Consider the following 121,699-nt stretch of genomic DNA (forward strand, 5'->3'; position numbering starts at 1 on the left):
AAATACTTTGATACTTTGATACTCTCCCCCTCCTCCCCTTCCCCATCCCCTCCGGCCTTACCTCCTTCCCCTCCCCACAGCACCTGTATATATGCTTGTACGTATTTATTACTCTATTTTATTTGTACATATTTATTCTATTGATTTTATTTTGTTAATATGTTTTGTTTTGTTGTCTGTCTCCCCCTTCTAGACTGTGAGCCTGCTGTTGGGTAGGGACTGTCTCTATATGTTGCCAACTTGTACTTCCCAAGAGCTCAGTACAGTGCTCTGCACACAGTAAGCACTCAATAAATACGATTGAATGAATCAATGAATGAATCCGTATTCCTAGAACAATGCTCAGTGGTTAGATATTTATTTTATTCTATCTATTTATTCTATTCTATTTATTTTGTTTATTTTATTTTGTTAATACGTTTTGTTTTGTTGTCTGTCTCCCCCTTCTAGACTGTGAGCCCGCTGTTGGGTAGGGACCGTCTCTACATGTTGCCAACTTGGACTTCCCAAGCGCTTAGTACAGTGCTCTGCACACAGTAAGCGCTCAATAAATATGATTGATTGAATGAATGAATGAATAAATCCGTATTCCTAGAACAAAGCTCAGTGGTTAGATATTTATTTTATTCTATCTATTTATTCTATTCTATTCTATTTATTTTGTTTTGTTAATAAGTTTTGTTTTGTTGTCTGTCTCCCCCTTCTAGACTGTGAGCCCACTGCTGGGTAGGGACCATTTCTATATGTTGCCAACTTGTACTTCCCAAGCGCTTAGTACAGTGCTCTGCACACAGTAAGCGCTCAATAAATACGATTGAATGAATGAATGAATCAGTGTTCAACACATAGTAGCACTTACCAAATGCCATAATAATAGTCAGAGGTCATGGGTTCAAATCCCCGCTCTGCCGATTATCGGCTGGGTGACTTCAGGCAAGTCACTTAGCTTCTCTGTGCCTCAGTTACCTCATCTGTAAAATAGGGATTAAGACTGTGAGCCCCCCGTGGGACAACCTGATCACCTTGTCACCTCCCCAGCGCTTAGAACAGTGCTTTGCACATAGTAAGCGCTTAATAAATGCCATTATTATTATTATTATTATTATTATTATTGTAACCTCCCCAGCGCTTAGAACAGTGCTTTGCACATAGTAAGCACTTAATAAATGCTATCATTATTATAATAATAGCAATAACAATAATTCTTACACTGTTTCTTCCTCTGCCTGTAATGTATTTCAATGTCTGTCTCCCCCGGCATTCAGCACTTGTATATATTCGTACATATTTATTGCTCTATTTTATTTGTACATATTTATTACTCTGTTTTATTTGTACATATTTATTACTCTATTTATTTTATTAATGATATGTATATAGCCATAATTCTATTTATTCTGATGGTATTGATACATCTACTTGTTTTGTTGTCCATATCCCCCTTCTAGACTGCGAGCCCGTTGTTGGGGGGGGGACCGCCTCTATATGTTGCCGATTTTTACTTCCAAGCACTTAGTACAGAGCTCTGCACACAGTAAATGCTCAATAAATACTATTGAATAAATTGAATGAATGAATAAGCTCCTTGAGAGTATAGAATGTGTCTACCAACTGTATTATACTGAACTCTCCCAAGTGTTTGTTACAGCCCTCTGCATACTGTAAATGCTCAATTTATTGAGCACCGATTGATTGACTAATTGATTAGGTGGCCATTTGATTTTATACTGGGCAGTCTCATTTTCAGCTGTTTCTTCTGTCCATTACTGTGTGCGTGTGAGAGAGAAAGAGAGAGAAATGTGACTAGCGCTACTGAGCACCATCAGAGTCCAATCTAGAACTTTTTAGACATGCTCCCCAAAAGGGGAAAAAACTAAGGAAAAATTTTAATACACAGCCCCACTGACCCTAACAATCCCTAAATTCTGGTTTGTGTCCTAAATGATTTTAGTCTTTCACTTGGGAAAATGAGGACAGTGATGGTCTGTCCTTCTGGGGTTCTGAACCAAATTGCTGCAGCCCTGAATTAATCATTTTAGGAGAAGTTCACGACCTGAGAAGTAATGAAAGTTCTCCCAGGGAACCTGCTGGCTGCAACCCTGAATTAATCATTTTAGGAGAAGTTCATGGCCTGAGAAGTAATGAAAATTCTCCCGGGGAACCCACTGATCTGGCCCTTGGGGTTCTTAAGAGCCTCTCTCTCATGGACTGTCCAATAAATAGATTTCCACATTTGAGTTTCCCCCTCAGCAGAGTTTGCTCAGCTGTTTGCAATTATAACCTCCAACCAGCCCCACACGGGCAAAAATTAACCCTCCAAAAAAGCCATGATGCTTTCTACAAACTTGAAGAATTGTGGAATAAATGACTCCCAACAGCCGGAAGGAAGATCTGAACCCAAGCAGATGGCCTGATAAGACTGCCTAAGACTGGAGCATGAAAAAGCGGGTCCGTTTCCCATTTTCTTCTCGTACCCCTCTCTCCAAACCTTTCTTCCAATCCATTGTTTGCTGACAGGGTTATTATGTTGTTGCACAGCCACAGAAATTGTTGCTTTTAAGGAAGTTATACCACGGGGCACCTCAACCCCATTCCAGGAAAGCGGAAGCATTTGAGACAGTTTAAAATTGAACAAAGGCCTCTTAAAATTGGCTTTGCGAAAACTGCATGAAACTCTATTTGTCTTCTGTACCAGTGCCATTTTCCCCCTTGCTGACAGGATGGGTTTGAGCAGAGAGCCCTGCCGTGTTTTCATTATCTATCCACGAGTCAGTTGAACTGACCTTGACTTTGACCTTGATCCACAACTGTCTCTGTTCGGGTGATGGTTCCTTCAAGCCCTCTTCACCTGGTACATTGTGAGTAAAGAAATGCTAGAAGTAATGTGTGTCTGCAAAAAAAAAAAAAATCCATTAAGGACGTTCAGAAAGACTAACGGTTTTACAATTTTACTTTAAAAACAAACAAAGAAAAAAAAACAGGCTTGGGAGTCAGAGGTTGTGGGTTCTATCCTGGCTCCGCCACTTGTCAGGTGTGTGACCTTGAGCGGCGTGGCTCAGTGGACAAATCACGGGCTTGGGAGCCAGAGGTCATGGGTTCTGATCCCGGCTCTGCCACGTGTCTGCTGTGTGGCCTTGGGTGGGTCACTTCACTTCTCTGAGTCTCAGTTCCCTCATCTGTAAAATGGGGATTGAGACTGTGAGCCCCACGTGGGACAAACTGATCACCTTGTGTCCCCCCCAGCGCTTAGAGCAGTGCTTGGCACATAGTAAGCATTTAACAAATGCCATCATCATCATCATTATTATTCCCTCCCTCTCTCTTGCCCTCCTCTTTCCCTCCCTCTTCTCTTCCCTCTTCTCTTCCCTCCCTCTTTTTATTATTATTATTATGGCATTTGTTAAGCACTTACTATGTGCAGAGCACTGTTCTAAGCGCTGAACTCTTTTCTTCCCTCCCTCTTCCCTCCCCCCAGCCTTCTCCCCCTCTCTTTCCCCCTCTGGGTGGGGAACATGTCCAACAACTCAATTACACTGCTCCCTTCCAAGCATTTAACTACAGTGCTCATAATACAGTAAGCACTCAATAAATAAGATTGTTTGATTTCCCCGGGGCCTAGGGAAGCAGTGTGACATAGTGGCTAGAGCATGGTCCTGGGAGTCTAGAAGGTCATGGGTTCTAATCCCAGCTCTGCCAACTGTCTGCTGTGTGGCCTTGGGCAAGTCACTTCTCTGAGCCTCAGTTTCTTCATCTGTAAAATGGGGATTAAGACTGGGAGCCCTCTGCGGGGCAGGGACTATGTACAACCTGACAGTGCTTAGTATAGTGCCTGGCACATAGTAAACACTTAACAAATACTTTATTGTTATTATTAGTAGAGGTTAGACTGGGTTATTGGCTCTCCGTGTGGCATGTTGCCTTAGGACTGGAATGGCGATAGCTTTTTGGCTTATTTCAGTGGGCCCGGTAAGTCACTTAGCTTCTCTGTGCCTCAGTTACCTCGCCTGTAAAATGGGGGTTAAGACTGTGAGCCCCACGTGGGACAACCTGATCACCTTGTATCCTCCCAATGCTTAGAACAGTGCTTTGCACATAGTAAGCACTTAACAAATGCCATCGTTATTATTATTATTATTATTATTATTATTATTATTCTCTGTGCCTCAGCTACCTCATCTGTAAAATGGGGATTAAAACTGCGAGCCCCACGTGGGACAACCTGATCACCTTGTATCCCCCCAGCGCTTAGAACAGTGCTTTGCACATTGTAAGTGCTTAACAAGTACCATCGTTATTATTATTATTATCATTAGCTGTGCCTCAGCTACCTCATCTGTAAAATGGGGGTTAAGACTGTGAGCCCCACGTGGGACAACCTGATCACCTTGTATCCTCCCCAGTGCTTAGAACAGTGCTTTGCACATAGTAAGCGCTTATCAAATGCTATCGTTATTATTATTATTATTATTATTCTCTGTGCCTCAGCTACCTCATCTGTAAAATGGGGATGAAGACTGTGAGCCCCACGTAGGACAACCTGATTATCTTATATCTAAGCGCTTAACAAATACCAACATTATTAGTATTATTCAACATTCCTGTGTCAGGGAGAGATTTACCATTTCTCTTTAAGAACAACAGATTAATTGTCTTCAGCCTACACCTCTTCAGAAGGCAGTTTACTTCCCTAGCCCACTTCTGTGTCAAGTCTAACAGTCAACTGGGCACAGCCAATTTCAATGCCTTTATTTAAGTCAGTTTGCCAGGTTTTAGAGAGGGTGGGGTATGGGTGAGTTATTGGGTTCTCGTAGCAGGTGGGAAGAATCCCAAGAGTCTTTAGGCCTCCCCATATCCCATTCCTCTGCCCTCCATCCCCCCGCTCCTCCTCACCTTTCAAAGATGAAATGAATTCCCCTGAAACGTCAAAGAGTGATACAGAAATGGTGTCCAACTAAAAGCGAAAGAGAGATGGAGTCAAAGGACTAGGCACCTCCATTTCTCCGCCCGTTCCCTTTTCCTCAGCTTTTTTGCTCCAGCTGCATTTCTAGCCTTTTTCCCTCCTCCCAGTTCCCCAGAGAGAACCAGGAGCAGCCCCTGCCTGGCCGGATCTGCCTGTGCTTTGCTTTCACTCTCTGTCCTGAAGAAAGGTCAGTTTTTAGAAATCAAGGTAAGGCTGACTTTCCTAAGGATCCAAACTTGAAAAGGCAACAACTGAGTGTGAAAAAATTAATCAGAGCTGGGCTCTGTGCCTGGGAAACCGACTGATAATAGCCTGGTGCATTGAGAACCTGCCTTCCTTCAGCTTTCCTCGCCACCCTCCAGCTGTACGCACTGGCCGCTCAGACACTGTGCTGGCCACTCTGACACTAGGCTTGGCTCCCAGACACTGGCTGTGGCCATTTAGACACTGGACTAGGCTCTCCTACAGAGACTGTGGGCTTGTTGGGGGCAGCGAATGAGGCTACCAACTTGTAGAATTGCACACTTGTAAATGCCTAGTAATAATAATAATAATAATAATAATAATGGCATTTATTGAGCGCTTAGTACATGCAAAGCACTGTTCTAAGCGCTGGGGAGGTTACAAAGTGATCAGGTTGTCCCACAGTCACAGTCTTAATCCCCCTTTTACATATGAGGTAACTGAGGCCCAGAGAAGTGAAGTGACTCGCCCAAAGTCACACAGCTGACAAGTGGGGAGCCAGGATTTGAACCCATGACCTCCGACTCCAAAGCCCGGGCTCTTTCCACTGAGCCACGCTGCTTCTCTGTACAGTGCTCTGCATACAGTAAATGCTAAATAAATGCCATTGATTGATTGAATGATTGGTTAGCCTTTCAGACAGACACTGGTCTGGCCACTCGGACACTGGACTAAATGTTCAGACAGTGGGCTGGCCTAAATGCCATCTTCAACTGTTCACTCTCCAATGGCTTCTTCCCCACTGCTTTCAAACATGCCCATGTCTCCCCATCCTAGAAAAACCCTGCTCCCTTCAGGTATGGCCCCATCTCCCTCCTACCATTCCTCTCCAAACTCCTTGAGTGAGCCGTCCACATCCGCTGTCTCAAGTTCCTCTCCTCCAATTCTCTCCATGACCCCTTACGATCTGGCTTCCGTCCCCTTCTCGCCACAGAAACCACCCTCTCAGAGGTCACCAATGATCTCGATCTTGTCAAATCTGATGGCCTCTATTCCATCCTAATCCTCCTCCACCTTTCAGGTGACTTCGACACTGTTGACCATTCCCTTCTCCTGGAAACATTATCCAACTTCAGCGACCCTGTCCTCTCCCGGTTCCCCCTCTAACTCTCTGGTCACTCATTCTCAGTTTTTTTGTGGGCTCCTCCTCTACCTTTCACCCCCTAACTTTGGGGGTCCCTCAAGATTCAGTTCTGGGTCCCCTTCTATTCTCCATCTCCACTCCCTTGGAGAACTCCTTCGCTTCCAAGGCTTCAGCTACCCCCTCAGTGCGGATGATACCCAAATCTACATCTCCAGCCCTGCTCTCTCTCCCTCTCTGCAGACATTTCCTCCTGCCTTCAAGACATTTCTACTTGGATGTCCTCCCGCAAGCACTTAGCACAGTGCTTTGCACACGGTAAGCACTCAATAAATATGACTGAATGAAGGACAACCTTGGCCACTCACACCGGTCCTCAAACTTAACGGGTTCAAAACTGAACTCTTTATCTTCCCACACAAACCATTGTCCTTCTGCGAACTTTCCCATCAGTGTGGCGGCACCACCATCCTTCCTGTCTCCCAAGCCCACAGTTTTGGCATTCCCCTTGACTCCTCTCTCTCATTCAACCCACATATTCAGTCCATCACTAAATCCTGTCCATTCCACCTCCACAGCATCACTACAATCTGCCCTTTCCTCTCCATCCAAACTGCTACCACATGAATCCAATCACTTCTCCTACCCCTCCTTGATTACTGTATCAGCTTCCTTGCTGACTTCCCTGCCTCCTGTCTCTCCCCACTCCAGTCCATACTTCACTCTGCTGCCCAGACCGTTTCTCTACAAAACCATTCAGGTGGTAAGTCCCAACTCCTCAAGAAACTCCCGTGGTCGCCCATCCACCTCCACATCAAACAAATCCTCTTCACCATTGACTTTCAAGCAATCGCCTTGCCCCCTTCTACCCCGCCTACTCTCCTACGCTTCGTTCCTCTTAGGCTAACCTTCTCACTGTACCTCGATCCCCTCCGCCTCACCGCCAACCTCTCACCCACGTCCTACCTCTAGCCTGAAACGCCCTCCCTCCTCAAATCTGACAATTTCTCGCCCTTCAAAGCCTCATTGAAGGCCCCCCTCCTCCAAGAGGACTTCCCTGACTAAGCCCTCCTTTCCTCTTCTCCCTCCCGCTTCTGCATCACCCTGACTCGCTCCCTTCATTCATCGCCCCCTCCCAGCCCCACAGCATATATGTACATATCTGTAATTTATTTATTTATGTTAATGTCTGTGGGCAGGGAATGTGTCTGTTTATTGTTATATTGTTCTTTCCCAAGTGCTTAGTACAGTGGAAAGAGCATGCGCTTGGGAGTTGGAGGTCATGGGTTCAAATCCCAGCTCCGCTGCTTGTCAGCTGGGTGACTTTGGGCAATTCACTTAAATAAAATAAATAAATAAATAAATAAATTATGGCATTTATTAATCGCTTACTATGTGCCAAGCACTGGTCTAAGCACTGGGGTGGTTACAAGGTGATCAGGTTGTCCCGCAGGGGGCTCACATTAATCCCCATTTCACAGATGAGGTAACTGAGGCCCGGAGAAGTGAAGTGACTTGTCCAAAGTCACACAGCTGACAATTGGCAGAGCTGGGATTTGAACCCATGACCTGTGACTCCAAAGCCCGGGCTCTGTCCACTGAGCCACGCTGCTTCTTAACTTCTCTGTGCCTCAGTTACCTCATCTGTAAAATGGGGATTAAGATTGTGAGCCCCACATGGGACAACCTGATCACTTTGGAATGAGGTCACCAAGGGAGTGCGTGTAGATCGAGAACAGAAGGGGACCAAGCACTGAACCTTGGGGAACCCCCACAGTAAGGGGATGGGAGGGGGAGGAGGAGGTGCCTGCAAAAGAGACTGAGAATGAACGACCGGAGAGGTAAGAGGAGAACCAGGAGAGGACGGAGTCTGTGAAGCCAAGGTCAGATATAGCGTGTTGAGGAGAAGGGGGTGGTCCACAGTGTCGAAGGCAGCTGAGAGGTCGAGGACGATTAGGACAGAGTAGGAGCCGTTGGATTTGGCAAGCAGGAGGTCATTGGTGGCCTTTGAGAGGGCAGTTTCCGTGGAATGTGGGGACGGAAGCCAGACTGGAGGGGGTCGAGGAGAGAGTTGGTGCTGAGGAATTCGAGGCAGCGCGTGTGGGCAGCTCCGTTCCCGAGAGGCCCGCCCGCCCACCCGCCATCACACCGCGTGGCCCCCGCTGCTCCCGGAAGGCTCCTCTCCTCAGAGCGCTGCCACAGACGCCCAGGACTCCGTTCCCGAGAGGCCCGGCCGCCATCACACCGCGCGGCCTTGCTGCTCCCGGAAGGCTCCTCTCCTCGGAGCGCGCCGCCATAGACGCCCGGGACTCCGTTCCCGAGAGGCCCGCCCGCCCGCCCGCCCGCCATCACACCGCGTGGCCCCCGCTGCTCCCGGAAGGCTTCTCTCCTCAGGGGGCCCAGAGAGGCCCGCCATTGACGCCCGGGACTCCGTTCCCGAGAGGCCCACCCACCCGCCCGCCCGCCATCACACCGCGTGGGCCCCGCTGCTCCCGGAAGGCTCCTCTCCTCCGGGCGCCGCCATAGACGCCCTCTGTTTCCACCCCCACCCACTTAAGCGACCTTCTTTATAGTGCCCCCCAGCCCCCCTTCCCGGTCCCGTCCTGACTGACTCTCCCTCCCGCCCCCCACCCCGGGAAAAAAGGCCCTAGTTATCACCAAGTTACATTAACGACAACCTCATTCGCACCTCCTCAGCCTTCCTGTCCCGCCATCGACCCCCGAGGCCTGGAATGCCCTCCCTCTGCCCATCCGCCAAGTTAGCTCTCCTCCTCCCTTCAAGGCCCTACTGAGAGCTCACCTCCTCCAGGAGGCCTTCCCAGACTGAGCCCCTTCCTTCCTCTCCCCCTCGTCCCCCTCTCCATCCCCCCATCTTACCTCCTTCCCTTCCCCACAGCACCTGTATATATGTTTGTACATATTTATTACTCTATTTATTTATTTATTTTACTTGTACATATCTATTCTATTTATTTTATTTTGTTAGTATGTTTGGTTTTGTTCTCTGTCTCCCCCTTTTAGACTGTGAGCCCACTGTTGGGTAGGGACTGTCTCTATATGTTGCCAGCTTGTACTTCCCGAGCGCTTAGTACAGTGCTCTGCACACAGTAAGCGCTCAATAAATACGATTGATTGATTGATTGATTGATTTGTATCCTACCCAGTGCTTAGAACAGTGCTTTGCACATAGTAAGCGCTTAACAAATACCAAAATTATTATTATTATTATTATTATTACAGTGCTCTGCACACAGTAAGGGCTCAAAAACTACGATTGAATAAAAAAATGCATTATTTATATTATTATTATTTATATACATAAATAATATATATATTATTATTATTTATAATGGACTAGCTGTTCAGACACTGGGCTGGTCACTCAGACTGACACTGGACTAGCTACTCAGACACTGGGCTGACCGCTCAGACACTGCTCTTACCGCTCAGACACAGGTCTGTCATTCAGACAGACACCAAGCTGGGCAAACAAATACAAGCTACTTGAACACACAAATGAGCCCCACAAACACAAAATGATGCAAGTGCCAGTGAGCATCCACACCAAATATGTCATCCATGAGTATTTCCCATGAAAAGGGAAGCCGGTGTCACATTCAAGCACGCATTTGACTCCTTCAGGCCCACCTCTGGGAAAAGCGGGCACACCTGCGTGCGGAACGACAAATGTTTACATGGGAGAAAACTGAAAATAAGCTACAAGGAAGGGATATATGTCCTCTCTCTTCCTCTTTCTCTCTCTCTCTCACCCCCTCCGCTCATACATACACACACACACACAACAATGGGATTTTTGTTTGCTTCAGGAACATGTGACAGAGCAGTCCCTGCTTTGCGTAGCTCTGTAGGGCAGGTGTCTCAGGTAACAGGTGGCTGTTCCGGAGCCAGCTCCTCTAGGGATAAAAAAGAATGACTTCATAGGGGTGGAGTCCCTGAGCCGGCTGGAGAGGCCGCGGTCTCGGTCAGGAACACCTAAAGTCAAGCGATCCGGTTAAAAGAGGAGCGCCTGTCCACCTAAGGGAAGCTCAGCCCTGTGGTCACGAGCTCCTCGCCCCCAGAGCGGTCAACGGTGGCCTTCGCTCCAAATGGAGCCCAAAGAAACCCCCGGAAAGGAAAGCTTGGGACCCAAGAAGAAGAATCTGACCTTCTTGAGACACAAGCTGTACATGCTGGAGAGGAGGAAGACGGACACGGTTTTGGAGAATGGTGCTTCCGCGGACCTCAGTAACTCTGGCACCTTGAGGAGGAGCCAGTCGGACAGAACCGAATACAACCAGAAATTACAAGGTAACTGGAAACGGATCAGTGACCGAAAGGAACTCACTTTAACGCCAAGTCTTGCCACTTGCCTCCTACTTCTATCTAAGGCATCTGGGCCTTTTCGGTTTCCTTGTGGTTTTTTTAAAAGCTACTTATTAAGTACTTACTGTGTGTCAGGCACTGTTCTGAGCACTGGGGTCAATGCAAGTTAATCGGGTCAGACATAGACCCTATTCCTCGTGGGATTCACTCCCTAAGTATTGAGTCCCCATTCTACAGATTGAGGAGACTGAGGCAGAGAGAAGTTTAATGACTTACCCGCGGTCACACAGCAGGCAAGTGGCAGAGCCGGAGTTAGTACTCTGGTCCTCCTAGGTCCTAGCCCTTTTAATAGTAATAATAATAATGATGATGGCATTTATTAAGCACTTACTATGTGCAAAGCACTGTTCTGAGCGCTGGGGAGGTTACAAGGTGATCAGGTTGTCCCACGGGGGGCTCACAGTCAATCCCCATTTTACAGATGAGGTAACTGAGGCCCAGAGAAGTGAAGTGACTTGCCCAAAGTCACACAGCTGACAATTGATGGAGTCAGAATTTGAACCCATGACCTCTGACTCCCAAGCCCAGGCTCTTTCCACTGACCCACGCTCGCTGCTTCCCTAGTTTGGAGCTGGTTGGAGCATAAAGGAGAAATCTGGGTTCATGCCCACTACTCAAAAACTAAACCTTGATCCAATTCACCAAAAATACGTGAGGTCGGTACTTTTTATTCGTTAAGTCAGTTCTGTAGTCTTGGTCAAATCTGTTGGTTTCTTCTTTTTCTTACGGAGTAGGTGATAGACGAAGGCATCAACTTGCCAAAGATGGCAGCCATGAATAGATGTGTCCTATTTACCAGTATAAGATCTAAAAGTGGCTGGGGTTGTATTAACAATGCAACACCCCATTCATTCATTCATTCAATCGTATTTATTGAGCGTTTACTGTGTGCAGAGCACTGTACTAAGCTCTTGGGAAGTACAAGTTGGCAACATATAGAGACGGTCCCTACCCAACATATTCCATGCAACAAAATGACATAATTAGAGAAGCAGCGTGGCTCAGTGGAAAGAGCCCAGGCTTTGGAGTCAGAGGTCATGGGTTCAAATCCCAACTCTGCCAATTGTCAGCTGTGTGACTTTGGGCAAGTCACTTCACTTCTCTGGGCCTCAGTGACCTCCTCTGTAATATGGAGATGAAGACTGTGAGCCCCCCGTGGGACAACCCGATCACCTTGTAAACTTCCCAGTGCTTTGCACATAGTAAGCGCTTAACAAATGTCATTAGTATTATTATTATTATCTAGCTCACAAGATTTGCTGGAATTTAGTTATAAAGGTTTATCAAAGATCCCATTCCTTTATAGGAACTGAAATGTCCTTTCAGTCTGGTTAGAGCTGTGAGGGCACTTCAAGTTCCCTGATTTATTATTTTTTTCAATTGTTCCGGTTTGTTTGCTTTGGGAACGCTGAGTTATTTTAAAGAGAAATCACTCCCCGAGGATGAAGAGAACTGGTGCCATATTATTACTCAAACCTAGCTCTGTTTTTTCCTTGGTGGCCCTTCAGGCTATCTATTCTTGATCCTGAGGTGACTTGGTCAGAGCCCGGATAGAGTTTTAGCATTGGGCAGAATGCCTGTTACCTGATCTTCCCAAACCTGCCTCTCCTGCTTGTCTCACGGTGAATGCTTGTACTCGAGTAACATCCAGCCTGTGGGCGCAAAAACTTCCGTGAGAAGGAAGCGTAGCCCATTTGCTCATTTTCTCCATGCATTGCCAGCAGCTTCTTCTGCTCTAATGAATTTCCCAAGTGTTAAAACCCAGGACTTTTCCCTCTCTGAATCCCTAGACGAGCAGGCCAAAGCCTCTTTGTCGGGGTGAGGAGGAAAAAGCGAAAAGGAAGACCTAGTTCACACTCACAGGGACAGCAGGAGAGTGAATGATAAGGTCAGTGAACCCAACTTCATTCATTCATTCAGTCGTATTTATTGAGCGCTTACTGTCATTCATTCAATCGTATTTATTGAGTGCTTACTGTGTGCAGAGCACTGTACTAAGCGCTTGGGAAGTACAAACTGGCCAAATATAGAGACGGTCCCTACCCAACAGCGGGCTAGTCCTCCCAGAGAAATGGTTCAAAATCATCATCATCATCAATCGTATTTATTGAGCGCTTACTGTGTGCAGAGCACTGTACTAAGCGCTTGGGAAGCACAAGTTGGCAACATATAGAGACAGTCCCTACCCAACAGTGGGCTCACAGTCTAAAAGGGGGAGACAGAGAACAAAACCAAACATACCAACAAAATAAAATAAATAAATAGAATCACACCTGAATGACATCACACGCCGCTTACGTGCTGCATAAAGAAATGTCATATTGAATGGTGGTGGGGACTGAATGTCTGAAGCCAGGCCTGCTGTCACTTGGGAGAGTACAATCCAACAGAGTTGGCAGACACATTCCCTAGAGGGGGAGACAGACGTTAATATAAATAATTTATAATATATAATTTAAAGATATTCATTCAATCGTATTTTTTGAGTGCTTACTGTGTGCAGAGCACTGTACTAAGTGCTTAAAGATATATGCATAAGTGCTGTTGAGGATGGGCAGGATTTATGCTTCACGACTCCTCGGTTTGCTCCAGCCCTGGGGAGGAAGCGACCATTTGCTGAAAACCAGAAGGGAAAACTGAGGCAGGTGGGAAGAGCAACAAACTGCAGCTCAGAATTCAGGCTCTACCACGGGGAAATGGAAACTCACCAGCATTTTTCGCTGCAGCTTTCCAACAGCAAAACAGATCATGAAAATAACACTAGCCCCCACCTACTAGTGGTATTTTAATAGTAATTGTGGTATTTGTTGAGCGCTTTCATTCATTCAATCGTATTTATTGAATGCTTACCGTGCGCAGAGTACCGGGATGGATACAAGCAAGTTGAATTGGACGCAGCCCACATGGGACTCACAGTCTTCATCCCCATTGCACAGATGAGGTAACTGAAGCACAGAGAAGTGAAGTGACTTGCCCAAGGTCACACAGTAGATGTTGTATTTATTATTATTATTATTATTATGTAGCAGAGCCCTGTTTAGAACCCCTGTTCTTCTGATTTCCAGGTCTGTCTCTATCCACTAATAATAATAATAATGGCATTTATTAAGCGTTTACTATGTGCAAAGCACTGTTCTAAGCGCTGGGGAGGTTACAAGGTGGTCAGGTTGTTCCGCGGGGGGGCTCACAGTCTTAATCCCCATTTTACAGATGAGGGAACTGAGGCACAGAGAAGTGAAGTGACTTGCCCAAAGTCACGCAGCTGACAATTGGTGGAGCCGGGATTTGAACCCATGACCTCTGACTCCAAAGCCTGGGCTCTTTCCACTAAGCCACTAGGCCACGTTGCTTCTCCCTAGCAGGCCATATATTCATTCATTCAATCGTATTTATTGAGCGCTTACTGTGTGCAGAGCACTGTGCTAAGCGCTTGGGAAGTACAAGTTGGCGACATATAGGGACGGTCCCTACCCAACAGTGGGCTCACAGTCTAGAAATCTCCTGTTCATGGTCAGGAATCCCTCAGTTTAAAATAATGCTTGGGCCAGAAAATACGGTCATCGCTCCGCGAGAGTTGAAACAACTTGAAAAACCCAACCTGCCTCCCAATCCGCCTCTACTTCAGCCTCTGCGCTGCCCTTTCTCGCTCCTATTACTCTAGGCTGGAGATGGAAGCAAAGTCCCAGAGGCCAAATTTCCCTCGGTCTTTCCCTGGGCTACTGGAGGATTTCCTGAGGGAGTAGAAGGTAATGCTAAATACCAGCTGATCAACAACAGTCCTTCGAACCTTTCCAACCTGGAAACGCAGACCAGCGGGCCGGCAAGGCGCAATCGCTAGCTGCTTTTCCGACCATGTTTTGTTGTCTGTCTGCCCCTTCTAGACCGTGAGCCCACTGTTGGGTAGGGACCGTCTCTATATGTTGCCAACTTGTACTTCCCAAGCGCTTAACACACAGCTCTGCGCACGGTAAGCGTTCAATAAGTACGACTGAATGAATGAATCCACAAGAATACTTCCCAGCCAAGGGGAAATTCCATGGCGGGCAGACAATCTTGTTGGCTTCCTCACCTCCTTGCTCAGTGGCAGCATGGATGCATTTTACACCTGTAAACCTTAATTACACTGATACGCTCCCCCACTGGATTTCTGAAAGCACACAGAAAACCATCCCCCCTGTTGCTTGCAAAACCTCAGCCAGACATTTTCTTAATAAGCTTTTCCCCAGTACGCCGTTAAGCTCACCATGGGTGCCTGCTGAAAGGCTACTGGTAATGAAGATGGCCCTACTACAAAGGGAAACTGAATGCCCCATTATTTTTAGAAAGCTTTCCATAAAATGGAAGCCTCCTGCTTTGACATTCCCAGCGCACTGCAGCTTCAACCCGTTCAGGCCACATTCCGCTTCACCTCCTGAGAGGAGTGTTTTCTTGTATCTTCAGAGTTCTGGCCATTCATTCAATCATATTTATTTAGTGCAAAGCACTGTACTAAGCACTTACAGGAGTACAATATAACAATAAACACGTTCCCTGCCCACGATGAGCTTTTGGTCTCAAAGGGGAGACAAGTGGTTCAGTATTTTAGGTGAAGCGGAAATAGGTTTTAGTGAAATTGTGAAGGTAGAACAGATGGGATTTAATGACCGATTGAATGTGTACTTTGAATGAGAGAGGCGAGTCAAGGATAAAGCCAAAGCTATGGGTTTGTGAGACTAGCAGGAGAGTGGTGTTGTCTACTGTGTTGGGAATGACAGAGGGAAGGCAGAGTTAGGGTGGGAGGATAAGGAGTCCTGTTTGGTTCGAACATGTTTAGTTTGAGGTGTCAGGGAGACATCCAAGTAGAGATTCCCTGAATATGAGAATGCAGAGGAGGAGAGAGGTTGGGCTGTTGGGATAGATTTGGGAATCATCCGTGCAGAGTGTTGAAGGTGTGAGAGTGAATGAGTTGAAGGCAACTTAGAGTTTGAGGAGGACTAGGATGAAGTAGAGGCCGTTAGATTTGCAAGAAGGAGAACATCGGTGACCCTAGAGAAGACCGCTCCTGTGGAGCGAAGGGGCAGAAGCCAGATTGGAGGGGGTCAGGGAGAGAATTGGAGGAGTAAAATTTGAGCCAGTGGGTGTAGATAACTTGCTTAAGAGGTTTTGAGAGGAAAGATGGGAGGGAGATGGGGTGATAACTGGAGGGAGCCATGGGGTCAAGGGAAGGTTTTTTGGTTTTTTTTTAAGATAGGCGATACCTAAGTATATTTAGAAGTGGTGGGGAAGAAGCCAGTGGAAAGTGCATGGTTGAATTGGCTGATGGAGGGAAGAAAAGAGGCAAGTGTTTTGATACAGTGCAAAGAGAATGGGGTTGGAGACATTGGTGAAGGGAGTTGGATTTTTCTCCCTCTGCACTTCTTGTGTTCAACCTCAGAGTTTCACCAGAGGAGAAGGAGAATTCCATCCCCAGCACAATTTTTTGTTTAACTAAGCAAGGATCGTGTCTACCTCTATTATAGTAAGCGCTTAACAAATGCCATTATTATTATTATTGTACTCTCCCAAGCGCTTAATACAGCCCCGTGTTCACCGGAGGCGCTCAATAAAAAATTGCACTCTTTAAGCGAGGTCCAAGAACAGTACAGCCAAGAAGGCTGGGCTTTGCTTCTTAATCAGTTACCTTGAGACCTTCAAGACACTAGGAAGCGCTTAGTACAGTGCTCTGCACACAGTAAGCACTCAATAAATACGATTGAATGAATGAATGAATGAAGAGGGAGGAGGGAAACCATCCTTTATTTCCACTCCCAAAATGTGGTCAGAGAATATCAGATTCTCACTAATTAGACTGTTTTGAACTCTGTTGGAACAGAACCATTCTCTGCAAGGACAAGAATACACCTTCTAAATGTCTGGGGGTTAGAACAGTGCTTGGCACATAGTAAACGCTTAACAAATACCATCATTATTATTGCTGGGCACAGGGTGTGAAGGCGGAATGAGGAAACTGGCAAAGGGAAGAAAAGGTTTTCCTCAACATGAGTTACAATCATGGTTTACACTAACGGTATTTAGTGAGAGCTTTATGGTGAACAGTAAATTCAGTGTGGAGGAACCAGACTCCTGAGGTGATGCCACAATTCAGTGGAAAAGTGTGAGAAGAATATTTATCCCTTTAATATTTTTACTCATCTATCCCTAACCCAGCTATATCACCAGGGGAAAGAATTCAACCCTTAAAGCCTCCTCCAAAATACTTCCCCCTCAGGACACTGAAGCCAAATTCACACATGAAGGTTAATTTCCAGGAGAGGTTGAATGGGAAGCTATAGTATTTGTTTGTTAGTAGACTCAGCACTGGGATAGATACACGCTAATCAGGTTGGTCACATGCGGCTAAACCCTATGGGCTTTGGAGTCCGAGATCCTGGGTTCAAATCCTGCTCCGCCACTTGTCAGCTGTGTGACTTTGGGCAAGTCACTTCACTTCTCTGGGCCTCAGTTACCTCATCTGGAAAATGGGGATAAAGACTGTGAGCCCCCTGTGGGACAACCTGATCACCTTGTAACCTCCCCAGCGCTTAGAACAGTGCTTTGCACCTAGTAAGCGCTTAATAAATGTCATCATTATTATTATTATTATTTTGATAGATGAAGAGCAGCCCAAGATCACCCAGAAAACACGTAGTGGAGCTGGGAGTAGAACCCAAGTCTTCTGAATCCTTGTTTTTGTTTCTTTATTATTTGCAGAAGATTAGCAACACTGTAACCGGCTCTCAGACCACATACGTGACAGGTGATCATATCTCACCTTGGAATGTGAGCACGTGATGGGAGAAGATTAGGCTATATTCCCCAAATACGTTGGATTCTGCCTGAAATGTTGAACAAAGTAGCATCCGGTTGATACGCTTAAATGGGAACGTGGCGTGCCAGAAAGATTTAGTAATACTAAAAAGCCAAATCACCTCAGTAGTAACCTCGTTGTAATGCGATGACATTCTTCTGTTCTGCTGTGATAAGCTTACTCTTCCAGGGATTTCACATTGGAATCTATCTTCTTGCGTCCTGTCAGCACCTGAGTTATTGCTGTGCTCTCTGTGTGGGTATTGCTGTAAAATGGAGGTCTTTTCTATTTCCTGAGGAAAAAAAAGTACAAGTCGACTATAGGTTAGGGTCAGAGATTCTGTAATCTTTCCTTTTTTCTCCCGACTGAATACAGTGCTACCATTATGTCCTACTTGCTGCCATGGATTTCTGTCAGAATCAAACGGAAGCAAATCCACACTGACAGAAATCCCCATTCCTTGGCAATTGAAGAGATTTATTTGCAGATGAAAAGAACGGTATTCACAGGCTGAAGGCAAATAGTCCTTTATCAGGGAAATGCTGAAACTAGAATCCAAGCGAAATGGGTTGTTGATTGGTTGCCATGCTTAAATGTGGCCTGGAAACAAAATGATAAACCCAGAGCCTACTCCGTGAACGTTTTTTTGTGCGTTTAACCTTTATTTTTTTTCTGTTCAAAGAATACGCAGTTGGTGAGAATACAAAGATAGCACTAATATGCTGGAACAGACAATAATAACACTGAATTCGTAGGCATTTTATTTTCAGTGATTTCAACAGCAGTTTGATTAATGGTGTATGTCAGGAATCCTGTCATCTTCCCTATGAATAAGCTGGGGATGAATATTATTAGCAATGAAGTGAAGGGTCTTGATCAAAGTCGTTCAATTACAGTCAGCAAATGTTGGATTTAGGAAAATAAAATAGTAGAATCCATCTACTTCTTAATGGTGCAAATATTGAAGCCTCATTTTCAAAAGAACGAAAGGGGATTTGTTACTACTGCTTTTTTCCCAATTTAACAGGGAATGGCGGAAATACAATTGGATGGTTTTTGTTTTTTTTTCTCATATTTTTTCAGTCTTGAGCGAGACCTGCTTCATTCAGTTAACAGTTTGATTGACAGCCCAGAGTGATGATTCTTTTCCATGTATTTGAGAGAGATCTCGGTCTAGATTTACAATTTTAGATTTTAGATATTGTAGCGTGCCTGGTAATAATAATAATAATGATGATGGTATTTGTTAAGCGCTTACTATGTGCAAAGCACTGTTCTAAGCGCTGGGAAGGTTACAAGGTGGTCATGTTGTCCCACAGGGGGCTCACAGTCTTAATCCCCATTTTACGGATGAGGTAACTGAGGCACAGAGAAGTGAAGTGACTTGCCCAAAGCCACACAGCCGACAAGTGGCGGAGCCGGGATTTGAACCCATGACCTCGGACTCCAAAGCCCGGGCTCTTTCCACTGAGCCACACTGCTTCCCCTAGTAGATAGACAGAGCACCAGCCTGGGAGTCTGTATTTATTGAGCTCTTACTGTGTGCAGGGCACTATACTAAGCGCTTGGGAGAGTGCGATGGAAAGATGTCAGAAACACATTCCCTGTCCACAACGAGCTAAAAGTCTAGAGGGGGAGACAGACATTAATATAAATAAATTACAGATATATAAATTACAGACTATCTAGAGGTAACCTCAAAAAATACATAGCTGCTGCAGCCTGTGGCTCCTCTCTAATGTGAGCAACCTCCTAGCTGCAATGCAAGTGGCTATTGGCTTGCCCCCTCCTACTTCACCTCCCTTCTTTCCTTCTCCATCCCAGCCCACCCACTCCGCGCCTCTGGTGCTAACCTCCTCACTGGGCCTCGTTCTCGCCTGTCCCGCCGTCGACCCCCGGCCCACATCCTACCCCTGGCCTGGGATGCCCTCCTTCCTCACATCCGCCAAACAATCACACTTCCCCTCCTCACATCCTCACACTCACCTCCTCCAGGAGGCCTTCCCAGACTGAGCCCTTCCTTTCTCTCCCCCTCACCACCCTCTCCATCCCCCCATCTTACCTCCTTCCCTTCCCCACAGTACCTGCATATATGTCTGTACATATTTATTACTCTATTTATTTATTTATTTATTTTACTTGTACATATCTATTCTATTTTAGTTTGTTAGTATGTTTGGTTTTGTTCTCTGTCTCCCCCTTTTAGACTGTGAGCCCACTGTTGGGTAGGGACTGTCTCTATATGTTGCCATCTTGTACTTCCCAAGCGCTTAGTACAGTGCTCTGCACACAGTAAGCGCTCAATAAATACGATTGATTGATTGATTGATTCCCCCTTCAAAGCCCTACTGAAGGCTCACCTCCTCCAAGAGGCCTTCCCAGACTAAGCTCCCCTTTTCCTCAGCTCCCCGTCCCCTCCCCATCACCCCGACTTGCTCCCTTTCTTCTACGCCCCTCCCCACAACTTGTGTTTATATGTACATATCTATAATTCTATTAATATTAATGCCTGTCTACTTCTATTTATATATAGTGATGCTATTGATGCCTGTTTACTTGTCTGCCTTCCCGCCTTCTAGACTGTAAGCCCATTGTGGGCAGGGATCGGCTCTCATTATCGCTGAATTGTACTTTCCAAACATTTAGTACAGTGCTCTGCACACAGTAAGTGCTCAATAAATGCGATTGAATGAATGAATAATAATGATGGCATTTGTTAAGCGCTTACTATGTACAAGACACTGTTCTAAGCGCTGGGGAGGATACAAGGTGATCATGAATTCTTCTAGACTGTGAGCCCACTGTTGGGTAGGGACTGTCTCTATGTGTTGCCGACTTGTACTTCCCAAGCGCTTAGTACAGTGCTCTGCACACAGTAAGCACTCAATAAATACGATTGATTGATGAATGCTCTCGGTCTGTATCCTGCCCAGGGTGACACTGGGCTACTGGTAGGGCTGGTGGGAGTGAAAGGGACTGGGGAAAATTTGGGAAAGCCTGACATGTAGAGTTCTTTGTTTTCAAATTTGGATATTTGGAATTTGCTTCACTTTCGGTCCCAAAGCTCTTATGTACATATCTGCAAATTATATCTTGCAAACGTATTTATTTATATTAATGTCTGTCTCTCCCTTTAGATTGGAAACTCGCTCTGGGCAGGGAACATGTCTACCAATTCTGTGGCATAATACTCTCCCAAATGCTTAGTGCGGCACTTTGCCCATAGTAAGAGCTCAAAAAATACCATTGACTGTTTGAAGATGCCATTGAGGGTAAAAATTCACCCAGAAGCGCATGTGGGATCGTGAAAAGGCCAATGTGGGATCCACAGTCCCATTTTCATTGTGCACACAAAAGTTCTGTCAGTCAGTCAGTGGTACTTACTGAGTACTTGTGTGCAGAGCGCTCTACTAACTACTAGGGAAGGCGCAATACAACGGAGTTGGTAGGTGGCCTTTACCCTCTACAAGGAGAGATAGACATTAAAATAGATTAGGAAGAAGGTAAATAGAGTATTTATTGAGTGCTTACTGTGTGTAGAACTGAGCTCTTGGGAAGGTACAGTACAACAAAGTTGGTAGACATGACATGTTCCCAGCCCACAATGAGCTTACAAACGTATTTATTTATATTAATGTCTGTCTCTCCCTTTAGATTGGAAACTCACTACGGGCAGGGAACATGTCTACCAATTCTGTGGCATAATAATAATAATCATAATAATAATAATAGCATTTGTTAAGCACTTACTATGTGCAAAGCACTGTTCTAAGCGCTGGGGAGGTTACAAGGTGATCAGGTTGTCCCTCACGGGGCTCACAGTCTTCATCCCCATTTTACAGATGAGGTAACTGAGGCACAGAGAAGTTAAGTGACTTGCCCAAAGTCACACAGCTGACAAGTGGCAGAGCCGGGATTTGAACCCATGACCTCTGACTCCAAAGCCCAGGCTTTTTCCACTGAGCCACGATGCTTCTCCAATAATACTCTCCCAAGGGGTAAATAAGGGGTAAATAGAAGGGGTAAATAAGAAAATTTACAAAAGTATTTCGGAGCTGGGGCTGGGGTGAATATCAAGGTGCTTACGGGTTAGTCGATGCAGAGGAGAGGGCATGAAGGGGAAATAAATAGCTTAATCAGGGAAGGCCTCTTGCAAGTGATGTGATTTTAGGAGGGCATTGTAATTTTAGGAGGCTGTCCTTTGTCGTGTTGTCATGCTTAATATTTGTGGTGTCTGGCATTGTTTTCTATTTTGATTCCTTTTCTCTTGTTCCTTACAAAGCTTTTGCTTAAAACAGCTATTCCTTTCTTTATGGAAACGCACTAAGCAGATCTGTCTCAGCAACTGACTCTCAGTTTTCACCTGGGACACAGCAATTTCTGAGGATTATTTTTACTGTTTCTTTGGACTATTTCCTCTGCCTTCCCTCTTTTCCGTTTCCCAATTTCTTCAGTCCAAACACGGCTGTTTGAGTATCCTGCTGTCGCTCACCGATGTCACGTGTCCCGACCGGTATAGCTGTGTGACAGTGATCAGCGTGGCTCAGTGGAAAGAGCCCGGGCTTGGGAGTCAGAGGCCATGGGTTCGAATCCTGGCTCCGCCACGCAGCGTGGCTCAGTGGAAAGAGCCCGGGCTTTGGAGTCAGAGGTCATGAGTTCAAATTCCGACTCCACCACATGTCTGCTATGTGATCTTGGGCAAGTCACTTAACTTCTCTGGGCCTCAGTTACCTCATCTTTAAAATGGGGATTAAGACTGTGAGCCCTACATGGGGCAACCTGATCACCCTGTATCCAGCCCAGCGCTTAGAACAGTGCTTTGCACATAGTAAGTGCTTAACGAATGCCAATTATTATTAATATCATTATTATTCTCTGTGCCTCAGTTACCTCATCTGTAAAATGGGGATTAAGACTGTGATCCCCAAGTGGGACAACCTGATCACCTTGTATCCCCCCAGTGCTTAGAACAGCGCTTTGCAGATAGTAAGTGCTTAACAAATACCACCATCATTATTATTATTATTATTACTTAACTTCTCTGGGCCTCAATTCCCTCATCTGTAAAATGGGGATTAAGACTGTGAGCCCCACGTGGGACAACCTGATTACCGTGTATCACCGAAGCGCTTAGAACAGTGCTTTGCACGTTGTAAGCGCTTAACAAATACCATCATTACTATTATTATCATTATAGCTTCGATGCTAGGAGGCCGGCTACGTTCCAGAGCTTCGTGATTTGTGATCGTGACTTGCCGTTGGATATTGAACAGTGGCCTTTAATTAAAGCAGATGATGCTTTAAAACAACAGGCTGTAGCCCTGGTGTGTGGTAACGAGGTCTCACTGCCATTGAGAAGGTTGGATAACCTTAAAAAACAGAACATGGTCTAGTGGCTAGAGCAGCTAGAAGCAGCGTGGCTCAGTGGAAAGAGCCCGGGCTTTGGAATCAGAGGTCATGGGTTCAAATCCCGGCTCTGCCAATTGTCAGCTGTGTGAGCGGGCCTCAGTTTCCCTTCCCCGTGGAGGGAGGGGGTGTCTGGGATAAGCCTGCAGATGTAAGAGAAGGTTTAAGTAATAATAATTGTGATTATTTATTACTAATAATAATCATCATGGCATTTGTTAGGCGCTTCCTATGGGCCTGGTGCTGTAATATGTATAACACCTGTATATATGTTTGTACGTATTTATTACTCTATGTATTTATTTTACTTGTACATATTTATTCCATTTATTTTATTTTGTTAATATGTTTTGTTTTGTTGTCTGTCTCCCCCTTCTAGACTGTGAGCCCGCTGTTGGGTAGGGACCGTCTCTATATGTTGCCGACTTATACTTACCAAGCGCTTAGTACAGTGCTCTGCACACAGTAAGCACTCAATAAATACGATTGAATGAATGAATGAATGACTTTGGGCAAGTCACTTCACTTCTCTGGGCCTCAGTTACCTCATCTGTAAAATGGGGATTAAAACTGTGAGCCCCCCATGGGACAACCTGATCACCTTGTAACTTCCCCAGCGCTTAGAACTGTGCTTTGCACATAGTAAGCGCTTGATAAATGTCATTATTATTATTAGAGCACAGGCCTGGGAGTTGGAAGGACCTGGGTTCTAATCCCAGCTCCGCCACATCTGCTGTGTGACCTTGGGCTGGTTGCTTCACTTCTCTGGGCCTCAGTTACCTCATTGATGAAATGGGGATTGAGACTGTGAGCCCCACGTGGGACAGGGGCCGTGTCCATCCTGATTAGCTTGTGTCTGCTCCAGCCTGGCCCAGAGTAAGTGCTTAACAAATACTTTTAAAAACTGCAGCTGTGTATACCTTTAGTTCCAGACTGATACCACATCATCATCATCATCATCATCAATCGTATTTATTGAGCGCTTACTATGTGCAGAGCACTGTACTAAGCGCTTGGGAAGTACAAATTGGCAACACATAGAGACAGTCCCTACCCAACAGTGGGCTCACAGTCTAAAAGGGGGAGACAGAGAACAAAACCAAACATACCAACAAAATAAAATAAATAGGATATGTACAAGTAAAATAAATAAATAAATAGAGTAATAAATATGTACAACCATATATACATATATACAGGTATACCAGGTGTATATATATACCACACTGCCACCACGCTCTGTTTGACGTTCTCCCTAAGGATGTGTCGGCTTTCTGGATTTGTTTTTCTATTTCCTCTTCGACCTCTGCGGTGTTGGTTGGTGAGCTGCCCTGGTAACGGTTTCTATGACGGCATTTCGCTGAGTGTTCCCAATATGGATTTGTCATTGGGTGTGTTTCTTCGTATGGTATTTGTTAAGCATTTACTATCTAACAGGCAATTTACTAAGCACAGGGGAAGATACGAGATTATCAGGTTGCTCCCCATTTTACAGATGAGGGTCAGATAAATCAAGTGAATTGGCCAAGGTCACACAGCAGATCAGTGGAAGAGCTGGGATTAGAACCCAGTTCCTTCTGACTCCCAGCACTGTGCTCTTTCCACGGTGCTTCTCTGAATTTTTGGTTGTGTGAGTGGCCTCCCTGAGGTAATTGAGGCATCATTTGGGTTTTCTTTAGACCGTAATGCCCGGACGATTCAGTGCAGCAGTTTGGATCATTCTCATATTGTCCCTAATGTGGGCTGTGAGGGCTCAGTCATCTCCTGCATATATGTTTGTACAGATTTATTACTCTATTTATTTTACATGTACATATTTACTATTCTATTTATTTTGTTAATGATGTGCATTTAGCATTGATTCTATTTATTCTGATGACACCTGTCCACATGTTTTGTGTTGTTGTCTTTCTCCCCCTTCTAGATTGCGAGCCCATTGTTGGGTAGGAACCATCTCTCTATGTTGCCAACTTGTACTTCCCAAGCGCTTAGTACAGTGCTCTGCACACAGTAAGCGCTCAATAAATGCGATTGAATGAATCTCCGTAAAGTAATTCTTGAATGACTGTTTCCAAGACCTCGGATGATGCTTGAAATCTGTTGAGTTGAAAGAGTTGCCCTGAAGGATGGAAACAAATTTGAAACCCGCCTCCAAGTCCCTCGTCGCATCCTCCAGCGTGACTCAGTGGACTGAGTAAAATAGGGCCAGGCCCGATAAACTATCCCTATTTCATTCATTTAGTGGCGGGAAACGCGGCAGGGCAGCCCAGTCCCCAGCCATGCCATCGTGGAGCAGTCTCAGAATCTCCATCGACTTGTCAGGGCAGCCAAATCGGCTTAATAATCATAATAATAATCGCGGTACTTGTTAAGCATTCATTCAATCGTATTTATTGAGAGCTTACCATGTGCAGAGCACTGTACTAAACGCTGGGGCAGATGCAAGGTTGGACGCAATCCCCGTCCCACGGAGGGTTTACAATCTTAATTTCCATTTTACAGGTGAGGTAACCAAAGCACAGAGAAGTTGTGACTTGACGAGGTCACACAGCAGACTATGGCAGAGCGGGACTAGAACCCGGTTCCTTCTGATTCCCAGGTCCGTGCTCTAACCACTAGACTACACTCCTTCCTCTGTGTTTCCAGAGTAATTTCCAAAGCCCAGATCTATAGACATTCAATCGATCGATCGTATTTTTTGAGCGCTTACTGTGCACAGAGCACTGTACTAAGCGCTGGGCAGAGTACAATTCAACAGAGTTGGTCGGTGTGATTCCTCCCCACAAGGAGCCCTCAATCTGCTGGGGGAGACAGATATCAAAATAAAATAGGGGATGGGGAAATCCTAGATTATAACAGTAAGTGCTGGGTTCTAATCCCGGCTCCACCACTCGTCTGCTGTATGACCTTGGGCAAGCCACTTCACTTCTCTGGCCCTCAAGTTACCTATCTGTAAAATGGGGATTAAGACTGTGAGCCCCAAGTGGGACAGGGACTGTGTCCAACCCAATTTGTTTGTTATTCAGCCCAGCGCTTAGTACAGTGTCTTGCACTTAGTAAGCACTTAACAAATACCATAATCATTGTTAGTGTTACTACTGTGGGATTGGTATAAGTATATATATATATATTGGTATAAATATAAAAAAACAGAAGCAGCGTGGCTCAGTGGAAAGAGCCCAGGCTTTGAAGTCAGAGGTCATGGGTTCAAAGCCTGGCTCCACCAATTGTCAGCTGTGTGACTTTGGGCAAGTCACTTCACTTCTCTGGGCCTCAGTTACCTCATCGGGAAAATGGGGATTAAGACTGGGAGCCCCGTGTGGGACAGAGACTGTGTCCAACCCACTTTGCTTGTATCTACCTCTGCGCTTTGTACAGAGCCTGGCACTCAGTTAACACCTCCCAAGCAGCGTGGCTTAGTGGAAAGAGCAGAGCTTGGGAGTTAGAGGTTGTGGGTTCTAATCCCGCCTCTGCCACTTGTCAGCTGTGTGACTTTGGGCAAATCGCTTAACTTCTCTGTGCCTCAGTTACCTCCTCTGTAAAATGGGGATTAAGACTGGGAGCCCCATGCGGGACAACCTGATCACCTTGCATCTATCCTAGCGTTTAGAACAGTGCTTGGCACATAGTAAGCGTTTAACAAATACCATCATTATTCCAGCGCTTGGAACAGTGCTTTGCACACAGTAAGTGCTTAAATGCCATCATTAACTAATTAACAAATACCACTATTATTATTATTATTATAAAAACTGGGAGTCCCATATGAGATAAGGATTGTGCCTGACCTGCTTACCTTGTAGTTACCCCAGTGCTTAGTTCAGTGCTTGGCACATAGTAAATGCTTAACAAATTTTATCACTATTACTGTTACTGGTATAGACTAAATGTTTCAATAATAAATGTACATCATCCAGTCTTGACGAAGGGTTTTGAGCCCGAGTTAGTTTAAGAAGCTTGAAAGATCAGGTGGAATGTTTCGACTTTACGTGATTGTCGGTTGGATTTTCAACAAATAAGCAACAGCCTTCAAGAAAGAGCTATTTAGCATGGTGCTGTTGAACTGTATTCCAAACAGTTTTATTCCATACACGTCAGGTTTGTTTACATTATTCTAATGATTTCGCACGCTCTCAGATAAATCCTGTACATTTTATACCTTTGTGAAAATGTGCAAGAGGTTAAATGATAACTGTAGGGATCCTACCTCTCTGCTGGATTGGGAGCAGCTCCTATCACACCGTTTTGGAAGATTCAAATCGAAAGAGTTTAGGCCAATTAAACTAGAGGAAAAGGGCTATTTGGCCCCACTCTAACAGCCCCTGATGTAAAATAAAGTCTGGCCACACAAAAGAGAAAGGTACAGATTTACTAAAATTAGCCAAATTATATTCCCACAATTTTACTTCAAATTTAGCTTTGTATCCCTAACTGAAAGTAAGATGACCAACGGAATTAAAATTTAAACACGTATATATGCATCTCTATACGTACATGCTCACGCACACATTTCTTCTCCAACTACCAATTTCCCAACCTCCAAAAACCAGATGATGACAGCGTGATTAACTACAATGAGATTCCTTCCCCATGACAGCAGAAGACCCTATTCAAAACCCTGCTTAGTTTTTCTATACGAAAAGGCCTATTTCCCCCTCGACTTCCCCCAAGAACTTTAAATAGGGCTTTCCAGAAAGAATCAATTTATTCAACGCCTTTTCTTAGCCTTACCTTGGCTAGGCTGGCTACTGTAGTTTCTCTGAATTGGTCCTAATTCATCCTGGGCATTTTCCGAGCCAGGTGAGCTTTGTTAAACCTCCTCAGGAAATCCAGTGCTCTGTGTGGCAATTAAGTCTCTGGAAGCAAATTACATATCCCTCAAATGAAAGACAGCTTTTTCCTACCCTAAGGGGGAAGGCTAGTGGTCTTTGCTGCCACATTTAACCTCTGTGCTTCACCGAAAACAGTGTGAATCGCAATTATGTTCCAGTTTTCACAGAGGGCCTAGGCCAATCCCCGTTTTTGCAGCTTAAATTTCCGTGGAAATTCAGACGATTTCCCAGTTTGAGACTTACGGGATAAGGTCCAAAGTAATGTTTTGGCTCAGGGTGTTAAATGAGAATTAAGATCTGTGGAGGATCTGGGGGGAGAGGGCTTCCACAGACTCATCTGGGAGTTGGCTAACCCACTGGCTTTGTGGACTTAGAGGCTTTGATCACAATCAGGTTTTTTTTTTATAATGGCATATATTCAGGACTCATTAGACGCCAAGCTCTGTGGTAAGCACTAGGTGTTGGTCCCAGATAATCCTAACAGACAAGGTTCCTGTCCCACAGTCTAAGATATAATGAGAGCAGGTATTTTAGCCCCATTTTACAAATGAGGAAACTGAGGTTCAGAGAAGTTAAATGATGTGCCCCAAATCGCTCAGCAGGCCAGCTACAGAGCGTGGACTACAATGCATGTTAGCTGACTTCCTATCCTGTGGTCTTTCCAAGAAACCATGCTGCTTCCCTGAAAGAAAGGATAAAATGACAAAGGGAAACACTTTTGTCGACCAGTATTCCGGGGAGAGACTGAGCAGTATTCCGGGGAGAGACTGTTACCACGGTAATGAAGCAGGTCCTTTTGAATGCTCGTGCTCTATCCATTGGACCACACTGCTTCTCCCAGACACCTGAACCTTTCTTGACCAAGTTGAGGGTTACCAGGGATTCGGGCTTTCATACAGCACATTTGCCCTGCTGCAGGTTTTTCCTGCTCTCTATGACTTTTCCTATGAGATCTCCTCGCTTTCACCGAATTTCATGTTAACTCTTATTTCGAGCAGGGACTCTGTCTCCCTGCTCTCATTACCCTCTCAACTTTGCAGCTCGAAAAGTACAACAGCCACTTGAGTGATTCCACCGGACACTTCTCGAGGTCCTTATCATGTGCCCAGTGGTTAAGACCCTCCCTGATGTGGGACGGGTCTTCCCAACGAGCGGATCTGTTGGACCCAACAGTGGACTGGCTCTCCGGCTTCCCATCGTTCCCCTATTCCATAGCTGTTCCGGGGCACTTAGGGACATCTGATGCGAGCAGATCTTCACGGGGCTCCGCATCGCTCCTTTCTCCATCGGAGGATTTCTCGAGGAAGGAAGGAATAGGACACTCAGGGAAGTGCCTGACTAAAGAGAGAACAATAATTATTCATTCATTCATTCAATCATATTTATTGAGCGCTTACTGTGCGCAGAGCACTGTACTAAGCACTTGGGAAGTACAAGTTGGAAAAATATAGAGACGGCCCCTACCCAACAGAGGGCTCACAGTAAAAGTCACAATCGTAATTCCCTTGCGTATTTTCATCAGTGTGACTATGATAACAGGACGGTTTAACCTTAATCGATCAATTGTATTGACTGAGCACTTGCTGTAGACAGAGCATTCATTCATTCAATTGTATTTACTGAGCGCTTACTGTGTGCAGAGCACTGTACTAAGCGCTTGGGAAGTACAAGTTGGCGACATATAAAGACGGTCGCTACCCAACAGAGGGCTCACAGTAAAAGTCACAATCCTCATTGTAATTCCCTTGCGTCTTTTCATCAGTGTGACTATGATAATAGGATGTTTTAACCTTAATCGATCAATTGTATTGACTGAGCACTTGGTGTGGACAGAGCATTCATTCATTCAATCGTATTTATTGAGTGCTTACTGTGTGCAGAGCACTATACTAAGCGCTTGGAAAGTCAATTCAACAACAAAGAGAGGCAATCCCTGCCCACAGCGGGCTCACAGTCTAGAAGTTGGAGGGGGGAGACAGGCATCAAAACAAATAAGCAGGCATCAATAGCATCAATATAAATAAATATAAAGATATGTACATCATCATCATCAATTGTATTTATTGAGCGCTTACTGTGTGCAGAGCACTGTACTAAGCGCTTGGGAAGTACAAGTTGATACACAAATGTGGGGCACTGTACTAAGCACTTTGGAGAGTACAATATAATCAATCAAAGATATTGAGTGCTCACCTACTATGTGCAGAGCGCTGTACTATTCATTCATCCGATCATATTTATTGAGCGCTTTCTGTGTGCAAAGCACTGTACTAAGCGCTTGGGAGAGTACAATACAACGACAGACACATTCCCTGCCCAAAATGAGCTCACAGCCTAGAGGGAGAGAACAATCCAACAGAATAAGCAGTCCGCTCCCTGCCCATAACGAGTTTACAGTCCAGATGGGAAGACAGACATAAATATAAATAAACTATGGATGTGTATGTAAGTGTTGTGGGGTTGAGGGAGGGGTGAATAAAGGGTACAAATCAATCAATCAATCAATCGTATTTATTGAGCGCTTACTATGTGCAGAGCACTGTACTAAGCGCTTGGGAAGTACAAATTGGCATCACATTGAGACAGTCCCTACCCAACAGTGGGCTCACAGTCTAAAAGGGCAAGTCTAAAAGTCTAAAATCCAAGGGCAAGAGTGACATAGTGCTTTTAATAAAGCTGGGGAGAGTGATCGTTTGTCAGATCATCATCATCATCATCAATCGTATTTATTGAGCGCTTACTATGTGCAGAGCACTGTACTGAGCGCTTGGGAAGTACAAATTGGCAACATATAGAGACAGTCCCTACCCAACAGTGGGCTCACAGTCTAAAAGGGGGAGACAGAGAACAAAACCAAACATACTAACAAAATAAAATAAATAGAATAGGTGATAATAATAATAATAAGAAGAAGAAGAAGAAGAAGAAGAAGAAGAAGAAGAAGAAGAAGAAGAGGGAGGGAGTTCCAAGACAGAGGCGGAACACATGCGAGAGCTCAGTGGGGAGATGGACAAGATGAAATCTTAACAATTTTCCAAATGCCCATTTGGAGTAGGAATTCGCTACTGTGCCAAAGTTACGGAAAGGCAGAGGGTTTTCCTGTTTCTTCAGTTTTGCGCCAGCTTCCTCTGAGAAGCCAATTGAGCGCTTTATATTTCATAAGACTTACAAAGTGTGTCTGGAAATTACTTTTCCTAACACACGTCCTTATTTTAGTTGACAGGCCTGCATTAATCAGTGAAGATAGTATTCCGTCGGTACCATGAGAGAAGCAATATTGTCGCAGCATCACAAAGAATATTTTTATTATATCCATTACCTTGAATCACATTTTTGTCAGAAATGTTGAGGCACTGTACGTGTGAAAAGGAAGGAAGCAGCCAGAATATGTTATTTTTGCATTTTGTACATGATGTATTGTCGTATCTTCTATAGGTGCAGTACAAGGATACAATTAAATGTGAAAGTGATTCTATCACATATATAGAAATTCTAATGCAAATATGCAGTCTTTATTCTCTTCCTTTTCTCCCCACTCTCATTCCCTTTTAGAGAGCAAACTCTGCTTTGTATAGAAGAAATGTAATGAGACCCTTCTCTCCTTTGGGAAATTCCATTCTACAAAATCTCCCTGGCATTTGTGAACTTGAAGAAAGCAAAAATCGAATGTTTTACGTTCTCTTTCTGCCCCCATCTCGTGCCCACAGTTCTCTTGTTTGGAGTTTTCTCTGAAGTCCAGGGGGATCCTGAGAGATGAGAGTTCACATGGAAATGTGGTTAAAGTGAGGAGATGGAGGAAATGAAGTGACTGTGTTACACTTATATATGTATATATCCTGTATACATATATATCCTGTGTATATGCTTATATGTTTGTACATATTTATTACTCTATTTATTTTACTAGTACATATTTATTCTATTTATTTTATTTTGTTAATATGTTTTGTTGCCTGTCTCCCCCTTCTATAATAATAATAATGATGATAATAATAATAATGGCATTTATTAAGCGCTTACTATGTGCAAAGCACTGTTCTAAGCGCTGGGGAGATTACAAGGTAAAGCACCTGTATATATGTTTGTACAGATTTATTACTCTATTTATTTTACTTGTACATATTTACTATTCTATTTATTTTGTTAATGTTGTACATCTAGCTTTATTTCTATTTATTCTGATGACTTGACACCTGTCCACGTGTCTTCTAGCCTGTGAGCCCGCTGTTGGGTAGGGACCGTCTCTATATGTTGCCAACTTATACTTCCCAAGCGCTTAGTACAGTGCTCTGCACACAGTAAGCGCTCAATAAATACGACTGAATGAACGAATGAATGAACTCAAACCTGAGCTAGCTTTTCTGGCTGCAAAAACCATCGCTCCACTGAGAAACAAGACTGAAATCCACCAGCCTAACCACGCTGATAGTTTTTCCCGGGCTACCAGAGCGTGGCTCAGTGGAAAGAGCCGGGGCTTTGGAGTCAGAGGTCATGGGTTCAAATCCCGGCTCCGCCAATTGTCAGCTCTATGGCTCTGGGCAAGTCACTTCACTTCTCTGGGCCTCAGTTACCTCATCTGGAAAATGGGGATGAAGACTGTGAGCCCCCCGTGGGACAACCTCCCCAGTGCTTAGAACAGTGCTTTGCACATAGTAAGCACGTAATAAATGCCATTATTATTATTGTTATTATTACCTCTGCCTCTTCTACAGGCTTTGGCCTTCCTCTCCCCACAAAGCAGCCAGAAACGGGTTGATCATGGTCCGTGTGGAATGCTTCATCGTAATATTTGATCTGGCATAGACACCTGCGGCCCTGTTGCTAATCTGGCCTCCTCTAGATTGCAAAAACCCTTCAGGAGAGGAATAGTGTTTGTCTTAGATACAGTGTGTGCATAACTAAGGGAATCTGTTCAATTGATTTTCAAAGTTGCACAATCTAAGCTGCTTCAGAGTCTACCAGCTCTTGTTATTTTGTACTCTCCCAAGCTCTTACTACAGTGCTCTGCACGGAGTAAGTGCTCAATAAATACATGTGATTGGTAACTGAAGACAACCACTCTTTGGTACGGTTGAAGAGTAAGATCTCAACAATTCAGTCCAGACCACTGTGGGATGCTGTAAGCGCCCTCTATTCATTCATTCATTCATTCAGTTGTATTTATTGAGCACTTTCAGTGTGCAAAGCATTGCTCTAATCGCTACGGAGAGTACACTATAAAAACAGACCGTAAGCTCCTTACGGGCAGGGATTGCATCCATTAACTCTACTGCCCTGTCCTCTCCAAGGGCTCCTTACAGGGCTCCACACAGAGTAAGTGCTCAATAAATACAACTGGCTGATTGATTGGGTGCCAGGTGACTGGATCTCTTGGGTCCCCAGCTGAAGCAGCAGCGTGGCTCAGTGGAAAGAGCCCGGGCTTGGGAGTCAGAGGTCATGGGTTCCAATCCCTGCTCCGCCACTTGTCAGCTGTGTGACCTTGGGCAAGTCACTTAACTTCTCTGTGCCCCAGTTACCTCATCTGGAAAACGGGGATTAAGACTGTGAGCCCCACGTGGGACAATCTGATCACCTTGTATCCCCCCAGCGCTTAGAACAGTGCTTCGCACATAGTAAGCACTTAACAAAGCACTGTCTTCCCCCTCTATACTGTGAGCCCGTTGTTGGGAGGGACCATCTCCATATGTTGCCAACTTGTACTTCCCAAGTGCTTAGTACAATGCTCTGCACGCAGTAAGCGCTCAATATATACGATTGAATGAATTAATGAATGAACAAATACCATTATTATTATTATTATTATGGGCAGCAGTAGTAGCACCCAAAAGGAGAAAGGAGAAATGGACCAACTGACGTCACCGAGTCAGATTAGCCGAGTAGGGCCAGTCATGGAACAGGATGCGGTCTGGTGGGCTCCTGAAAACATCATCATCATCATCATCAATCGTATTTATTGAGCACTTACTGTGTGCAGAGCACTGTACTAAGCGCTTGGGAAGTACAAGTTGGCAACATATAGAGACAGTTCCTACCCAACAGTGGGCTCACAGTATAAAACTCAATCTCTGGAGACAGTTTGGCCTAACTCCCAAACTCTCCCGGAGTGAAACACCAAGGGTTCTTTGTGCTCCGATGCCAATCTGGACTTTCCTGTGCTCTTTTAGCCCGAGACACTCCTGAGTTTCCACACAGGAATGCCTCACCGTTGACTTCAAAGCACTCAAATCACCTTGCCCCCTCCTACCTCACCTCGCTACTGTCTTACTACAACCCAACTCACAAACTTCACTGTACCTCAGTCTCGTCCATCTCACTGCCAACTTCTCACCCACATCCTGCCTGTGGCCTGGAATGCCCTCCCTCCTCATATCAGAAAATTACTTTCCCTGCTTTGAAAGCCATAGTCAAAGTACATCTTCTCCAAGAGGCCTTCCCTGACTAAACCTTCTTATCCTTTTTTCAACTCACTTTTGACCTCCTCCCTTTATCCATCCCCTCACCCAGCCCCCAGCACTTACGCACGTATCTGTAATTTATTTATATTAATGTCTGTCTCTCCCTCTAGACTGTAAGCTTGCTTTGGGCAGGGCATGTGTCTGTTGTTATATCATACTCTCCCAAGTGCTTTGCACATAGTAAGCGCTTAACAAATACCATCATCATTATTATTATTATTATTACAGTACTCTGCACACACTAATAATAATAATGAATAATTATGGTACTTGTTAAGTGCTTACTATGTGCCAAGCACCATTCTAAGCACTGGAGTAGATGCAAAATAATCAGGTTGGACACAGTCCCTGTCCCACATGGGGCTCCCAGTCTTAATCCCCATATTACAGATGAGGGAACTGAGGCACAGAGACGTGAAGTGACTTCACGAAGGTCACACAGCAGACAAGTGGTGGAGTCAGAATTAGAACCCACATCTCTGATTCCCAAGCCAGTGCTCTTATCACAAAGCCAAGCTGCTTCCCCAGTGCTTAATAAATACAACTCGGTTGACTGACAGGCAATTGCCTCTCAGCTGTACCCAGGCTGGAGAACTCAAGAGTCCCGAGGGTCTTTTGTGAGCAGAAATCACCAGTCGTCATTTTGGCTAGGCCGTAAATTGGGCCAGCGGGCTGCCTGTGGCCACCGACAAAGGAGTGGATTAATTAGTCTGACAATTACCCGGACTCCTCGCTGCTTCCTGTCACCATTCCACTTTGGGCCTTTCCACCGCTCATGAGCACAGATGCTTGAAGAACGGCACATGATGGGGGATATCGGGACACTCGGATCAGTCAGTTCCGTGTCGTTAAAGTTCTTGCTAGCTGCCATTTGAAAAATTCCGTAGGGGAGAATTTGACAAGATCCCCTAAAAGGAGGCATGCCACTTGCTTGCTTTGTGACCTTGGACCAGTCATGTGAACTTCTCCGTGTCTTAGTTTTCTCAACAGTAAAATGAGGATTAAATCCTATTGAGACTGAGAGCTCCCTTTGGCATAGGGATTGTGACCCACTTGTACTTCCCAAGCACTTAGTACAGTGCTCTGCACACAGTAAGCGCTCAATAAATACGATTGAATGAATTAACTTGAATCTGCCCCAGCGCTTAGTACATAGAGCTTAATAAGTACGGTAATTATTGTTATTATTGTTCCTCAACTCCAAACGGCACAGAGGTGTATTGAGGCTTAAAAATCCATCATTACTGTTAAATCTCCAAGAATGACAGTTTGTTTTTTTTTTCTTTTTCTTTTTTCCTGTAACCTAAGCTATTGCCCTTTGAGGCTATTTTTTTTTTTTTTTTTGGAGTAGGACTGTGGATATGAAAAAAAAACTGTGTTTCCTATTTCCCAATGTGAACACCTGCATTTAAAAAAATAATTTTCCTTGTGTACCCAGAAATGCAGAATTTAGAAACCTCACGTAATTGTTTCAAGTGTACACAAATTGATTGGAAATAAATAGATGAAGATAATGACTCACTCCGTGTTTATATCAGGTAGTGCTGGTATCAAAGCACATACCAATTAGAATCATTGAACCTGTCAAAGCAAAAAAAGTTCCCCTTGTACGCAGTGACTAAAAAGAAAATTAAGTTTGCAGTGATCCCAAACTTGAAGGGCATCCAATTTTACCCATTCCTATTTAGAATCTTCACTGGTAACATGTTCCTCCTCCGTTTTCATTACGTTTTCTCCGATATTTGGCTCCCAAAGCTGGATTTCTTCCTTGAAAACCTCACCTCTCTATCAGAGGCCAACCACCAACCCTGGATTGCCTGTAGAATGACCCATTTATCTCATTGCTTCTCAAAATTGTAACTGCATTCCTTAAGACTTTTCCATATAGCCCTCTTTCATGAAATCCAAAGATTTTTAACTGGTTTTGGATATACAATTCAATGAAGGCTACTTGGCCTAAAACAACTTAAACCTCCACTTTTTTCATTCTCTAGACTGTGACCGCACTGAGGGCAGGGAGCAGCTCTTGTTGTATTGTTTGCTCCCAAGAGAACAATAATAATCACTGTACAGTAATAATAAGTATAGCAATAATAATTACTGTTATAATATAATGTAAAAATAAATAATATTGTAATAATTAGTACAGTAAGAGCTCGATAAATATCATCGATGATGATGATTCTTCAATCGTTATGAAACAAGCTTGCTTTTTTTATCCTTTCTGTGTTTTTAAAGTTTGAGGGTTTATATAAAGATGTCGAGAGTACAGATAGAGATGAGAAAAGAATACTGGGGCTAATCTAAGGGGTCTACTATAGGGGCAAACACCAGTGGGTGTTTGACAAAGGTTAATTGAATTGATCTGCATACTATATCTTTGTGGTGTTGGCCAAGCAATTTTCGCAAATGCTAATGAGTGAAGCTCTTTAGCACTAAATATAAACACAATCTGGTTAGGTGATTCCTACTTGCAAATGAAAGCATCCCCTTGATTTTTAGCGGAGGGAATCAGTGGTGAGACCAGTCTGCATAGACTCAGCCTGAAAGGTTTCCTTAACTGTATCTTTAACCCAAAGTTAATATAGACCCAAACTCCATTCCACCTTCAAGATTACTACTTTCATTCCCCCTCCGACCCCGCTTTCCTTAAACACGCATTCCACGTCCAAACTGAAGAGCGGTGTCTTCCTTCCTCTGAACAGCCCTCTAGCCTGTTTCATTTCCATGAATCATCCAAGATCTGAGCAGTTAACCAACGAATGACCAAGATAAGAGGCACTGGAACCCTCTACAGACTCTTTATTGCTGCATATTTTATTTTCCAGAGAAGATGACACCTCAAAATGGGCCCTCTGCCCCTGAAACTCTGACCCAAGAAGAGCAGGAGCAGCAGATAAGGAAGATGATGGCGAAGAGGTCAAAAATCATCGAGGAGCTGATCCAGACAGAAAAGGACTACCTCAATGACTTGGAGCTCTGCATCCGGGAAGTGGTTCAGCCCCTGAGAAGTAAACAGGTAGAGCATCTCATTTAATCACTGTGAGATTTTGTTTTCCCGGTTTCACAATGGAAGCACCAGTTAAATGGGAAGAAAGTCACCAAAACACATCACCAATCCTCAATGGTTGGGCAGGACACCGGGATTGGAGATAATCTGTGGATCAGTGAAAGTCCCTCTGCTACCTTTTAGAACTAGAATAACTCAATCAATCCATCAGTAGTTGTTGAGCGCTTACTGTGTGCAGAGCATTGTACAAAGCACTTGGGAGAGTACAGTTTAAAAGAGTCGGTAAACACGTTTCCCGCCCACAGTGAGCTTGCAGTCTAAAGGGAAGACAGATATTAATATAAATAAATGAATTACGAGTATGTACATCAGTGCTTTGGGGGCGAGGGGGAGGTGAATAAAGGGTGCAAGGATGACACAGAAGGGAGTGGGAGAAGAAGAAATGAGGGCTTAGTCGGAAAAGTCTCTTGGAGCAGTTGTGCATTTAATAAAGTTTGGAAAGTGGAGAGAGTGATCATCTGTCGGACCTAAAGGAAGAGAGTGTACCGGGCCAGAAGTAGGACGTGGGTGAGGGGTTGGCGATGAGATAGACGACATCGAGGTACAGCTTGGCATTAGAGGGGTGAATTGTATGGGCTGGGTTGTAGTGGAAAATCAAGGAGGTAAGGTAGGAGGGGACAACCTGACAGTGCATTAAAGTTGATGATAAGGAGTTTCTTTTGGATGCGGAGGTGGATGGGCAACCACTAGAGGTTCTTGGGAAGTGGGGAAACATGGACAGAAAGATTTCGCAGAAAAATGATTGGGTCAGCAGAGTGAGGTGTGGATCAGAGTGAGAAGCATCAGGAAGCGGGGAGATTAGAAAGGAGACTGATGCAGTAATCAAGATGGGTGAGGATAAATGCTTGGATTAACATGTTGTCAATTTGGATGGAGAAGAAAAGGCAGATTTTAACAGTGTGAAGGTTGAACGGGATTTGGTGATATATTGGATGTTGAGTGAGACAGATGAGTTCATTTATTCATTGTCGTATTTATTGAGCGCTTTCTGTGTGCAGAGCACTTGGGAAGTACAAGTCGGCAACATATAGAGACGGTCCCTACCCAACAACGGGCTCACAGTCTAGAAGGGGGAGAGAGACAACAAAACAAAACATGTAGAAAGGTGTCAAAACCATCAAAATGAATAGAATTATAGCTTTAGGCATATCATTAATAAAATAGAGTAGTAAATGTGTACAAGTAAAATAAATAGGGTTATACATCTGGCCAAATATATACAAGTGCTGTGGGGAGGGGAAGGAGGTAGGGCGGGGGGGGATGGGGAGGAGGAGAGGAAAAAGGGGGCTCAGTCTGGGAAGGCCTCCTGGAGGAGGTGAGCTTTCAATAGGGCTTTGAAGGGAGGAAGAGAGCTAGTTTGGCAGATGTGTGGAGGGAGGGCATTCCGGGCCAGGGGAAGGATGTGAGCCGGGGGTCAACAGCAGGACAGGCGAGAACGAGGCCCAGTGAGGAGGTTAGCGGCAGAGGAGCGGAGGGTGCGGGCTGGGCTGGAGAAGGAGAGAAGGAAGGTGAGGTAGGAGGGGGCGAGGGGATGGAGAGAGAGTTGAGCATAATATCAAGGCTTGTGAGAGAGAAAGGATGTCTACAGGGTTTGGACAGGGAAGATAAAGAGTTCTATTTTGGATATCTTGAATTTGAGGTGACGGCTGGACAGCCGCGTAGAGATGTCCTGAACGGGAGGAAATGCAAGACTGCAGAGAAGGAGAGAGAGCAGGGCTGGAGATGTAGATTTGGGAAAAATCCGCTTAGAAATAGTAGTTGAAATCATGGGAGTGAATGAATTCTTCAAGGGAGTAGATGGAGAATAGATGGGGACCCACCACTGAGCTCTGAGGGACCCCCACAGTTAAAGGGTGGGAGGGAGAGGGAGAGTCCGTGAAAGAGACTGAAAATGAGTGACCAGAGAGATAGGAGTAGAATCGGGAGAGAACAGGATCAGTGAAGCTAAATGTTTTCCAGGAGAAAGGGTGGGCAACAGTGTCAGAGGCAGCTGAGAGGTTGAGGAGGAAGAGGATGGAGTAGAGGCTGTTGGATATGGCGAGAAGGAGTTTATTGGTGACCTTATTAGGTGACTGTTTTGGTGGCATGAATGAGGAGGAAGCCAGATTGGAGAAAATTGGAGGAGAATAATAATAATAATAATGATAGCATTTATTAAGCACTTACCATGTGCAAAGCACTGTTCTAAGTGCCGGGGAGGTTATACGGTGATCAGGTTGTCCCACGGGGGGCTCACAATCTTCATCCCCATTTTCCAGATGAGGTCACTGAGGCCCAGAGAAGTGAAGTGACTTGCCCAAAGTCACACAGCTGACAATTGGCGGAGCCGGGGTTTGAACCCATGACCTCTGACTCCACAGCGAGAAGAACCTGAGAAGAGTTCAGAGAGGAATGGTAGGAGGGAGATGGGGAGATAGCGTGACGTAGTGGATGGAGCATGGACCTGAAAGCTGGAGGTGATGGGTTCTAATTCCGGCTCCATCACTTGTCTGCTGTGTGACCTCAGGCAAGTGACTTCACTTCTCTGGGCCTCAGTTACCTCATCTGGAAAATGAGGATCGAGACTGTGAGTTCCACCTAGGACAGGGACTGTCTCCAACCCGATTTGCTTGTACGCACCCCGGGACTTAGTACGGTCCCGACACTTAGTCAGTGCTTAACAAAAACTATAATTATCATTATTATTATTGTTATAACTGGAGGGAGTCAGGGGTTCCAAGGGAGGGTTCTTCTAGGATAGTAGATACAGCATGGGAAGCAGCGTGGCTCAGTGGAAAGAGCCCGGGCTTGGGAGTCAGAGGTCATGGGTTCTAATTCCAGCACCGCCGCTTGTCAGCTGTGTGACTTTGGGCAAGTCATTTAACTTCTCTGTGCCTCATCTGTAAAATGGGGATGAAGACTGTGAGCCCCCCGTGGGACAACCTGATCACCTTGTATCCTCCCCAGCACTTAGAACAGTGCCTTGCACGTAGTAAGCGCTTAACAAATGCCATCATTATTACTATTAGCATGTTTGAAAGCAGTGGGGGGAAGCCACTGGAGAGTGAACAGTTGAAAATGGCAATCAAGGAGGGGAAAAGAAGGAGGCTGAGTGTTTTAAAAAGGTGTGAAAGGGCAGGATCAGAGGTGCAGGTTGTAGGGGGATGGATTTTGAGAGGAGGCTGGAGATCTCGTCTTGAGATTCTGCTGGGAAAGGTGGGAGAATCAAAGAAGAGGCAGGGGGAGGGAGGAGCTGGAGATAAGCAGTGGAGATTTCAGGGAGATCACATCTGATGGTTTCAGTTGGCTTAATAAAGTACACGGCGAGCTCAGTAGGGGCAGAATATGGGAGAACAATACTCACTGGGAAAACCTGAAGTTCAAGTTTTCAAAGTTCTTTGCTCCTCTGAAGTGCTAAAGTGGGCAGAAAAGGCAGTTTAAAATTTTTATGTAACAGATCAGAAATGCCAGCTTCGGTACTTCTAATTTTCTTTCTTGACTCTCCTAAGAAAAGTTTTGGTAACGCCATCTATGCAGTATTTTACTTTGTGTAAATCCTTAATATATTCAATACATTTAATTCTTTTTTTCCCCAAATCTATATTATTTGACTTGAGACAGTTAAAATTCGGAACATCAAGCCTGTGGTGATCAGGCGGCGGAATGAAAATCCATCCGAATGTAGGATGAGGGTTTGCTTTTCCCAGTACTTGATTCCACCTAAAATCCTCTGCTTTTGACTTAAGGACAAAATCAACATTGCACACGACTCTCTTTGGGGAACCATTCATTTATTCATTCACTCAATCATATTTATTGAGCGCTTAAACCAGTTTTGGAGTAGTGGCAAAGAGCAGCTCATAAAGAAGCAAGTTTGATGGCCAGCCTAAAAGGAATAACCTTCCGGCTTGAACCGGTCATTGTAGTAGAAATAATTGCAGGAGGAGGAGGAGGAGCATTTATTGAGCACCCCCTTGATGCAGTGCTTTGTACTAAGCACTTGGGAAGTCTTGTCTTATGCCGTCGAGTCATCTACGACTGATAGCGACACCACTGACACATCCACCTCCATCTGCAATCGTTCCGGTAATGTAGCCACGGAGTTTTCTCGGTAAAAATACGCAAGTGGTTTACCACTGCCTCTTTCCATGCAGTAAAGTTGAGTTCTCCGCCCTCGACTCTCTCCCATGTCGCTGCTGCCCAGCGTGGGTGAGTTTTGATTTGCAGCACATGGCCTTCCACTCGCTAGCCACTGGCCAAGCTAGAGATGGAATGGGTAGGCCGCTGCTTGACTCTCCCTCCCGTAGTCGAGACTGGTAGAGGACTGGAAACTCTCCAGGTGTGGCATGGCAAGGTCAGAACTAAGATAAGCGTGATAGCAGTTTGGAGAGGAAGGAGCGGATGCTGCGTAGGAAAAATTGGCAGAGTTTGGAATGCCCAAGTTGGAGGAAAACCAAGAGTCCCGGGTTGCAGGGCTCCGAGGCGGGAAAGATGGTTCGAGTGGTTGACTGAAATAGAAAAATCCAAACTGGGCTTGGGTCTAGGGTAAAGATAAGGAGTTTGGTTCTTGATGCGTTGAGTATGAGGAGCCAGCAGGATATAATAACAATGGCATTTATTAAGCACTTACAATGTGCAAAACACTGTTCTAAGCGCTGGATATCCAAGTGGAGAGGTCCTGGAAGTGTGAGGAAATGTGGGATTTTAAATCAGATGAGAAGTCAGGGCTAGGAAGGTAGATTTGGCCTAGTGGAAATAATAATAATGATGGTATTTGTTAAGCGCCTTACTATGTGCCAAGCACTGTTCTAAACACTGGGGTAGATACGAGGTTGTCAGGTTGTCCCATGCAGGGCTCACAGTCTTAATCCCCACTTTACAGATGAGGTAACCGAGGCACAGAGAAGTGAAGTGGCTTGCCCAAAGTCACACAGCTGACAAGTGGTGGATCTGGTATTAGAACCCATGACCTCTGACTCCCAAGTCCCTGCTCTTTCCGCTAAGCCAAGCTGCTTCTCTAGAAAGAGAGCCCGGGCTTGGGAGTCAGAGGTCAGGGGTTCTAATCTCGGCCCTCCCACATGTCTGCTGTGTGTCCTTGGACAAGTCACTTAACTTCTCCGTGCCTCAGTTACCTCATCTGTAAAATAAACGTCAAGATTGTGAGCACCCTGAGGGATATGAATCGTGTCCAACCTGGTTACCTTGCATCTAGCCCAGCTCTTAGAACAATGCTTGGTACATAGTAAGTGCTTAACAAATGCCACAATTATTATTATTTATTATTATTTGGGAGTCACAAGCGTAGAAATGGTAGGGTGTTGGCCTGTACATCCTTAGCCACCCTGCCACGGTGACTGAGGAACACTCTGCCTGCTCCTGCCTGGGGATAAAAGGCACTGCTCTGCTTCTCGGCCCTCTCCACCTCTTTATTTTGAAGCCAAACTAAGCCCCCAACACTTGAGGCTTGCCTCCCTCCACACTCTACGTTCTCATTCATTCATTCAATCGTATTTATTGAGCGCTTACTGTGTGCAGAGCACTGTACTAAGTTCTCCTCACCCATGGCCAAGTGACCTGTTTGTTTCCCTCCCCGTCACCCAGTGCTGGCTTTGGCTCTTCTCCACACTAACAATTATAATAATGGTATTTGTAAAGTGCCAAGCACTGTTCTAAGCGCTGGGGAGGTCACAGGTTGTCCCACGTGGGGCTCACAGTCTTCATCCCCATTTTCCAGATGAGGGAACTGAGGCACAGAGAAGTGAAGTGACTGGCCCAAAGTCACACAGCTGACAAGCGGCGGAGCCTGGATTAGAACCCAAGACCTCTAACTCCCAAACCACGCTGCTTCTATCGGGGAGACCCCGTCCCGTCCTACTTCTCACCGCCCTAGCAGGAATAAGAACAGCCTTGGCAGCAGGGGCCTCATAAAACCTCAGAAAAGTTAGTGTCTACAAAGTCATAATAATAATAATAATAATGGCATTTATTAAGCGCTTACTATGGGCAAAGCACTGTTCTAAGCGCTTGGGAGGTTACAAGGTGATCAGGTTGTCCCCTGGAGGGCTCACAGTCTTAATCCCCATTTTACAGATGAGGTCACTGAGGCCCAGAGAATAATAATAATAATGATAGCATTTATTAAGCACTTGCTATGTGCAAAGCACTGTTCTAAGTGCTGGGGAGGTTACAAGGTGATCAGGTTGCCCCCCGGGGGGCTCACAGTCTTAATCCCCATTTTACAGATGAGGTCAACTGAGGCCCAGAGAAGGGAAGTGACTTGCCCAAAGTCACACAGCTGACAATTGGTGGAGCCGGGATTTGAACCCATGACCTCTAACTCCACAGCCTGGGCTCTTTCCACTGAGCCATGCTGCTTCTCATAGCTAGGGACTCTGAATCGTGAGGAGAAATTTTGCTCCTCAAGCCATAGTGCCCTATCCACTTTTTTTAATGGTATTTGTTAAGCGCTTTGGCATTTAGTACAGTGCCTGGCACATAGCAAGTGCTTAACAAGTAGCATAATTTCTATTAAGATTATTATCCCGACTCCGCCACATGTCTGCTGTGTGACCTTGGGCAAGTCACTTAACTTCTCCGAGCCTCAGTTACCTCATCTGTAAAATGGGGATTAAGACTGGGAGCCCCGCGTGGGACAACTTGATTCCCCCTCCAGTGCTTAGAACAGTGCTCTGCACATAGTAAGCACTTAACAAATGCCATCATTATTATTATTATTATTGTTATTATTATTATTATTATTATTGTTATTATTACCTGCCAGGCACTGTAGTAAGCACTGGGGTAGATACAACTTAAGTCGGTCACAGTCCCTGTCCCACATGGGGCTCACGGTTTTAATCCCCATTTTAAAGATGTTAACTGGGGCACAGAGAAGTTAAGTGACTTGCCCAAGATCACACAGCAGAGTGGCAGAGCCAGGATTAGAACCTAGGGCCTTTGGACTCCCAGGAACCGCTTACATCTCTTTTGTGTATTGTGCATTTGTGTTTGTCTTTTATGTCATTTTAATGCTTTAATGTTCAGAAGCAGCATGGTTGAAAACGCACAGGGCTGGGAGCCGGCGGACCTGGGTTCTAATCCCAGCTCCACCACGGGTCTGCTGTGTGACCTCAGGCAGGTCACCTCACTTCTCTGGGCCTCAGTCCTCTCATCTGCAAAATGGGGGTTAAGATTGTGAGCCCCACGGGGGACGGGGCCCGTGTCCCATCTGATTATCTTGTTTCTACCCCAGCGCTTAGGACAGTGCCTGGCACATAGTAAGCGCTTCGCTTGACAAATACCACAGTTTTTATGAATGTTTCATTGCTCCTAATGTGTCAGTTTCCAGGCCTCTTCTCCACCTTCCCCTCATCACCTGTAATTGTGAGTCCCTCCAAGGACAGGGTCCGTGTCTAATTCCCACCTGCATACTCTTTCCCGGTGCTTAGTAATAATAATAATAATAATAATGGTATTTGTTAAGCACTTACTATGTGCAAAGCACTGTTCTAAGCACTGGAGGATACAAGGTGATGAGATTGTCCCATGTGGGGCTCACAGTTTTAATCCCCGTTTTATCGATGAGGTAACTGAGGCACAGAGAAGTCAAGAGGCATACCCAAGGTCACACAGCTGACAAGTGGCGGAGTTCTGCACACAGTTAAGGGCTTAAATAAATATTATTATTGCTACTACATAAAGCCAAGGGAGCAGACGAGCTTCCAGAGGGAAGGAGTGTAGCACGAGAAGAGTAGAGTACCCGGAACCGCGCTTTAGGGGATGCCTGCAGGAAGAGGAGGAGAGGCAGAGGAGGAGTTAGTGAATGAAGCTGAGAAGGAGGAGGAAAGGGGAACGGGATAAGAACGTATTCCTAGGGAGTGATCCAAGGTGTCAAAAGCAGCAGAGAGATAGATCCGGGAGGATCGGGATGAAGCCTGGCATTTTGGGCTCAGCTGTCTGCCGATTGAAAATGCCGCTTGCCTTCTCCGTCTATTTCGTCTACAGACCTTCAGTATATTGAACAGTAAATTGAGCAAGGATGGTGGTTTGTAGGAAGCGTATCTTCCGCAAAACTATATAAAAATTTGATGAGACAAGAATAATCAATAAGTCTCCGAAACAGCGGACTTGATTCGACCATTCATCACATGGGGCACTGTCAAATTGACCACAAGCCAGAGGGAGGTAGCCAGACCAGAAGGTATCAAATCATTCCATTGCAATCAATCAATCAATTGTATTTATTGAGCGCTTACTATGTGCAGAGCACTGTACTAAGCGCTTGGGAAGTACAAGTTGGGAACATATAGAGACAGTCCCTACCTAACAGTGGGCTCACAGTCTAGAAGGGGGAGACAGAGAACGAAACCAAACATATTAACAAAATAAAATAAATAGAATAGATATGTACAAGTAAAATAAATAGAGTAATAAATAAATAGAGTACTAGAGGGGTTTTGCCCCTGGAATAAAGGAAAAGAGTTGAGCAAAAAGGTTTCAAAGAATATCTTCTTCAAACTCCAAAAATATTGTAAGGAAAAAGAGGTTCCAAGAGATGGAGGAGAAGTCAGTTGTGAAATCTAAGTAAGAGAAACAACAGTGAACTGACCTCTTTCACAAGGCCTGACAGTAAGTCATTGTTCTTAACTTATTTTTCAATTCTCCCCAGGAGAGATGCTGCTGCTTTGACATCCTGTAAGATGCAGGGTTTGCTGTTGTACTAAATTCAAATTTAGTTGAGTATAAAAGTGATATATCAATATTCTGGTGTGTGAAAGCTCTTTTTATGGGAAGGAAATCTCTTCTCTTAGCTCACTCAGTAAGCCCAAGATCAAGAAAGATGAGGGAGTTTTATCTTTGTATTATTCTTTCATGATGGAAACTTTTTCCCTTGTTGATACATTTACAAGTATATGGGGCTAGAGTATATTCTGTAGTATATTCTGTGGGCTTCTTTAATGTGCATAATCTATAGCCCAGGTCAAAACTGGCAGGGTCCAGTGAGGAGGAAAATGAAAGTGATTCACAGTTCAGCACTGTATTCCCCACAGCACCTGTATATATGCATATATGTTTGTATGTATTTATTACTCTATTTATTTATTAATTTTTCTTGTACATATTTATTCTACTTATTTTATTTTGTTAATATGTTTTGTTTTGTTCTCTGTCTCCCCCTTCTAGACTGTGAGCCTACTGTTGGGTAGGGACCGTCTCTATATGTTGCCAACTTGTACATCCCAAGCGCTTAGTACAGTGCTCTGCACACAGTAAGCGCTCAATAAGTACGATTGAATGAATGAATGAATGACACCTGGAACTTTGAAAGACAAAATTCAGATCTATCGGACTATGTACAATACACCCATTCAATCGATGTAAATCAATCTTAAATTAGTCTCACTTCTCGAGATGTGCTGGATTACAGTCTAAACCTTCTCTGCTTTTATGAAGACGATCCGCTAACCACTGGTTTGGCTGAATTGATCCACCAGTTCTCTTGTTCTCAGCCAATGTTTGGTAGATAGTGTCCCAGAAGAGTCAAGTGGATTCTAAATATAGTCATGTGAATCAATCAATAGTACTTTTCAAGCGGTTACTGCATACAGAGCACCGTACAATAGGTAGTCCCAATCCCTGCCTTAGTGGAATATGAGCTAAATGATCACTAAGGATCATTCTCAAGCGTACTCCATCATTTGACTCCAACATACTGTGCATCTCAAGGAGTCCTGTGGCTAATAAATGCCCCAGTGGCATTTAGTGGAAATATCAGGACAAAAAGAAACAGGCTCTGGGGAAGAATAAATTCCTAAGAATTGAAATTGTCATTCTCCGCATTCTAACTGTGCTTCACCAAGGGACTAATAATCATGATGGTATTTGCCAAGCGATTACTATCTGACCAGCATTGTTCTAAGCCCTGGGAGAGATACAAGGTTATCTATCAGGTTGTCCCAGGTGGGGCTCACAGTCTTAATCCCCATTTTACAGATGAGGTAACTGAGGTACAGAGAAGTGAAGTGACTCGCCCAAAGTCACACAGCTGACAAGTGGCGGAGCCACGATTAGGACCCATGACCTCTGACTCCCAACTCTTTCCACTAAGCCACGCTGCTTCTCTATTCTTTGCTGTCAGATTTAACATTTTTAAATGGTATTTTAAGTGTAACTGTGTGCCAGGCACTGTACTAAGCTCTGATACAAGTCAATCAGGTTGGACATAGTCCTTATCCAACATGGGGCTCACAGTCTTAATACCCATTTTATAGATGAAGCAACTGAGGCACAGAGAAGCGAGTTGTCCACACAGCGGACAAGTGGCAGAGCAAAATTAGAACTCAGGTCCTTCTGATTTCCAGGCCTGTGCTCTATCCATTAAGTGCCCGTGTTCTACCCATTAAGCCACACTGCTTTTCAACATTACTCTGGGAAGTAGGAAGTTGGTGGACTTTCTCAACTAATGTAAAAGAATGAGCTAAATGATCACTAAGGATCATTCTCAAGCGTACTCCATCATTTGACTCCAACATATTGTGCATCTCAAGGAGTCCTGTGGTTAATAAATGCCCCAGTGGCAACTATTTACCCGGAGGTGAGATGAGTCAGTTTACAGTTTCTATCCCAAGGCCTCAGGATGAACAGGAGTGGATTAATTGTCTACACACTGTGATTGGTGATATCCAGTTTTATACTCAACTAAATTTGAAGCTTAATCCAAATGCTTAGTACAGTGCTCTGCACACAGTAAGTGCTCAATAAAACGCAGCATGGCTCAGTGGAAAGAGCTCGGGCTTGGGAGTCAGAGGTCATGGGTTCTAATCCGGCTCCCCCACGTGTCTGTTGTGTGACCTTGGGTGAGTCACTTAACTTCTCTGAGCCTCAGTTACCTCATTTGTAAAATGGAGATTAAGACCGTGAGCCCTACATTGGACAATGCGATCACCTTGTATCCTCCCCAGCACTTAGAACAGTGCTTCATACATAGTAAGCAACTATTTAACAACTATAACAACTATTTAACAAATGCCATCATTATTATTATTATTAATAAATACGATAGAATGAATGATATCTTGGGCAACGCATCTTGTGGAGGAGCCTTTTCCCAAGCTCAATTAATAATAATAATAATACAGTGCTCTGCACATAGTAAGCGCTCAATAAATGCAATTGATGATGATAATAACAATAATTGTGGTATCTGTTAAGCGCTTACTAGGTGCCAGGCACTGTTCTAAGCGCTGGGGTGGATACAAGCAAATCGGGTTGGTCCCTGTCCCACAGGGGACTCCCAGTCTCAATCCCCATTTTACAGATGAGGTAACTGAGGCACAGAGAAGTTAAATGACCTGTCCAGGGTCACACAGATAAACCACAAGCAACAGCGGTAGTTTAAGTCTAGCCCAAGGTTTTTAGATGATCTGTCTCCTCATTTTACCTAACATTCAATGCCCCAGAGAGCTCCTGCCAACCCGAGATCCTCTGCTACTAAGAGGGCTTTTCGGCCATCTCAGAACATGCCGCAACTCAGTTTGATCCTAGGACTGAGACTGAACCCATTAAGAGAGCAAAGTGGATCGCAATCCCCTGTCCACGCTAGTGGTTTCTGACCTGGAAGATGGAAGGAGGAATTAATCCACGAGGACAATTAGCTGGTAATTTGGTCATTTAGAGGGAAGATTGGCTTGAAAGGGCTGAGGTACTTCTGGGACACCCATTCAACTTACCATCCGACTTAATTAGGCAGTTTAGAGCAAGTTTCCCAGCAGGAATTTTGCACATACAAATGAACGGAATCCTTATGAAATAACCATTAGTTTAGTCTGAACTGCCTGAAGGTAATTTGGAAGTCAGTCTTCCGGGAAAGCCATATTAATTGGCTAACCGCTGAGGTCTTGATGGCTGCCAAACTTTTTCTGCCAAGATCCTCACTGAAGCTTCGATTCCCCCTCAGATGCTGCTTCTTTAATTTCACATCAAGTCCCGATTTTTATTATTTTCCTCCCTGTAAACTCAGCTCAAAGTCCATTTGGCCATTCTTCCCCAGCCCCGAGTATCAGAACCAATATTAACTCTTAGTCCTGAGGACCCCCACCGCCCCCAGGACCCCTTAAAGAGATCCTATTTGGGGAAGCATTAGTGAAAGCAAGCACAGTAAAGGCACAGGACTCTTTAGAGCTAAGCAGTCCTATATTCTTTCGTTTTCATTAGGACGACAACCCAAAGTAGCATTTCCACCAGCAGTGATGATAAAAATGTTTTTGATGATGATGATTGCCAAAACAAGAAGTTTTTTTGACCAATGGAGACGTTTTGATCTCCCTCCCTCTAATAATAATAACGGTAATATTTGTTAAGTGCTTATTGTGTGCCAAGCACTGTTCTAAGTGCTGGGGGAGACACAAGGTAATCAGGTTGTCCCACGTGGGGCTCACAGTCTTAATCCCCATTTTACAGATGAGGTGACTGAGGCATCAGCGCTTAGAACAGTGCTTTGCACATAGTAAGCGCTTAATAAATGATATTAAAAAAAAACAGAGAAGTGAAGTGACTTGCTCAGAGTCACACAGCTGACAAGTGGAGGAGCTGGGATTTGAACCCCTGACCTCTGACTCCCAAGACCATGATCTTTCCACTGAGCCACGCTGCTTCTCTAACGCTCTGCCCGGCCACTGAAAATTGATAGGATATCTTCAAATCACCTGCTTGGTGTGTGCGTTACCAGTCACTGAACTCTACTCCCATTTCTTGAAAAGCAACAATATCGTCCGTGACTGTTAAATCCCACTCACCGGTTACGTCACTCTTTCTTCCCTCTTAAATCCCCTCTCGGATAAGGGATTGCCATTCCAGGGAGAAGCTGCTTCCTCAGAAGCATAGTTGAGAGGCTGGAGCTTTGTAATCTTTTGACTTGGATCAATTTGAATTTGAAGTAAGAGTCCACAGCGTAGCCCTGTGCTTAGATGCCCGCGGAGATTTCAACTCTAGTACCTTTATTCATTTCGGGGAGGAAGGCGAGCCGTGTTTTAGAATTTGGGGTCAATAGAGATGATGGCAGAACAGAGAAGCAGCACGGCCTAGAAGAAGGAGTGTGGGCCCAGGAGTCAGAGGATCTGTGTACTAATCCTGGCTCCACCACCTGTCCTGTGGGTGACCTTGGGCTTCTGTGTGCCTCAGTTACCTCCTCTGTAAAATGGAGATTCAGTCCCGCTCCCTCCTACTCAGACTACGATCCCCATTCGGAACAGGGGCCGTGTCCAGCCTGATTAACTTGAATCTACCCCAAGGCTTAGAACAATGCTTGGAACATAATAAGCACTTAAGTACCATAATTATTATTACTTTTATTACTTTACTAAAAATGGCTGAATCAAATCTATTACATTTCTTTCCACAAGTTTATCTCTTTCTGCATGAGAAAAGTTAGCAAGCATTGGCCTAGAATGTGTTGACTGGAACACGGTCTTCATCAAGTCTAGAAGAGCGCAAATGAATTTGATCCCTCCTTTCCCACTGGTTTCCCAGAAAATGCAATCTCACTGCACTTGGCATCATTGGTCCCATTTGCAAAACATTTCCCCTTTTATATTAATCCATCATATTTTTTCAGGGCCTACTAAGCCAAGAAACAACTTTCTACCCCTGCTAAATGAATGCCTCAGATACCAACTCATCATCCCCGGTACAATATTCTGTTGACCACAGAAGTGGTTCTCTTAGTTGCAGTTAATCCAACCATAGTACTTATTGGTCTTTGAATGCCGACTACGTGCAAAGCACTTGTTCAGAATTGTCAGAAGACACAATCCGTGCCTTAAAGAAGTTTACAATCTGACACGGAAGATGGATGTAAAAGAAATTACAGGTAGGAGAAAGAAAAGAGAGCAAAGATGGCTAGGTGGATGAGTAAGGCCTTTTTATAGTAGAGTATGTAAATCTGTAAGCATAGTATGTTATAGTGATTGCTTCTAAATACACGTACTTTTTCTGTTTCTTCTGCTGCCCAAAACACTGGGCACCAGTTTTAGTATCTATCTCATGTTTATGTGGAACAGGCGACTAACACTAAGGTTATGCGAAACAAAATATTCTCCAAGAGAGTGTTTCTTTTTTCAGATCTTCTTCCGTATGTACTGCCTTGTTAAAACCCGAGGGAAAAAAGCCAGCACACTAATTTGTGATGACAGCAGGCCTGAGTCAACTCAGCCGGAGCAACTCTGGTTCAAGGACTGCTTCGCAGAATAGGTTCTCATCCAGAGCAAGCCAGCGATTTGGGCGAGGTGTGAACAGTAAAAAGCATGGTTTTCATTTAGATTACTAGCTATTTCTCTCCTAGGTGAACAGGAAGTTAGTAAAGTAATGCTCTGGTCTGGCCTATTTTTTATTCTCATTTGCTGGTTTTGTTTTGTGGAGGAGGGAAGAAGGATTCTGAGAGGTAGACTAGAAGGATGCAGATGGAAGTTTCTGTAGCTAGCTTGTTGCATTTATCTCCCAAGAGCTCAGTACAGTGCTCTGCACAGTAAAACGGTCAATAAATACAATTGACTGATCTCTTACAGACACAGATATCCCTTCAGCCACCAAAAAATGTATAGAATTCCCAATTCCTTGACATCCTGGATTCTGCAGGTCTGAAATGGCTCAAGTTTTGGCTTGCTCTAGGCATATTTGTTCTTTCAGTCGTATTTATCGAGCACTTACGGTGTGCAGAGCACTGTTCTAAGCGCTTGGGAGAGAAGCAGCGTGGCTCAGTGGAAAGAGCACGGACTTGGGAGCCAGAGGTCATGGGTTCAAATCCCGGCTCTGCCACTTGTCAGCTGTGTGACTTTGGGAAAGTCACTTCACTTCTCTGGGTCTCAGTTACCTCATCTCGAAAATGGGGATGAAGACTGTGAGCCCCACGTGGGTCAACCTGATCACCTCGTATCCCCCCAGCATTTATATGTTTCACGCATAGTAAGCGCTTGACAAATGCCATCATCATTATTATTATTATTACAATGAATCCCAAATTAAGTCAAAGACAGGTAGCAAAGACACCGGCCCTATTGCGTTAATTGAGAAACCATACGCGTCCCCTCGAAATCGCCAATGACAGTGTTTCTGGAGGTGACTGCCAAACGGCACGAGGAAGGCGTGTAAAATGCTCCTGGCTTGAGCGTGTGAAAACACGTGCCAGTGCGGCTCCTCCCATCAGCTGGTGCTGAGTGTTTGTGTTTTGTCAGATTGATAGGTTTGACGTGGATGGCTTGTTTAGCAACATTGAATCGGTGCGTCAGGTATCGGCCGAGCTGCTGTCAATGTTGGAAAACGCTACGACAGACACGGAACCAGCCATGCAAGTAATAGGTATGTTCGTTCTCTTCTGGAGAGCTACAGAGCGGCAGGAAATAATATTTTAATAACCTCCCTTCGCTTTGGCTTTAAATTCCTTACTAACTCCCCAGCAATTACCCAGGAGATGTAGAAACGCGGAACCTGTCTCCAGTCTCCCTGTAATTACACGGAATCTAGATTCATTTCAAAGCGCTCCTGCTTCCATTTTCTATGACTTTTCAGCCTCACTAACTCTTTCATTTTCTTTTCTAATTTGCCGTTTTCTGGCCCAGTCCTTTCCAGGGCTCTCCCCTTTTTTGACCTACTGTTTTTTCAATATTTAAATTGACATTTAGATTGTGAGCCCTGTGTGGGACAGGGACTTTGTCCAACCTGTCCACCTCAGTACTTAGAACAGCGTCTGGCGCATAGTAAGCACTTAACAAATACCACAGTTATCATCTGCAGAGGCCTTTCATTTGGTGGGTTTTTATGGATTTCAGTTCGGACCTCGGCTGATCTTGAGTCATTACAAAAATGTCACTGTCTTCTCTCCCTCAGGTGACCGTTTGTTCCGATTTGGTTGGAAGGGGGACCCAATTTGGAGGGATTTCCCAGTTGCCCCATTCAGTTGTGGAAATTTATCACGATCTGGGGACGAAGCAGGGATCAGAGTGGAGGAGAGAGTCGGGAGAGCCTGTTTTAAGCGCCCTTTCACTTTGAATCCTGTTCCGTTAGTAAAGATGAGGGATATCCGCGTCTCCTTTCTCGCCTCATTTGGGGGTCCAAGCCCTGTTATTTTCCTCATCTTACTACCTGAGATCGTATTAACCTATTGGCTTAGCTCAGTTAGGGGGTATGTATCAGCACCTAAGCACTGCACACGTTGAACTTTCTGCCTCAGTCAGTCCATCAGTGGTATTATTTATCAAGCACTGTACTAAGCTCTTGGGAAAGTGCAATGCAGAAGAGATGTTCCCTGCCCATAATGAGCCTACAGTCTCCAGCATCTAATCGCCGTACGAGCAGAGACGGTTCGGGGGGTCCGATTAAGAAACCTACTCTGGCAGACAGATTCAGAAGGTTTTCAGATCCATAAACCTTCCGACCAATCTGTTCCAGGGCAATCTGCTGCAGGCAGCCTGCTGGAGGTGCTCAGAGATGGGAGGAGCAAGGATGCTCAACTCCCAAAACCCTTGTCCTTGCTCATAACCCCGAAGTAGTCTAAGCCATAGTAGTAGCATTTATTAAGTCGTTATGGTGTACGGAGAACTGCACTAAGTGCTGTGTAAGAAAGTACAAGTGGGAATTAGACAGAGAATGTCACTCAAGGAGCTCACAATCTGGGGGAGAGAACTGGAGACAGACACCCGAGGAACAGTGAAACTATAAAACATTAAAAGACAAGCGCTTAGAACAGTGCTCTGCACACAGTAAGCGCTCAATAAATACTACTGAACGTCTGAATCATATGGTTCCAGAACAATTACACCTTTCACAAAATAAAAAGCAAAAGCCAGTAAGGAGCTGTGGCCCGAGGAGCAGAATTTCGGGCTTCTCGTGATTCAGAGTTGAGGGTCCACCCAAAATTACGGTCATGATTACCATAGCCACTTGCCTTCCCGAAGTTTTATTAGGCAGCATTTGGGCTTAGACTCATTCCTGGGTGTTCCCAAATCTGAAGGCGAGACTAATCTGCATGATCCAGCCAATCCTCTGCCTTTGAGAATGCTGGGATGTGTCCGTTCCCATCGCTATTATGAGTTTGGGTATCATTTTAAGCAGCTTTGCAGTTGTAAGAACAAGGAGTAAATTAACTGCACGTAGAGAATGCTGGGGCCCCCCAAGTTGATTTTATTTTTCCCTGGCTTGTCTGTTACCTTGGTAGATGTTCCTGAGCCCTAGCTATAACACAGATCGTGGCTTAGTGGATAGAGCATGGGTTTTAGAGTCAGAGGTCATGGGTTTGAATCCCGCCTCTGCCACTTGTCAGCTGTGTGACCTTGGGCAAGTCACTTCACTTCTCTGGGCCTCAGTTACCTCATCTGTAAAATGGGGACTAAGACTGTGAGCCCCATGTGGGACAACCTCATAACCTTGTATCTACCCCAGCGCTTAGAACAGTGCTTTGCACATAGTAAGTGCTTAACAAACACCATTATTATTATTATCAATCTGGGGTCCATTACCAAATTTTCTCTTAACTCAGCATATTCCTATCAGACAAAAATAACAATCTAGGCTGACTAGCTCTTTTCCAGAATCCTCCCACTTCTACAGAGAAGCAGCGTGGCTCAGTGGAAAGAGCCTGGGCTTTGGAGTCACAGGTCGTGGATTCAAATCCTGGCTCTGCCAATTGTCAGCTGTGTGACTTTGGGCAAGTCACTTAACTTCTCTGGGCCTCAGTTCCCTCATCTGGAAAATGGGGATTAACACTGTGAGCCCCACGAGGGACAACCTGATCACTTTGTAACCTCCTGGTGCTTAGAACAGTGCTTTGTACATAGTAAGCGCTTAACAAACACCATCATTATTATTCTCCTTATCAATCTGGGGTCCATTACCAACTTTTTTCTTAACTCAGCATATTCCTAACAGACAAAAATAACAATTTAGGCTGACTAAGCTCTTTTCCAGAATCCTCCCACTTCTACAGCAGGTTTCACATGTCCTGCCGTTCATTCATTCATTCATCCATATTTATTGAGCACTTACTGTGTGCAAAGCACTGTACTAAGCGCTTGGAAAGTACAAGTTGGCAACATATAGAGACGGTCCCTACCCAACAGCGGGCCGTTCCTTCTTGTCAACCAGACAAATCACCTATCAAAGGTATTTATTGAATGTAGTAGATGACATTTATTGACTGTAGTAGAATGTAGATGACACCACCATCCTTCCTGCCTCCAAAGCCCATATCCTTGGCATTATCCTTGATTCCTTTCTCTCATTCAACTCACATATTCAGTCCATCACTAAATCCTGCCGGTTCCTCCTTCACAACCTTGCTAAAATCCACCCTTTCCTTTCCATCCAAACTGCTACCACATTAATCCAGTCACTTATCCTATCGCGCTTTTATTACTGTTTCCACCTCCTGGCTGGCATCCCAGACTTCGGGCTCTCCTCACTCCAGTCCATACTGCACTCTGCTGCCCGGATCATTTTTCTGCCAAAACATTCAGGGCACGTTTCCCCGCTCCTCAAGAAACTCCAATGGTTGCCCATCCGCCTCCGCATCAGACGAAAATTCCTCATCATTGGCCCTAAAGCCCTCAATCACCTCGCCCCCCTCCTATCTCACCTCGCTTCTCTTCTACTACAACTCAGCCGGCACGCTTTGTTCCTCTATTGCCAACCTTCTCACTGTGCCTCCGCCTCATCTATCTCACCGCCGACCCCTCGCCCATTTCGTGCCTCTGGCCTGGAATGCCCTCCCTCCCCAAATCCGACAGACAATTACTCTCCCCCGATTCGAAGCCTTCAGAGGTTCCTCCAAAGGGCCTTCCCTGATCAACTCTTCTTTCCTCTTCCCCCACTCCCTTCTGTGTCACCCTGTCTTGCTCCCTGTATTCATCCTCCCTTCCAGCCCCACACCACTAATAATAATAATAATGATGGTATTTGTTAAGCACTTACTATGTGTCAAGTATTGTTCTAAGCACTGGGGCTTATACAAGCTCATCAAGTTGAACACAGTCCCTGCCCCACATGGGGCTCACAGCCTTAATCCCCATTTTACAGTTGAGGTAACCAAGGCACAGAGAAGTAAAATGGCTTGCCCATGGCCACACAGCAGACAAGATTTGGGGTTAAGGAATATTTAGTGTGAGATACGATGAGCCCCACGTGGGACAGTCCATTCACTTCAGTCCCCACGCTTCAGTCCATACTTCACTCTGCTGCCCGGATTATCTTTCTACAGAAACACTCAGGGCATGTCATGCCCCCCCTTCTCAAAAATCTCCAGTGGTTGCCTCCTTATCAAACAAAAACTCCTCACTGTTGGCTTCAAAGCACTCCATTACATAGCCCCTTCTAACCTCACCTCTCTTCTCTCCTCTACAGCCCAGCCCACACACTCTGCTCTTCATTATGTTCAAAATGTTCAAAAAAGAAAACAGGGAGCTGATCAGTCTCTGCCCATTTGTTTGGAAGTTCTTCAAGGATTGGGTCACTTGTAGGTTGCCAAAGTCCAGCCCAGGGCTCTGCACCTGACAGGAATTCGATCAATGCTGTTTTCTGCTGAGATATTTAATAATATTGAGGGTATTTGGTGGGCAGGGGGCTTTATTAAGACTGTAAGCTCCTTAATGGCAGGGAATGTGTCTGCTAACTCTGTGGTAGTATACTCTCCCAAGCGCCTAGTACAGTGCTCTGCACATAGTAAGTGCTCAATAAATACGGTTGACTGATAAGCGATACTCTCCATGTTCTTAGAACATGGTGCTTAGAATAGTGCTTTGCACATAGTAAGCGCTTAACAAATGCCATCATTATTATTATTATGTTCTGTGTTTGCAGGGAGTCTTTGCTCGGAAAATACGGTATAAAGCACGGGGTGCTAAATGGAAGTGCCTGGGGTATATTTTAAGGCTTACGAAACACATTACCGCAAATGTGGCCCAGGTGTAATATCTTAATCATATTCAGTGCTAAATGTGTGCAAAACACCGTATTAAGCACTTGGGAAAGTACAGTATACAGTTGGTAGATATGTTCTTTGCCCATAAAAACCTTACATTCTAGAGGGGGAGATAGACATTGGTATAAATAAATAAATTATGGATATGTACATAAGTGCATAAGTGCTGTGGGCCTGAGGGGGTGAATAAAGGGTGCAAATCCAAGTGCAGCGGTGATGGAGAGGGAGTAGGGGGCTTTGTAGGGGAATGCCTTTTGGAAGAGCTGTCCTTTTGATAAGGCTCCTCTATCCTCCCTTCATTAAGAGGAGATCAAATCACAGCTGCACTGGGCTGCGAATCCTCCTAAGTTTTCATCTGGCCACCTCAACCCACACTGAAAGCCCTGGGGCATTGCCAGGACTACTCTTTCTGGAAAATGGCCTTTAATTCTTCCTCTGCCCAGGCAACTGGAGAAAGACAGATGAACCATCAGATGGGTTCCAAGCTTCCGTTGAGTCCAAAATCTTCAGAAATTGGAGGAAAATAAGATCGGTCCCTTCACAGTATCCACTGGTGTACATTAGAGAGGAGCAGGGAGGGGAAGAGAAATGGAAGAGGAGATGGAGATGGAAGATAGGCAGACTAAAGAGAGAAAAGGAATAGTGAGAAAAAAAGGAGAGTGAGGAATGAAGGGGAATGAAAGGGAAAGAAAAGGAGTGGGGATAGAGAGAGCGATAATCAGCATTTAGAAGAAATCAGCGTTAGTCACATTGCACTGACACAGCATGATTTGTAAAGTGTGAGACATTTGAGTGAATTGCGTATCTATGCAGGTCTGGATTGTGTTTTTCAAGGTTAAAAAAACAGGATTGGATTATTTTGATATATTTAGTGATACACGGTTATTTGTGTAACATCATGATTCACATGCCTAATAGAAAATCTTGCATTTTTCAAGTATTCTTCCCAGCAAGGGAAGTCATCGGCGTGGCCCCTGTCATTCTCATTCAGGAGAAAAAGCCAGCAATGTTTCCCATTTATTAGTGTGGGCATTTCGTCATTTTTCCCAGTAATTATGGAGGCACAGGATTGAGTCACAGATATGTGAGGATCTGTTTCGATTGTCTGGCTCATCCACATTGTGCAAAAAACTATAACTGAAAAGGTATCACTGAAAAAGGACTGTAATTCCTGTTCTGCTTGGAGGCTGCTTTGTGAGACAGGGAGACAGGCAGAGAGAGCGGAGGTGGAAAGAGTGCCGCTGAATGCCAATAAAGACAGCTTTCTGCTTTCGTGGGGAGTTTCCTTCTTGAATGGATGTTCATTGTGTATATCCCAAGAAGGCGTCTCTACCCGTGGCAGTGCTTAGGGGAGAAAAAATGAGTCATTTCTGGGGTTGAAGATTCATTCATTCATTCATTCAATCATATTTATTGAGCGCTTACTGTGTGCAGAGCATGAACGTAGGCTGAGAGTACACAGAATATTTCACTTATTGCTAGGTGGGTAGGGCTTGCCAATGTGTTTTATGGACATGTGAAAAGGTCACATGGTGGTGGTGGTGGTAATGATGGTGGGGGGTAAGGAGTGCCCAGGCACCAGCAGCTTTTCCGAATTCCCAGCTGGCAGGCCGTCAAAACCACAAGGACATAGCTAAGAGCAGAGGGACCAGGGAAATCTGAACAGAAACGGACCACCACGATCATCTGCAGGGCAAATGATAACATGTACGGCCTCGGTACTTGAAGCCGGTCATCGCGTACATTTCTCCTCGTGAGATAATAATTGCATTTGCTAAAAGCTGCATTAAGTGCTGGACTAGATACGAGAGAAGCAGCGTGGCTCAATGGAAACAGCCCGGGCTTTGGAGTCAGGCGTCGTGGGTTTAAACCCCGGCTCTGCCAGTTGTCAGCTGTGGGACTTTGGGCAAGTCACTTCAATCAATCAATCAATCAATCAATCAATCGTATTTATTGAACGCTTACTATGTGCAGAGCACTGTACTAAGCGCTTGGGAAGTACAGATTGGCAACACATAGAGACAGTCCCTACCCAACAGTGGGCTCACAGTCTAAAAGGGGGAGACAGAGAACAGAACCAAACATACCAACAAAATAAACTTCACTTCTCTGGGCCTCAGTTTCCTCATCTGTAAAATGGGGATTAAGACTGTGAGCCCCCCGTGGGACAACCTGATCACCTTGTAACCTCCCCAGCGCTTAGAACACTGCTTTGCACATAGTAAGCGCTTAACAAATGCCATTATCATTATTATTATTATTATTATTGGGTACAGCCCCTGCCCACGTGGAGCTCACAGTCTAAGAGGGAGGGAGAACAAATATCATCATCATCATCAATCGTATTTATTGAGCGCTTACTATGTGCAGAGCACTGTACTAAGCGCTTGGGAAGTACAAATTGGCAACATATAGAGACAGTCCCTACCCAACAGTGGGCTCACAGTCTAAAAGGGGGAGACAGAGAACAAAACCAAACATACTAACAAAATAAAATAAATAGAATAGATATGTACAAATAAAATAAATAAATAAATAGAGTAATAAATATGTACAAACATATATACATATATACAGGTGCTGTGGGGAAGGGAAGAAGGTTATCCTCATTCTTACAGATAATATTAACCATTGTGGAACATGCTGACTGCTTACTATGTGCCAAGCACTGTAGTAAGTATCAATAAATACGACTGATGCGATTAAGTATCAATAAATACGATTGAATGAATGAAGTGCTGGGAGTCAGAGGTCATGGGTTCAAATCCCGGCTCCGCCAGCTGTCAGCTGTGTGACTTTGGGCAAGTCACTTCACTTCTCTGGGCCTCAGTTACCTCATCTGTAAAATGGGGATTAAAACTGTGAGCCCCCTGTGGGACAACCTGATCACCTTATAACCTCCCCAGCGCTCAGAACAGTGCTTTGCACATAGTAAGCACTTAACAAATACCATCATTATTATTATTGTTATTATTATAGATAAAAGATGATCAGTTCAGATGCAAAGCCTGTCCCACATAACAGTCTAAGTAGGAGGGAGAACATGTACTGGATCTCCATTTTACATATGAGGAAACTGGGGCACAGAGACGTTAAGTAACTTGCCCAGGGTCACCCAGCAAGCAAGCATCAGAGCAGGATTAGAATCCAGATCTTCTGATCCCCGGTCCTGTGATCTTTCCACCAGACCACGCTACTCCAAAGCAGAAATAACAGTTGGAAGGTGTGACCTGAGGTTTTCCCTCTTACCCACCTGCTCTCTTCTCCAACTCCACCCTGGGTTCATTCATTCATTCAGTCGTATTTATTGAGCGCTTACTGTGTGCAGAGCACTGTACTAAGCGCTTGGGAAGTACAAGCTGGCAACATATAGAGACGGTCCCTACCCAACAGTGGGCTCACAGTCTAGAAAATTTGGGTTGCAAATGTTCTAACTCCACATCCTCCGGGTCCCTCCCCCACCTCTGATCCCAGGCTCAGGCCTTTCCCTCTGCATGGAATTCCGTCAAGTGACAGAGGGTATTCCTCCTTGACTTTACAGTCTTCCTAAAAAAACCTCTCCTCCAAAGAGCGGTCCCTAGCCCATCTCCTACATTCTTCTTCCTATCACCCCCATCAATCACCTTAGCGCTCAGGTAGGTGGGTCTTTCTATTTATTCTTTTATCTATTTAATTGGGTGGGAGGTTAATGGTAATAATAATAATGATGATGGCATTTATTAAGCGCTTACTATGTACAAGGCACTGTTCTAAGCGCTGGGGAGGTTACAAGGTGATCTGGTTGTCCCACGGGGGGGGTCTCACAGTTTTCATCCCCATTTTACAGATGAGGAAACTGAGGCCCAGAGAAGTGAAGTGCCCAAAGTCACACAGCTGACAAGTGGTGGAGCCAGGATTTGAACCCATGACCTCTGACTCCAGAGCCCGGGCTCTTTTCCACTGAGCCACGCTGCTTCTCTGTGCTAAGAACTGTTCCAAGTGCTGAGGTAGATACATTCATTCATTCAATCGTATTTATTGAGTGCTTACTCGGCGCAGAGCGCAGTAGATTGAATATAATAATAACGATGGCATTTATTAAGCGCTTACTATGTGCAAAGCGCTGTTCTAAGCGCTGGATAGACATGCTCTCTCAGGATTTTGTAAGAAGAGGCAGAGATTAAAATAAATTACACCTAGGGGGAAGCGGTGGAGTTCAAAGATACGAACGTAAATGCCGCAGAGGCGGAAGGGAGGCATTCCAAAGGGCTCAGGTCACACAGAAGTGACAAAATGGCAGTTGGGGTAGGGGGGAGATGAGAGATCATTCACGGAAGGCCTTCTGGAGGAGGTGTGAGTACAGAAGGGCCTTGAAGATGGGGAGAGGAGTATATTGTAGAGTAGCTGCGTGGCTCAGTGGAAAGAGCACGGGCTTTGGAGTCAGCGGTTATGGGTTCGAATCCCGGCTCTGCCAAGTGTCAGCTGTTTGAGCAAATCACTTAACTTCTCTGAGCCTCAGTTCCCTCATCTTAAAAGGAGGATTAAGACTGCAAGCCCACCATGAGACAACCTGATCTCCTTGTAACCTCCCCAGCACTTAAAACAGTGCTTTGCACATAGCAAGCGCTTAATAAATGCCATGATTATTATTATCATTATTGTCAGATGTGAAGGGGGAGGAACATACAGGCAGGAGGAAGTGGGTGAGCAAGAGGTCGATGGCAAAAGGGATGAGACAGAGGCCCAGTTAGCTGTCTGGCCCTAAAGGAATGAAGAGTGAAGCACGGCCTAGTGGATGAAGCATGGGCCTGGGAGAGAGAAGGTGTGTGACTTGGGCAAGTCACTTCACTTCTCTGGGCCTCAGTTACCTCATCTGTAAAATGGGGGTGAAGATTGTGAGCCCCACCTGGGACAACCTGATAAACTTGTATCTCCGCCCCACGCTTAGAACAGTGCTTGGCACATAGTAAGCGCTTAACAAATACCATCATCATCATCGTCATCTGTGAAATGGAGATTGAGACTGTGAGCCCCACATGGGACAGGGACTGTGTCCAACTCGATTTGCTTGTATCCACATCAGTGCTTAGTACAGTGCCTGGCACATAATAAGCACTTAATAAATACCTTTATTATTAAGAGAAGCAGCATGACTCAGTGGAAAGACCCCGGGCTTGGGAGTCAGAGGTCTTGGGTTCGAATCCAGGCTCCATCACTTGTCAGCTGTGTGACCTTGAGCAAGTCACTTAACTTCTCTGTGCCTCAGTTCCCTCATCTGTAAAATGGGGATTAAGACTGTGAGCCCCACGAGGGACAACCTTGATCACCTTGTATCCCCTCCAGTGCTTAGAACAGTGCTTGGCACAGAGTAAGTGCTTAACAAACACCACCATTAATGAATGAATGAATTAATTAAGAGTAACGGCTCATCTCGTCAGTCAGTTACAAATTTATCAAGCGCTTACTGTGTGCAGAGCACTGTACTAAGCACTCGGGAGAGTACAATACACAACCCAATTGTCAGCTGTGTGACTTTGGACAAGTCACTTCACTTCTCTGTGCCTCAGTTACCTCATCTGTAAAATGGGGATTAAGACGGTAAGCCCCACGTGGGACAACCTGATCACCTCCCCAGCACTTAAAACAGTGCTTTGCACATAGTAAGTGCTTAATAAAATGCCATTATCATTATTATTAATAATACAACTATATAAACAGACACATACCTTGCCCACAGGGGCTCATGAGGCTCACAGTCTTGATCCCCATTTTACAGATGAGGTAGCTGAGACCCAGAGAAGTGAAGTGACTCATCCAAGGTCACAGAGCAGACAGGTGGCAGAGCCGGGATCAGAACCCACGTCCTTTAGACGCCCAGGCCTGTGTTCTATCCTTTAGGCCACACTGCTTCTCTGGTCTAAGTTACACAGCCCAAATCATATCCTTAAAACATTGCTCTGTTCACATATCTCCCTTCCTCCAAAGCCTCCTCTGGATTACCACAGCATCTCCTTCTCCATCACACAAAAACTCCAGAGCTTTAGCTTCAACGCTCCCCACTTGGTAATGAATCAATTGTATTTATTGAGTGCTTACTGTGTGCAGAGAACAGGACTAAGTGTTCGGGAGAGTATAATGCGGCAGAGAGTTGGTAGATGTGTTCCTTGCCCACAATAAATTTACAGTCTAGAGGGGCAGGTGGACATTAATATAAATGGAGAATTTATAATGCATATCTTATTCTCTCCTTCTTAAAAATCTCCAATCGTCACTTGCTGCTGCCCATCCACTGCTCTTTGGTCCTCCCAACCCAAATTCAGTGGAATTTATTCAGTGGAATTTATTGTGTGCAGACCATTGTACTAAGTGCTTTAAGGAATACGATCCAGTTGGCAGACACAATCCCTCCCCACCAGGAGTTTAAAATCTAGTGGAGAAGACAGACATTAAACCTTTTCACTGTCCCTTTGCACTGTCACCTGACTGCATCTGATTTCTTTTTCATGCCCTCCTTCCCAGCCTGGATTCCTTCCCCTTCCAGATCCGACATTTCCTGATTCACATACTTCTCCCGGGTCACACCCTGAGTTTAGTTCTTTTATTCATTCATCCCATCATATTCCAACAATGGGCGGAGAGCCGGGGACATAGAGTTGGGGGGCAGGGACGAGTGGGGCCGGGTCCCAGGGGAGCAGGGAGCCAAGGAGCAAGGAAAAGAGAGCAGAGGGCAGAATGACAGAGAGCAGAGAGTAGAGAGGCTGAAGAGAAGAGGGTGAAGAGCGGAGGGGAAGGGGACAGAGAGCGGAGGAGAAGACGGCAGAGAACTGCAGGACAGAAGGATGAGGGCAGAGAAATAAGGGCAGAGAGTTTAGAGGAAAAGAGCAGAGCTGAGGAGCAGAGAGCTGGGAACTGGGGGGCAAAGAGCTTAGACTCGGCGGGTCAGAGAGCAGAGAGGTGGAGGGGAAAGCCGAATGCTGGGGGGTCAGAGATTAGAGAGTTGGCGGGCCGCAGAGATTAGAGAGATGGGAGGCAGAGTGGCTGAGAAGTTAACAGAAAGATCAGGGGCTTGGGAGTCGGTGGCCATGGGTTCTAATTCCGGCTCCGCCACTTGTCGGCTGTGTGACTTTGGGCCAGTCACTTCACTTCTCTGGGCCTCGGTTACCGCATCTGCAAAATGGGGATTAAGACTGTGAGCCCCGTGTTCATTCATTCATTCATTCAATCGCATTTATTGAGCACTTATTGGGTGCAGAGCACTGTACTAAGCGCTTGGGAAGTCCAAGTTGGCAACATCTAGAGACGGTCCCTACCCAACAGAGGGCTCACAGTCTAGACAGACAACAAAACAAAACATATTAACAAAATAAAATAAATAGAATAAATACGTACAAATAAAATAAATAAATAGAGTAATAAATACGTACAAACATATATACATATATACAGGTGCTGTGGGGAGGGGAAGGAGGCAAGGCAGGGGGATGGGGAAGGGGAGGATGGAGAGGAGGGGAAGGAGGGGGAGAACCCATGTGGGACAACCTGATCACATAGTATCTACCCTAGCGCTTAGGACAGTGCTTGGCACATAGTAAGCGCTTAACAAACACCAACCTTATTATTATTACAGAGCAGAGGCTAGGGGAAAGAGAGCAGAGGAGCAGAGAGCAGCAGTGAGAGGAAAGCTGAGGAGCAGAGGGCAAAGAACTGAGGGCCAGAGAGCTGAGATCACATGTCCAGGAGTCAGAGGATCTGGATTTTAATCCCAGCTCCACCCCTCGCCTGCTGTGTGACCTTGGGCAAGTCACTTAACTTCTCCGTGATGATAATTGTGATCTTTGTTAAGCACTTAGTATGTACCAAGCACTGTACTAAGTCCTGGGGAAGATACAAAATAATCGAGTCCCACATGGTGCTCAAATACCAAGTAGCGGGGAGAACACATATTGAATCCCTATTTTGTAGATGAGGGAACTGAGTCACAGAGACCTTAAATAACTTGCCCAGGTCTCACCCAGCAGGGAAGTGGGGGAGCAGGATTAGAACTCTCATCCTCTGATCTCGAGGCCCACGTTCATTTCTAACAAAATGGTATTTTCGAGCCCTCAGACATCTCTTATTGCTGAAATGACGGTGCTTTTTCAAAGTCACGCCTCGGGACGTGGAAAGTTCTGATTTCTCTGTTACGCCAATAAATTGACAATGGAAAACTTGAGTCAGAATGTTATTGGATGGAGGCAGCACCAACACAAAGTCCTGATGAATAGACTTATTTAATAGGATTCAAGGGCGGCCTCTCCCTGAAATTCATTGTATCCATCTCAGTTTAGTCAATTTTCTGTCCCTAATTACATCTTGAACCAACCCGCATTCACTAGAGCCGTCGTCCTTCACGACTAAGGAAAAGAAGCCCAGTTACGTTACCGTGGAAACGGAATCACGTCTTCCTGGCAGAGACCTCCGTTTACCTGAACTATTATTAAAGCAGAATACGTGGGTAGGACTGAAGGGGGAAATGAAACATTGTCTCCTGACACAGTACTTGGTCTTGGGACAGTGAAAGGGGGGCTTGGGCATCTAGAACAGTGCTTGGCACGTAGTAAGTGCTTAACAAATACCATTATTATTATTATTATTATTATTTTAACTCCAGTTTTAGCTGCAGTGGAATTTTAATTTCAACGACCGGATGTAATTTGAGAGTGTGTCATCCTCGGAGCAGAGTATGAATTTACTCTATAAACAGCCTGGCCTAGTGGAAAGAGCATGGGCCAGGGATTCAGAGTATCACGTTCTAATCTCAGCGCCCCCGTTTGCAGTTGAGCAAGTCACTTAACTTCTCTGCGCCTCAGTTTCTTCATCTGTAAAATTCATTCAGTCGTATTTAGTGAGCGCTTACTGTGTGCAGAGCACTGTACTAAGCACTTGGGAAGTACAAATCGGCAACATGTAGGGACGGTCCCTACCCAACAACGGGCTCACAGTCTAGAAATGGGGATTCAATCCCCACTCTTCCTCCTACTTAGACTGTAAAACTCACATTGGGCAGGGCCCGTGTCTTAGTACAGTGCTTAGAGCAGTGCTTGACACATAGCAAGTGCTTAACAAATACCACAATTATTATTAGTAGCAGTACTAATAGTGAGGCCACTGTTTTCTTCAACTGAGCATGCTGTGATTTCCCATTGCTCTCACTGCTTAACCCCAGAACCTCTTGATAATTGCTCTGCCTCCCAGCCCCTGGGGTGAGATGAGGAGTTATTTATGTTCCTAAATCCCTGAAGTTTCAGGCTAACAGTACCATAAATCTAGCCACAACCAATCTCCTGGGTTGGAGGGAAAATGGGACTGTCCTAGATTGGATATAAATGTGAAGTAGAGGAAAAACCTCCAGAAGTGCTTAGTACAGTGGTCTGCACACAGAAAGCGCTCAATAAATACGATTGAATGAAGCCAAGACTGAAGGATGTCAGTGTAGCGGAACTCATGTTGGCTGGGGTGAGACAAGGACAGAACGCAGCAGAGATTGTGTGGGATTTTAGGCAGGAGGGGAAGGAGGAAAACTAAAAAGGAACAGGAGTGAGAGATTAATTCATTCTTTCTCTCTCTTTTTCTTCCTTTCTTTATCTCTTTCTTTCTCTTTCCCTCTCTCTCTCATCTTTCTCCCACTTCTCCCATCTTTCCAAGCCCCTCCCAACTCAGGAGAGAAAGCCGGGACTTTCTTGCTAATTGGAGTGTGGACAATCCGGTCAGTCTTCCTGAGGTTCCCTAGGCAGGGAATGTGTACTTAGTACAGGGCTCTGCACAGAGTAAGCGCTCAATAAATATGAGTAATTCCTTGAAGCTTTGCTCCAATTAGAGAAGGCATCTCCTGGAATCTCGAGAAGCAGCACGGCCCAGTGGATAGAACAGGGGGCTGGGAGTCAGGAGGACCTGGGTTCGAATTCCTGCTCCACCACTTGTCTGCTGTGTGACCTTGGGCAAGTTTGGTTTTGTTGTCTGTCTCCCCCTTCTAGACTGTGAGCCCGTTGTTGGGTAGGGATTGTCTCTGTCTGTTGCTGAATTGTACTTTCCAAGCACTTAGTATGGTGCTCTGCACATAGTAAGTGCTCAATAAATATGAATGAATGAATAATGGACTTTCCCAAGTACTTAGGACGGTTCTCTGAACCTAGTAAGCGCTCAATAAATAAAACTGAACAAATGAATGAATCTCCTCCAGGAACCCTTGCCTAACTAATCTCTCATCCCCTCGACTCTATTTTCCTTTCCTACCTCACTTATCCATTTAGTCCCACCCCTTAAGCGCTTCTCTACTCACTCTTTCCCCACCTTCACAGCACTTATTATTATTCAACCAAGCAATCAATCATATTTATTGAGTGCTTACTCTGTGCAGAGCACTGTACTAAGCACTTGGGAGAGTACAATATAACAGAGTTGGTAGACACGTTCCCTGCCCATGACTCACAGTCTAGAGGGAGAGACAAACGTTAATATCAATAAATAAATTACAGATATGTACATAAGTGTTGTGGGGCTGAGGGAGGGATGAATTAAAGCTAGCAATTCCAAGTGCTCTACTGTTTATTATTATTATTATTATATTAAGAGCTTACAGTGTCAAGCACTGTTCTAAGTGTTAGGGTAGTTACAAATTAATCCGGTTGGACCACCTGTCCTATATGGGACTCCCACTCGAAGCCTTATGCTTGGCTGTTTCCCCTGTCGGTAATTAATTTCAATATCTCCCCCCGACTAGACTGCTCCTCGAGGGAAAGGATGTCAACTAACTATATTGTGTTAGTTGACATCCAGACCGCTCTGCACCCATTTAAGCAGTCAATAAATATCATTGTTGATTGTCTGATTAAACAATAGGTCACGGCGGAAATAGCGATTCCAGTTCTGGTTCTCAGTTCTGTAAGAAAGCTCCCAAACCCCTGGGCCTCAAATGTATTGCACAAATATCCTCGGACATACTCGGAAAAAGCATCATCGTGAGGACGAACGGCGAGATGGAATTGCCCAAAACCCCAATCTTCTCCTGCCGTGCATCTCGTCAGCTCTCTGACAGACTGATGAATCTACCTGATGAAAACAGCATTTCTAATCTGCGGGTGGAGGATGGGAGGGTCAATCATACCGGGTAGATTTTTTCCCTCCCTGACGGAAAGCAAAGACGAAGCCCACCTTTTAACACTTGTCTGGCACTGTCGGATAGTAAAACTGACCGTGAGGCACCGGTCTGTGGGGTTTGAGGAGGTTTTTGTTTCTGTTTTGTGTTTACCAGGGGAAGTCTTCTTGCAGATTAGAGGACAGCTGGAAGACATCTACAAAATCTACTGTTATCAACACGATGAAGCGCACACAATGCTAGAGTCCTATGAAAAGGAGGAAGAACTGAAGCAACATTTGAGACACTGTGTACAATCCTTAAAGTAAGGCCTTTTCAAATGATGATTTCCATCCGCTATAGCCCGGCCTGGCAGGGAACGTTTTAAATGGATGTAGATAAAAGACCCCCTATAAATCCTGTTTTTTATGAGACTTGCCGGGAGCTCCTTTTGTGAAAAATCGTCAAGCCAGGAACTGTGATTACATTTGTGTGTGTGTGTGTGTGTGTGTGTGTGTGTGTGGTTTAAGGGCCGCTAAAAATAGCACCACAAAAGGTCTCCAATTTGCCTCTCAGAGCTCCTTGGAGGCTGGGAAATGGGATTTATAAAAGGGAAGACCCCCCCCCACCAATCCCTTCCTCTTCACCCCTGGCTATCCCTCAAGTGCTTAGTACGGCGTTCTGCACATGGTAATCGCTCAGTAGATACGATAGAATGAACAAGTGAATGAATAAAAAGGGGTCGGGTCAGAGTGGAGTTGCATCTCTGTGTGGGTTTAGGAGAGCCTGGCGGGACTTCTGCTGGTCAGACCCCCAGTTGGAAGAGGAAAGGGGATGGGGTCCCTGAAAAGAGAGGGGTGGGGTCCCCAGGGCTGAGGAGGAGGTAGAAGAGTCGACGGTGGCAGTGACTTAATCTCAGCCCGTCCTCCACTAGTCCAAATCCCCTGTTTTTCCTTCCATGGCTGCCCCCCTTTCCTTCCATGGCTGCCCCCCTCCTGCTGGGGTTGGGATTGTAAACTCAGCGTGGGCAGGGAATGTGTCTGTTTCTTGTTATATAGTACTCTCCCAAGAGTTTAGTACGGTGCTTTGCACACAGTAAGCGCTCAATAAATACGAGTGAATGAATGAAGCCAGGGCCGGGGGAGAGGGGCAGGCAGGGAGAGAAGTGGAGGGAAGAAACAGGTCTGTGACTTGGATTTTAGGTGGGGATCAGGGGTAAGGAAGAGCAGGTGAATGAGGAAAGGGAGGATTGGATGAAGGAAAGGAGAAAGAAGCAGGGAATGGTGCTTACTATGTTCCAGTCACTGTTTTAAGCACTGGGGCAGATACAAGATAATCAGCGGGGACAAGATCCCTTTCCCACATCATTTTCCAGATGAGGGAACTGAAGCACAGAGAGGTGAAGTGACTTGCCCAGGGTCACACAGTAGACAGGTGGAGGAGCCAGGACTAGAATCCAGCGCTTAGAACAGTGCTTTGCACATATTAAGTGCTTAATAAATGCCATTATTAACCCATGACCTTCTGAGTCACCGATTTGTGCTCTATCCACTATGCCAAGCTACTTCTCCTCTTACTGTGTGCCCAGTATTGGGGAGCGTACACTAGGACTGTAGAACGGATGCATTTCTTCTAGACTGTGAGCCCATTGTAGGGTAGGGACCGTCTCTATATGTTGCCGACTTGTACTTCCCAAGCACTTAGTACAGTGCTCTCCACACAGTAAGCGCTCAATAAATACGATTGAATGAATGATTGAATGAATGGTGGGAAAGGAAGGGAGAGCAATTCTATCCCTTCCAACCAGGATGGAATCATTCAGGTTGAGCTAAAGAGGGACCAACCTCTTTAGGAAATCCAAAGCAGCTGATTCCAGGGGTGGGAAATACGTCTGAGGCACGGCTGGACAGTATTTATCGAGTATTTGACGTGAGTCTCTCTTGCCTCCGACCCCTCGCCCATATCCTGCCTCTGGCCAGGAACTACCTCCCCGTCCATAAACTTCACGCCACCACCCTCTACACCTTCAATGCCTTATTAATAATAATAATAATAATGTCATTTATTAAGCACTTACTATGCGCAAAACACTGTTCTAAGCACTGGGGAGGTTACCAGGTGATCAGGTTGTCCCACGGGGGGCTCACAGTCTTAATCTGCATTTTACAGATGAGGTAACTGAGGCACAGAGAAGTGAAGTGACTTGCCCAAAGTCACCCAGCTGACAATTGGCGGAGCTGGGATTTGAACCCACAACCTCCGACTCCAAAGCCCGGGCTCTTTCCACTGAGCCACGCTGCCTCTCCTATTAAGGTCACGTCTCCTCCAGGAGGCCTTCCCTGATAAAGCCCTCTTTTCTCCGACTCCCTTTTCCCCTTTTCTTCCACACACTAGGATCTCTACCCTTGGGTCACTTGGTATTCACCCCACTCTCAGCCCCACAACACTTATACCTTAACTGCATTCACCCTGCCGGAAAGGCTCCTGCCTAGCTATACAACAAACACCTGGATGTTGTTTGCTGTTTTTCCATGTTTTGTTGTTGCTTTCCCTCCAGTTTTCACAAGGAAGCAGAAACAACCCTCCGCCGCCCCGATCCTTACTAAACCACTCTGAGCATCATTATCCAATCATGGCTCGTGAGGGCTAGGGTGAGGGCTTATGACAGAGCCCATTGTCTAATTTTTTTGCTTGGGGAAGAGAGAGCGAAGACTTTAAATTAAAATAACCCCCAATAAGCTCACTCTGCCGTCCTTTACCCCAGTTTAAACAGGGAGTTAACGACCTCACCTCATGGAAAACGTCTTCTAGCGGAATCCCAGGCCAGGACAGTCTCCAGAACAGGGAATGTTACTGCCGAATGAACAGGCTATATGTAAAAAAAAAAACCCTCTGTACCGGTCTGATTGTCAGCTGTCAAGAGAATCAATCAATCAATCGTATTTATTGAGCACTTACTGTGTGCAGAGCATTGTACTAAGCGCTTGGGAGAACTTCATGAAAGGAGAGAGCGAGAAAAACTAAAGCATGCAAAGGAGTTAGTTTGTCTGCATCACCTGGAGACATTCTGGGGGGAGAGAAGGGTGGTCTCCCCTGCCAGTAATGGAAGAGCCCCGTCCCCCTCTGGGCAAAGTGATGACTCTGGGGAAGCCTCAGTTTGTTATATTGCTTTGACTCCTGCTGATGGTGGGTTCCCTGTTCATTCATTCAATCGTATTTATTGAGCGCTTATTGTGTGCAGAGCACTGTACTAAGCGCTTGGGAAGTCCAAGTCGGCAACATATAGAGACCGTCCCTACCCAACAGCGGCCTCACAATCTGGAAGGGGGAGACAGACAACAAAACAAAACATATGGACAGGTGTCAAGTCATCAGAATAAATAGAAATAAAGCTAGATGCACATCATTAACAAAATAAATAGAATAGTAAATATGTACAAGTAAAATAAATAGAGTAATAAATCTGTACAAACATATATACAGGTGCTGTGGGGAGGGGAAGGAGGTAAGGCGGGGGGGATGGGGAGGAGGAGAGGGAAAAGGGGGCTCAGTCTGGGAGACTGTCCTGGCCTGGGATTCTGCTAGAAGACGTTTTCCATGATGGGAAGTCATTTATTCCCTCTTTAAACTGGGGTAAAGGATGGCAGGGTGAGCTTATTGCGGGTTATTTTAATTTAAAGTCTTTGCTCTCTCTTCCCCAAGCAAAAACTTTAGACAATGGACTCTGGCATAACCTCTCAGAAAGCTGTGCGCAGCGTCTCACTGCCAGCAACAATAGCTTAATAAAAATAAGAATTGTGCTCTTTGTGAAGTGCCTTCCATATACACCAAGCACTGTGCAAAGCTCTGGGGTATATACAAGATAAACAGATCAGACACAGTTCTTGTTCCCCATGGGGTTCACAGTCTACGGGATTATGACCAAAATATAATTCTACTATAGTATGTAAATTCATTCATTCAATCGTATTTATTGAGTGCTTATTGTGTGCAGAGCACTGTACTAAGCGGTTGGGAAGTACAAGTCGGCAACATATAGAGACGGCCCCTACCCAACAACGGGCTCACAGTCTAGAAGGGGGAGACAGACTGCAAAACAAAACATGTAGACAGGTGTCAAAACCATCAGAATAAATAGAATTTGGGGCTTCGATTATCCAGATCTTGAATCTTCAGATTTCTACTTCATTGTTTAAACCATGGGCTAAGTTGTGAAATGGTTAAGTCTAAATAGAAGTTTTTCAGAAATCTGGAAGAAGCTAAAAGATGACCTTTTGGGGGAGAAACTCTACTTCTTAATCAACTGTACCATTCCTCCCCTGGAAACATTTTCCTTCTTGCTTTTAATCAGTCAATCAATCAGCAATGGTGTTTATTGAATGCTTTCCTGAGTGCAGAGCACAATACAAAATGCTTGCGAGTACGGTTCAATAGTTGGTAGATACGATCCCTGTCCGCAAGGATCTTACAATCAATGGATCTTCATTTAGTTTCTCCATGGTAGCACTTCATTTTGGCATTTGCGTTTACCCTGTCCTAAACTTCTTAAATAAGAATAGAAACGCTCTTAGAGAGTCGGAGGAATGACCTTGACTTTCAAGTCTCAAAATGTGTTAATGGTTTTCTTTCAAAATAGACCCCTTGTTCACCTTCTTGTTTCCACATACAACTTCATAATATTTATCTTCCCCAGCTATTGGCTGATCTGTGACCTCCAAAACGACCTCGGGCAAATAGATCACTCCATTGGAGGGAGGCCAGACAAATATCCAAGAAGGAAATCTGTATTTATAAAAGACAAAAGTCCACCGTGGCTTTCCTTTTTTTTACGCTGCATCCGCCTGTTCTGACCAGCATTAATCACAGAAAATGATACTCACTGTCCGCATAAGGAAGCCAGACACGTTTGCTTTATTTTAATGATTTCTAATTCAACTCACAGATGCAAAAGAGCAAAAAGCTAACTTTCTTTTGCCCTAAATCCCTTCCACTGCGTGTCACTGTTTGGAAGTTGAATATTAAAAACGCACATGAGGTGAGCTGCCAGATCTGTTTGTCAACAGTAAGCATTCAATAAATTCCACTGATTGTTTGATGAATTAATTTTGCTATACTCTGTTAGTGCTTTTAATGGATGCTGTGAAACTATAGAGTGAGAAACAAAGTCGAATGTCCCACGGGAAATCATGGAAAGCGCATGAATGTGTTCTCAAGATCCAAAAAACAGTCTCCTCGGCTGCACTGTAAATTCCCTGAAGTTAGGGACATGCCTACTAACTCTACTGTAGTCCACTCTCCCAAGTGCTTAGTTCAGTGCTCTGCACGCGGTAAGTACTCATTAATTACGTGGCTTAGTGGAAAGAGCCTGGGCTTTGGAGTCAGAGGATGTGGGTTCTAATCCCAGATCTGCCACTTTTCATTCAATCGCATTTATTGAGCGCTTACTGTGTGCAGAGCACTGTCCTAAGCGCTTGGGAAGTACAAGTTGGCAACATATAGAGACGGTCCCTACCCAACAGTGGGTGTCAGCTGTGTGACCTTAGGCAAAGCCGCTTAACTTCTCTGTGCCTCAGTGACCTCATCTGTAAAATGGGGATTAAGACGGTGAGCCCCACGTGGGACAACCTGAATACCTTGTATCAATCCATGCGCTACGGTGTTTGGCCCATAGTGAGTGCTTAACAAATACCATTATTATTATTCATTATTGTTATTCATAACAATAATAGATGTCATTGATTCATTCATTCAATCATATTTATTGAGCGCTTACTGTGTGCAGAGCACTGTACTAAGCGCTTGGGCAGTACAGGTCGGCAACATATAGAGACGGCCCCTACCCAACAATGGGCTCGCAGTCTAGAAGGGGGAGACAGACAACAAAGCATGTAGACAGGTGTCAAAATAGAACAAACAGAATTGAAGCTATATGCACAATTGATTGATTGACTAAAACATTATTAATGATATATTTTATATTAATATTTTATTTTAATATATTTTAAAGTGATAGAAAGCACTCTAAAGCACTCTAAATATAGTTACGTGATCAAATAGTCCCATAAATATGCTCAAAAAACAAAATAACAGAACAATTTTTGCACGTTCTTAAACGTCAGCGTGTCACCTTTCACATCCTATTCAGCAAAAAGCCGTCTTAACAGGAATGCGATATGGAACCCAACACCTTTGCTCTCAGCTTCAAGTCAAGCAGCATGGTTCAGTGGAAAGAGCCCGGGCTTTGGAGTCAGAGGTCATGGGTTCAAATCCCGGCACCTCCACTTAGCTGTGTTACTTTGGGCACTTCACTTCACTGGGCCTCAGTTCCCTCATCTGTAAAATGGGGGTGAAGACTGTGAGCCTCCCGTGGGACAACTTGATCACCTTGTAACCTCCCCAGAGCTTAGAACAGTGCTTTGCACATAGTAAGCGCTTAATAAATGCCATTATTATTATTATTATTATTATTATTATTATTTAATCCGCTCTCTCCTTCCTATCTTATCATCATCATCATCATCATCAATCGTATTTATTGAGCGCTTACTATGTGCAGAGCACTGTACTAAGCGCTTGGGAAGTACAAATTGGCAACATATAGTGACAGTCCCTACCCAACAGTGGGCTCACAGTCTAAAAGGGGGAGACAGAGAACAAAACCAAACATACTAACAAAATAAAATAAATAGAATAGATATGTACAAGTAAAATAAATAAATAAATAGAGTAATAAATATGTACAAACATATATACATATATACAGGTGCTGTGGGGAAGGGAAGGAGGTAAGATGGGGGGATGGAGAGGGGGGCGAGGGGGAGAGGAAGGAAGGGGCTCAGTCTGGAAAGGCCTCCTGGAGGAGGCCTTATCTTATCTCTTATCTTATCTTATCTTATCTTATCTCACAGACTTCCTACTACAGCCCAGGGTTCACACCTCACTCCTCAATCACCTCATCAAGATGCACCTCATCTTGTCTCTCTCGCCACCAACCTCTTGCCCAAATCCTCACCCTGTCCTACCATTCTCCCCATCTTCAAAGCCCTACTAAAGCCATATAATAATAATAATAATAATAATGGCATTTATTAAGCGCTTCCCCAAGAAGCCTTCCCTAAATTCTCCCATCCCCTACTTCCCTTCCTTCATAACGCGTCACCTATGTACTCGGGTCTGTGCAAAACACTTCAAACACTAAACACTTCACCCCAGCCCCACAGCACTTATGTATACTCCACCATTTCCCCTATCTGGAATTGATTTGAATGTCTTTTTGACCCTCTAGACTGTAAACTCATTGTGGGCAGGGAATGTGTCTACCAACTCTGTCACTATACTCTTCCAAGAGCTTAGGACAGCGCTCTACACACAGTAAGCACTCAATAAATGGCCTTATGACGTCGAGTCGCCTCCGACCCATAGCGACGCCACGGATACATCTCTCCCAGAACGCCCCGCTCTCCATCCGCAATCGTTCCGGTAATGCATCCATAGCGTTTTCTTGGAAAAAATACGGAATTGGTTTACCATTGCCTCCTTCCACGCAGGCAACTTGAGTCTCCACCCTCGAATCCCTCCCCTGCTGCTGCGGCCCAGCACAGGGGAGTTTGGACTTGTAGCCGATGGCCTTCCACTCGCTAACCACTGGCCAAGCTAGGAATGGGATGGGTCGGCCTCTGCTTGACTCTTCCTCCCGTAGCCGAGACTGGTAGAGTCCTGGGAATTCTCCAGTTGTGACCCTGAGAGGGAACTCAATAAATGCCATCGATCAATCGTTTGATTAGCTGTGCTAAATAGATGTCATTATCTAACGCTAAATTTAAATAGGCCCTAATCATAATATCAAACCAGTTAAAATACTTCACAGGGAGGGAAAAGAAAGGGCGTAAGCCAAGGTAAATATTGCACCTCTATCTGGAAGTGAGCGAGTAGGGCAACTAATACCGGTATTAAAATTCAACAGTGTTAACCTGAAAGAAGAGTATTATAATGGGTTGACTTTTTTAACTGTGTCTTCTAAGAATAGTCTCATTAGCAATTCATTCATTCATTCAATCGTGTTTATTGAGCGCTCACTGGGTGCCAAGCACTGTACTAAGCGCTTGCTTAGTACATATGGATGCCTGGCATCCATATGCTGTTTTCCTTTGAACACTAATGGCTGCCTCTTTTTTTCTTTTTTCAGGAAAATATACATGGAAGAGTAAGTACGTTCTCTGTTACTTTCTAAGATGAGATGTATTTTCATGATAAATGATGATTCTAAGTTAAAGATTTTAATTTCTTTGGATTTATTGAAACCAGAGTCAAGGTGACTGTGCTGGGACAGAAATAGTTGCGGCTTTCAGGGGTTGTGGATGGTAGTATTAATTTTCAGTGTTGTTTTCTCCTCTCCCTCCTTCCCACTCCGTTCGGTATTCCCCAGTGTCCATTTCCATGGGGATGGTAGATCAGAATTCCCCAAGCGAGGCCATCCTCCGGCCTGGCGCCATCTCATTCATTCATTCAATCGTATTTATTGAGTGCTTACTCTGTGCAGAGCACTGTACTAAATGCTTGGGAAAGTACAACACGACAATAAACAGCGACATTCCCTGCCCATGATGAGCTTACCGTCTTGTGGGGTGGGAGGGGGGGGGATCAATACTTGTAAGAGGCACTGGTTGTCACCTTGGATACACTTTAGAGATAGAGAGCCAGGACAAAATTTAAAAATCAGAGTCTTGTGGGGTTTTGCTACTGTCACCGACCATTTTTAAATCAGTGACCTCATCTGTAAAATGGAGATTCAAAACCTGTCTCTTTCCTCCTTAGACCGTGAGCCCTTTGCGGGACAGGGACTGTGTCGACCCGATTATCTTGTAACTACCCCACGGATACTATTATTATTATTATTTTTATTTTTATGTTGTCTTCCTGATTTAGTGCCCATGAAAAGGCACACAGGTACTTACCTCTAAAAGTCTCCATGACCAATAAAGTCCAGCTTTGTTTAATTTCTCATCCAAATGGCAGTGGCATTCTAGGACTATTGGAATGAAGCAACCTGACTGAATGAGAAGCAGAGTGGCCTAATGGATAGAGCACGGCCTGTGAAGGACCTAGATTCCAATCCCGGCTCTGCCACTTGTCTGCTGTGTGACCTTGGGCAAGTCACTTAGTTTCTCTGTGCCTCAGTTACCTCGTCTGCAAAATGGGGATAAAGACGGTGGGACGTGGACCGTTTCCAATCTGATTAATTTGTATCTACCCCAGTGCTTAGTACAATGCCTGGCACATAATAATGATAATAATAATGATGGCATTTATTAAGCGCTTACTATGTGCAAAGCACTGTTCTAAGCGCTGAGGAGGTTACAAGGTGATCAGGTTGTCCTACGGGGGGCTCACAGTCTTAATCCCCATTTTACAGATAGGGAACTGAGGCACAGAGAAGTGTAGTGACTTGCCCAAAGTCACACAGCTGACAACTGGCAGAGCCGGAATTTGAGCCCATGACCTCTGACTCCAAAGCCCGGGCTCTTTCCACTGAGCTACGCTGTTTCTCATAAGTAAGCACTGTACAAATACATTTTTTTTAAAAAAAAGAGTGTTTAGGGAAGTCATTCTCAACTGCCATACTTGGGGATTGTCTTTACCATCTTAAGCCTCAATTTGAGCTGATTAGTCAGTGTTACGTATGCATTGTACTCTCAGTGCTTAGAACGGTGCTTTGCACATAGTAAGCGCTTAATAAATGCCATTATTAGTAGTAGTAGTACAGTGCTCTGCACAAAGTAAGCACTCATAAATACCATCAATTGATTTATGCATATTTTACAAAATGAAACCTACCCTGGGGGTGACAGCAGGATGAGAAAACCAGACCAAGGTGGGATTTTTACAAAAATCCCCGAATCGTTTCTCTTAATCAGAAGGATAAGCAAACTTCAGAACACCAGGGGGGCTTCTGCCCCTGGAGCTCGAAAATGCTTCTGAGAGTTTAGTACAATGTTCTGCATGGGGTAAGCGCTCAATAAATACCATCAACTCTTTTGGTTGGCTGAAAACATCACCCTTGCCTGCAGTCAACCAGTCCATCCTATTTGAGTGCTTGTTGTGTGCAGAGCACTGTACTAAACACTTGGGAGAGCACAGTGTAACAGAGTTTGTAGACAAGTAGATCCTCTCCCCACAAGTGTGGGATTGATGCTCCCCCTTCCCCACTCCCCCACTCCCACCAGGGTTAGAGTTGACTGTGGAGATTTGGTTGGCCAGAAAACATAATAATAATAATAATAATAATAATGTTGGTATTTGTTAAGCGCTTACTATGTGTCAAGCACTGTTCGAAGCGCTGGGGAGGAAACAAGGTGATCAGGTTGTCCCATGTGGGGCTCACAGTCTTCATCCCCATTTTGCAGATGAGGTAACTGAGGCACAGAGAAGTGAAGTGACCAGTCCAAGGTCACACAGCTGACAAACGACAGAGCCGGGATTAGAACCCATGACCTTTAACTCCCAAGCCCGGGCTCTTAATAATAATAATAATGGCATTTATTAAGTGCTTACTATGTGCAAAGCACTGTTCTAAACGTTGGGGAGGTTACAAGGTGATCAGGTTGTCCCACGGGGGGCTCAAAGTCTTCATCCCCATTTACAGATGAGGTAACTGAGGCACAGAGAAGTGAAGTGACCTGTCCAAGGTCACACAGCTGACAAGCGACAGAGCCGGGATTAGAACCCATGATCTCAGACTCCCAAACCCGGACTGTCAGTAATAATAATAATGATGGCATTTATTAAGTGCTTACTATGTGCAAAGCACTGTTCTAAACGTTGGGGAGGTTACAAGGTGATCAGGTTATCCCACGGCGGGCTCACAGTCTTAATCCCCATTTAACAGATGAGGTAATTGAGGCCCAGAGAAGTGAAGTGACTTGCCCAAAGTCACACAGCTGACAATTGGCAGAGCTGGGATTTGAACCCATGACCTCTGACTCCAAAGCTCGGGCTCTTTCCATTGAGCCACGCTGCTTCTCATGGCAGATGAGAAAGCATCTCTCAAACTAGCACGCTAATGAATTAGCTGTAAACTGAGCATTTACAGTTTGCAGAGCACTGTACTAAGCGCTTGGGGGAGTACAATATAACAATAAACAGACACATTCCCTGCCCACTACACACTTAAAACTGTATCTAATGATAATAACAATAATAATAATGGCATTTGTTAAGTGCTTACTATGTGCCAAGCACTGTTCTAAGCACTGGGGGGATACAAGGTGATCAGGTTGTCCCACTTGGGGCTTACCCTCTTAATCCCCATTTTACAGATGAGGGAACTGAGGCTCAGAGAAGTGAAGTGGCTTGCCCAATGTCACACAGCAGACATGTGGCAGAGCTGGGATTCGAACCCATGACCTCTGACTCCAAAGCCCGGGCTCTTTCCACTGAGCCACGTATTTAAATGCTTACTAGGTGCAAGTCCCTATTCCACAGGAGGCTCACGGTCTTAATCCCTATTTTACAGATGAGGCAACTGAGGGACAGAGAAGTGAAGTAACTTTCCTAAGGTCACCCAGCAGACAAGCGGTGGAGCCGGAATTAGAACCCAGATTTTTCTTCCAGGCCCGGGCTCTATCCACTAGGCCATGCTGCTTCTCAGATATTCCTGCAGAGTTTCTTGGGTTCCCGGCAGTACAATAAGCACTAGGATAGAACGAAAGAATAGGATCTGAAGACTGTAAGCTCACTGTGGGCAGGGAATGTGTCTGTTATATTGTACTCTCCCAAGAGCTTAGTATAGTTCTCTCCACACAGTAAGCGCTCAATAGAGCACGGGCCTGGGACTCGGAAGGTCACGGGTTCTAATCCTGGCTCCACCACCTGTCTGCTGCGTGACCTTGGGCAAGTCACTTCACTTCTCTGTGCCTCAATTACATCATCTGGAAAATGGAGATTGAGACTGTGAGCCTCAAGTGGGACAGGGATTGGGTTCAACCCAATTTGCTTGTATCCACCCTGGCGCTCAGTACAGTTCCTGGCCCATAGTAAGTGCTTAACAAATACCATAATTATTATTAATAAATATTTAGACTGTGAGCCCACTGTTGGGTAGGGACTGTCTCTATATGTTGCCAATTTGTACTTCCCAAGTGCTTAGTACAGTGCTCTGCACATAGTAAGCGCTCAATAAATACGATTGATGATGATAAATATGATTGACTGACTGACCAGACATGGAGTCTGCACCGCATAAAACTCAGTCTAAATGGGGCATTTCATCCCCATTTTACAGATGAGGAAACTGAGGCACAGAGAAATCAAGTTAATTGTCCAAGATCACACAGCAGACCGGCGACAGAACCGGAAAAAGAACTCGGGTCTCCCGACTCACAATCCTGCGCCCTTTCCACTAGACCACACTTCCTCCTTGTTCCTTCCCCTTTTTCCTCACTTTCAACAATTTTCTCTCTCCTGATGCCGGGGGGAGAATTAAGCCTAAAATGATATTATCATCTATATTATACTTGTTTGCAATCACCTTCTTCCTACAGAGTGATATTGGAAATGCCGTCACCTGGGATCCCTACAGGGCCATTAACATCAGAGAAAATTGAGAATCCCTGTCCCTGCTACTTAGTATCATTTCGTTGCTACGATTTATTATCTCAACATGGGACTGTAGGTTATAAATGATAAGATATATCTGGTTGGTGCCCCAAGATAGCGTCTTCTTTCATGCTATTACCTACAGGATGTGGACTTTGATCTAAAGTGATCTATGGGGGGCAACTAATCACCCCAAATCAAACATCTAAATGCCAAAGGCCTACATTTACCCCAACTCCGAATCGACTCTGTCGACGACCACAATCATCAGCAAATCGGGCTCCGGTGGGCTAGTGCGGCGGTGGTGGTGGCGGCGGTGATGATGTGATAAGAGCACAGGATCCAGGGATCAGGAGATGCTCATTCTCGAACCAATTCTACCACTTGCCTGCGATGTGCTCTCAAACATCTTGGAACCTCAGTTTCCTCCTCTGTAAAATATCTGTTCTCCTTAATGATGGCATTTTATTAGGGGCTTACTATGTGCAAAGCACTGTTCTGAGCACTGGGGAGGTTACAAGGTGATCAGGTTGTCCCACGGGGGGCTCACAGCCTTCATCCCCATTTTCCAGAGGAGGTAACTGAGGCCCAGAGAAGTGAATTGACTTGGCCAAAGTCACCCAGCTGACAGGTGGCAGAGGCGGGATTTGAACCCATGACCTCTGACTCCAATTCCCGTGCTCTTTCCACTGAGCCACGCTGCATCGAGAGCCGCGATGCGCTCTCAAACGTCTTGGAACCTCAGTTTCAATCAATCAATCAATCAATCAATCGTATTTATTGAGCGCTTACTATGTGCAGAGCACTGTACTAAGCACTTGGGAAGTACAAATTGGCAACACATAGAGACAGTCCCTACCCAACAGTGGGCTCACAGTCTAAAAGGGGGAGACTGAGAACAGAACCAAACATACCAACAAAATAAAATAAATAGGATAGAAATGCACAAGAAAAATAAATAAATAAATAAATAAATAGAGTAATAAATATGTACAACCATATATACATATATACAGGTGCTGTGGGGAAGGGAAGGAGGTAAGATGGGGGGATGGAGAGGGGGACGAGAGGGAGAGGAGGGAAGGGGCTCAGTCTGGGAGGGCCTCCTGGAGGAGGTGAGCTCTCAGCAGGGCCTTGAAGGGAGGAAGAGAGCTAGCTTGGCGGAGGGGCAGAGGGAGGGCATTCCAGGCCCGGGGGATGACGTGGGCCGGGGGTCGACGGTGGGACAGGCGAGAACGAGGTACGGTGAGGAGATGAGCGGTGGAGGAGCGGAGGTTGCGGGCTGGGCAGTAGAAGGAGAGAAGGGAGGTGAGGTAGGAGGGGGCGAGGGGATGGATGGACAGCCTTGAAGCCCAGGGTGAGGAGTTTCTGCCTGATGCGCAGATTGATTGGTAGCCACTGGAGATTTTTGAGGAGGGGAGTGATATGCCCAGAGCGTTTCTGGACAAAGATAATCCGGGCAGCAGCATGAAGTATGGATTGAAGTGGAGAGAGACACGAGGATGGGAGATCAGAGAGAAGGCTAGTGCAGTAGTCCAGACGGGATAGGATGAGAGCTTGAATGAGCAGGGTAGCGGTTTGGATGGAGAGGAAAGGGCGGATCTTGGCAATGTTGCGGAGCTGAGACCGGCAGGTTTTGGTGACGGCTTGGATGTGAGGGGTGAATGAGAGAGCGGAGTCAAGGATGACACCAAGGTTGCGGGCTTGTGAGAAGGGAAGGATGGTAGTGCCGTCAACAGAGATGGGAAAGTCAGGGAGAGGACAAGGTTTGGGAGGGAAGACAAGGAGCTCAGTCTTTGACATGTTGAGCTTTAGGTGGCAGGCGGACATCCAGATGGAGATGTCCTGAAGGCAGGAGGAGATGCGAGCCTGGAGGGAGGGGGAGAGAGCAGGGGCAGAGATGGAGATCTGGGTGTCATCAGCGTAGAGATGATAGTTGAAGCCGTGGAAGCGAATGAGGTCACCAAGGGAGTGAGTCCTCTGTAAAATATCTATTCTCCTTAATGATGGCATTTTATTAAGCACTTACTACGTGCAAATCACTGGGGAGGTTACAAGGTGATCAGGTTGTCCCACGGGGGGCTCACAGTCTTCATCCCCATTTTACAGATGAGGTAACTGAGGCACAGAGAAGTTAAGTGACTTGCCCAAAGTCACACAGCTGACAACTGGTGGAGCTGGGATTATGTGCCAAGCACTGTTTTAAGCACTGGCAAGGTAATCAAGTTGTCCCCCACAGGGCTCACAGTCTTCATCCCCATTTGACAGGTGAGGTAACTGAGGCACAGAGAAGTTAAGTGACTTACCCAAAGTCACCCAGCTGATGAGTGGTGGAGCCGGGATTAGAACCCATGACCTAAGAACCCCCATGGTGGAGGACACTGCCCCACAGCCACTGACCCTGTGGTGGACTCGGGGAGGCAATCATTCATTCAATTGTATTTATTGAGCGCTTTCTCTGTGCAGAGCACTGTGCTAAGCGCTCGGGAAGTACAAGTTGGCAACAGAGCGACCCATCGCATTTTATTGGGAAACCATAAATATGGTCCAGTTTTTTAACCATTTCCAGCGGTCATTAATTCACTGACGTCCCCATCTGATTTTCCATTTCCCTCAAGGTGCATTGAGTTGAACATACATTAGATCATCGGACATACAGATGGTCATTGAAGCCGAGAGAGAGAATGAGCCCGCTGTTGGGCAGGGATCGTCTCTATATGTTGCCAACTTGTACTTCCCAAGCGCTTAGTACAGTGCTCTGCACGCAGTAAGCGCTCAATAAATACGACTGAATGAATGAATGAATGAGTGGGTGTTGATGGAGAATAGGAGACCTAGACGTGAGCCTTGAGGGACTTTCATAGTAATAATAATAATAATAATAATAATAATAATAATAATGTTGGTATTTGTTAAGCGCTTACTATGTGCAAAGCACTGTTCTAAGCGCTGGGGTAGATACAAGGTAATCAGGTTGTCCCACTTGGGGCTCACAGTCTTCATTCCCATTTTACAGATGAGGGAACTGAGGCCCAGAGAAGTTAAGTGACTTACCCAAAGTCACCCAGCTGACAAGTGGCGGAGCCAGGATTTGAACCCATGACCTCTTGACTCCAAAGCCCGTGTTCTTTCCACTGAGCCACACTGCTTCTCTAATAATAATGATGGTATTTGTTAAATGCTTACTGGGTGCCAAGCACTGTTCTAAGCGCTGGGATAGATGCAAGGTAATCAGGTTGTCCCATGTGGGGCTCGCAGTCTTAATCCCCATTTTACAGATGAGGGAACTGAGGCAGAGAGAAGTTCAGTGGCTTGCCCAAGGTCACGGTGGAGGGGATTAGAACCCACGTCCTCTGACTCCCAAGCCGCTGTCTGAGCTGTGAGAGGTAAAGGAACAGGTGTGAAATCCACGGGGAAATCATGCTTGGGCAAGGGACAGTTTGTTTCTCTGAGGTAAAAAAAATTATAATAATAATAATTGTAAAACCAACCATCTTTAAAGTGTTCTGAAGTAACGTGGACCTAAAGGTTGAGTGACTTGTCAGACAGCAGACATGTGGCAGAGCCAGAATTAGAACCCAGGCCTTTCTGACTCCCATGCCTGGGTTCTAATTCTGGCTCTGCCACGTGTCTGCTGTATGACAAGTTCACTTATCTGTGCCTCAGTTCCCTCGTCTGTAAAATGGGGATTCAGGTTGTGAGCCCCTCGAGGGACACAGACTGGATCCAACCTGATTATCCTGCATCTACCCCAGTGCTTAGATAGGCGCTTGAAACATAGTAAGCGCTTAACAAATGACGTTTTTAAAAAATGGCAATCATTTTTTTCACCTAACTCTTCATTTTGAATTTTGTTCTTGGAGTTGCCCCAAATCAGAAATTGAAAGTGAATGTTTTCACATGTGAGCAAATTCATTCATTCATTCAATCGTATTTACTGAGTGCCTTTACTAAGTGCTTGGGAAGTGCAGTACAAGAAAGAGAGACAATCCCTGCCCACAACAGGCTCACAGTCTAGAGGGGGGGAGTCAGACATCAATCAGACATCAATTAGAGAAGCAGCGTGGCTCAGTAGAAAAGAGCCCGGGCTTTGGAGTCAGAGGTCATGGGTTCAAATCCTGACTCTGCCAATTAGCTGTGTGACTTTGGCCAAATCACTTAACTTCTCTGCGCCTCAGTTCCCTCATCTGGAAAATGGGGGTTAAGACTGTGAGCCCCCCCGTGGGACAACCTGATCACCCTGTAACCTCCCCAGCGCTTATAACAGTGCTTTGCACACAGTAAGCGCTTAATAAATGCCATCATTATTATTATTATTATTAATACAAGTAAACAGGCATCAATTTAAATAAATAGAATTATAGCTATGTACACATATACATAAGCACTACAGTCAGGGTAATGCGGAAGGGAGTGGGAGCTGAGGAAAAATGCGGCTTAGTCTGGGAAAAGTGGGACAATCTGGTTTTAGTCACAAATTCTATCTGAATCTCTAGCAAAATATTCTCAACCGTCGTTAAAAAAAATATTTTGACGGAGGGTTAGAAGGACTTCAGAAGCAGCTTTGGCAGGAGGAGAACTCGTCAAGCTCTCTCTTTCTCCCTCTGCCCCTGGCCACTTCTTTTTAAGTAAATGGAAGAAGCTAGGTGGATTTCTCTGTGGATCCTTGGAAAATTGCTAAAATGTCCTTCCAAAGGACAGGGTGCATTGTTGCTAGGAGACTAACAACTACCCAGAGCAGTCATTTCTGCTTAGAATCTCCGACAGGCTCGGCCTGCATTTAGGATTCCTTTTAGCAAACAATAACCCTCTGGAATTGGAGACAAAGGTGTTGGGGAGCAACACACTGCTCACATCGTGTGTTGAATTTCCACATCACCCGTTTCGTATTCTGGAAGGAGACTTCACAGAAGAAGCATGCCCACTGAGAAATATTAAAATGGTGGGATTTCTTAGAAGGCAGAAAATCCAAGTCAAATGTGATGTCAACTCTCGGCTTAACTTTTGAGATACTTCTTGGTTGCTTTTTCGAGAATTTCAGGAGCTGAAAGGTCGACTCTCCTGCGTCCTTGCCTCCTCCTAATGCCTGTAGAGCCTGCCACGGTTTTCACATTGTTGAAATGTCATTTTTGCTTTCGGAATGCCAATGGATTTTATTCAGTGTGAAGCGGTTTATGATGTTTCTGCAGGACTGCTGAAAGGAAGTTTACTTGACTCTGGGAAGCCTCAAAAATGATCTTGTAATTAGCGTAGCCTCTGAGGGCACTAAAATTCTTGCTAAATCCACGATAAGGTGGAAGAACTGAAGCAGAATTACAAATTAATTACCAACTTGGTTTCCCCAGTACAATCTACATCACAAACTGTTATGCATCTGCTCGAGTTTTGGTGTAAGGTGCGCCTTCTGATTAGCTCTCATCCCTTCCCAGAGGGTTTCTTCTTTGGGGAACAGGACTGATCTAAAAAGTGAGTTATCCTGACTTCATCTGAAGGGGTGGATTGAGATGGGTTGAACTTGAAAGCCCTCGGGTGTCATTTATCTTATAACCCATCCCTCTCTCTTTCAAAGCATACTTCCAGAGGGTGTCCTGCAGATATTTGAACAGAGGGCTGTTTATCATTTGGGCAGCCGTCCAAAGTGCAGATATATGGAGAGAAATCACTTGTAGAATTTCCATTTATGAGGGAGCTGCTTTTACAGATTTGCATTCGTGAAGCTTTTAAGGGAAACAATAACAATATAAAATGTCCTTTATTGCCGTCAGAAGCGGAAAGAGGGGAAAATAACTACCTTTAAGAGAAGAGGGATTGGAAAGGAGCAATCATAAGGTTCGGAGGCATCAGAAGGCTTTGAAAGCACTTAAAGTTTACTCTCTTTTCAGCCAGGGCTTAATAGATAATTCATAGGTAGAGGCCTCTTCGAAAGTGTAAAAGTCACCTTCCCAGTGCATCATCTCGGATTTAATGGATGGGAGTAAAGCTTTGGAATCCAGGACATTCCCCAGAGGAATAGGGAGCTCTTCCTATTTCAGGGCGGGGCAAATGAAGCTTCATTTGTATTTCTCAAAATGGAAGACTCATAGCTGCTCCTCACTTCCAAGACTTCTAACTCCGGCACATTTCTCTCGAGAGCGGAGACGCTTCTCTTCCCTGCCTCTTTCCGCCTCGCTTCCCCGGTTGGTCTCAAAGACTTCAGAGAGTGAAAAAGGAAACCGCGGTCTGGGAGCGGATCATAAAAATGAGACTGGATAAGCAGGGAAACACGGTCTCTTGTGAAATCGTCCCTTTCATAATCACTCTGTTTTGTATCGTAGAGGCAAACCAAACCTATTGGACATGGGATCTCTGATGATTAAACCAATTCAAAGGGTGATGAAATACCCCTTACTTCTGTGTGAGCTCCGAAATTCTACTCCTCCCTCTCACCCAGACTACAGAGCCCTGGAAGATGCCTTTGTTGCTGTGAAAGACATCAACGTGAACATTAATGAACTCAAAAGAAGGAAGGACTTGGGTAGGAAAGGGACATGCTTAGTGGGGGTTGACCTGGAAAACCCCCTTCCTTCCTCTCCCCCTCATCCCCCTCTCCATCCCCCCATCATACCTCCTTCCCTTCCCCACAGCACCTGTATATATGTATATATGTTTGTACATATTTTTTACTCTATTTATTTATTTATTTTATTTGTACATATCTATTCTATTTATTTTATTTTGTTAGTATGTTTGGTTTTGTTCTCTGTTTCCCCCTTTTAAACTGTGAGCCCACTGTCGGGTAGGGACTGTCTCTGTTGACAATTTGTACTTCCCAAGTGCTTAGTACAGCGCTCTGCACATAGTAAGCGCTCAATAAATACGATTGATGATGATGATGATGGAAAGGGTTTAGTTTTTTAATTTTTTTTTAAGAGAAGCAGTGTGGCCTGGTAGAAAGAGGACAGAAGTCAGAGGACCTGGTTTTCTAATCCTTACTTTGCCACTTGTCTACCATGTGACCCTAGGAAAGTCACTTTTTCTCTGTGGCTCACTTCCCTCATCTGTAAAATGGGGATTCCAAGCCTGTTCTCCTTCCTCCTTAGACTTTGGGCCCCATGTGGGACAGGGACTATGTCCAACCTGATTACTTCTTAGCCACCCCAGTGCTTAGAACAGTGCTTGACACAGAGTAAGCGCTTACCAAATACTCCAAATATCCTGCAAAGAAGGCTGTTTTCTGTCCATATAGTAATTTCTGGGAAAATTTAGAGAAGCGGCGTGGCTTTAGTGGTAAGAGCCCGGGCTTGGGAATCAGAAGTCGTGGGTTCTAATCCCAGCTCCGCCACTTGTCAGCTGTGTGACTCTGGGCAAGTCACTTCACTTCTCTGGGCCTCGGCCACCTCATCTGTAAAATGGGGATTAAGACTGGGAGCCCCACGTGGGACAGACAACCTGATTAACTTGTATCTGCCCCAGCGCTTAGAACAGTGCTTGGCAAATACATTATTATTATTATTAATAATAAAACAAATTATTTACACTTAATAACAGAGTCGATATAAGGCTCCATTGATCGGCCATCTACATTTCTAAACTAGGGTACTGTATTAGAGTCTTTTGGTATTAAGGGTTTCCATAGTTCAATGCAGGTTTCCCTTAAGCCTTGCTTGCTAGTCTCTATAAATACTAGAGACTCTTCTCTTTCAGTTCTGAAATACAAGAAGAACGACGAAGATGAATCCCTCAAAGAGAAGTTTTCCAAACTGAACATTCACTCAATTAGCAAGAAATCCAAACGGGTGACTAATCATCTGAAGATTTTAACCAGAGGAGAGTCTCAGGTATTCTGAGGTCTTCACGGAGTGTTTTAGAATTCGAACTTTGCAATTAGTTTTATGGTATTGAATAGAATTTGATAGCGGGCATAATAGAGTGCCTGATATTGGCTACTCTGCGTAGCTGAACCTCCACTTTTTCCTTATCCGTGAGTTTCTGCGGACTACCCACTGAATACCCGTAAATCTCAGTCAGTCAGTCAGTTGTATTTATTGAGCGCTTACTGTGCGCAGAGCACTGTATTAAGCACTTGCGAGAATAAAATATAACAAAAAGCAGCATGGTCTAGTGGAAAGAGCACAGGACTGGGATTCAGAAGGTCATGGGTTCTGATCCTGGCTCCACTATGTAATAATAATAATGATGAAATTTGTTAAGCGCTTACTAAGTGCCAAACACTGTTCTAAGCACTGGGGTACATACAAGGTAATCAGGTTGTCCCCCGTGGGGGTTACAGTCTTAATCCCCATCTTACAGATGAGGTAACTGAGGCACAGAGAGGTTAAGCGACTTGCCCAAAGTCACACTGCTGACAAGTGGCGGAGCGGGGATTTGAACCCACGATCTCTGACTCCCAACCCGGTGCTCTCTCCACGAAGTCACGCTGCTTCTCTATTGTGTGTCCTTGAGCAAGTCACTTAACTTCTCTGGGTTCAGTTACCTCATCTGTAAAATGAGGATTGAGATTGTGAGCCCCACGTGGGACAGGGACTGAGACTAACCCGATTTGCTTGTATCCACCCCAGCGCTTAGAACAGTGCCTGGCACATAGTAAGCACTTAACAAATACCACAGTTATTATTATAAACAGACACATGATGGGGGACTTTATAACAGATGGTCCTGTTACCCTTCTGGTTTGCCCATTTTGATAATGATGGCATTTATTAAGTGCTTACTCTGTGCAAAGCACTGTTCTAAGTGCTGGGGAGGTTACAGGGTGATCAGGTTGTCCCACGGGGGGCTCACAGTCCCCATTTTACAGATGAGGCAACTGAGGCACAGAGAAGTTAAGTGACGTGCCCAAAGTCACACAGCTGATAATTGGCGGAACCGGGGTTTGAACCCATGACCTCTGACTCCAAAGCCCGGGCTCTTTCCACTGAGCCACGCTGCTTCTCTAGCTCCAGAAACTCAAATAGCGTGTTCTGTCATATCTACTGGCTCTAGCGTACTCTCCTGTCATTTAGTACAGTGCTCTGCAGAGCATCAGTGCTTAATAGGTACCACTGATGGACTGATTCAACCCTCATTTCACTGGCCAGACGTGGCTCACTGAGCACGTGGCTCACTGAGAAGCAGCGTGGCTCAGTGGAAAGAGCCCGGGCTCGGGAGTCAGAGGTCATGGGTTCAAATCCCGGCTCCGCCGATTGTCAGCTGTGTGACTTTGGGGAAGTCACTTCACTTCTCTGTGCCTCCGTTCCCTCATCTGTAAAATGGGGATGAAGACTGGGAGCCCCACGTGACAACCTGATCACCTCGTACCCCCCACCAGAGCTTAGAACAGTGCTTTGCACATAGTAAGTGCTTAACAAATATCATTATTATTATTATTATTATTATTATTACGGCCCCCCGGCAGTCATTTGCCAAGTCCTGAATCTGTCACTCTAGAACTTTCCGGGCCTTGAAATCGAGGGTTGATGCAGCATGGACGGAAGGTATATCCCACTCTCCTCAGGCTGACCGGAGGAAAGGGTCAGGGGTGAGTTATAGAGTCTCAAATAAAGCACCTTACTGCAGCTGCAGTGCTCGTGCGGATTAGTTTTGACACCTAAGCGCCCAACTTCTACAAGCACAGTACGTTCAGTACTGTAGTCAGCGGTCTGCTGTCACTTATTAAATGTATTTATTGTTTCGAGGAATTAATACTAGTTATGCTTATCGTGTGTTTTAGGTGAAAGACTGCACCTTCAACAGGGAGGAAAAGTTATTTAGGCATTTAGAAAAGACAGTGCGGGGTTGTGTGAAGAATATTTCCTTCTGTCTTCAACACATGAAGGTAAGAGAAGCAATGGAAACAGCGCGTCTACCTCAGTGCTCTCTCGGGTCGTGGGTCCGAATATCTTTGCTGGGAGGCTTGAGTCAGGTTTAGAGGGAGGGAGGGTAGATCGGGGAGAAGTGGGATAATGGGATAGAAATCCCAGTTACTCTCCAGATAAATTCCAGCAAATCACCTATTTTCCCAGTTCCTCTCTTTCCTCAACTGCGCAAATAAGGTCAGTGACCTTGAGGGGATGTTTTTCGGACAAGGGATGATGAAATTGGGGAGTCTTTTAATTCCAGGGTTTATTGTGATCCTACCGGGAGTACTCACCAGCCAAACCAAGGGGTCCCCTCCATCTCACAGTGAGCAAGGAGGGTGGCATGCCTCCCGCGTGGCTGACCGGACTCAATCAATCAATCGATGGTATTTATTGAGCACTTACTGTGTGCCAAGCACTGTACTAAGCGCTTAGGTGAATACAACAGAGTTGGTAGATATGTTCCCTGTCCTTAAAGAACTTACAGTCTAGTGGGGGAGACGGATGTTATTATTTCATTATTTCTTTTGTTATTATTATTTATAATGTAAATAATCTACAGATAAGTACATAAATGCTGTGGAGCTGAGCGTGGGGTGAATATCAAATGCTTAAAGGGTTCTAATCCAAGTGCGTTAGGCGACACGGAAGAGAGAGGGAGTATGGAAAACGGGGACTTGAGTTGGGGAACGTCTCTTGTGGGAGATGTAATTTTAATAAGGCTTCGAATGGGGGGAGAGTGGTGGTCTGCCATTTATGAAGCGGAAGGGAGTGCCATTCATTCATTCATTCCATCGTATTTATTGAGCGCTTACTGTGTGCAGAGCACTGTACTGAGTTCCAGGCCAGAGGGAGGACATGGTGCGTCTTTTAGACTTTTAGACTGTGAGCCCACTGTTGGGTAGGGACTGTCTCTATATGTTGCCAACTTGTACTTCCCAAGCGCTTAGTACAGTGCTCTGCACACAGTAAGCGCTCAATAAATACGATTGATTGATTGATTGGTGGCGTCGTCAGCGGCTAGATAGATCACTCTGAGATACAGTGAGTAGTTAAAACCTGTAGGATGCGTTGTAATAGGAAATCAGTGAGGTGAAATAAGACAGGAGCGGGCAGGGGGATTAAATGTTTTAAAGCCAATGGTAAGGAGTTTCTGTTTGATGCAGAGGTGGATGGACCACCACCGGAGGTTCTTGAGAGGTGGGGAGACATGGACTGATTTTTTTTTTAGAGAAATGATCCAAGAAGCAGAGCGAAGCCAGGACCCAAGTAGGGAAGAGGCAGGGAGATCAACTAGGTAGCTTATCACTTATCAAAGTGTTTGGATCCGTGCGGTAGCAGTTTGGATAATAATAATTATTATGGTACTTGTTAAACGCTTACTAGGTGACAAGCACTGTTCAAAACAAACAAGTTAATCAGGTTGGACCCAGTCCCTGAGAAAAGGGTGGAATTTGGCAATGTCATTCAAACAAATAATAATAATGATGATGGCATTTGTTAAGTGCTTACTATGTGCCAAGCACTGTTCTAAGCACTGGGGTAGATACAAGGTAATCAAGTTGTCCCACGTGGGGGTCACAGTCTTAATCCCCATGTTGACTCCTTTGTCAATAAATGCTGTGCTGAGGATAATCCCATCCTCAGAATTTAACTATAAATGTGCGTTCATTTGTGTATTAAATTATCCATTTTGCTGACATACACGTACTAACGCCCGTTAGATCCTCCTCCGCTCTTTGTAAATCATTTTTGTCCGTCCACCCCAATTAACTACAAGCCCTTGAGGGCAGGGAACAGTCTCCCAGGTGCCCAATATTCGTCCTTGCATTCATTTGGTAGTCAGTAAATCGCGATGAATTCCAGGAGCTCCGATTAGGGAAAACTGCGAACAAAGAGGCCAGAGTTATCCACAGGTGGTTGGGGGCCCTCCTGTGGGCAAAGGACCCCAGCACTGCCTGAAAACTTAGGGAGGTGGCCACAGAAGAGAAAGAAAGAGCATTATGAAAACCTGAGTTACCTCAGGAAATCCAGGCCCCTCCACTTTTCCGCAAAGCCTGCAAAGCGCAGGGGCCTAGGAATAGACTGGGGATTCGCTGAAACTCCGGAAAAGCTGAGAAGCCACCCAGAGGGAAAGAAATTTCCAGGGGCTGCTCTAGGGATGTCCAGAGGGAGGAAAGACGCCTATTTTCCTACCAGAACGGACCTGGGGCCTACAGTGGTGAGCAAATATTCTGGAGGGATATGGAGGAAGCCCACTTGAGGGAAAGAAACTTCCAGGGGCTGTTCTAGTGAAGTCCAGTGGGAGGAAAGACACCTATTTTCTTACCAGAACGGACCTGGGGTCTACAGTGGTGAGCAAATATTCTGGGGGGGGCAAGGAGGAAGCAAACTTGAGGGAAAGAAACTTCCAGGGGCTGCTCCAGGGAAGTCCAGATGGAGGAAAGAAACCTATTTTCCTACCAGAATGGACCTGGGACCTACATTGGTGAGCAAATATTCTGGGGGGACATTGAGGAAGCCCACTTGAGGGAAAGAAATTTCCAGGGGCTGCTCCAGGGAAGTCCAGAGGGAAGAAAGACATCTATTTTCCTACCAGAACAGACCTGGGGTCTACAGTGGTGAGCAAATATTCTGGGGGGACACGGAGGAAGCCCACTTGAGGGAAAGAAATTTCCAGGGGCTGCTCTAGGGAAGTCCAGAGGAAGGAAAGGCACCTATTTTCCTACCAGAATGGACCTGGGGCCTACAGTGGTGAGCAAATATTCTGGGGGGACACGGAGGAAGCCCATTTGAGGGAAAGAAATTTCCAGGGGCTGCTCCAGGGAAGTCCAGAGGGAAGAAAGACACCTATTTTCCTACCAGAACAGACCTGGGGCCTACAATGGTGAGCAAATATTCTGGGCGGGCATGGAGGAAGCCCACTTGAGGGAAAGAAATTTCCAGGGGCTGCTCCAGGGAAGTCCAGAGGGAAGAAAGACACCTATTTTCCTACCAGAACAGAACTGGGGTCTACAGTGGTGAGCAAATATTCTGGGGAACACGGAGGAAGCCCACTTGAGGGAAAGAAATTTCCAGGGGCTGCTCCAGGGAAGTCCAGAGGGAAGAAAGACACCTATTTTCCTACCAGAACAGAACTGGGGTCTACAGTGGTGAGCAAATATTCTGGGGGAACACGGAGGAAGCCCACTTGAGGGAAAGAAATTTCCAGGGGCTGCTCCAGGGAAGTCCAGAGGGAGGAAAGACACCTATTTCCCTACCAGAACGGACCTGGGGTCTACAGTGGTGAGCAAATATTCTCAGGGGGCATGGAGGAAGCCCGCTTCCGGAGGACGTGCCCCGATTGCCCCCACAGATGCAGGGCAGGGAGGTGAGAGGATCCCGGCTCGCTCTGCAGCCGGTGGGCACCGTGGAATCTCCACAATGGGTCCTTCCTCCCCTCAGGGGGCAAGGAGTGGCGCTTCCATCTCAGCTCTACCTGGCCTACGCAAGGGGCACAGACTGCAGCGTGCCGGGCATTTGGGCTCACTGACATGGCTCTGGGTAGAGTGTGAGGAATTCTGGAGGAAAGCTGGCCTGTTGCTCTCTGATCTGTCCTGGAAAAAAATAAAGCTACCTATTTGAAAAAATTTGTAGCGGAACAACTGTCTCGGCACTTCGTGATTTACCAGAACTGTGTTCCAGGTGGTTTCAGCTCACTGCCTCCTCTAAGCAGGTCCAAGATGATGATAATAATAATAATATTGTGTTTTCTATATTTTTTCAAAGCACTTTCACAGCAGTGATCTCATTTTATTTTCACAATACCTCTGGTAGACCCTAAGCTCCCCTAGACTGTAAGCTCTTTCATTCATTCACGCAATCGTATGTATTGAGTGCTTACTGTGTGCAAAGCACTGTACTAAGCGCTTGGGAGAGTACAATACAACGACAAACATACCCATTCCCTCCTTGAGGGCAAGGAACGTTTCTACCAACTCTATTGTATTGTACCCCCCCCAAGCGCTTAGTACAGTGCTCAGCATACAGTAAACACTTAATCAATATCATTGATGGATTGATCAATTGAACGACTGATAGCGAAAGGCAGGTATTATTGCCCCCCATTTTCCAGATGAGGAAACTGGGGCCAGAGAGACTAAGTGACTCATCCAAGGCCACACAGCAGGCCAGGAGCAGAACCAGGACTAGAACCAGGACAAGAAGCAGCTTGGGAGTTGGAGGTCGTGGGTTCTAATCCCGGCTCCGCCACTTATCAGCTGTGTAACTTTGGGCAAGACAACTTTTCTGTGCCTCAGTTACTTCATCTGTAAAATGGGGACTGAGAGTGTGAGCCCCACGTGGTAAAGGGATTGTGTCCAACCTGATTTGCTTGTTTCCACCCCACAGCTTAGTCCAGTGCTCTGCACACAGTAAGCGCTCAATAAATACGATTGAATGAATGGTACCTAGTTAGTGCTTAACAAATACCATAATAATTATTATTATTATCATCTCCTGATTCCCAGCCCCCCTCCATTAGACGCTGCTATCTACACCCAGATCCCTCCCTCAAACAGGGCTGGGAAATACGGGGCCGAGGTACCAGTGAGTATTGTTGTATTGTCCTCTCCCAAGCGCTTAGTACAGTGCTCCATACACATAAATACGACTGAATGAATGAATGAAAGTATCATCCAGCTCTGATGATAGAGCTCTTGATGATAGAGCACGTTGACCAGTTTCTACTCCCCCAAGAATGAAAAAGAAAGTTAAATTCCCCTTGGAGACCTGAGCTTATCTCTCCCAAGCAGTAAACTTTCTCCAGAGGACAGCAGGAGAGGAATCTTGAGCTAATTTAGCAGGTCTCTGAATAATAATAATAATAATGATAATTATATTTGTTAAACGCTTACTATGTGCCAGGCACTGTTCTAAGAGCCAGAGTAGATACAAGTTAACTGGGTTGGATACAGTCCCTGCCCTACATATAGCTTACGGTCTTAATCCTCACTTTACAGATGAGAAAACTGAGGCACAGAGAAGTGACTAGTCCAAGGTCACACAGCAGACGAGTGGCAGAGCTGGGATTAGAACCCAGATCCTTCTAACTCCCAGGCCCATCCTTTCTCTACTAAGGTCACACTGCTTCTCTAAAAAGATCCAAGAATCCAGGTGATAGGAACTCTTTACTACCTGAATCTCTTTCTGGAAATAGGGGAGTCACATCCAGTAGGGACTCTTTAGGGCATTTCTGCCAAATTGGGTGTTTTCCAGAGGTGTGGAGGGTGCAGAGGAAGGGAGGAAATGAGGACCATGAAGAGTCAGAAAGAATGCTGGGTGAAGGAATTTATCAGGGAGTAAAGCCGGGGAAGGATTGGAATCAGAATCCAAAAGAGAACGAGGCAGAGAAAGAATTTAAGGAAAAAAGCAATGAAGGCACAGCCAGGCAACTAGCGTAAAAGTTATAAATATCGTGTTTATTCTGCTGACTGCTGATGGGAATATGGAGTGCTGATGAAATCGAAATTCTGATCGTCTGGGAACCGGGTGCTGAGAGGTAACGTGATTTCACCTTCCATCTCTGTGTTTTTAGGAAGGTTTATTCCTTGCTGCACAGAACACGTCAGAGCTACGGGATATTTCCCATGACAGAGACGACCGGGGCTATTCGGAGCTCTTGAGTAATGCCCCAAATCCCTGGGAAGACTTTGTAAGTTCATCTTCAACCGTACTATCATCATCATCTCAGTATTTGATTGGGGGCAGTCCCAAGTACGGTCAGCCGCTGAACTAGGGGCCTGGGGGGAAATCTAAAGAAAAGCGGCAAACCTATTATGTACAGATAAAAGGAAAATGAAAATACACCCCAGTTCCCTGTAATGCAAGGGTCATGGTCTTCGCAAAAGTCTGTGTCACGGAAAGCTAGCCTTGCGGTCGTCATAGCGTTAAATGCTGCATTCATGAGACTACGTGTCTGTGTGTGAAAAATTCCTTCTTCGGGCACTATATCACGCTGCATTTGGACAGACTCGCATTGCAAGAAGATATCCTCGTCATTGTCCTTCATCCTGCCGTTGTGCTCTAGTGAAAACATGCATTATGGCGGGACTGAGTGTATTTTCCTTCTGCTTTGCCGGATCAAAAATGCTTTAGGTTATTAAAATATGCAGCCAAGACTCCTCATCCTGACATACTGCTCCTCAGCTTGCTTACCCTGTAACTCCTCTTCCTCCTCCTCCTCCTTCCATCCTTTTAAGCTGCTAAATTTATTGACCTCTAAGGTTGGGAGGAATGGAGGGACGGAGCTGACTTTTTGGCTTTCCATTCAAATCCGTTTCCTATCATTTTGCTCCTCTGCCCCCCATAAAGTCCAAGAACTATCAAATCTTCAAAACGGAAGGAGGTTGAGGATGTTGAGAAATGTCGACGGAAGGTCACGTTAGTGTGACGTCCGTGAGTCACCTTGGACTTCTTAGAGAAGCAGCGTGGCTTAGTGGAAAGAGCCCGGGCTTGGAAGTCACGGGTCGTGAGTTCTAATCCCGGCTCTGCCGCTTGTCAGATGTGTGACGTTGGGCAAGTCACTTAACTTCTCTGTGCCCCAGTTAACTTCATCTGTAAAATGGGGATTAAGATTGTGAGCCCCACGTGGGACAACCTGATTACCTTGTATCTACCCCAGGGCTTAGAACAGTGCTTGGCACGTAGTAAGTGCTTAACGAATGCCATTTTATTATTATTATTTAGGAAATACTTGGAGATGGTATGATGGGAATTGGGTGGATGCTTTTTGGGAAAGAGGGAGGGTGAGGTAGAAGAGTGATTAGCTACTGCTTATCACCCTTATCTACATGTATCAAAACTAGAAATTTCAGCCAACAAGAAATCCAGATTGGTTTATGATTATTATTATTATCATATTTGTTAAGCACTTACTGTGCAAAGCACTGTTCTAAGCGTTTGGGGAGGTTACAAGGTGATCAGGTTGCCCCATGTGGGGCTTACAGTCTTAATCCCCATTTTGCAGATGAGGGAACTGAGGCACAGACAAGATGTGACTTGCCCATGAGGCCCAGAGAAGTGAAGTGACTTGCCCAAAGTCACACAGCTGACAAGTGCCGGAGCCGGGATTAGAACCCACAACCTCTGACTCTCAAGCCCAGGCTCTTCCGCAAAGCCACACTGCTTCCAATGTTAAGGCCTTACTGTGTGTCAGGCACTGCACTAAATTTCTCTCAGCACTGACCCCTTTCCCATATCGTCCACATAACCTGAATTCCCTCCCTCTCAATAATAATAATAATAATAATAATAATAATAATAATAATAATAATAATAATGGTATTTGTTAAGCGCTTCCAATGTTAAGCCCTTACTATGTGTCGGGCACTGCACTAAATTTCTCTCAACTCTGACCCCTTTCCCACATCCTCCACATAGCCTGAACTCCCTCCCTCTCCATAATAATAATAATAATAATAATAATGGTATTTAAGGGCTTCCAATGTTAAGCGCTTACTATGTGTAAGGCACAGCACTAAAATTCTCTCCCACATCCTCCACATAGCTGAACTCCCTCCCTCTCCATAATAATAATAATAATAATAATAATAATAATAATAATAATAATAATAATAATAATGGTATTTGTTAAGCACTTCCAATGTTAAGCCCTTACTATGTGTCAGGCACAGCGCTTAATTATATTTTATTATTATTATTGTTATTATTATTATTATTATTATTATGGTATTTGTTAAGTGCTTCCAATGTTAAGCCCTTACTATGTGTCGGGCACTGCACTAAATTTCTCTCAGCACTGACCCCTTTCCCACATTCTCCACATAGCCTGAACTCCCTCTCTCTCCATAATAATAATAATAATAATAATAATAATAATAATAATAATAATAATAATTATGGCATTTGTTAAGCGCTTCCAATGTTAAGCCCTTACTATGTGTCAGGCACTGCACTAAATTTCTCTCAGCACTGACCCCTTTCCCAAATCCTCCACATAGCCTGAACTCCCTCCATCTCCATAATAATAATAATAATAATGGTATTTGTTAAGTGCTTCCAATGTTAAGCCCTTATTGTTTGTCAGGCACTGCACTAAATTTCTCTCAGCACTGACCCCTTTCCCACATCGTCCACATAACCTGAACTCCCTCCCTCTCCATAATAATAATAATAATAATAATAATAATAATAATAATAATAATCATGGTATTTAAGCACTTCCAATGTTAAGCCCTTACTATGTGTCGGGCACTGCACTAAATTTCTCTCAGCACTGACCCCTTTCCCACATCCTCCACATAACCTGAACTCCCTCCCTCTCCATAATAATAATACTAATACTACTAATAATAATAATAATAGTATTTGTTAAGTGCTTCCAATGTTAAGCCCTTACCATGTGTCGGGCACCGCATTAAATTTCTCTCAGCACTGACCCCTTTCCCACATCGTCCACATAACCTGAACTCCCTCCCTCTCCATAATAATAATAATAAGAATAAGAATAATGGTATTTGTTAAGCGCTTCCAATGTTAAGCCCTTACTATGTGTCAGGCACTGCACTAAATTTCTCTCAGCACTGACCCCTTTCCCACATCCTCCACATAGCCTGAACTCCCTCCCTCTCCATAATAATAATAATAATAATAATAATAATAATAATAATAATAATAGTAATGGTATTTAAGCACTTCCAATGTTAAGCCCTTATTATGTGTCAGGCACTGCACTAAATTTCTCTCAGCACTGACCCCTTTCCCACATCCTCCACATAGCCTGAACTCCCTCCCTCTCCATAATAATAATAATAATAAAAATAATAATAATAATAATAGTAATGGTATTTAAGCACTTCCAATGTTAAGCCCTTATTATGTGTCAGGCACTGCACTAAATTTCTCTCAGCACTGACCCCTTTCCCACATCCTCCACATAGCCTGAACTCCCTCTCCATAAGAATAATAATAATGGTATTTGTTAAGCACTTACTATGTGCCAAGCACTGTTCTAAGCACTGAGCACTGTTCTAAGCGCTGGTACAGTGCTCTGCACACATTAAGCGCTCAATAAATACCATCAATATTAAATAAGGAAGAGCCCTCGTCCTCACGCATCTAGAAATTGGGCCTGGCTACCCAAATATTTGAGTGGTCAGTCGATCAAGTGAATTTAATCTCAATTTAATGATTTCCCAGCCAATTCTTTGGGGAGTTGAGTTTCTTCTACCATCTAATTGGGGTTCCCATAAAAGGGTTTCAGTATTAGAATGTGCCTCGTCATCCTCACTAAAGATACGCCCGAGGCTGCGGTGGAATATTTGCTGCCTTGAGTACCAATTTGATAAAACTGGCGAACATTTTTATGAGCCAGAGGATTTTTTTTCTACCTTTTGCCGGGCTTAATGAATACACATTGTAGGCACTTTGGCTCACCCCAGTAATAGCTTCATTTATATAGCATGGGTCTCGGACGGCATCCGAGAGATTCCACGGCTGTTCGCTGTAGAGGCCGTTTGGTCCTGGCTTGAGACCCTGGGCAAGTCATTTAACTTCTCTGGGCCTCAGTTCTCCCATCTGCAGAATGGGGATTAAATACCTGCTCTCCCTCCCCCTTTGACTATGAGCCCCGTGTCAGATTGTGTGACTCTTGATTACCTTGCATCAATCGTATTTATCGAGCACTTACTGTGCACAGAACACTGTACTAAGCGCTTGGGAGAGCACAATATAATACAGTTGGTAGGTAAATCCCCTGCCCACAACCAGCTCACAGCCTATCCCGGCACTTATAAAGCGCTTAACAAATTCCGTAATTATTATTAAACAGGATAATCAGGCTGGTCACAGTCCCTGTCCCACGTGGGACTCACAGTCTAAGGTGGAGGAGAACCAGTATTGAATCCCTATTTTACAGAGGAGGAAACTGAGGCTCAGAGAAGTTGAATGACTTGTCTAAGGTCACACAACATTCATTCATTCATTCAATCGTATTTATTGAGCACTTACTGTGTGCAGAGCACTGGACTAAGCACTTAGGAAGTCCAAGTTGGCAACATCTAGAGACGGTCCCTACCCAACAGCGGGCTCACAGTCAAGAAGGGGGAGACAGACAACAAACAAAACATATTAACAAAATAAAATCAATAGAACAAATATGTACAAACAAAATAAATAAATAGAGAAAAAAAGTCAGTGGTATTTGTTGAGTACTTACTGTGTGCAGAGCACTGCATTAAGAGCTTGGGGGAGTATAATAAAACAGAGTTATTTGAAAATTCATTCATTCAATTGTATTTATTGAGCGCTTACTGTGCAGAGCACTGTACTAAGCGCTTGGGAAGTCCAAGTTGGCAACATATAGAGACGGTCCCTACCCAACAGTGGGCTCACAGTCTAGAAGGGGGAGACAGAGAACAAAACCAAACATATTAACAAAATAAAATCAATAGAATAAATATGTGCAAATAAAATAAATAAATAAAATAGAGGAAAAAAGTCAGAGGTATTTGTTGAGCACTTACTGTGTGCAGAGCACTGTATTAAGAGCTTGGGGAGTATAATAAAACAGAGTTATTTGATCATTCATTCATTCAATCGTATTTATTGAGCGCTTACTGTGTGCAGAGCACTGTACTAAGCGCTTCGGAAGTAGAAGTTGGCAACCTATAGCGATGGTCCCTACCCAACAACGGGCTCACAGTCTAGAAGGGGGAGACAGAGAACAAAACAAAACATATTAACAGAATAAAATAAATGGAATAAATATGTGCAAATAAAATAAATAAATAAATAGAGAAAAAAGTCAGTGGTATTTGTTGAGCACTTACTGTGTGCAGAGCACTGTATTAAGAGCTTGGGGGAGTATAATGCTCTGCACACAGTAAGCGCTCAATAAATACGATTGACTGATTGATTGATTATAATAAAACAGAGTTATTTGATGACACCCCTGACTACAGTTAGGACTCAGGCACGTGGTGTGGCTGGGATTAGAACCCAGGGCCCCTGTCTCTCAAGACTGTGCCCTCCTGCTTCTCTCCTTTCCTGGGGGAGGGATGTCCTGTGAGGACAGTAGCAGCTTCCCAGGACTCCACCTCTGAGGGAATCCTGATTCGTTTAGTCGATAGATCATTTCTCTGTTTCTCTTCGTAGCAGACGTATTCCTCCAAGGGTCACTTGAAGAGATAGGAAAATACTACGATAATCGTATTAGCTCCTGAATCCAGACGAGTCACGAACGCGGTAATTTCTCCCAGACAAATTAGACAAATTCCTCCCTTGGCCAAAGGACATATTTCACTCCATGAAGATGCATATTGATTAGAACCCCTGCGCCAGTAATTAAACCTTAATCTGTGTTGGAGCCTCGTGATGCCAATAAAAAATCAGTTTCCCCGCCGGAGCGGGTTTTCTAAGTGTTGCCGACTACGGTAGCGGTGGCCTCCCTCCTGGATCAAAGCGACGAAGTGGGAAAGCACCGCGGAAACATTAAACCGAATCGTTTATCCTGTGTCTCCATGGATGGAGCGACGTGTTGTGGCTCTTTCTTGGGAGAGTCGTTGTTTAATTGCCCAAAGAGACAGACCTCAGCCATAGGCAGGACAGAGGAAGGCTGAGGAAGGGGATCCCTGGGCTGCAGGAGACTGAGGTGACTGCTTAACAAATACCGCTATTATTATGATTATTATTATTATTCATAATCATTCTGGAGAGGAAAGGGCCCTCTTCCCTCAAGGTGGGAATAAGAGCTCTAGACTTGAAACTCGCTGTGGACAGGGAACATATCTACCAACTCTGTTTTAGTGAACTCTCCCAAGCGCTTAGCACACAGCTCTGCCTACGATAAGCGCTCAGTAGATACGACTGATTGATTGATTGATTGATTGAAAGGAAGACCAGCTCCAGCAACATTGGAGGGCTGAAACTCAGTTGTGCATCTGGGTCTGACGGAAGAACCACAAGTTTTCTTTCCCCAAGGACGCAGGAGACACAGAAAAGGTTACGCCTAAATCTTTTTTTTTTTTGAAGAGTAACATGGCCAAGCGGAAAAAACACACGCCTGAGAGTCCAGAGACCTGAATTCTAATCCCAGATCTATCATGCTGGGCAAGTCACTAAACTTCTCTGTACCTCAGTTTCCTGATCTGTGAAATTGGGTTTGATCGCCTATTGTCTCGCCCCCTCAAACTGTAAGCACTGTGTGGAACAGGGACTATGTTTGATCTGATAATATTGTACCTATTGCACCGCTTAGCACAGTGGTTGGCATATAGTAAATACGATTAATAGTAATAAATACGATTGATGATAGTAAGCGTGTAAAGATTATTATAATTATTATTATTTCTATTGGAAATCAAGTCCTGGAATTTATAATAATAATAATAAAAATAATGGCATTTATTAAGTGCTTACTATGTGCAAAGCACTGTTCTAAGCACTGGGGAGGTTACAAGGTGATCAGGTTGTCCTGCGGGGTCTCACAGTCTTAATCCCCATTTTACAAATGAGGTAACTGAGGCCCAGAGAAATTAAGTGACTTGCCCAAAGTCACCCAGCTGACAATTGGCGGAGCTGGGATTTGAACCCCTGACCTCTGACTCTCTCCCTCTCCATCCCCACTGTCTTACCTCCTTCCCTTCCCCACGGCACCTGTACATATGTATTTATGTTTGTGCATATTTATTACTCTATTTATTTATTTTACTTGTACATATCTATTCTATTTATTTTATTTTGTTAATATGTTTGGTTTTGTTCTCTGTCTCCCCCTTCTAGACTGTGAGCCCACTGTTGGGTAGGGACTGTCTCTAAATGTTGCCAACTTGTACTTCCCAAGCGCTTAGTACAGTGCTCTGCACATAGTAAGTGCTCAATAAATACGATTGATTGATTGATTGAATGATTGACTCCAAAGCCCGGGCTCTTTCCACTGAGCCACGCTGCTTCCCCAAGGAGTAGTAACATTATCCATTAAGGAGTAGTAACAGGAGAGCTATACTTTAGGAAGAGTATTCTTTCCAAAAGATAACCTGTATATATGTATATTATTTATTTTACTTGCACATATCTATTCTATTTATTTTATTTTGTTAGTATGTTTGGTTTTGTTCTCTGTCTCCCCCTTTTAGACTGTGAGCCCACTGTTGGGTAGGGACTGTCTCTATATGTTGCCAACTCGTACTTCCCAAGCGCTTAGTACAGTGCTCTGCACACAGTAAGCGCTCAATAAATACGATTGATTGATTGATAACCTAAACCCATCACCAGGCAACTGTTCAGATTCCCAGGAATCATTCAGTCTTCCATCGCAACATTTGTCAGGAATCCTCTAGACTGTGAGCTCATTGTGGGCAGGGAATGGGTCTGGTTGTTGTTATAGTGTACTCCCCCAAGCGCTTAGTACAGTGCTTTGCACACAGTAAGCACTCAGTAAATAGGACTGAATCTTACTCTCCCTTCCCACACTCCCAACAATGCAGGAAGCCAAACTTCTCCTATGGAATTAGAGGGAGCTGTCAGTTTGAGAATGAATAACAATCTAGGTGTAGTGATATTTCAGGATTAGAGGGGCTTGTAGTCACGGTGTCTGGGAGAAACTTCAAGCACCAAATTCCCATCTCAGTGGCTCAGTGGAAAGAGCCCGGGCTTTGGAGTCAGAGGTCGTGGGTTCAAATCCCTGCTCCGCCAACTGTCAGCTGTGTGACTTTGGGCAAGTCACTTAACTTCTCTGTGCCTCAGTTCCCTCATCTGTAAAATGGGGATTAAAACTGTGAGCCCCCCCCCGTGGGACAACCTGATCACCTTGTAACCTCCCCAGCGCTTAGAATAGTAGTGCTTTGTACATAGTAAGTGTTTAACAAATACCAGTATTATTATTATTGGGCAAACATGGCACTGGTCAATTTGAGCTTTTCTGGCTATTCATTTCCATTTTCTTTCTTTCCATTTTCTGCTTTCTTTCATGATCTGTTTTTTGCCCATGACTAGATGGCGAGTGGGTGAACGGGTGGGAAACGGCTGAAGGGATGGGGAGGTGAACGAGTGGGGAATGGGGGTGAACGGGCGTGGATCATTCACAGTGTGGCTCAGTGGAAAGAGCCTGCGCTTTGGAGTCAGAGGTCATGGGTTCAAATCTCCTCTCTGCCAATTGTCAGCTGGGTGACTTTAGGCAAGTCACTTCACTTCTCTGGGCTTCAGTTCCCTCATCTGGAAAATGGGGATGGAGACTGTGAGCCTCCCGTGGGACAACCTGATCACCTCGTAACCTCCCCAGCACTTAGAACAGTGCTTGGCACATAGTAAGCGCTTAACAAATACCATCATTATTATCATTATTATTATTATTGGGCAAACATGGCACTGGTCAATTTGAGCCTTTCTGGCTGCTCATTTCCATTTTCTGCTTTCTTTCGCAATCTGTTTTTTGCCCATGACTAGATGGCGAGTGGGTGAACGGGTGGGAAACGATTGAAGGGATGGGGAGGTGAACGAGTGGGGAATGGGGGTGAACGGGCGTGGATCATTCACAGTGTGGCTCAGTGGAAAGAGCCTGCACTTTGGAGTCAGAGGTCATGGGTTCAAACCTCCTCTCTGCCAATTGTCAGCTGGGTGACTTTGGTCACGTCACTTCACTTCTCTGTGCCTCAGTGACCTCATCTGGAAAATGGGGATGAAGACTGTGAGCCCCCCGCGGGACAACCTGATCACCTTGTAACCTCCCCAGCGCTTAGAACAGTGCTTTGCACATAGTAAGCGCTTCTAGACTGTGAGCCCGTTGTTGGGTAGGGACCGCCTCTATATGTTGCCAACTTGCACTTCCCAAGCGCTTAGTACAGTGCTCTGCACACAGTAAGCGCTCAATAAATACGATTGAATGAATGAATGACTGAATGGTTATTATTCAGAAGCAGCACCGTGTAGGGGATAGACCACGGCCTGGGAGATGGAAAGTCATGGATTCTCATCCCAGCTCCGCCACTTGTCTGCTGTGTGACCTTGGGCAAGTCACTTCACTTCTCTGGGCCTCGATCTGGAAAACGGGGATTGAGACTGGGAGCCCCAAGTAGGGCAGGGACCGGGTCCCACCTCAGTGCTTAGTACAGTGCCTGGCACAGAGTAAGCGCTTCCGAAATACGGTCATTATTATTAACTGGTGGGGAGCGGGGATTGGACGAAGAGCAGCTGAGCCAAAAGGGAGGCGTGAAAGCGTGCTTCCTCCTCTAATGCAGCCGTTTCCATCCGGCAGGTGGACCGATTTCACAGGCAGGTGGTGACCCCGCTGTCGGCCCTGCAGGCCTTGTTCGCGGGGCCCCAGAAGCTCATCCAGAAGCGCTACGACAAGCTGCTCGACTACAACAGCGGCCGGCAGAAGTCCGCCGGGGCCGAGTCGGACCTGGCCAAGAGGGACTACGAGGCCCTCAACGCTCAGCTGGTGGAGGAACTTCGGGTGTTCAACCAGGCCTCTCGGCAGATCCTCATCAACCGCCTGGCCTGCTTCATCACTCTGCTCCGGGACCTGACGCTTCTCCTGTTACGGCTCTATCCCTCCCCCGGCCTCCTCCCAGTAAGCCATCAGAATCTCTGTTCCTTTCCCCTTCCCCAACCATGCTCACTTTCTCTCTCTCCTCGCTCCCTTTCTCTCACCTCTCTCTTTCCACTCTCTCTCCTGTCTCTTTCTCTCATCTCTCTCCTCTTTCATCTCTTTCATCCCCCCACCCCGCCCCACCAGGGCTGCTAAAACATCACCTGGGTACCAAACGGAGCCATCAGAATCTCTCTCTTTCCCCTTCCCCAACCATGCTCACTTTCTTTCTCTCCTCTCTTCCTTTCTCTCATCTCTCTCTCTTTCCACTCTCTCTCCTCTCTACCTCTTTCTCTCATCTCTCTCTTTCCATTCTCTCTCCTCTCCACCTCTTTCTCTCATCTCACTCTTTCCCCTCTCTTTTCTCTCTGCTTCTCTCTCATCTTGCTCTTTCCCCTCTCTCCTCTCCGCCTCTCTCTCATCTCGCTCTTTCCTCTTTCTCTCCTCTCTGCCCTTCTCTCATCTCTCTTTCCCCTCTCTCTCCTCTCTCCCTTTCATCTCTCTTTCTCCTCTCTCTCCTCTCTGCCTCTTTCTCTAATCTTTCCCCTCTCTTTCTTCTCTGCCTCTTTCTCTCATCTCTTTCCACTCTCTCTCCTCTCTGCCTCTTTCTCTCATCTCTTTCCCCTCTCTCTCCTCCCTGCATCTTTCTCTCATCTCTTTCCCCTCTCTCTTCTCTGCCTCTTTCTCTCATCTCTCTTTCCCCCCTCTCTCTCCTCTCTGCCTCTTTCTCTCATCTCTCTCTTTCCCCTCTCTCTCCTCTCTGCCTCTTTCATCTCTCCACTCTCCTCTCTGCCCCTTTCATCTCTTCACTCTCCTCTCTGCCTCTTTCTCTCATCTCTCTCTCTCTTTCCACTCTCCTCTCTGCCTCCTTCTCTCATCTCTTTCTCTCTCCCCCTCCTCTAGGCTGGTAAAACATCACTTGTGTGCCGAACAGAGCCATCAGAATCTCTCTCTCTTTTCCCTTCCCCAACAATATTCACTTTCTCTCCTCTCTCCCTTTCTCTCATCTATCTCTTTCCACTGTCTCTCCTCTCTGCCTCTTTCTCTCATTTCTCTCCTTTCTCTCATCTCTTTCTCTCCCCCCGCCTCTCTAAGCTGCTAAAACATCACCTGGGTGCCAAACAGAGCCATCAGAATCTCTCTCTTTCCCCTTCCCCAACAATGCTCACTTTCTCTTTCTCCTCTCTCCCTTTCTCTCATCTCTCTCTCTTTCCTCTCTGCCTTTTTCTCTCATCTCTCTCTCCCTCTCTCTAGGCTGCTGACAGCTGGTAAAAAAAAAAATCACCCGTGTGCCAAACACAGCCCGTTCCCCTTATCGCTCCTCCTCATGGACAGGCCAAGCAGCACTTTCTCTCTGAGGTTCCAGGTGATTCACATCAGGCTTTCTCCCCGGAGATTTCCTTCCATGATAGCCAGAGCCTTTCTTCTCAGCCACAAATACTGCTGCCAGAGGACCACACTTGAGTCGATCCTTTTACGTTTCGTATTCCATTCACACACCGCAGCACCTAAGCGTTAATCAGAACTATTTAAGATCGGGTGGCAAAAAAGCCATCTCGAGGTAATGGACGGAGCTGGGATGAATGTCAAATGGGCCTGCGCTCTGCCTTTGTGTTCTTCCCAAGGGACGGGAGAAAACCGCTTCTTGGCAGGGAGACAAACTCTGCCTTCTGTTTTTTCTGGACTTAACTCTCAAATCTCCATTCAATGCACCCTCCACTTGCCAAGTCGCAACTCCCCTTTCCTGATGGGAAGGGGTCAGAGCACCATTCCTTAACCAATGGGTCTGATAATAATAATGATGGCATTTATTAAGCACTTACTATGTGCAAAGCACTGTTCTAAGCGCTGGCACTGTTCTAAGCTCTGATTTGCAGCATGGATTAGTGGAAAGAACGTGGATGGGCCTGAGAACCAGGAGACCTGGATTCTAGTTTGCACATAGTACACATAGTGTATACTTTGCACACAGTAAGTGCTTAATAAATGCCATCATCATTATTATTATTATTATTATTAGTTCTGCCTGTTGTGTGGCCTTGGACAAGTCACTTCACTTCTCTGTGCCTCATTCTCCTCATTTGAAGACAAAGATGAAACATCCGTTCTCCCTCCTCATTAGACTGTGAGGCCCAAGTGGAACAGGGATTGTGCCTGAGCTGAATACCCTATATAATGATGGTATTTATTAAGCGCTTACTATGTGCAAAGCACTGTTCTAAGCACTGGGGAGGTAACAAGGTGATCAGGTTGTCCCACGGGGAGCTCACGGTCTTCATCCCCATTTTCCAGATGAGGGAACTGAGGCCCAGAGAAGTGAAGTGACTTGCCCAAAGTCACCCAGCTGACAATTGGTGGAGCCGGGATTTGAACCCATGACCTCTGACTCCAAAGTCCAGGCTCTTTCCACTGAGCCACACTGCTTCCCTATACTTATTTATTTATAATGGCATTTATTCAGCGCTTACTATGTGCAAAGCACTGTTCTAAGCACTGAAAGCACCGTTCTAAGCGCTGGGGAGGTAACAAGGTGATCAGGTTGTCCCACGGGGAGCTCACGGTCTTCATCCCCATTTTCCAGATGAGGGAACTGAGGCCCAGAGAAGTGAAGTGACTTGCCCAAAGTCACCCAGCTGACAACTGGTGGAGCCGGGATCTGAACCCATGACCTCTGATTCCAAAGCCTGGGCTCTTTCCACTGAGCCATTATCTCTACCGCCGTGCTTGGCACAGAGTACATGCTTGATAAAGGCGACAATTACTATAATTACTATCCTCCCTCTCTTCCCAGGGATGAGATTTTTCAACTCATCAGCACTCCTCTCCCCCTGGGGCCTGGCAACAAGACCTCCCCAAACCCCAGTAGTTTACTCTGGGGTTCGTAGTGGGAGAGTACATAGCCTAAAAGTGAGCCCCCCAAAATCCTAGTAGTTAAGGAGGGGCTGGGCCCTCATCCAGCTGTCTTGGATTGGCACGATTGCCCTCATTGGAATTTTTCTGAGGAACAGTTTGTGCCCAAGCTTCTTAGAATAATTGGCAATCGCAGCCCATGGAAACACGGCCCACATCACGCTGGGCTCTGGGAACGCTAAAAATGGGCAGAAGCAGCGGATCGAAAGCCCTCACCTATCCCAGTCTGTACCTCCTCTCAGAAACAAATCGGACCCCACCAGCTTTTATTAAGGGAAAATAACCTGCTGATTTCTAGGAGTCAGGGGTGCACAAATGAAGCCCTCTTTTCCTCTTTTCCCTCTGGACGGCCTCCACTTTCTCCGAAGAGCAGAGCGTTCACACTCCTGAGACACAGCGTGGCTCAGCGGAAAGAGCGCGCGGGCTTGGGAGTCAGAGGTCATGGGTTCGAATCCTGGCTCAGCCGCTTGTCAGCTGGGTGACTTTGGGCAAGCCGCTTCGCTTCTCTGTGCCTCAGTGGCCTCATTTGCAAAATGGGGTTTAGGACCGTGAGCCCCACGTGGGACAACCAAATCGGCTTGTATCCCCCCAGCGCTTAACAAATACCATCATCATTATTATTATTAAGACTATTTGAAGGCCACCTGCCGCTGCTTCATTGCCCCTTTAGGATTCTCCATTTGTCCCTAGTTAAATAAAAGCGACTCGGTTTGACAGAGTGCTCCATCGGTTTGTCGGTCTGCTAGTGTTTTGAAGGAAAGGGCATCACTCAGGAAATCTCCCTGCCCCGTCCCCCGGCCCTCCCATCACTTTTATCTGTTTGACTGTGTGACTTTGGGCAAGTCACTTCACTTCTCTGGGCCTCAGTTCCCTCATCTGTAAAATGGGGATGAAGACTGTGAGCCTCCCGTGGGACAACCTGATCACCTTGTAACCCCCCCAGCGCTTAGAACAGTGCTTTGCACATAGTAAGCGCTTAATAAATGCTATCATTATTATTATTATTATTATCTGTTTACTGTGGCCCTTCTGTCAGTAGCCCCCCGGCGTTGAGTTCGCCTGGACGACAGCATCGCCGTCTGTCCAGACGCGGGCAGAGACCACGGGCACCTCCCTCTTTCTTGCAGGGACAGCTGATCTCCGGCGCCTGGGACGCGCAGAGTCGGGTAATGGAGGAGATACACGAGCTGAACTTCGTCAAAGACAATAGCGCTACCTTCATCGAGAGGAAGCTGAGCTTTGAGAAGAAGAAACCTGGGCCCTCCTTGGTCAGTTCTGTCGCTCTCCCGGACCTTTGTGTTTTTGTTACCTCCTGCAGCGCGTGGGGCAAGCCCACATCCTGAAGTCCCTTTCACGACTCTACGTTTGCTTGGTTAAAGAATCACAGACTCGTAGGGCTGGAAGTGGCCTTGGGAGTGAATTAGTCCGTCTGTCCGTCACTAGTCTGGCTCACGCTTACCCCTAAATAAATCAGGGTCTGTCCGGTTCCCGATAAAATCCAAGGAAGGAGGTTCTCCAGCTCCCCGGTAGCGGAGTTTGGGAATCTTAAGTCTAAGCCTTTCCTGCTAAAATAGAAATTTATTTGCGTTCTGACCTCAGTTGGGTGCGAGGTAGGGGGAATTACCCTCCCGCGGTCTGTCTAATCTAGCTTTATCTGGAGGGATCTTCCGAACGATCTCTGTCCTCTGGCCCACGGGAAACTGAATCTCTTGAGGAATGTAGGGGCTAGGGAAAACGGGAATCCGGTCAGCGTCTAGGCCTCTGCTCACCCATTCAAGCGGAGACTCCTCTTTGCCTCTCCTCCCAGCCTGAAATTCCACGCCAGACGGACAGCCACCGTGTCCAGCTGCTGACCGGCTTCGGTCCCGAGGGGCTGTTCCAGGCCAGGCGTAAGTGTAACGCCTCCCAGGACCTCGACATTGACCTCCTGGAAGGGGACCTGGTGGCTGTGGTGGAGAAGAAGGATCCCTTGGGAAGTACCAGCCGATGGCTGGTGGATGCGGGAAGTAAGTTACTGGCACGGGGCCGGGAAAAGATCTCCATCAAGCGATCAAACTCCCAAGCACTGAATTAAGCCTTTGAGAGAGTACACTATAACAATACTGTCCACAGAGAGTTTCCAGTCTAGAGGGGCAGACGGACACTAAAATACAAGACGGGTGTGGATACAGCGCGGCGGGGCTGAGGTTGAAGAGAAGAAAGCGTAGAAATCTAAGTCCGAGGGTGGCCCAGGAGAGAGAGGGGGTGGGAGAGATGAGGGTTTAGTCAGAGAAGGCTTCTTGGAGGAGATGTGATTTTAATTTGAAGGTGAGAAGAGTGAATGTCTGTCGGATATGAAGTGGGTGGGAGTTCCGGGCCAGAGGCAGATGTGGGTGAGGATTTGGCGATGAGACTGAGGTACGGCGTTAAAAGAACAAAGTGAACGGGCTGGGTTGTGGTAAGAAATCAGCAAGGTGAGATAAGAGGTGGGGAAAGGTGACTAAGAAGCTTCTGTTCGCTACGGGCTGAGATTTTTCCCTCCTCATCCTTCCTCTCAGTCATGCGTTCATTCATTCAATCGTATTTATTGAGCGCTTACTGTGTGCAGAGCACCGTACCAAGCGCTTGGGAAGTCCAAGTCGGCAACATATAGAGACGGTCCCCACCCAACAGCGGGCTCACGGTCTAGAAGGGGGAGACGGACAACAAAACAAAACACGTAGAGAGGTGTCAAGTCATCAGAACAAATAGTATTAAAGCTAAATGCACATCATTAACAAAATAAATAGAATAGGAAATATGTACAAGTAAAATAGAGCGATAAGTTTGTACAAACATATGTACAGGGGCTGTGGGGAGGGGAAGGAGGTAGGGCGGGAGGGATGGGGAGGAGAGGAAGGAGAGGAGGAGAGGGCCTTCAAAGCCCTGCTGAGAGCTCACCTCCTCCAGGAGGCCTTCCCAGACTGAGCCCCTTCCTCTCTCCCTCGTCCCCCCTCCATCCCCCCCATCTTACCTCCTTCCCTTCCCCACAGCACCTGTATATATGTATATATGTTTGTACATATTTATTACTCTATTGATTTATTTATTTATTTTACTTGTACATATCTATTCTATTTATTTTATTTTGTTAGTATGTTTGGTTTTGTTCTCTGTCTCCCCCTTTTAGACTGTGAGCCCAATGTTGGGTAGGGACTGTCTCTATATGATGCCAATTTGTACTTCCCAAGTGCTTAGTACAGTGCTCTGCACATAGTAAGCGCTCAATAAATACGACTGATGATGATGATGATGATGATGATGATCATTAACAAAATAAATAGAATAGTAAATATGTACAAGTAAAATAAATGGAGTGATAAATTTGTACAAACATATGTACAAGGGCTGTGGGGAGGGGAAGGAGGTAGGGCGGCAGGGATGGGGAGGAGAGGAAAAAGGGGTTTAGTATACTTAAAGGCTTTAGGCTTATACTTTAGTATACTTTAGGCTTACGAAGGGAGTTGGAATTGCCAAACGACTTCAGTTTTCCCTTCCGGTTTTCCATCTAGTCACGAAAGGCTACGTGTATTCCTCCTTTCTGAAGCCCTATAACCCGAGCAAGGTGCCGCAGACGCAGGCCGAGAGCCGCTTCTTGGAGGACGACTTTGACGACCTCAGCCTCTTCGTGTCCCCGCGGCCGCCCGGTGACAGCGCCGACCGGACCCCGGGAGGCAGCGGGAATGACAGTGGCTCTTCCCTCGGCGGCCCCTCCGGAAAGCTGGGGACCGACGGGGCGGACGCGGAGGGCCTGGAGGAACAGGTACTGGTGGAATAGAAAGAAAGATTTCCTGTCATCCAATCAGCCATTCATTCGCTCAATCGGATTTATGGAGCGCTTACTGTGTGCAGAGCGCTGTACTGAGCGGCGTGGCTCAGTGGAAAGAGCCCGGGCTTGGGAGTCAGAGGTCATGGGTTCTAATCCCGGCTCCGCCAATTGTCAGCTGGGTGACTTTGGGCAAGTCACTTCACTTCTCTGGGCCTCAGTTACCTCATCTGTAAAATGGGGATTAAAACTGTGAGGACAACCTGATCACCTTGTAACCTCCCCAGCGCTTCGAACAGTGCTTTGCACACAGTAAGCGCTTAATAAATGCCATCATTATTATCATTATTATCACTATATGTAAAGCACTGTTCTAAACGGTGGGGTGGTTAAAAGCTAATCTGGTTGGACACAGTCCCTGTCCCACTAGGGCTCACAGCCTTAATCCCCATTTTGTTAATCATTATTATTACTATTATTATTCTCTGGGCCTCAGTGACCTCATCTGGAAAATGGGGATGAAGACTGTGAGCCACACGTGGGACAACCTGATCACCTTGTAACCTCCCCAGCGCTTAAAAGAGTGCTTTGCACATAGTAAGTGCTTAACAAATGCCGTTATTATTATTATTATTGTTATTATTATTATTACACTACAACAAACGGACACATTCCCTGTCCACAGTGAGCTCACAGTCTAGAGGAGTTGACAGGCATTAATATACACAGATAAATAAGTAAATTGCAGCTCTATACACGTGCGCTGTGGGGATGGGACGGAGGATGAGCGTGGCTCAGTGGAAAGAGCCCGGGCTTTGGAGTCCGAGGTCATGGGTTCGAATCCTGGCTCCGCCACATGTCAGCTGTGTGACCTTGGGCAAGTCACTTCACTGCTCTGAGCCTCAGTTCCCTCATCTGTAAAATGGGGATTAAGACTGTGAGCCCCACATGGGACAACCTGATCATCTTGTATTCCCCCCAGCACTTAGAACAGTGCTTTGCACAGAGTAAGCGCTTAACAAATGCCATTATTATTATTATTATTATTATTATTATCATTACACTACAACAACAAACGGACACATTCCCTGTCCACAGTGAGCTCACAGTCTAGAGGAGTTGACAGACATTAATATACACAGATAAATACGTAAACTGCAGCTCTATACACGTGCGCTGTGGGGATGGGACGGAGGATGAGCGTGGCTCAGTGGAAAGAGCCCGGGCTTTGGAGTCCGAGGTCATGGGTTCGAATCCTGGCTCCGCCACATGTCAGCTGTGTGACCTTGGGCAAGTCACTTCACTGCTCTGAGCCTCAGTTCCCTCATCTGTAAAATGGGGATTAAGACTGTGAGCCCCACATGGGACAACCTGATCATCTTGTATTCCCCCCAGCGCTTAGAAGAGTGCTTTGCACATAGTAGGTGCTTAACAAATGCCTACATAATAATATAATATAAATAATAATAATAATTTATTATTATATTAATATTGAATAATTAATAATATTAATAATAAGTTATTAATTTATTATTATAATTGTTTTATAATTATAATAATTATTATTATTATTATTTAGGGAGCAAATCACGGTGACGCAGAGTTCCAGGCCAGAGGGAGGACGTGGGCTTTGGGTCAGCAGTGAGATAGATGAGATCAGGTCCGTTGAGTAGGTTGGAATTTGATGGGCAAAGTGAGCATTCTGGATTAACAGTAGGAACTCGGTGAGGTGAGACAGGAGGAGGCAAAGTGATCGGGTGCTCTAAAACAGAGGGAAAAGAGTTTCCGTTTGACGAGGAGGTGGCTGGGCAACCTCTGGAGGTTCTTGAGAAGTAGGGAAACGTGGACTGAATTTCTGCCCTAGATAAATGATCCAGGCAGCAAAGTTGAACTGGAGTGGGGACACGCGGGAGGTCCGCTCCCCAAAATGGAAAAACATTCATCTTGAAAATATTCCATCAGTCATTCAGTCAGGGGTATATACTGAGTTCTTGGAAAAGTACATTAGAATTCATAGGCAGATTCATCGCCCTAAGTATAAAAGTGATAATATTAATAATGATGGCGTTTAGTAAGCGCTTACTATGTGCAGAGCACTGTTCTCAGCGCTGGGGAGGTTACAAGGTGATTAGATTGTCCCACGGGGGGCTCACAGTCAATCCCCATTTTCCAGATGAGGTAACTGAGGCCCAGAGAAGTGAAGTGACTTGCCCAAAGTCACACAGCTGACAATTCCCACAAGCTCTGATGCCCAAGCCTGGGCTCTTTCCGCTGAACCACGCTATATATACATATACATCTGTCCACTGGTCCAGCCAAAAAAATATGGAAAAAATGGATTAACATTGGCTTATCTACCCAGCAAGCTGCTAAATGGGTGCGAATAAATGTAACCCTCCTCCCTCCAAATCACTCAATCACTGGCATTTATAGAGCCTCACTTTGTGCAGAGCACTGTACTGCGCATAATTGGATAAATGGATGTGAAAGAATGTCACCCTCCTTGCTCCGGATCTGTAGCATGCTATGACAAATGCTGTGTGACTTTGGGCAAGTCACTCAACTTCTCTGGGCCTCGGTTACCTCATCTGTAAAATGGGGATTGAGACTGTGAGCCCCCCGTGGGACAACCTGATCACCTTGTAACCTCCCCAGCGCTTAGAACGGTGCTTTGCACATAGTGAGCGCTTAATAAATGCCATCAATATTATTATTATGATTACGCTTAGAGGGAGGGAGGGCCAGCAGAGACTTGGCCAGGAAGAATGGTGGGATCCTGTGTCCAAATTTCTCTCCCCATGGAAAACCACCGTAGCGCTGGGTTAGATAGGATACAATCAGATCAGTTGCAGTCCCTGCTTCTAGTGTAAGAGTGAGGGAGAACGGGTATTTAATTCCCATTTTATAGATGAGGAAACTGAGGCACAGAGAAGTTAGGTGATTTGCACGTGGCCACACAGCGGCCAAATGGAAAGCCAGGATTAGAACCCAGGTTCATTCACTCATTCAATTGCATTTCTTGAGCGCTTACTATATGTGGAGCACTGTACTAAGCACTTGGGACAGTCCAATTCATTCATTCATTCTATCGTATTTATTGAGCGCTTACTGCGTGCAGAGCGCTGTACTAAGCGCTTGGGAAGTCCAAGTTGGCAACATATAGAGACGGTCCCTACCCAACAGCGGGCTCACAGTCTAGAAGGGGGAGACAGACATCAACACAAATAAAGAAAATGACAGATATTTGCCTAAGTGCTTTGGGCCTGGGAGCAAGGTGATCAGGCTGTCCCATGGTGGGGGGGCTCACAGTCTCAATCCCCATTTTACAGATGAGGTAACTGAGGAACAGAGAAGTTAAGTGACTTGCCCAAAGCCACACAGCATCTGTCTTGGCATACTACAGATCCGGAGCAAAGAGGGTGACATTCTTTCGCGTCCATTTATCCATTCAGGGGGATGTAGAAGGGAGTGGGAGATGAGGAAAATCAATCAATCAATCAATCAATCGTATTTATTGAGCGCTTACTTTGTGCAGAGCACTGTACTAAGTGCTTGGGAAGTACAAGTTGGCAACATAGAGAGACAGTCCCTACCCAACAGTGGGCTCACAGTCTAAAAGGGGGAGACAGAGAACAAAACCAAACATACTAACAAAATAAAATAAATAGAATAGATATGTACAAGTAAAATAAATAGAGTAATAAATATGTACAAACATATATATATATACAGGTGCTGTAGAGCTTAGTCTGGGAAGGCCTCTTGGAGGAGGTGGGTCTTCAATTAGGCTTTGAAGTGGGGGCAGAGTGGTTGTCTGTCGTATTATTTATTCGATTTATTTTATTCTGTTAATATGTTTTGTTTCGTTCTCTGTCTCCCCCTTTTAGACTGTGAGCCCGCTGTCGGGTAGGGACCGTCTCTCTACGTTGCCAACTTGGACTTCCCAAGCGCTTAGTACAGTGCTCTGCACACAGTAAGCGCTCAATAAATACGATTGAATGAATGGATGAGGGCGTTCCGGGGGCCGGCGGCGAGATTGATGAGATGGAGGCCCAGGGAGAAGGTTAGCACCAGAGGAGCGGGGTGTGCGGGCTGGGATGGAGAAGGAGAAAAGCGAGGTGCATTAGGAGGGGGAGAGGAGACAGAGCATCTTAAAGCCAGTGGAAAGGAATTTTTGTTCGATACGGAAGAGGATGGGAGATTTTTTGAGGAGCAGGGTGATGTGTCCAGATCTTTTCTGTAGAAAAAAGATCCAAACAGCAGAGCGAAATACGGACACGACTCCTCTCCTTGAAGACCTTGTAGTCTAGAGGGGGAGGAGTAGTGTGGCCTCGTGGAAAGAACAGGGAAACAGGAGTCAGGTGACCGGACTCACAGTCTGAGGAGGAGGAAATTATAATCGCCATTTTACAGATGAGGAAACTGAGGCCGAGAGAACTTAATAATAATAATGATAATGGCTCGTGCTTCCCCGAAAACCTGTGGCATCTGTGGACGCTAGGACAGAGAGATCAATAATAATAGCACTTGTTAAGCGCTTACTCTTTGCCAAGCACTGTTCTAAGCACTGGGGGTAGATACAAGTCCCGGTCCCTCGTGGGGCTCACAGTTTGAACCCCCATTTTACAGGTGAGGTAACTAGAGGCCCAGAAAAGTGAAGCGACTTGCCCAAGGTCACACAACAGGCATGGGGCCGAGCCGGGGAACGGAACCGTCGGACTCCCAGGTTCGTGCTTTTCCCACTAAGCCACGCTGCTCCTCCGCCGAAGGTCACGGGGCAGACGAGTGGCAGAGCCGGGATTGGAACCCAGGTCCTCCAACTCCCAGGCCCGTGCTCTTTCCACTAGGCCACACCGCTTCCAATTTCCCTCGGATAACGTCTGAATAACGCCACTTGGTTCTCTCGCCAGATTTTCTACGCGGTCCACGCGTTCCAAGCCCGCAGTGACCAGGAACTCAGCTTGCAGGAGTACCAACGAGTTCACATCCTCAGGTTTTGTGACTTGAGCGGCAATAAGGAGTGGTGGTTGGCAGAAACTCAAGGACGGACAGGATACGTGCCAGCTAACTACCTGGGGAAGATGACATATGCTTAAACTGGACAGGTGCCTGGGATTTGTGAAGAAGTGCCTTACGCTCGCGATAATTATTTTTCCGTCGAGGAAGATGATTCCTCTTCGGCAACTTACGGGTAAGCCGCGCGCCAGGGAGATGGAACGGCCAAGTCCCCGTCCCCGAGCTGCAGAGACCGTGGTCTTTCCAGGTGTCGGGAAGTGACGGGCTTCCCGGCGCGATTTTTTAATGAACGCCCTTCAGGGTGTACTCTCCCGCTCCGCGCTGCGCTGGAGACTGAGTCAAACATCGGTGCAAAAAATGAACCTCCCAACCAACCAACTTAATTAAGGTTTAAGTTTGAATCCCTCTGGAATAGCCACCTGTAGAAAACAAATACGGTAAACTATAGTTGCTAGGCACACTGTACTTTCCACAAGGATGGATGTATTCTTACGCTGAGAGCCGTATTTTTCAATACCGGCCTCTACTTGCTTCCTTTTATACGTTTCTCAAACCCTAAAGCTGTAGGGCCCAGATTTATTGTCTGACGAGATTAGAGGATTTTTTTAAAGTGGGGATTGAGGCCTGTGAGAGGGGAATTCAGAAACACGAGGAAAGTTGAGATAGCTTTTTAGATTAACAAAATAGTCTATTACCAAGATTCAAACACGTGCTTTTAAATTCACATGATTTGAAAACAGAGATGACTTTAAAAACTAGAGTTTTGAATCAATCCATCGATCAATGGTATTTATTGAGCGCTTACTGTGTGCAGAGCACTGTAGTAGACAATTGAGAGAGAACGATACAGTAGCGCCGGTCGATCCGTTAAATGGATAGACCATAATGAAGAACTCTCCCATTAGAGATTTGAAACATTTGGATTCATTCATTCATTCAATCGTATTTATTGAGCGCTTACTGTGCGCAGAGCACTGTACTAAGCGTTTGGGAACTACAAGTCGGCAACATATAGAGACGGTCCCTACCCAACAGCGGGATCGCGTATGCCCTACCATCCACCTGGAAAGAATTGGTTACTGGGTTTGGGGATAAGGCAGACCTCGAAGACTTGTAAAACGGTGGATCGGTTTGAGGCTTTGGCCTGAATATTTGAGGCGATCTGTTCTTCCCCAGGTATGATCTGTGGTTACGTGATCACTCATTCAAGCCAATGCGATGTATCACTTGCCATCTGCTCTTGTCCTTTTTAAAAAGCACAGATGAGCGAGAACGGCGCTAATACGCCAGGAGGGGTCATATCTGGAATACCGCTGGACAGAAAATCATTCCGTTCAGCGTTTCCTGAGGATTGTAACGTTCCAGTATTCCATCTGTAGATGCACGGTGTTAAAGGCTTAAGGGAAATAACCCAAACGACAAAAAAAACATAAATGAGGTTTCTGACAAAGAACAGTGCTGAGTCACTGCGTGTGGCCCAGACACTCTTGGACATTTGGAAATTAATTCTCGATCTCATTCCGTGCGCAAGAAACAGATCAAAGTATCAACTTTTGACCCACTGTTGGGTAGGGACTGTCTCATATATTGCCAACTTGTACTTCCCAAGCGCTTAGTACAGTGCTCTGCACACAGTAAGCGCTCAATAAATACGATTGATTGATTGATTGATTGATTGACATGAGGCTCCTGAAGAAGGCAGGTTTGTGGAGGAAAAGTCTAGTCTCCTTTACCCCTTCCGTGGTTTGATACGTTGAATCCGTATCCTCATTAGACAAGCCTAGAACTGCAGGATATCTGACATCTGAGGCTTCCCTGCTGCCGGAATACATATTTAACAGTCCACGTCCCGGCTACAGACAGTAGCGGCAAAAATGACGATAAAAGCAAATGAACCTAACCTACCTGTTCTCGGCGCTCTGACGGAACCAGACTTGCTTTCGAGCTAACAGGAAGGTCTGGACAACTGGACTTTTTACATCGCAATTCCGAACCGAGACCCGAAAACACCACATCGGGGTCCCTGCCCATAAGTCAGGAGGAGATTGGTGAGATCGGTCCTGACTTCCCTACGCTGGCATTCCCTTCTTCCTCTCACTCCACGCCACCCTGGGCCCGGGGAGCGGCCACGCCGGCAACAGAGTGAGAGACAGAGAGGGCACAGGTGGGTGAGGGAGAAAAATTGAAATGGCAGACGCTAGTTCTCGTCGCGGTCCCTGGGGCAGGCTTAGAGCCTGGGGCAAGGGCTAGGGCCGGCCCTGGCTTCTGATCTTCCATAGGATCAGCCGCCATTTTGCCCCATACAAATTGGAACAAATCTGCTATTTTCTGTCAAAGATCTCTTTCAAAAATCCATACTTTCCTTTGAAAGAATAGCCCATTTTCTGCCCAATGTTGTGGCTTTAAGATTGACAGTGATGTAGCCACCCTGCTGGTTAAAGTCACCCCCGTGGTCTCTTCCTGATTTAGGACAAAGTCATTTAAGTACTGGCTTCCTCCTCTCGTAACAGATTCACGTTATTAATATATTTTAATGGGCACACCCCTCTGCCAGTTACCAGAATCTTCATTTTCATACCATTTTCCCCTTACAAGCCTTGTCAAAAAGCAAAATGAATCGATCCTTCATTCAGTTTATGTCGGACATCTTCTGTTTGGCTCCAAAGAGGGAAATTCTTCCCTCTTTGGAGGTAGACAAACCTGATGATAAAGGAAAGAAGGCTAAGTTCTGTTCCGTACTTGACCGACAAGGTTGTCGAAATATTTTGGCCTTCTAATGCCAATTGATTCCTTTTCTTTGCGCTTTAATGGTCCCCCCTTTCCACAGACTGCAGTGCCCAGCAGAGATCCTCTGAACTGGGTGTATTTGCCAAGAATGAGGCAATTCACGGACTTGCTGGTCTTTTTACAGGCAATAAGTAAAACCTGCGTCTGCTCAAAACTTCATTTAGTGTTTATACTTCGTAACCATAACGGTCAGGAGACGATCGTGAGGAATTCTGCGGATGCAAAAATGATATCGAGGAGAAAACAAATGACAGTTACGGGACAAGTGTTTTAAAGGCAGATTTTTTTTTTTTTCCAGGGATTCATCCCTTTGATTTGGAGAGAAAAATCAAAATGGCTTAAACAGCCGTGTCTTACACTTCAGAAAATCTTAGCCTCGCTTCTCTAATTTGAAACTGTCGGCCGAATGGCGCTGAAGTACACTACACTCTATTAAGCACCGTGATGAAGCCGGCGTAAAAAAGGATTTAACTGTGCCATAACCCACAACCTCACTAAAAATTCTGGGTCTTCTAAGATGGAGAGTAGATTGGTGGTAGCAACTTTTATTGAATACAGCTGATGTAGAGTCACAAAAGTTCGTGTTCAGCGCTCAGTCCTTTCACCCAGAAATGAATGTGTCTTAAAGGGTTTACCGCATTTAGTCAATATTTAACCCCTCCCAAAAGGCATTTCAGAGAAAGATAGGGATGCAGGCTCTGATTCCTAAGGTAGGTTAAAGTAGTTATGGAGCTGCATTTAAAAAATCCATTGCCCCGTCATTAATTCAGGAGTGTTAGTAGCGTCTATGGGTCGGAGATGACTTGACAGCATACAACAAGGCAAATGAGATAGTCGGTGATTCCACTGCAGATAGGCTTTTGATTTGATTTGATTTTGGTGCTCTCTCTGGTGGA

General features: G+C 45.4%; 1 protein-coding gene across 1 annotated transcript; it reads left to right on the plus strand.

Moving 5' to 3' along the window:
• The first annotated feature begins 10,390 nt into the window (after window positions 1-10,390).
• On the plus strand, window positions 10,391-118,130 carry ARHGEF38 (Rho guanine nucleotide exchange factor 38). The gene is made up of 14 exons (XM_038755249.1): window positions 10,391-10,592; window positions 37,015-37,205; window positions 52,463-52,586; window positions 68,468-68,615; window positions 76,476-76,493; window positions 87,199-87,398; window positions 88,568-88,701; window positions 90,594-90,698; window positions 96,296-96,412; window positions 105,971-106,288; window positions 110,344-110,484; window positions 111,024-111,222; window positions 112,747-112,997; window positions 117,911-118,130. Exons 1-14 carry the CDS (start codon window positions 10,391-10,393, stop codon window positions 118,094-118,096), a joined length of 2,334 nt encoding a protein of 777 aa, XP_038611177.1. The 3' UTR covers window positions 118,097-118,130.
• The last annotated feature ends 3,569 nt before the right edge of the window (window positions 118,131-121,699 follow it).

The sequence above is a fragment of the Tachyglossus aculeatus genome, chromosome 12 (assembly GCF_015852505.1).
Source record: "Tachyglossus aculeatus isolate mTacAcu1 chromosome 12, mTacAcu1.pri, whole genome shotgun sequence".
NCBI lineage: Eukaryota > Metazoa > Chordata > Mammalia > Monotremata > Tachyglossidae > Tachyglossus > Tachyglossus aculeatus.

What these genes read in the sequence shown, in the direction of transcription:
- ARHGEF38 (XM_038755249.1), top strand. Translation starts at nt 10,391, where the DNA reads ATGGAGCCCAAAGAAACCCCCGGAAAGGAAAGCTTGGGACCCAAGAAG. An exon ending in ATACAACCAGAAATTACAAG is followed by an intron (nt 10,593 to 37,014) that starts GTAACTGGAAAC and finishes TTTATTTTCCAG; the next exon opens with AGAAGATGACACCTCAAAAT. An exon ending in CGGAGGGCCTGGAGGAACAG is followed by an intron (nt 112,998 to 117,910) that starts GTACTGGTGGAA and finishes TTCTCTCGCCAG; the next exon opens with ATTTTCTACGCGGTCCACGC.